General features: G+C 36.3%; 1 protein-coding gene across 7 annotated transcripts; it reads right to left on the reverse strand.

Annotated features, from left to right (window-relative positions):
* Nucleotides 1-21,281: 21,281 nt before the first annotated feature.
* LOC132524790 (platelet glycoprotein 4) lies at nucleotides 21,282-104,632 on the reverse strand. Of its 7 annotated transcripts, none has more exons than XM_060157204.1 (16): nucleotides 67,975-68,224; nucleotides 58,151-58,282; nucleotides 53,210-53,298; nucleotides 52,517-52,725; nucleotides 41,652-41,812; nucleotides 37,411-37,558; nucleotides 36,466-36,645; nucleotides 34,915-35,006; nucleotides 32,780-32,826; nucleotides 29,598-29,667; nucleotides 28,537-28,724; nucleotides 27,392-27,510; nucleotides 26,360-26,433; nucleotides 25,732-25,786; nucleotides 24,754-24,918; nucleotides 21,282-22,211 (listed from the first exon to the last, which is right to left on the reverse strand). In XM_060157204.1, the coding sequence occupies exons 4-15, from the start codon at nucleotides 52,634-52,636 to the stop codon at nucleotides 24,754-24,756; spliced, it is 1,419 nt and encodes a 472-aa protein (XP_060013187.1). In that variant the 5' UTR covers nucleotides 52,637-52,725; nucleotides 53,210-53,298; nucleotides 58,151-58,282; nucleotides 67,975-68,224; the 3' UTR covers nucleotides 21,282-22,211. The 7 variants fall into 7 exon arrangements, with proteins under 7 accessions (XP_060013187.1, XP_060013190.1, XP_060013188.1 ...); XM_060157207.1 differs by lacking the exon at nucleotides 58,151-58,282 and adding an exon at nucleotides 66,737-66,885; XM_060157205.1 differs by lacking the exons at nucleotides 58,151-58,282; nucleotides 67,975-68,224 and adding an exon at nucleotides 104,496-104,632.
* Nucleotides 104,633-144,179: the final 39,547 nt, after the last annotated feature.

Genomic DNA, 144,179 nt, shown 5'->3' on the forward strand with positions numbered 1-144,179 from the left:
ATTGAGCTTGAAAAACTCATTTCATGATATTTAAATAAAGCGTACTTTTCTATGCAGCATTCATCTAAAGGGTATTGAGGCTAATAATTGTGAAAATGACTGGAGACTGTCAGTCAACAAGGGTGACAAACAGACTTTAAAAAGGAAATAGGCTATTTTTCTAACTGGGAGTTCTTCACTATCATTTTCTGTTAGTTGTACAGAAATTTCATGAGCACAACAAAATCCTTCTATGAAAACCAAAAAAATTAAATTTCTCTTAGATCTCTTCAGATAAAAAGACAACTGTTAGATAACATTTAAATAATTCTATTTATGATGACCCTTTAATATAAAAAAGCATAATCATAAGTTAGTTTAAAGGAAAGTCATTATTTTAAAATCTAACCAAATCTTGCACTTGGGGAGGATAAAAAAGACCCTCAATATTAAAAATACATTTTTAGGGCTTCCCTGGTGGCGCAGTGGTTGAGAGTCCGCCTGCCGATGCAGGGGACGCGGGTTCGTGCCCCGGTCCTGGAAGATCCCACATGGCCGCGGAGCGGCTGGGCCCGTGAGCCATGGCTGCTGAGCCTGCGCGTCTGAAGCCTGTGCTCCGCAACGGGAGAGGCCGCAACAGTGAGAGGCCCGCGTACCAAAGCACTCTTTTTCCTCAAGCATTGCTTTCTTTCTCCAGGGTTTTTTGACTGACACACTTACTTAACAATTAATAAGTTATAAAATTCTTTAGGTATATTGGGGTTTTTTCAAATGTCAGATCACTTAATTATGATAAAGTAGAAACGGGCTTGTGTAATCTCATTATGATTTATGCTTTTCATTTAAAACGAATAACTTACAGGGATTTCAGGTAATTTAAGGAGATGGTTCCCTTATACCGTGACCTTTTTCTTTGTTGTATTAGTAAAAAGGTAGTATAAAGGCTAATTTAATAAATATTTTAATTAAGAATATGTATTTTCTTGTAGTTAAACTGCTTTGATACATTTCCTTCTCAGTCTTAATTCTCACAAATACGCACACCCTCCTGTGTAACAATTCAGAAATAGCCTACTAACACAGGAGTTCAGATGGTATTTTATACAGCATATCTTAAATGTATTGAAAGGATAGTTAAATTATAATGAAAATATGAACACTGTTAGAGAAAGATATTTCAGAAAAAAATACATGTAAAATAGATGCCTAAGTTGACACTGGACTTACTTGGATCACTATTTAATCAGTAGCTTAATGCCATCCAAATCCTCTGTTTCTGGAGAGGAAAATGTCACACCCTCCCATGAGCAAACCAGAGAATCAAATTTACATTCTCAGAGGCAGCTGTTAAGTGTTCAGTCCCATAGACAACAGTTCCTGAGTAGCTTAGCACACAAGACTCTGAAAATGTAGAGCTATGTAAAATCTGCAACCGTATTTTTATATTTCGAGCAAAATATTCTGCTTGAGCAATAAGGCAGAAAAATATACCCATTTCTAACGTATGTTGGTGTTTCCATGTTAAAAAGATTATGCATGTGCAATATTTTGAAGGGATATTCTTTATGAGGGTATACCTTGCCTTATGTAAATCCGTTAGAGCTCTAGACAAAATGAAAGCTAAAATTGTCCACATGCTAAAGTCACCTTAGGCACAGTGCTTTCGGAACTCTTTTTCTCTGAAAGACCACTTAGGGTTTGGAATCAGATGTTACCAGGCCCTAGCTATATTGACTGGGGATTAGGAGTTAACTAACAACTCATTCTTATTTTCTTAATCAAAAAATGGAGGAAAATAAATCAGAGCATCACAATAAGAACTAACTAAGGCGAGTTGTGTGCAACACTTGACAGGTACCTGATTATGAGGCAACAAAATGCTTCCCTTACCATCGGGCCCCTGCCCCTTTTCTCCTTTCTCTGCTGTTTCCTGGAGATTACATATCTTCATCAGACATACATTTGACCTATTTTTTTGTCCTGTCTCTGCATCTACTAGAATGTTGGCTTCATGGGAGGGGAGACAGTTTTATCTGTTTAGTGCACTGCTGAATCCCCAGAGCACAGAGCAGCCTCATAGCTGGTAATCAGTTGAATGAATAGACACACATATGATTATCACAACCACAATAATATTTTGAAAGGAGTGAGAATGACCAGAAATTAGAGATTATTATATTGCTAGTTTGTAACACAAATAGGCAGTGCTTTGAGGTGAAGGGCATCTGCTATGGAAGTGAATGGACCTAAGTGGAATTTGGAATTCTTCCCTTCCTACAGTGTGTGACTTGTTGCTAACTACCTTACCTCTCTTAGTCATAATGGAAATAGCTCCCTCTCAGCATTGTTGTAAAGATCGAGAGTGGTAATATGAAGGACTTAGCACAGACCCTGACATACAGCATTTGTTGAATAAATAATTGTTATGTGATCATTGGCAAATTTTTATTTTAGGAAATTCATTAAAGTAATACGGACAAGTAAAAAATATTGAAAATTATGGAGAGGTATAAAATGAGAAGTCTCGTTCACCCACCAGTTCTATTCCTCAGAAGTGACCGATGTCAGGTGTGTCCTCATACCCTCCATTAATTTTTAAGATTTTAAACTTATATACATATGTATATGGACTAGTACATACACTGAATCATACTTTCTGCGACTTGCCTCTTTTAATATCAGGTGCCTTCTAGTTCTCTGATCTTACAAAAATGATGCTAAAAATTCATGTCTGTATAGTTTTGTTTATGTGCTTGGGCACTAGTAAACAGAGAAAGTGAAATTTCTGGGTCAAAAATTCGTACTTATTTTTTTGGTAGGAAGAGTTTTATCTAATTTCTGTTCCTACATGTACACAGCAATGTGTGAAAATGCCTATTTCCATACATCACACACACTGGTTTATACTGAAATTTAAATTTTTAACAAGTGCTTATTTTATTGGTAAATATTTAATTGAGTGAAGTTTTAACCTATTAAGTATATTGACATGTATATTTTAAAATATTTCTGAGAATATACTTGCTCATCTTTTTTTTTTCTAGTGGGTTTGTTTGTCCTTTCCTTATTAACTAATAATGAAATAGCCTCTCTTCTTACATTTGACACTTAAAAAATTTTTTGACTATGTTAAACTTTATTTTTATTGTATTTTTAAATTACTGAAATTTTCAATTTTTATGCCATTAACTTTCACTTTTAAATATTGTGTCATGCTTTGAAAGGTTTTCTCCAAGAATATAAAAAATAACAGACAGACTTTCTTCTAGCATTTGTATGTTTTCAAAAAATCCTTTAGAACAGTATTTCTAAATAAACTGATTCATGGACTTTATCACTTGTGAAGTGAAAGAGGAAGAGTAAAGTACATTGAGTAATTGTAAATATTACAACATATTTGAGAAGCAGACAATAGATGCATAATAAGAGTTCTAGAAGAGGAATCACACAGCCCAAATCCTGACCACAGCTCGTTTAATAATAATAGGTTTTGTGAACTGGGCAGCACACAGTCATCATATTCCTGATTTCCTTTCTTGTCAAAGAGAATAACTACAGAGCCTACCTACAGCCTCAAGCTGCAGATCATTATATGGTAGATTTAAATTTAAAATGTACAGGTGTATGCAGATTCTATATAGTAGACGAAAATGTTTGATTCATTTTTTTTTGCAGTCTAGCAAATGAAAAGAATTTTAGTGTCATATGCTTTGCAATTCTAGATTGTATGAGCAATCAAAACCTATAAATTATGATGATGATAAGGTAACAGAGTTAACATGTACTGGGGGCTTACTGTCTGCCAGTTGTTGAAATAAGTGTTTCACATAGGTTATCTCGTTGACCCACCACATCACCTTACTATGTTCTTTAGACAACTAGTTGAGGTCACACAGCTAACATGTGCCAAAACAAGGATTAAAACCCTGATAGACTGACTGAAGAGCCTATACTCTTTCCCGAAAGAAAAAAATATACATAAATGAGTTTTTGATCAATACCTAACTTTCCATATTCTTTTTAAGACATTTGTATAAACAGAATAACAATTTTAAATAATGCTATGTTAGAAAATTATATCTAAATTCAACAAACAAGGAATGACAATGAACATATTCTGTATGTAGCAAATAATAGAATTATTTTGAGATTAAATAAAACTCATTCTAAAGACCTGTAACACATACACTGTAAAGTACCTCAAAACATTAGTTACCACTGCAAAACGATAAGGTAAAATTCATCTTATCACTTTAATCCTTGGGATAACTAATCATGGAAATTTACACACACATATTTGTGCACATGCATAACACACATGCTTGTGTTTGTGTATATATATATACATAAACAAACATCTATTTTTTCAATCGGTGCCTTGTTCATTTACAGAAGTAGTAAACCAAAGGCAGGTTCTATCTGCTTTATATAGTGAGGAGGGGCTTCACATGCAGGAATAAATATATACATACATAGTTTAAAAAGAGAATATTAAATGCACAAGACATAACAGTATACAGCAATGCCAGTGAAAGTTTGAGAGATTAAAACAGGTTTTAATATCACTTTTAAAAGAAATTTTCAAGGACATCATTAAAGATAAAATGTAGAATATCAACGTCATTAAAGTTTAGACTTAAGCCATGTTGTCTAATTAACGAAAGCACAGGATGAAAGTAAACCTACTGCATCAAAGATATAAAATAAACTTACACATATGTTTCATAGAAGCCGTGGTAGGAACTGTGTATAAAAGACAGGTTAAATTGAGAGCGCCTCTGTATATGTGGGTAGTTCTCATGTGAGCAGGGCTAGATCAATATGTAAATGTCAAAGGCCTCCTAAAAATCTTGGCAGACCTAATTTTTACTTGACTTGTTTGCAAAGCTGACTCAACTCTCTAAGGAGAGGGGAAAAAATCATTTTTATGTTCTTATCTATATGCACGATATATGTGTATATACACACATATATATACACGCACTCACATATGCACATGTGTGCACGCACATGTATGTTTGTGTGTATGTGTGCCTCTTGTACTTCCCTTTGTTTATCTGCTTTAAAATTTTATATGTAACAGGAAATTTTTGTCATGACTGAGAAGTTAAGGTTCGGGTACTTTAGGGACCCACACAAATAATCTATTTGCATTTGGAGCTTGACTGCCACCCGCTGAAGTTGAGGGTTGTCCTCATTTATTTCCATCCAAGCACTTTCTTAGGAGTAAAGAGGCTTCTTTTTTGAGCTAACATATGTCTTCTTTATCTTCCCTATATTGCACCCATTTATCTGGAGCTCTTGAACTATATAAAATATACATAATCCCTCCATCACTTAGCAGTCCTATTGAAAAGAAGTACTAAACATTTATTTATGTTGGCTTTCCCACATTGGAATTCTGTAAGTTACTACCCCATATATTTAATGGAAAAAACTGTGTTCCATTCTTATGTTTAGAAAATTGGATTAAAGGAATATTGGTGTCTTGGAACATATATCATGCTTATATGTTTAGTGACTCTCCAAGAGGGCTATTTAGTTTGCCATATTTCCCAAATATTTCCCCAGAGGACCAAATTTTCCCATATAGTATGTATTATTATATTCCAGAATTGGTGTTCTAAGGGATACCATTTAGTTAACATTACTACAGGATATCTCAATTCTCAAATACAAGGATCTTCAAGGTTTCCATATTATCAAACAGGTAGTATATAGGCTGTTGGTGGCTTCAAAGAGAACCCGAAAAACTTCCAGCTTTTGGGGGCCCTTTTATTATTCAAAACTGGTTTTGTTTTCATGGTAATATAACTTAACAAAATCTGCATGACTTAACACAGCAACAGTTGATTTCTTTCTCATAACACATGCCTCACACTTGAGAGCTGGTGGGACTGTGCTCTACACGGTCACCCAGGAAGTCAAGCTGATGGGAGTCCACCATCGCGTCTGCACGTGGTCAGGTGTAGCAGCAGCTGATAAGAACCTGAATGCTCTGCAGTGCTTCTGAGGAAGTATTCTGTGGCGCTTCCATCCACGGACAGTCAGCCAGCATTTATTGCATAACTGCTCCTAATTGTAGGGGTCTGACAGATGCAGGGGAGTGGACAAAATATTTTGGGCTACCACTGTATCTGCCACAGCTAATAACACTCCTTAACTTCTTTTTATGAGCAAAATTGCCATGGTGTTAACCGATTGATGTCTCCTGAATGTCATGATAGAGTAATCTAAATATTGTACAATGGTGAATAGAGTTTGCCACAGAATGAAGTTGTATTGAATGTAAAGGAAGAATAATCATTAGTAAGATATCCCACATGTAAGAGCAAGAGAAGAATTTCAGAAAGTTACAGCAGGGAATTAAAGGAATGTTTAGCATTCACTTAAAAATGGTAGCTGTGTAGTCCAGGAATGTGTTATATGGTACAAAAAGTTAATAAAACAATGCAGTTACTACCATGATCAGATGATTAAGGTTAGCATGCCAGTGAAAGCCACAAAAGAGGGAGGGCAACTATTTCAAATACTGAGCACTTTATATGTACCTCTTTCTGCCCTAGGTGCTTTATATTCCTGCACAGATTAAGGGTATTATAGTGATTTTTCTTAAACGACCAGGAAATAAATTGTGTGAAGCAAGCAACATAGCAACGTCCAGCAGTACTTTTGAAAATTGCACTTTGTATTCGTAAGTAATTATTCTTAAGTGAAAGGAATCCATGGTCATAAAACTTTGGGAAACAGTGTACAGTAAATTTTACCTCCTGGAATCTGAAAAATAATATATGTGTATAACTGAATCACTTTGCTATACACATGAAACTAACACAACATTATAAGTCAACCACAAGTCAATTAAAAAGAACTTAAAAATTTTTTTTTTCCTCCTGGAGATTTACAGCACATTAATCACTCTGAAAAGCCTCCCCAGAAGAAGTTAGCTTAATGTTATTAAACCCAAGTTTACCAAATTTTTTTATCATAGAGCTAAAAAGAGTAAAGAAAAATTAACCTATCACACACTGCTGGGCCTGGTGTAGAACTGAAAGAAGTAGTAGCCATGGGGCTTCTTGTTTTCCTACGTGTCTTGCTGGGTATGCCAAGAAGGAAAGGCGCTAACTGCTCGTTACATGAGCCTTTACTTGGGCTTATGTTTGCAGTGGTGAACCTGGAGGAATGATGTAATGTCTCACTCCTGCCCCCAAACCATAAGAGGCCTTGCTTACTGCTTGGTTTCAAAGTGGTGGATCCCTGAAACTCAATCTTCCTGAGCTGCAGTACAATCTCACGATGTGCACAGCATCCCTTTGACCTTGTTGCATCTCCCCTGTGAGACCTGAGGTCCAGGGGAACTGACGCGTGCTTTTTACTGAACTGTAATAAAGTCTTTTGCCAACATCCATGAACAATTTAGGCTAATTTATTAGCTTGTAAGTAGGGTAACTTCAAATCCAGGATGTAACAGTACAAAGTGGTAATAATAAACTTTCAGCTCTTTCCATAAATTGATTAATTTGAATAATCTTTCCAGGGCTACCAATTTTGACAGAGGAGAAGTATGAGTTACGAGATAATCAACTCACAGATGCTATGATCTACCAAAGTTACAAGGTCTTAATTAACATTTGAGTGCTTACTCTTTTATTCACTGTGAAAAGAACTTTATATGCATTAACTTGTTTAATCCTCTAAGCCACTGTATGATGGAGGTATCAGTACCTTCATTTTACAGATGAGGAAACTAAGACACAGAGGGCTTAATTATTTCATAAGGTCACACAGTAAGTTGTGGGCCTGGAATTCAAACCCCAGGCACCAGAACCAAATTTCTATCCATCACATTTAGAGAGAGGAGATATAGGAATTTTAAATTTATTCACAATAGAAACAAAGAACAATTGTCACAAAAAATAATAAAAACCCAATTAAAGAAGGATTTTTTTAAATATTAAAAACCTGAGTTTGCAAATGTCTACCCATAAAAAAAGCAAATCAAGATTTTATTGTCCAACAAGTGTAAAGAACACATGCGAAGAGAGCAAGTGAGTTTTGAGCTAGAAGGGAGGGCCTCACAAGTCAAGATACGGTTAATACTCCTTATTTAATCATTCAGATCATATCAAGCAGAACAGCCCCATTCAGACGGTAACACGGGCCTCTAATCTCCAAAGTCCAGAGTTCATTGTTGGTGTGGCAAAGCAGTTCAGTCAGTTGAAGAATATCTATTTTGTGTAGCTCCAATTTTGCATAACATATACTTTACATAGCTGTGATAGGTTAGTATAATTGTAGTGTTATAGGAAACTCTCAGGTTAACCAAGCCACTCAAAATGATTACTCATGATACCAAGATTAAGCACCTTCAGCTACAGGGATCAACAAACTGCGGCACGTGGGCCAACTGTAGTCCACCCTCTGTTTTGTAAATTGATGTTCCTTGGAACACAGTCATACCCATTTGTTGGGTACTGTCTACGACTGCTTTGTGCTGCAGCGACAGAGCTGAGTAGGGGCAACTGCTACAGAGGCCCTGTGAGCTGCAAAGCCTGCAATATTTCCTATCTGGTCCTTTACAGAAAAAGTTTGCTGATTTCTGTTTTAGTACCTTAAGCACATTTTCATCAATGGTAAATATCTTTGTTTTGTTTTTAATTTTTATTGGAGTATAGTTGATTTACCATGTTGTGTTAGTTTCAGGTGTACAGCATAGTGAATCAGTTATACACATACTACATATATCCACTCTTTTTTAGATTCTTTTCCCAAATAGGCCAGTACAGAGAATTGAGTAGAGTTCCCTGTGCTATACAGTAGGTCGTCATTAGTTATCTATTTTATATATAGTAGTGTTTATGTGTTAATCCCAACCTCCTAATTTATCTCTCCCCAACCCTCTTAACTCCTGGTAACCGTAAGTTTGTTTTCTTCATCTGTAACTCTATTTCTGTTTTGTAGATAAGTTCATTTGTACCCTTTTTTTTAGATTCCACATATTAGCAATATCATATGATATTTAAATACCTTATTCAGCATGTATATCAAAGTGAGTGAAACATGGAGCTTTAATGTTTCGAAGTGAACCCTACTATCAATATACTCTGAACTTTGAGTGTTTTTGTTTGTATTTCTACAATGTGACAGTGAATTAAACTAGTTGACCATAAATATTTATTCCATTTAACAATGTTAGTGGTTAAAGCCAGACATCAAGTTGCCCATTTCATAGTTACCTTTAGGGATATTTTCCTTCCCCTAGGGATCCATGAATTTTCTCACTTAACTTTTCTCATAATAGACCTTACTAAGTGTTCATGGCCTTTGGTCTACACAGATCTGGGCTGTTTAACTTTCTCAACCAGTTTCAGTCTTTCTCCACCAAATGATTTCAGGTAACTACTGTCAAATAGATGTTGAAAGAAACTTATTTGCCATCTGTGCCTTATACTGCATACACTATTTGTAACTTTTTGTTTATTTAGCAAGCCTGTTGAACATTTTCTTCACATTTTGCATGCTAAATTATTCCAAATAAACAGACACTTGTTTTTGATCCCAACGTAAGAACTACAGAGTTGTGTAGAAAATTACCTTGAGGCAATAGTGTCCTCCAAGTACACGTCCCGGCACTCTCCCAGAGGTCTTAGAACAGAAAATCTCAGAGAACTTTAGATGCTCGAATACTATAATTTTAAAATCAATTTAAAATACACAGTGAGAAGTTAGGAGAGAGAGGTGGGGTAGGTTTACAAATGTAGGACAGGTTGCAAGCAGGGTGAAAGCCTCACTGTACCTGAATCCTGAGGTACATGATTCAGGAGCAAGGGAGTCCAAAATACAGAAGGTGCTTGGTGTCAAATGTTACCCTTGTTGTATTGGAGAGACACAAGGACAAGTATAGCCACAACTCTAGACAATTAGTGACCTGATGGACAGCATAGTTTTTGTTTCTGTTTTTTACTTTCTACTGACAGGGGACAAATGGGATATCTTTATGCCTCCTATAAATATAATGTCTTACACATTGACTGACTCATGTATATTTGGTATTTCCACCCTTCTGTTTTCAGCAAATGCTCTACTTTATATCTAATGAGTCACACTAGCTTTTACACTTAGTTTCATCTGTCCTTGTTATTTGTTCTCTGATTAGCAGAGCTGAGTACGCTTTTTAAAAAATTGTATAATTGACACACAGTCATCTCTCCATATCCAGGGGTTCCCCATCCACAGATTCAACCAAACTTGGAGTTTAGTCTGTGGTTGGTTGAATCTGGGAATGTGGATGGTTGACATGGAGGACCGATGGCCCTATGCCACTTTATATAAGGGACTTGAGCATCCCTGGATGTTGGTATCCGAGGAGATCCTGGACCAATCCCCTGCAGATACCTAGGGATGACTGTATAACATTACCTTAGTTTCAGGTGTACAACATAATGATTCGATGTTTTTATACACTGTGAACTGATCACCACAATAAGTCTAGTGAACAACTATCACTGTAAATAGTTACAATTTATTTCTTGTTATAAAGACTCTTGAGATGTACTGTCTCAGCAGCTTTCAAATGTGCAATAGAGTGTTACTAACTAGAGTCATCATGCTGTACAATACATGCCCAAGACTTGCTTATTTTATAACTGGAGGTTTGTACTTTTTGATTCCCCTACTGACTTCACCTACCTCCACCCCTTGCCGCTGGCAACACCAATCTATTTTTCTGTATTTATGACCTTGATTTTTCTTTTTTCTTTTGGATTCCGTATATAAATGAGATCACACTGTGTTTGTATTTCTCTGTTTGACTTATTTCACTTAGCATAATGCCCTCAAGATTTGTTCATGTTGTCACAAATGGCAAGATTTCACTTTTCATGGTTGAATAATATTCCATTGTATGTCTGCTTGTCTATCTATCACAATTTCTCTATCCATCCATTTCTTAATCAACACTTAGGTTGTTTCGAGATCTTGGCTATTGTCAGTAATGCTGCAGCAATATGGGGAATGTATATATCTTTCAAAATTAGTGTTTTTGTTTTCTTCAAAAAATGCCCAGAAATGTAATTGCTGGATCTTATGGCATTTTTATTTTTAATTTTTTGAGGAACCTCCAGCTGTTTTTCCACGGTGGATGTTCCAATTTACATTTCCAACAACAGTGCACAATGGTTTCCTTTTCTCCATATCCTAGCCAAAACTTGTTATTTCTTGTCTTTTTGATAACAGCCATTCTAACAGGTGTGGTAAGATCTCAATGTGGTTTTGATTTGCATTTTCCTGATGATTAGTGATGTTGAGCATCTCTGAATGTACCTATTAGGCCATTTGTATCTCTTCTTTTGAAAAATATCTATTCATATCTTCTGCCACTTTTGTAACAAGATTGGTTTTTTTTTCTTTTTCTTTTTTTGCTATTCAATGTTATGAGTTTTTTATTCGTTACGTATTTCACATATTAACCCATTATCACATATATGATTTGCAAATATTTTCTCTTATTCCATAATTTGCCTTCTTATTTTATTGGTTTCCTTTGCTGTGCAGAAACTTTTGAGTTTGATGTAGTTCTATTTGCTCATTTTTACTTTTGTTGTAAAATTTGAAAAATTATCACCAAGATTGATGTCAAAGAGTTTACTGCATATCTTTTCTTCCAAGAGTTTTATGGTTTCAGGCCTAACATTCAAGTCTTTAATGCATGTTGAGTTAATTTTTGTGTATGGTGTAAGATAGTGGTCTAGTTTCATTCATTTGCATGTGGCTGTCCAGTTTTTGCAGCAACATTTGTTGTAGAGACTGTTCTTTCCCAATTGTATATTCTGAGCTACTTTCTTGTAAATTAATTGATCATATATGCATAGGTTTATTGCTGCACTCTCTTATTCTGTTCCATTAATATGTGTCTGTTTTATGCTAATAACATCCTGTTTTGCTTTATATTACTTTGTAATATAGTTTGAAATCAGGGTGCATGATGCCTCCAGCTTTGCTCTTATTTCTCAAAATTGCTTTCGGTATTCAGGGTCTTTTATGGTTCAATAGATATTTTAGGACGATTTGCTCTATTTCTGTGAAAAATACCATTGGAAGAATCTGTAATTTGCTTGGGGTAGCATGGACATTTTTACAATATTAATTCTTCCAACTCATGAGCATGGAAGTTCTTTTTTTGTGACGTCTTCAATTTATTTCATCAGTGTCTCATATTTTTCAGTGTACAGGTCTTTCACCTCCTTGGTTAAATTATTCCTAGGTATTTGGTTCATCTTGATGGAATTGCAAATAGGATTGTTTTCTTAATTTCTCTTTTTCTGAGAGTTCATTATTAGCATGCAGAAACACAACATTTTTGTATTTTGATTTTGTATCATGCCACTTTACTGAATTTATTTATTAGTTCCAACAGCTTTTTTAATAAAAGTCTTTAGGGTTTTTATACATAATATCATGTCATCTACAAACAGTGACAGTTTTACTTCTTCATTTCCAACTTAGATATCTTTCATTTCTTTTTCTTTTATGACTGCTATGGCCAGTGCTTCCAATACTATGTTGAATAAAAGTGGAGAGAGTAGACACTCTTGATCTTGGAGGAAATGCATTCAGCTTTTCACCATTGAGTATGATGATAGCTGTGGGTTTGTCATAAATGGCCTTTATTATATTGAGATACATACCCTCTAACTTTGTTGAGAGTTTTTATCATAAATGGATGTTGAATTTTAAAATACTTTTTCTGTATCTATTGAGATGATCACATGATTTTTTAATCTTTCATTTTGTTAATTTGCTGTCTAACATGGATTGATTTGCACATGTTGAACCATCCTTGTGTCCTTGGAATAAATTCCACTTGATCATGGTGTATGATCCTTTTAAAGTGTTGTTGAATTTGGTTTGCTAATATTTTGTTGAGATTTTTGTGTCTGTTCACCAGGGATATTGACCTGTAATTTTTTTCCTGTGACTTCCTTGTCTACTGTTGGTATCATGGTTTTACAGGCCTCATAAAATGAGTTTGGAGTGTTTCCTCCTCTTCTGTTTTTTGAAAGAGTTCGAGAAGCATTGGTTTCAATTCTCTTTGCATGTTTAGTGGAAAACAACAATGAAGTTGTCAGGTCCTGAACTTTTGTTTGGTGAGAGGTTTTAGATTACTGATTCAATCTCTTTACAAGTAATTGATTTATTCAGTTTTTCTGTTTCTTCATGATTCAGTCTTGGTAGGTTGTATGTTTCCAGGAATTTATCCTTTTCTTCTAGGTTGTCAAATTTGTTGATGTGTATTTGTCAATAGTAGTCTCTTATGAACCTTAAACCTTTGTACTTCTGTGGTATCAGTTCTAATGTTTTCTCTTTCTCTTGTGATTTATTTGAGTCCTCTTTTTTCTTGGTGCATGTAGCTAGAAGTTTGTCAATTTTATTTCTCTTTTCAAAGAATCAGCCCTTAGTTTCGCTGATCTTTTCTACTGTCTTCTAGCCTCCATTTATTTCTGCTCTGCTTTTATTTCCTTCCTTCTGCTAACTTTAGACTTCATTTTTTTTTTCTTTTTCTAGTTCCTTGAAGTGTGAAGGTAGGTTGTTTGAGATTTTTCTTGTTTCTTGAGGTGGAATTTATCATTATGAACTCCCTCTTAAAACTGCTTTTGCTGCATCCAATAACTTTTGGTATTTTGTATTTCCATTCTCATTTGTCTCAAAATGTCTTTTGATTTCTCTTTTGTTTTACTTTCTGACCCATTGGCTGTTCAGTAGCATGTTGTGGAATTGGCACATATTTGTGAATTTTCCAGTTTTCTTCTTGAAATTGACCTCTAGATTCAGAGCATTGTGGTTGTAAAAGTTGCTTGATATGATTTTAGTCTTTGTAAAGCTATTAAAACTTGTTATTTGGTTTAACATATAATCTATTCTGGAGATCCATGTGCACTTCAAAAGAATGTGAATTCTGTTGCTTTGGGATGGAATGGTGTATATATATCTGTTAAGTCCATCTGGCCTAATTTATCATTTAAGGCCAAAGTTTCCCTATTGATTTTCTGTCTGGATGATATATCCATTGATATAACTGGGGCATTAAAGTCTTCTTGTAGTATTGTATTCCTATTTCTCCCTTTAGGTCTGTTAATATTTGTTTTATATTTTTTGTACTCCTGTGTTGGGTACATAAATATGTATAAATGTTACATCCTTTTATTAGATTGACTCTTACCATTTTGCAATGCTCTCCTCTTTCTCTTATTACAGTCTTTGTTTAAAGTCTTTTTGTCTGATGTAAGTATAGCTACCCCAGCTTTCTTTTGGTTTCCATTTCCATGAAATATAATTTTCTATCCCTTTACTTTCAGTGTGTATGCGTTCTTACATCTGAAATGAGTCTTTTGTTGGCAGCAGATAGATGCATCTTTAAAAAAAAGTCCATTCAGCCAATCTTTGTCTTTTGATTGGAGAATTTAATCCATTTACATTTAATGTAGTTATTGACATATATGTTCTTATTACCATTTTGTTAATTGTTATTTGTCTGTTTTATAGTTTCTCTCTGTTCCTTTCTTGTTCTCTTCCTTTTTGGTTTCATAACATTTTTTGTGGTGTGCTTAGATTCCTTTCTCTCTATCTTTTGTGCATCTATTACAGGTTTCTGCTTTGTGGTTCTCATGAATCTTATATATAATAACATTATAACATGCACATAAAGGCTTACATATAACAACGCATTTATAACAGTCTATTAGTTCATAACTACTTAAGTTTGAATACATTTTAAAGCTCTGCATTTTTACTCTCTCACATGTTTTATGTTTTTGATGTCAAATTTACATGTTTTTATGTTGTAAATCCCTTAAGTAATTATTGTAGTTAGTTGTTTTTACTACATTTTTTTTTTCTTTTTGCAGTACGTGGGCCTCTCACTGTTGTGGCCTCTCCCATTGTGGAGCACAGGTTCCGGACACGCAGGCTCAGCGGCCATGGCTCACGGGCCTAGCTGCTCCATGGCATGTGGGATCCTCCTGGACCGGGGCACGAACCCATGTCCCCTGCATTGGCAGGCGGACTCTCAACCACTGCACCACCAGGGAAGCCCCTGTTTTTACTACTTTTGACTTTTAACCTTCATACTACCTTTAGTATATTTCATTTTACCAGTGAGATTTATATTTTCATATGTTTTTTTGTTACTAATTAGAGCCCTTTTTTCATTTTTAAAAAAAACCCTTTAACATTTCTTGTAAGGCTGGTTTAGTGGTAATTTATTCTTTTAGCTTTTTTAGCATCTATTTTCTTTTTTTCTGATTTTTACTTATTTTTTTATTGAAGTATAGTTGGTTTACAATGTTTCAGGTGTACAGCAAAGTGATTTAATTATACACACACACACACATATATTATTTTTCAGATGCTTTGACATTATAGGTTATTACAAGATATTGAACATAGTTCCCTGTGCTATAAACTAGGACCTTGTTGTTTATTTTATATATAGTAGTGTGTATCTGTTAATCACAAATTCCCAGTTATTCCTCCGCCCTTTCCCCTTTGGTAATCATAAGTTTGTTTTCTATGTCTGTGAGGCTGTTTCTCTTTTGTAAATAAGTTCATTTGTATCTTTTTTTTAGATTCCCCATATAAGTAATATTGTATGACATTTGTTTTTGTCTGACTTACTTCTCTTAGTATGATAATCTCTAGGTCCATCCATTTTCCTTCAAATAGAATTATTTCATTCTTTTTGTATGGCTGAGTAATATTCCATTTTATATATATATATATATATATATTTCTGTAACATCTTACAGAAAAATCAAAATGAACTTTTTGGCCAACACAATACATATATATATATACACACACACCACATCTTCTTTATCCATTCATCTGGCAATGGACATTTAGGTTGCTTCCATGCCTTGGCTATAGTAAATAGTACTGCTATGAACACTGGGGTGCATATATCTTTTCTAATTAGAGTTTTCATCTTTTCTTGATATATGTCCAAGAGTGGGAATGGTAACTCTAGTTTTAGTTTTAAAAGCAACCTCCAGACAGCTTTTCCATAGTGGCTGCACCAATTTACATTCCTACCAACAGTGTAGGATGGTTCCCTTTTCTCCACACCCTCTCCAATATTTCTTATTTGTAGACTTTTTGATGATGGCCATTCTACCTGGTGTGAGGTGGTGCCTCATTGTAGTTTTGATTTGCATTTCTCCAATAATTAATGATGTTGAACATCTTTTCATGTGGCTGTTGGTCACCTGTATGTCTTCTTTGGAGGAATGTCTATTTAGATCTCCCGCCCATTTTTAATTGGGTTATTTGTCTTTTAGATGTTAAACTGTATAAGTTATTTGTATAATTTGGAAATTAAGAGCTTGTCGGTTGTATTATTTGCATATTTTCTCCCAGTTCCTAGGTTTTTTCTTTTTATTTATGGTTTCTTTTGCTGTGCAAAAGCTTTTAAGTTTAATTAGGTCCCATTTGTTTATTTTTGCTTTTGTTTCCACTACTCTAGGAGACAGATCCAAAAACATATTGCTGAAATTTATGTGAAAGCATGTTGTGCCTATGTTTTCCTCTAGGCGCTTTATATTTTCCAGTCTTACATTTAGGTCTTTAATCCATTTTGAGTTTATTTTTGTATATGGTGTTAGAGAATGATGTAATTTCATTCTTTTACATGTAGCTGTTCAGTTTTCCTAGCACCACTTATTGAAGAGACTCTCTTTTCTCCATTGCATATTCTTGCCTCTGTTGTTGTAGATTATTTGACCATTTGGGGGTGGGTTTATTTCTGGGCTTCCTATCCTGTTCCATTGAGCTATGTGTCTGTTTTTGTGCCAGCACTATACTCTTTTGATTACTGTAGCTTCATATTACAGTGTAAAGTCAGGGCATGTGATTCCCCAGCTCCATTCTTCTTAAGATTGTTTTGACTATTTGGGGTCTTTGGTTTTTCCATACAAATTTCTGTTCCACTTCTGTGAAAAAGGCCACTGGTAATTTGATAGGGATTGCAATGAACCTGTAGATTGCCTTGGGCAGTATGATCATTTTAACAATACTGATTCTTCCAATCAAAAAACATGATATATCTTTGCATCTGTTTGTGTGGTATTCAGTTTCTTTCATCAGTGTTTATATTTTCTGAGTGCAGCTCTTTTGCCTCATTACGAAGTTTTATTCGTAGGTAGGTCACTCTTTTTGATGTGATGGTAAATGGGATTGTTTCTTTAATTTTTCTTTCTGATATTTCATTGTTAGTGTACAGAAATGCAACATATTCCTATATATTAATTTTTATCCTGAAACTTTACTGAATTCATTGATGAGCTCTAGTAGTTTTCTGGTTGCATCGTTAGGATTTTCAATGATGACTTTTCCAGGTAGAATATTCTTGGTTGAAAGTATTTTGTTTTCAGTTCTGTTTTTGTTTTTTTCCAGCATTTTGAATGTATCATGCCTCCCCGTTCAGGCCTGCAAAATTTCTGCTGCAAATTCTGCTGATAGTCATATGGAGTTTCTTTGTATAGACCAAGTTATTTCTCTCTTGCTGCTTTTAAGATTCTGTCCTCTTTTACTTTTGATTTTTTAATTATAATATCTCTTGATGTGGAAATCTTTGGGTTCATCTTATTTTGCACTCTCTGTACTCCTGGAGCTGGATGTCTGTGTGCTTCCCCAAGTTAGGGAAGTTTTCAGCCATTATTCCTTTGAATAAGTTCTCTTTTCCTTCCTTTCTCTCTTCTCCTTCTAGGACCACTGTAATGAGAATGTTACTCCACTTGATGTTGTCTCATAATTCCGTTAAATTATCTTCACTTTTTCTCATTCTTTTTGATGTTCTGATTGGGTGAGTCCTACTGCCCTGTCTTTGAGTTCATTGACTTTTTTTCTTTTGCTTCATCTGCTCTGATGTTAAACCCCTCTTAGTGTATTTTTCAGTTCAATTATTGTATTCTTCAGCTCTGTGACTTTTTTTCTACAAAGTATTTAATTTATTTTTTGGGAAGGGGCCTTCATTTTATTTTATTTCTTTCTTTTAACACCTTTATTGGGGTATAATTGCTTTACAATGGTGTGTTAGTTTCTGCTTTATAACAAAGTTAATCAGCTAAACATATATCCCCATATCTCCACCCTCTTGCATCTCCCTCCCACCCTCCCTATCCCACCCCTCTACATGGTCACAAAGCACCGAGCTGATCTCCCTGTGCTATGCAGCTGCTTCCCACTAGCTATCTATTTTACATTTGGTAGTATATATAAGTCCATGCCAATCTCTCACTTTGTCCCAGCTTACCCTTCCCCCTCCCTGTGTCCTCAAGTGCATTCTCTGCATCTGCATCTTTATTCCTGTCCTGCCCCTAGGTTCTTCATAACCAACTTTTTTCTTTAGATTCCGTAAATATATATGTGTGTTAGCATATGGTATTTGTTTTCTTCTTTCTGACTTACTTCACTCTTTATGACAGACTCTGGGTCCATCCACCTCACTACAAATAACTCAATTTTGTTTCTATTTATGGCTGAGTAATATTCCATTATATATGTATGCCACATCTTCTTTATCCATTCATCTGTAGATGGACACTTAGGTTGCTTCCATGTCCCGGCTATTGTTAATAGTGCTGAAATGAACATTATGGTACATGACTCTTTTTAAATTACGGTTTTCTCAGGGTATATGCCCAGGAGTGGGATTGCTGGGTCGTGTGGTAGTTCTATTTTTAGTTTTTTAAGGAACCTCCATACTGTTCTCCATAGTGGCTGTATCAATTTACATTCCCACGAACAGTGCAAGAGGGTTCCCTTTTCTCCACACCCTCTCCAGCATTTATTGTTTCTAGATTTTTTGATGATGGCCATTCTGACTGGTGTGAGGTGATACATCATTGTAGTTTTGATTTGCATTTCTCTAATGATTAGTGATGTTGAGCATCCTTTCGTGTGTTTGTTGGCAATCTGTATATCTTCTTTGAAGAAATGTCTATTTAGGTCTTCTGCCCATTTTTGGATTGGGTTGTTTCTTTAATATTGAGCTGCATGAGCTGCTTGTAAATTTTGGAGATTAATCCTTTGTCAGTTGCTTCATTTGCAAATATTTTCTCCCATTCTGAGGGTTGTCTTTTGGTCTTGTTTATGGTTTCCTTTGTTGTGCAAAAAGTTTCATTAGGTCCCATTTGTTTATTTTTGTTTTTATTTCCATTTTTCTAGGTGGTAGGTCCAAAAGGATCTTGCTGTGATTGATGACATAGCGTGTTTGGCCTATGTTTTCCTCTAACAGTTTTACAGTGTCTGGCCTTACATTTAGGTCTTTAATCCATTTTGAGGTTTTTTTGTGTATGGTGGTAGGGAGTGTTCTAATTTCATTCTTTTACATGTAGCTGTCCAGTTTTCCCAGCATCAATTATTGAAGAGGCTGTCTTTTCTCCATTGTATATTCTTGCCTCCTTTATCAAAGATAAGGTGACCATATATACCCGGGTTTATCTCTGGGCTTTCTATCCTGTTCCATTGATCTATATTTCTGTTTTTGTGCCAGTACCATACTGTCTTGATTACTGTAGCTTTGTAGTATAGTCTGAAGTCCAGTGATTCTTTAAGTGGAGTTGTAGATGGGCCAGAAAAGGCAGATGAAGAGAGAGCAGCCACCGTGTCTCTAATACATAGAACTTCAACCAGAAACACTGAAGTAAGAGGTGGAACACACCTGCAACAAATTCCAGCTCCAAAGATAATTATTGTGTAGCTCAGACATTGATAATGGGTTAAGATTGACAGGCTATTGCATATGTAAAAATCTAATGTATAGCTAGGTTTTCTTTTTCCTGAAATGATACCCCCTTTACCTCTTTCTGAGAACTAAAAGCTTTATAGATTGTTCTCTTTCTTCATGTACTTGTCAGCAACAATAAGCCTCAACCCATTTTAAGATGCTGTAGACTCTCTAATTTATGTTAACCCGTTTGTAGATGCTATACATTTTCAAACTTAAGTTTTGAACACCAATAGTTTTGTGGTGATTGAACAATTTTGAATGAAAATATGCCTGTCTAAAATATGGGGTAGTTTTTCTACAAAACAAATTCATCCTTGTGTACAATTACACTTTCTCTGGGGCAATCAGCAGGTCAACGTTTAATGCATTCCCAAAAAGTGCTCCACTCCCACCTCAGCATGTGCACATGGGCACGCACACACATATCCAAACCGATTTTTCACATAAATAAATCTATCTCCCGTTTTTTTAAAGCAAGTATTATACTTTTAATGTGTTTCACTTATCTCTGTGTATGGATTTTTTTCCTCTGCATAATTTATAGAATTCAGGGAAAATACGGTGAGGAATGATAATGATTAGAATATACATGTATTTAGTTGAACAGTACTAAAGACATATAAGTCAAAACTTTTTTACTGATACCCAAATACTATGGAGGTGCATTCCTTTATGAAGAGTTAAAATCTGAGTCACTGATTGGTTATGCAATTCTACCATGAGGTGGATATGTAATTTCTCAACCAATTCTTTTGAACAGTTTCTACTTTACATCGTTCAGCCCTACTTAGTTTAAGATTTAAAGAAGTATCCTTTATATTCCTCCTTGATCAACACGTCCACAAATATCCTAATGCAGCAAAAGTAGTCTCAAGTATCAGAAGAGGATGTTTAGGATCTCATCTGTCTATATCTTAGGGGGATACTTTTTTCTGTTGCCAATAAATGAGAGGACATTATTACATCAGTATGTTTTGAGTAGCTTCAGATTTTCAAAAGATCCTTCTGAACTGGTGGTATCTTGGTTTGGGGTTTTCAGTATTTACCCTGGCAGCTAACATGAGGAGATTCATTATTCTTGATTTTAGTATCTCAACAAACCAGTTACTAATAATTTATCCTAGAAACCTCTGTGTATAAAACACAAACAGAATGTGGTCCACCTTTCCTTTCTATGGGGAGCCTTTTTAGGGGGCCCAGTGCTCTCTGCCATAAGTGAACCCCTGCTAACGAAAGGGGTTACGTAACAATATATCTTCTAATGAAAAGGAAAGATCCTTCATAGTCTAGACTTTAAGTACTACAACTCTAAAGCATGACCAAGTATCTTTTTATTTCCTTTTCCCCCAACTAGCTCAAAAAATTACCTAAGGAAAAAGTAGTCAAGGTTGAATTTAGAAATGTTTCAGAAGGAAATGTAGATGCATAAAGAATTAAAAATTCAGATAGAATGCATCAGTCAGAAAACTAGAGTAAATATTTTGTGACACAACAGGAACTAGGCAAAGCACAGGAATTTAAGGAAGATCATCTTTTAATGTTTGAAACCAGTCTTTCTGTGGTGACTATAAAAGCAAGAAATATTACAACAAATAACTATGAATGGACATTCTACTCTTTGTAATCTCCCACACAATAATTTCTGTATTATCATTTACATCTCTTAATACTAGCACAGCATTCTGAAGTTGCCAAGCATAAGTTGTATACAACTGAGTGAAAAGATCAAAATCTACTCAGATTTCCAAAAGAACTGCAGAACATGGAAAATGACAGTCCCAAAAATGTCCATTTGTATGATCATTGATAAAAATATACGCCCATATTGTTATAAACAGCATGGTTATAGTGCCTACTGATGCTGTACAAAGGATTCCATAGAGAAGGAAACTTAAGTAATGTATAATAAATGGTTCATAGGCCAGTCATTTAGTTTCCATTTTTAAACGTCTTTCAAAATGGCTCATGGTCATGAAATGCAGTGTCCTGACAGTCCTGGGGTCTGTGTATTGCAGGGACACTGATGAGGGTAGTGATGTTTTTCCCTTTGATGAGGACGACAAGAGTTCAGGGTCCAGGATTTGTTTAGAACATCCACCCCTTTTCTGAATTTAGCAAAAGGGAACCAATCAGTGAATCAGTACCAAATAAAAATAACTGGATAATGCTGAAGCCACATCTGTAGAAACTGAAATCCATTCCATTGTGAACGTGCTGAATTTTAAAAGTTACTGCTTTTTGTTCAAAGTGTGGATTTTAATGACATCTTAATAATCCTTTAGAAACGTGCTGCTGCTCAGTGCAGAGAACAAAAGTGCCGCCAGTTCTTCAACTGTAAGATAAGGTGTGTTTTGCAAACATAAAGCATATTAAATCTTCATTTTGTAGGTCGATATTAAGAAAGGTCCTCATGTAGCTGGTGCATAAATGTCGGCTCATTTGCTTCCTGGAAAGCAGAAGAAAGGTAAGTACTTATCAGAAAGTCGTGGAAAAATAAAACAGGTAATATTCAAATTCTAAATACTGAGGATGTCATGTTTTCTAGTAATTAGCCCAATTTCTCAAGCTGCAGAGAAAAATTCTCTGATGAACTTCATGGATAAGGCAATTATTTTCCCATTCCAGGATACATGGAAGGCTGCTTCCCAGCACTCAAGAGCTGCGCGTGGCCAGATAAGGAGGGGTAGCTCGTTAAATCTGCTCTGGATGAGCATTTCCACTCTTTGCTGTCCCTTCAGACCATCCTCCATTTAGCGGTGTATATACTGCTACTTTCGAAAGGACTATTGGCTTATTCTCTTTGTGATCCATTGAGCAAAATCACACCTTAGCTCCACTATCTTTGCTTTACTCCCTCTTGTACGTCCATCTCCTTATTTTTCAATGGTTTATAAATCTTCCCAGAGGCATAATTATTATAATATTCGAAACTGAAGCTTGTTTAAGGAGATCTATATCTGTGATTCTTCTAAACCTAGTAAATCAGGTAATCTACAGAGAACAGTGTTCTTCTCTATTTGTATAGAAAAGAAAACAGACATATCATTGTGTAAAGAGCAGTAACTTTTCCTTGTAACAGTCAAATGTTTAAGCCAAGTCAATATACTTGTTGATAAAGACACTCTAGAAAGTTTTCAATCTTTCACCTTAATTTAGCCACAGAGACCCAAGATATTGGACATTCAGGGCTCATTAAGCACTGATGAAATAGATCATATAATTTTAATAATAGAGAATAGTATCAGAAAATTTTTACAACTACTATATACTTCATTTTGAAAAGCATATTCTCCCACTACAACAAGGTTTTGTTGTAAATTGGCTTTTCAGTGAATGATCTCTTCTATCTATTATATAAATGGTCATATGAAGTACTTTGTTTAATCATAACTCATTTGTTACTGGACTGATGACAGGTCTTAATGGTGATGCCGTATTTCCTTTATTTATTATAATGTGAATGTATTAAGTCAGCATTTGGAATACATTCTGTCCAAAATGATTGTAGGCAGAATTGTTCAGTCTTCTTTTCAGGGAATAAATATAGGCTGAAAACATCAGAACAAAAGATAGAGTTGCCTTCCTAGGCCCAAGCTCTCAACCTCACACACAAAAAATATTGGTCCCAAAATGCCACTTCATTTTTTTTAATGTTCAATTTGACTGATTCCCATTTTGAAAATGGATAATTTTGCAGTTAAAATTTACAATTTTCTGGAACATCTCCAAAAGACAGAAGGATGATGATGGATCCAGGGCTATTGGAAACTCATAAAATTTTATTAGGGATTAGTTGTGATAATTCATGTAAAATATTTAGCATGATTTTGGCACATTAAGAAGGTCCATAATTATCAGTGGCAGCTCCAGAATTTCTATATAAGACAGCTTACGGTCAACAACCTGATTGAAAGTAGAGGAAGAAGACTTGTTTTGAAATTGTAATTTTTCATAGCAAGTATATTGCTTTTATTTAGATTCCACATTTTTTTTGATGTTCCCGGAAAGGAAGGGTGGATGGAAGCTATGGGTAAGTGGAAAATCACACCCACCCCCCCCACCCCGCTCAGGCCATACCAACGCCACGTTTGATCATTAAAGAAAGGCTTCCATTTAGGAAAGATAGGGTCAGACATTCATTCCTCTATGTACAAGGGGACACAGGCATTAATGTCTAAAACACAGAGGCCTGAACCGTCTCTTCAGTTTTGCTAAAACTCCTATCTATCTGTCCACATTTACCTGATTTTTCCTGTAAACTCTGAGTAATTTGGTTTTACTATGTTGAACATTTTTTGTCTCTATTTTCTTGTACTGTTGTATTCAGTTCTAGCTCCCGAATTGTAAGCTCCCAAATTGTAATCATTCATCAGGGCTTCCACATCATGATTTTGGACAGCATATCTATATGCAGCAACTCTGTTTTAATATGCTATCTTCATTTTAAAACAGCATATTTTTATCTTATCTATATCATTTATTGAGTTTTTAATTCTCATTAATTTTTAGCTTAGCTAATCTAAATTTTCCTTTTTATTTTCTTTTCCTTTGTAAATTTCAGTCTCCCCTAATGAATTCAGTTTCACATACCCTTTCCTAGTCAGAGCTACATTTAATTATTTGTGATTTTTTTAAATAACTAGCTAGAAATAATCAAGAAAGAAAATTTAGTACATGTATAGCTTTTGTGCAACATTCTATCTTTTCAAAGGTGACAATTTCATAATTTAGCCCAGTCCTCCCAGAATAAAGATGAAATGTAGTGATCTGCTTAATATTAATAGGCCTTATTACTCATTCAGGCTTTGTTTATAATTTACGTTAAGCATCTCAAAACTTCAAGGATGTGCTAAAAATGCTAGATGACTAGACATATCCAGAAATATTTGAAGCCTAGTTTATAACCTCTTTTTGATAAAATGAAAACATGTAATATATAAACTAATGTTATTAAAGCCGTATATAATTTTTGTTATATACTTACTTACTTAATTTACTCTCTTTGATCTGCATGCACAGTATGAAATCATAAAAAAAATAAACATCACCACACCAACACTGAGTAAGGTAATTTCTACCAGGCCAAGGAGGTTTATTTTTCCAGTCACTTGATTTCTGAACATTTCTGCCTTCTCATCACCAATGGTACCAGTCTGTAATCAAGTTAATAAATAACGTTATTTGGTTAGATTTGGGAACAAAATACTCAACTCTCCACTTAAGTGTATCACTTTTTTTTTGAAACACCGCATAGATGTTAGTCATCTTTATCTGTAAGACAAGACAATGGAATTCCCTTTGCATGCATGTCAAAGAAGGCAATAAATGCCAAGGTAGAATATTTAGAGAGAGAAATATAATCTTCCTCCCTTGAAACATGTCAGCTAGCATTCTTCAATATACTGATTTCATTGATAAATACAATGGTTTTACTGGAATATTCTCCAGTTTTCTGAAGGTTATTTCCTAGTGGCAGAGGAAAATGCCAAGGGTCAACAGTTTTCTTCCTCTAAAGGCTTATACAGTTCATTTCCTAATCCTGTGGCTAATCAGTTCCCTGATTTGTACTAAAATATCTTGTCAGCCACTAGAGAGACTGCCTACATCTACTCTAACCTGGTTTTTATAAGTTTGGTTGGCTTTTATTAGCACTACAACATTCACATGGAGTTATTTGGAGTTACACGTTTACATGACTCTTTCCTAACATATGCATTATGACAGGAAAAATTGTTTAATAAACATTATGAAAATAACACCGAAATCTAACATAAGCGTGATACTTCTGTGTGATTTGGTACTCAAAATAATTATTATATAATTAATAATATATAAATCTCCCATATATGCAATGGAAACACAAGTTCAAATACTATATATGTGTATTCAGTTTTCAAACATCAAAAGCTTTTTCTATCTACCAAGAAGTTTACTGTTTTTAGTGACTAAGAAATAAAAATACTAACCTCATTAAGCCAAAGAATAGGCACAAAATAGTTCTGCTTCAGACCCTTTAATGCTCTGTAATAAACATTGAAAATAATTATGAATATATATAATAATATACTACCCATATATGACAGAAATGTTAATAATTATTAGTGAAAATAAATTTTCAGAAATTAGCTGCTCTTGAAACTTGGTTAAGTACCTTGATGTTTGTTCCCTGTAGTGAATCATTTAAATTTTAATATGGCTGTTTCTCAGACATCTTTCACGCTTATAAATCTCTCTAATACACATTTCTAATTAGACTGACTTTTTCTAAGCACATGTTTTGTCCTTTCAAAAAATTATATGCAGGAAACTAAAATATGAATGCTAGAAACTATTCTCTTGAAAATATTTGGACAGCTAGCAAAATGAGCAGTGCCACAAATACTCATTCCAAAATATGTGTAAATACCATTACAATACACACTAGATATAATTCTAAATTACAAATGAAAGTTATAAGCATTTAGTAATCATTTAATGACATAAAGCCAAATAGAAGGTGAAAGTTTTATTATTTCCACTTCCTGTCATAGATATACCCACATTCTTACAAGGAGGTAGTAAAAATCATAATGAAACTTTTTCCAAGGGACTCACTCAATTTTTCTTGCTGGCTTGACCAATATGTTGATCTGCAGCCGTTTTGCAAATCGTAAGGTAAATCCAGTTATCTAAAAAGAGAACAAACTAAAAAATTACCAACTTATTTTAAAAACATTCTTTTATAATATCCAAAACTTATTTTTACTGTTATATAGAACCTAAGGTGAAACTGTTGTACTTAAAACTTGTGAAATTTATTAAATAATTAATTGGACTTATTAAATATTACATACAAAACTGTCCATAATTACATTTTATGTGCATATGCCTGTGTGTATACAGATGTATACACACATGCATATATATGTGCACGCGCGCACAATTTTTTGCCCAAACTACTGTCAAGGTTTTAGTTAGATTTTTGATTTTTATCTGAACTGGTTTTGGCGAATCAACAACAACAGTAGTGAAACGTAGAACTCATGTAGTCAGTTTAAATCCTGAACTATATATTGTCAAATATATATTCAGTCAGAATCCATGTATCATCCGTATAATTATAATGCTACTTCTGTCATTATTTAAACTGAAACATGACTACTAAAATCCTGGCATTTCATTTAACTGTTGACAAGGGAATATTAAAATAAAAGTTAAAACTGTTACACTATAGGAAATTTAGTAGATTTTTTTTACACTAAGTATATCATAGATCTTGCCTCAAATGCACATATACCCATAAAACTTTTTAAATCCCTCATAGTATACAGTGTCCCTTCATGTAAGCAATACTTGCAGATAAGTATAAAAGAAGCATAAGAGAGTACCTTATACCAAATTGTTTTAAACTGATTAGAATCATTTCCATCATTGCTATTCCTGACCTTTGCTGAAAAACTAAAATTGAATTACCTTGACATTTCATAAGCAACAATAGGAAGAAATCAACATAAGTTTCATTGAAATAAAAGTAATTTATCAAGATTGTGATACAATAAATATCAATAAATGTGACTGACAAAAGGAGAGAATTTAATTTTTCCTTCATTTTAAAAAACAAATGAGATAAATAATGTATTTGCTTACAGGTTCAACATCTAAGTACGTGCTGTGTTCTTCTTCATTTGGACTTAAGCCTTCAATAGGTTGTGAAATATCAGGACTTGCATATAGAAAATGAGGAAGTGAAATATACACAGGTTTTCCTGAAAACAAGGTTTAAGAGACAATTGGGATAAATTGTTTTCCTCATTTCATATACCACTTAGGAAAGACTTCCTTGAAAATAAAGCTTTTTAAGTTAGAAAGAGAAATGCATGAAGTTGGCTTTGAATACTAACTGGGGGATGAGGGTGAGGGAAAATTATTATATCTGATTGCTTTTTGATCAAAAATAAAATATAAATTTCTGCATCATCCTACTAACCATTCAGTTGATGTCTGTCGTTTATCCCTTAGGTGTTTATTTTCAATATGTAATGCTTAGCTGCTGAACGCAAAGTTACAACCATATACCTCATGTTTCAGGCAGTAGTATGTCTATGGACTGAGAATTTGTTAAAGAGGCTTTTGTTTCTTTATTCTCACCCATTCCAATATGAAGAAGGTGAGCAAAATAAGATAGATAGACTCCAAATTTCATGTTTGAATCAATTCTTGTCTCAGACACCCTGAAATATACTTATTTTAATTTACCATTTTCTGGGGTAGAAAAGGTTAGAAAAACGTCAGATGGGTAAGTTAGGATGCTCAGAATATTCTGGGAACTATTTTCATTTTACCCTAAATCTATAAGGAGCAACAGGGATTCTGCACAGCAAAGAAAACCATCAAAAAATGAAAAGGGTATCTATGGGATGGGAAAAAAATATTTGAAAAATGCATATCCCGTAAGTGATTAACACCCAAAATATATAAAAAATTCACACCACTCAAAAAAATAAATAACCCAATTAAAAAATGAGCAAAGGACCTGAAGAGACATTTTCCAAAGTAGCACTCGGAAATATCAGTAGGGCTTTACCTAATAATAACTAAGTTTTGCAACACTGAAACGATTGGGACCTCGACAGCGGTACAAAAATCAAAACAAAAATATCCTACCACCACCTTTACTTTCTGCCCTTATTGCTTTCACACTTTAAATTTTTGCTGGAAAGGATTCCTGGGTGAAGTTTAAAGAAAAACTACAAATTATGGCATGGATTGTGCCGTTGAGAACTTTGACTCACCGTCTTTGCATTTGCCAATATCTAGCACACCATATGAAGTACAATTTTTGGAGATAATTTTTTCTGTGCAGAAACAGTGATTGTCTGGATTTAGAACTGGAGATGCGAAAGCCAAGGATGGAAGACTAAATCTATACACAGGTATTCCTTTCAGATTAATTTCGGCTCCAAACACAGCATAGATTGACCTAAACACAGATAAAGATCTTCATTTATACTGAGGACATTTCTCAGAGTTTCCTTTATAGATTAAATATTTATATGACTCCCTCAAGTCCTCTATTTGTGCCCAAGTTAAATTAAAGAAAAATAAAATTTCAATCTTCTACAACTTAATCCTGGAGAGAAAGGCTGCTCACATGCTGGGGTGTGTGCATATGGGTTTTGATATATGTCTCCTACACTCCTGCATTTACCAAGTGTCCACCATAACCCCGGCAACATACCGGGACTCAATACATGTTTTCTAATCCCCTGTTAATTCTAGTTGAAGAAATGCTGCTCTTTTCAGTTTTACAGATAAGGAAAAATTCAGAGATATTAAATGCTTACCCACACCACAAGCGTTTAGAAACAGGGCTAGGATTCAAGGATATCCGTGTGTGTGTGCCAATGCTTTTGTAATAGCTGCTAGGCCCCATCAATTTGAAAAGATGCTATACTGTCTGTAGAGCACATTAACATAGCCTTGTGACCGTGGTATCATCCTCTTTGGACATCTTTACAAAGACTGAACATGCCTTTCTAGAGTTGACTGTTACTACACATACTACTAGTTTAGTAAAAGAATGCAAATACAGTTCTCGCTTAGAAATAACAAAGAAGAAAATGATTTGCATTATGCAAAATATCCTCCTACATCTTTCAATTTTTTAAAAACTTACGAACACATTATGAATTCCATATTATATTTCTTCTTAATACATCAAGAAAAGACTTCCCTAAATGTACTTTATTTTTCTCAAATAACATGATTATTAAGTATGAGCTTCTTGGTCTGTGTTTTATCTCTTAGGTAAAGAACTGTGACTTCGAGAAATACATCAATGTCTTTGTCTTACCTGCAAATGTCAGAGGAGAAGAACTGCAATACCTGGGTCTTCTCAATGAAAGGTGGAAATGATGCTGCGTCTGTTTAAAAACCAAGCCAGTGGCAAGGGATTAGGTGTAATGTGTGTCCTAGACAAATCTAGAAATCTAGATTCCAGCAGGGTTAAGAGAAATAAAATGCAAACTGTATATATAATATTAAAATTCTCCGGTAGCCACATTTTAAAAATGAAAAAAGTATCTGGTATATTTTATTTAACCCAATATATCCAAAATACCATTTTAAATACAATCAATATAAAAATTAACAAAAATCTCAAAATCCAGTGTGTACTGTATACTTACAGACCTTTCAGTTTGTACTAGCTACATTTCAAGTGCCGAATTGTGGCATGTGCTAGCAGCTACCACATTGAACCAGTCTGTACACCGTACACAATCACTGGTATTCAAGTTCATACTAAATTTTCCCACTCCTTAAAAATTAATGCAAGTTAAAAAACAATGGCAAAATCGCACGTTGCTAAAACTGTGATTGTGTGTTTTGAAATCCTCCACCTATCAGTAGAGTAGCACTTTTCTTACCTTGAGGTTCCTTTAGAACTCATTTTGGTAAATGTTGTTCTCTTACTTTTAGTAACGATTCACTCACCTACCCTAACGTCTGATTAATATTTTTAAGTCACTTATTGAAGTTCTCTCACTAAACAGAATTTCATGCAAATGGTTGGAAAATGTACACATCAAAATAAAAAGGGCATTTGTTGAGTTTATTGAATCTCTCCTATGCTTATGACCCATGGCACACACTGGATATAAGCAGAAAAAATGAGATTATTCCTCCATTTGCTCCACAAATGAATATCACCAAAATTAGCCACCACTGAATGTGTCTGTTCAAAACAGTAAGACCTATCCTTCAACTATGAATACCACGCTCTTCTTCTGGTAACTGCACTAACCTTGTGATCTTATTACATTTCATTTATATTTTTGTGACAAGTGAAATGTAACAGAAGATCTCAATGAACTTGATACGGCCATTGAGAGAATGTTGGGACAACTGCTGTCCCAACATCGTAGCCATAAAAGGAAAAGAATACCTTGAAAAGGTTTAAAAATGATCTGAAATATCATCGAAAATTGTGTCATAATGACACCAGCAATTACCATGGGCCATGACCATAAGATAGCTGATATTAGCAGGGCTCTTTTTTGTAATACATTCAACTGTAAATCAATATTTTCATTTTCTGTCTCTTTAAACTTACTGAAGAAGGTAGAAGAGGTACATCTAAATCATGATAAAAAACACCTTGGAACACTTTCCATTTCATTAGTCTCTTTTCCCTAGTGCCATAACTAAGAATCTCTCTCCATCAGAGTCCTCTGGCCTGTTCAGTCTACCTTTGCTCCTAGTTTGTTTCACTGCTTTTTTATTCTTAGATGATACTTTTAGCTTCATGCCCGATACACATGTATTTATATTGTAGTCATTAACGAACCCTCTAATTCCTCTTTTTTTTTTGCGGTACGCGGGCCTCTCACACTTGTGGCCTCTCCCGTTGCGGAGCACAAGCTCCGGACGCACAGGCTCAGCAGCCATGGCTCACGGGCCCAGCCGCTCTGCAGCATGTGGGATCTTCCCGGACCGGGGCACGAACCCGTGTCCCCTGCCTCGGCAGGCGGACTCTCAACCACTGCACCACCAGGGAAGCCCTCTAATTCCTCTTTTAAAACTTCTCTACTTCTCTGTTTTGGACAAAATTTTTAAATATATTTTTAAACCCATAAACAGTAGTTTACTAGAAGAAGCACAGTATATTTTTCTCTGTGTCTAAGGACTGAAGTTTATGCTTACAAAACTACTAGAGTTAGTGGTATTGGGACACTTGACTATTTGCAGAAATGAACTGCTGAGAAAGGACATCCTTACCGATCCCCATGACTCAAAGCACTACAAAGCAAACTCAACGTTTGGTTTTGCTCTTTTCTTCTAGAAGAGTGTTAACAAAATTAAATAAACATGCAAAACTCAGCAATACGTTTGTGAAAATGAATATTCTGTTTCCTTTTTATTCCCTGCCTTTTACATAACTTTGTATTTAACATTTTTCATCTTCATTATATTACCGTCCTATAAAGCACTGTCTCACTGGCTTTGTAAACATTATACTCTGCTTCTGCTTCTTAGCAGCTGGAAGTTCATCTCTGATTTTAATTACCTCATGGGATTCGATTCCCATTGCTTTTTACAATCAATTCTTTTTTTTATGCTATTTTTACTTTATTATTATTTTTTATTTATTTTTTTGCGGTACGCGGGCCTCTCACTGTTGTGGCCTCTCCCGTTGCGGAGCACAGGCTCCGGACGCGCAGGCTCAGCGGCCATGGCTCATGGGCCCTGCCACTCCGTGGCATGTGGGATCTCCCCCCACCAGGGCATGAACCTGCGTCCCCTGCATTGGCAGGCGGATTCCCAACCACTGTGCCACCAGGGAAGCCCTACAATCTTAATTCTTAAAATAATAGGCATATGTGTACTTTGCTTTTTTTTAAGGAGAATAATAAGCTGGATCTACCACACACTAAATCTAAATTCATAGTACCTTCTTTCTTCACAACTCTAATTCAGAATGTTCATTTCTGCATACATTTTTCATGGTTAGTACACTTATAACCTTGTTTTCTCTGTCATTTCTGATCACCTCATTCAAAAATCCGTGGATCTGTCTTAACAGCTTCACTGATTCTACCTCATATTGAAACCTCAGTTTGGATGCATGTTTTACTTTTGTACTTATCTTGATTTTTTAATTCTTTCAGTTTTAAACCATTATGTACACAGTACTTACAAAAGATGCAGACAGTGACGACTACTCTAAAACTTTCTAGCCCCTGACTTCTGTGGCCAGGGAGGGAGTTCAATTAAGTAAAGCTTTTATGAAGCAAACATTTCCCCAGGAATGCAGTAAAGGCTCATCTTCAATGGTTGATCTTCAGAAATCCCATCACATTAGACAGACATTTACTAAGCCTACATAAGAACAGAGACTCTGAATTATGTTGCAGGGATACAAAGATAGGCAAACGCATACACTCAAACTCCAGAACACTGTAGGTACCCTGGTGGATTTGTGGGAGAAAGGAGTTGGTTTCACTGTGATTATTACCACAAAACAAATGCCCTTACCTGTACCATTAATCATGTCACAATAACTTGGCCAATAGGAGAGATTCCTTAGGAATAAAAAAAAAAAAAAGAAAGAAAATGATCAGTCTCATTTCAAGAGCACGTTTTCACATTACATTGTCTATTATGAGTCAGTACTCCTGCAAAAATAATATTGATTAGACTAGATGTGTCAAATGCTAGGTTTAAGAAATGTTCTAAGTCATTTGGTCTATGTTTTGTTTGAAGTTTGCATCTTGTTGAGATAAGTGAAGTGCCTGATGCCATTAAGTGGCCAGATTATACAATAAAAGCTGCCAGAAGTTGGTAGTTAGAAACAACTTGGAACAGAGTTCTGCAAAAAGGAAACTGAGAAGCACTTATCAGAAATTTAGCTCTCTACTTAGGGGAAAGTTTTTTTTGTTTTGTGTGTTCAGCTGAATAGGAGGAAAATATTAACCAGATAACTGGTATAAACTCAGTATGAGGGAAGAGGGAAGTGTGGAGGAGGACAGAAAGAAGCAGATGTTTGATCAGTAGAGATTAGAAACATGTAGATAATCAATTTAAACTTTTCCTCTCTTTTACCTCTTACGTGAGTGGGCATTAAAGTAGGATGGAGTTTATTAATTTGTACTCTGGTATCTACATAAGATATATGTATCAACATATATATCTGGAAACAATAAAAACAACAGTAGTGATAGTTTCTCTGCACACTCAGCCACTTTTTGGTGATGGAAAGTGGGTTTTTCACACTCCCATCATACCATCCAATAAGATGTCAAGGCAAGCTGTTGATTCTTTGTTGTTGTTTTTAATTTAATTAATTTATTTTTATACAGCAGGTTCTTATTAGTTATCTGTTTTATACATATTAGTGTATATATGTCAATCCCAATCTCCCAATTCATCCAACCACCATCACCTCCACTGCTCCTGCTTTTTTAAACAGAGTAAACTTAATCATGCTCAGTCTTGCCATGGTCATTTAAATTAACCTTGTCATAATCTTAAACTCATGGGAAATTCTTACTCCAATTTGGAGCATTTAGTAACACTCCTCAAAAACTCTCTGTAATATTGAAATAGAGGAAATGCTCACTTGCCTCAATATACAGTGATTTCCCCTAAAATGAGCATTTAGATGTGTTCATTTTCCTCCATTAGAATTTTCAACAAAAATACGTGACTATGAACTCTGTAGAAGAAAAAGGACTACACGAGTGTTTAACTGTTTTAAGCAACTTTTAGATAGGAACGCAGTGTGAGGTAATGTTTACTTAATAAAAATATTTCACCTCTTTTGATTTTGACTATTCTTTGTCCGAAAATCACTGACTTAAAAGTCATTTTAACTTTGAGGAGAAAAGGCTTTTCCCTTGATATTTATTGGGGTTCGTCCTATTTTAGACATATGATGAATAAATTAGGTGTACTCCAGATAAACAGGCACAAGCTAGGGGAAAGTAGGAAATCATGGCTATATGAACATATCTCATTCTACTACTGCTTCACAGGAGGGATGCTCCTTATTTTCAAGTTTAATATGTCAGTTTTAGCACTTGAAATACTACTTCCCTTATTGCATTGATAAAGTTTTTAAAAGCTAAGTTACCAATATAGAAAATATTTCAAGAAAATTTTGAAGGGGAAAGTCATGAAAGTGTTGGCATGGATTCATTAAGCTTCCACCTTTATAGGCACATTTAGTCATGTCCTCGGAATGAACAATTTTTATTTGACATGCTCGGTTAAAATAAAAAAAGCAGAAAGATATATTTTCCTACTTACTAGATGAGTTAATGTATTGATTTTCTTCCTTTTCATTTGTGGTTATGTAATTGTATGAGTGCACGATAACGCTGGTTATGCAGCAGAGATGGAAGTAGTTTCTTTAGATTTCTTTATGTAAGAGAACCTATGTATAAAGGTCAACCCTCAGTGGGTCTGACACTCAGCACCTATGCACTAGTGTGACCAGTCGTCACAACTAAAGGGTTAACGCCTGGCAGAACAGGAATTTCTAGGGCTGAGATACAGGCAGGTCTGTTCCACAGGTTGGTGTCTATGCATTACCAGTTGTTAAATAAGTTTCTTGCCTGCCTTAGAGTATCCTAGTGACACACACACACACACTTTGTGTGAATACTTACTTTTTGCCTTTATATGTGTCGATTATGGCAACTTTGCTTATGTCGTCCTTTCCGCTGAAAACTTTATAAACTCCATCTGCGGTATTGTTGTACTGAAAAGATACGTACAAGAAAAAATTACTTCTACAACAAGCCACATTTTCTAAGTTATAAAATATGTAATTAACTTACACATTTCTCAGTGGTTGTTCATAATTTTTTAATATGATTTGAAATATATATATGCAATAAAGTTTTTAAATTTTGGGTCTTTAACATTTTAAAAAGATATAATATAAAAGGTGCCTAGAAATAAGTGCTAGATCCTCAGACAGAAGGAAACAAATAGCAAAGCTGACATCCAACTCTAGCACACTTTTCATAATTAAGCCAGAAAGGCCATCTTAATCACTACTCCTATTTTATTGAGGTGAGGGGATAATGAACAAAACCTATGAGAACAATGACAGATTTCTAGAAGTATTCTCAATGTTATGATCTTTAATAAGATAATAAGTGCTTACAAAATTTAAAGCAGAATTAGCCAAGGAAAGAATTAAGAATATTTGTGTGAAATAATAGTAACTGAATTTATTATCCCTTAAGGCTTTCTATGTTCACAGCATAGATTGATTAATTGATCAATCTATGAACTTGCAATCCTAAAAACCATCTAAAGTAAAATAACAACCACGAACTGGAGAATATAACTAATACGTCATATAGTGCCAAATGAAATCACCGTCATATTTTCAATGCAATGGTCACCTTGTCCTATTTATAATTCAAAACATTATGCTATAACTAAGTACATAACCAAGTTCACATTTTTCTTTATCTCCAAACTGCCATTTCATGACATTTGTAGATTCCTAGAAGTTCTTATGAACTAATTCTGTGAAAATATGACATTGCTGACTTATCAATCTGCTGTGCAATTTCTGGTGACTTTTAAATTTACATTGAAATAAATTTGTAACAGGTCTAGAAAAGGAAGAATGATATGATGAATACAATTAACAAAAATAAAAATATGGTATTAAACTTGATTTTTTTTTTTTTTTTCGGTACGCGGGCCTCACTGTTGTGGCCTCTCCCGTTGCGGAGCACAGGCTCCGGACACGCAGGCTCAGTGGCCATGGCTCACAGGACTAGCCGCTCTGCGGCATGTGGGATCTTCCCAGACCGGGGCACGAACCTGTGTCCCCTGCATCAGCAGGCGGACTCTCAACCTACTGCGCCACCAGGGAAGCCCCTAAACTTGATTTTTCAGACAGGAAATCAAAACCAAAAACAATGCTCAAAGTCTTACCAGCTTATAACCTTATTTTTGACAACTGTATATTCATCTAAGAGTGGAAACTTGATTAAATGTGCTAAATTCAGATAAGTAAATTCTCCCAACTAGGAAAACTAAATCCATGTAGGTAGAGACTTTTTAAAAACTTAGAACATTTATTCCCATATCAGAAATAGGGTTAACACACTAAATGATAAAATTATGAATTGTCAGTGCCAGTATATTTATCCAATTAAAGTCTAACAGTATCAACATTCATACTTCGTACTCACAGGATAAAACACACCAACTGTAGTGGGAATAGGGTATGGAACCAAACTCAAGAATGGATCCTTATAGCCCCACAATAGTTCTTTCAAAGTTCTCTTTTGAAACATAGAAGATTTTGACTTTTTGATAAGTGAATTGAGTACTCCTTGAATAAATACGTTTGGGTAGAGGTGGGGTGCAGCCTGCAAAAAAAAAATCACCGTTAAAGACACCAATTGTAGTATCAGATTTTAAACAAATAAATGGAAAATACTAGAATTAAGCTTCATAAAAGTTTTCAACTGTATCTTTAAAATGACTGCCAAATCTCGCCAAGACTAAAAGTGTATTTTTTCTTCATCTCTGAATGATTACATTTCTCTGCCTCAGTGTGAGCCACAGGAAGAAGACTGTCAAAGTTAAATCCTACTTTTTAAGAAATAAAATTTTATTTATTTATTTATTTTTGGCTGTGTTGGGTCTTTTTTGCCGCATGTGGGCTTTCTCTAGTTGCAGAGAGCGGGGGCTAGTCTTCTTTGCTGTGTGCGGGCTTCTCATTGTGGTGGCTTCTCTTGTTGTGGAGTACGGGCTCTAGGCGCATGGGCTTCAGTAGCTGTGGCTCACGGGCTCAGTCGTTGTGGCATACAGGCTTAGTTGCTCCGTAGCATGTGGGATCTTCTCTGACCAGGACTCGAACCCGTGTCCCCTGCATTAGCAGGTGGATTATTAACTACTGCACCACCAGGGAAGTCCTAAATAATACACTTTAAATAGTTTTCTAATTCAGTTGATTATTCTATAATCTTGTTATCTTTCCAAATGAGTGTAATTCAAAATAATGCCGTAAGAACACATTTTCATAAAAATAACAAAATAAATGATATCTAATAGTAGTTCTAATCATGAGATTAATTACAGAGGATTCTAGAGTATGTCAAAACCAGTAATTTCGCTGTTTGTCTACTCACTGCTACAGCCAGATTGAGAACAGTGAAAGTGTCATTCTCGGTTCCAACTGATAGTGAGGGTTCAAAGATGGCACCGTTGGGCTGTAGGAAAGAGACCGTGTGGGTCTCAGAGTCATGGGTTATATTTTCCTTGGCTAGATAACGAACTCTGAAAAAAAAAAGTAAATAAAATTCAAAATAATTGTTGCAAGTGAACATTAAGTCTCAAATGCCGTTCATTCATGCAACAAATAATTTTTGAGTGCACAGACTATGTCAGAAATTAGGCTAAACAGGTGGGTTAAAATGATATATAAGCAAATGCTGAGTTTCTAGCAAGTCAGAGAAGGTGGGGAGGGGTGGGTGGGGAGGTGTCTTAGAGGTGCAGAGCAGGGGAGAAGGAGTACGCGTTATTATAGGAGTTTACACAGAGTCTGTGGGAAAACACAGAACAGGTACAAACCCAGGCTTGGGATGGTTACGGGGGGATAATGGACAAGATACAATTCCACACAAGTGGTCTGAATGACAAGGAGAAGTTTAGTTAGGTAAAATAGGGTAGAAAATAGCATGTAGAAGATTAAGGAGTAAGAACATGATGTAATTTTAGATACGCAAACTTTTCACTATGGTTGGTTTACAGAGTTAGAGTAAGGAGAGTGGTGGAAATAAAGCCACTAAAATAAACAAGATCTCAAACATAAAAGGGTTGTGTCCTGTACTCAGATATTTAGCTTTTTATCCTGAGGGTCGGGAGGAGACAGCAGAGAGGCTGAAGGAAAGGAACAGTAAAAGCACGTTTCTGTACATTAGAAAGAATGTTCAAAGTACACAGCCTTTCCAGTACTGGCTTTTTCATAATTTCTGGTATTTTAATCAGAATTAAAATAACTAATGGAATATAATTTCCACTTTAGAGACCATTCCCCTCCATCTCTGCCCCATAGATTGTATACTTATGAGTTCTAAGCTCCTGGCTCTAAAATCTCTAGGCAAAGTACCAACTACTTTTTAGGAATGTGGTGAAGGGTTATATATGGAAAAAAATCTTTTGCAAGTATAAGATATTTACTGAGATGCAATAAGGTAGACATTATTCATTGCTCTATCATATATCTGAATGTCTATTATGTGAGGTTCTAATAGTTATCTGTTGTTATCTAACTAAAGACTGAAAAAGCATGGGACTGAAATGGAAAAAATAAAATAAACCAAAAACACCTGACCTGATTTCAATCAGGTATAATAAAAATGTAAATTGCTATAACATAGGTAGTATGTGTGTTTTGTATCCCCAAGCAGTGTCTGGTACATGGTAAGTTCTTTGTAAATATTTTTGAATGAATAAATTTATTGTTCACATTCTTTAAAAAGAGAATTCACAAAAAATTGAAATAGATTTTATTTCTAATGTAATTTCATCAAGCTTTATTATTTATTCTTCTTGGAGTACTGTAGACATGCAAAGAATATAAAAATATGGAACATCTCCCTGGAGAGTCTATTACTAGTCAATTACTCTTTTCTACTAGATAACTGTATATTAAAATTAGATTACATATTAACTTTTAAAATTAAAATACTTTAATTTTCAGGATTATATATATATATATATATAAAATAATTGAAATAGAAAAATAATTGTGACCCAAATTCTAGTTTACTTAGTTGTACTTACATTGTACCAGTAGATGGCACTGACTAACAGAAAAATCCTTTAAACTGAGGCCTGTGTTTAGAACGTACTTTTAAAAAGAGAACATGAATCACTAAAGTTTTTGTTTAAAAATTAGAATGTATACAGGTTTCAGAAAGTGTTGGTTAATAAGGCCAAAGAGGAATTTGCCTCCGATTTTGCTATGTACTCCTGCCAAAACAAAGTAATTAAAAAAAAAAAAAGATTGGATCTGAGAATATTCTGAAGGAGTTACCAGGTCTTCATAGAGATGGTGTAGGTTGGAACATATATAATTCAGATCTCTATCCAGGCAATTTTATGCTTTGACCCATGTCACATCTTGTCAAAGTTTCATCAAGCTCACTTTAGCAGCCGAAAGCCAAATAAGCCTGTGGTTTGAGGAGAGACATCCTCCTCCACTTAGAATTTCAACTGAGTTCAGGGTGTAATTGATGGGGAGGCAGGATCACCTCAACACGTGGAAGACTCTCAAACTATTAACTTTTTTGGAAAGGTAAATGTCATTTTCCCATCATTTAAGGCATCCAAGCAGACACTAAGGACCGTTTCGTTGCCATCATGAGACAAGATGACTTGTAGTTAATCACAAATTCGTTTAACATTGTTATATAAATAGGAGTTTATTGTTTATGTACTTCAGCTGCAAATCCAACTTCTCTTCTCCAGGTAAATCAATTATATCTAACCCACCCCCTTTCATCCCTTCAAGAGCAAGGTTTAAGCCTCTAAGAATAAAATATGTATCAACTGTCAACTATCAGAGCAGGACTAGGGCAGGATTCAATATTATGTTTATGTTTTCCACACCCCAATTAATATCTTTAAAAGTAAAAACATAACCCCTCCAAACAAACAAAAAATTTAAAACTGTGATGAGTTCCCAAATTCTAAGTATTCTCTTTTATCACGTGTATTCGATTCTCTCAGGGTATGATTTTTAATCAGTTATGCTTAGATTCTTACTAGGTCATATGTGAATTCTACATTTTATAGGTACACATCACAGCTAACAACAGTTTTTGGGCGAAGGTATTCATACAGGCTTTTCATAACAACATAAGAACTATAAGACCATGAAAAAATAAAAATATTTTCCAAGGTGAGGTGTTGTTTTGTTTTGTTTTGTTTTCTGGGTTTTTTTTTTTTTGTAACAATGAAAACCATGTCTTCTTTGACAGAGCTGTGAATAGTCACAGACCTGTGCCTGGAGACAGGAGACGTGGGGATAATTATTAGGACAGAATAGGTACCAAGGCTCTTGGCAGCTTACGTATGATGTGCTGCGGCAGCAGGCATCACCCTCCCAACTACTGTTATTTCATTATATTTGCGTGTGAGCTGTCAATCTAGAAATATATTAATGCACGGAAAGGAAAGAAATTATATAATCATAGACTATCTGAAACAGATAAGAAAGTAAAACTATGAATTAGAAGAAATCATTACAAATATGAAATTTTGTAATAATACTTGATCATGGCATATGAGTAGTTGTATTATTCTTGAGGAAAAACCACTCATGTGTATAACAAATGATACAGCAGGATTAGCTATGTTCACATATGGGCACCATAAATATATTCCTATTACCTGGATAGGGTCAGTGTTTTTAGCACCTCAATCTCCCCTTTTCCTACTTTGATAGTTAGAAAATACACATAGTCTATAACTTACATAGGAGAAAATGTACACAAATATCTAAGAGTTACCTGTTCCTAGGTTTGTGTGAACATGGACAAATCATTTCACTTACCCTGGTATCAGTTTGTTTTTAAATTTACAAAATGAAAAGTTCTGGCTAATTATTTCCCCCTACTTCCAATAGGCTATGATTCTATTCCAAAGTATGTTAAGGCATGTAGATAAAGGTATAGCTTATTCAGTCTCAGTCCTGAAGAAAACATAAGAATGAAACTACTGAATAAATACAAACACCCACATGACCTGGAGATTAGTTTGAATAGAAGTCCTTAGCAGGTATTATAGTTAGGTAGAAACAGTTTAATGCTGCGGTTCTCAGAATTGAGTGTGTATTGCAGTCCCCCAGAGTACTTGTAAAACTCGTTACTGGGGTCTAAACCAAGTGTCTCTGATTCATTTGGTCTAAGGTGGGCCTGAGAATTCGCATTTCTACTTAGTTCCCAGGAGATGCTGATGTGGCTGGTTCAGGAGCCACCCCTGGAGAACCACTCATATAACCTGTGCTTTTGATTTTAGGATTTCAAAGTCCTCTGATTGTAAAATTGTGATAGATGGTTTTTTATTTAGCATGCATATTTTAGACTTGTTGAAAATATACGCCACAAGCGTAAAACTCCTGTAACTTCCTAAATGTAGGGCAGTTAATTGGTGCTGGTAAATTCATAATAAAATATATATTTCTTATCATCATTAAATCCTTAGATTAGGCTTTTGTATAGGCAGAAACAGAATATTTCAATGTATGTTAATGGCAAGAAAATAATAAGTATATTTCAATACAATGGCAGTTGTCAAGTGGAAGCTTTTTCAGAAACACATATGGTCAAGGAAAGAGTGCCACTTATTATGGGGACTCGCTCACCTGTACGTGTAAGGACCTCTTTGCTTAACTTTAATTTTGCTGCTGTTAACTGCCACCTCCTCTGGATTCTGCACATCAAAGATCCAAAACTGTCTGTAAACTGTTGTGCCTGTTTTAACCCAATTTTTAAAAGCAATTGTACCTTCTTCAAGGACAGTTTCCTATGAAAAAGAAAACAAGTTTGGGTTATTTCTTTGTGGTAAATACGGGCACTTGTGGGAGTTTAAAACCATTAATGAGTTAGTGAAAGAACCAAGCTCAAGTATCTTGTTTGTGAGAACCTCTGCAACCTGCCACAGGTTGCGGCAGAAATGTTTTCAACACATTTGATAGCAATCTCTTTTCGTCAACCCTTTACAAAGAGAATCAGTGTCTAATATTGCAGACCATGTCTGTCGATTGTAAGGCCAACCATTAGCAAGCTTTAGAGTGACCTTATGGCAACATTGCAACAGTTTATAACACAATTTATTAAGCTAATTAAAAGCTTTCCAAAAATTTATTATCAGGTCGAATATTAACTTCTCTTCTGCCCTCAGTGAGATGGATTGAAGAGGCAAAACAGAAAAACTGAGAGAAAATTCTAGTGGTATTGGAAGCTTTTTCACTTTCTTCAAAAGTTGGATACTTCAGGGGAACATCACTTAATATCTTTTAAATTAAGAAAAACACAAATTTGACTTCTCCCCTTCAAAACCCTGCTAAATGAGGCTTTCCCAACTCTCAGTACATTTGCAGAAAGCTGCTAGTACATGTTTCCAAAAATTACAAGTTTAATTCATTATTATTAGGTTAATACTTTTTTTAATAAAAGGATGAAATAAGGAAGTTTTCATGTTATCCTTTTGTGAAATCCATTAAAAATCTTTGATGATCCTTGTAATAAAGATGGACAGATAGGAAAAATACCAATGACAGAATCAGAAAACCCTACATTAGAAATCTCTCTTGTGCTTCAGGAGTTGGGACTGAGTAGAAAGTCACCAAACCCCTTGGGTCAATTTCAGTATCTGTAAAACGAGGGAATTATCATAGATGCTCTCCTGGATTCCTTCCAAGGCTTTCACTCTCTGGGCAGGAAGCCTCTGGAGCTCTAGTAGCTAACGCAGACAAAGGTGACTTTGTAGCAGGCAGTGTTTCCAAGTAAGCACCTTGGGAGGAATGCCCAGGTGTCAAGTTCCAACTTACCTTGCTGCCAGAGGAAGAGGAAGGAAAGTATTTCACACAAAATGAGCCTAATAAGACCTAGGAATACAGGGACAATCTGACTTCTTTGTTTCCTTCACCTGCAAGCATCAATTCATAGAATGATGGATCAGGAAAGGACATTGGACATTAGCACATTTTCTAGGAGAGCGTGCTAAGGCTCTGAGAAACCAGGTGTCTGGCTCAAGGGTAACTGAGGCAAATACCTAGAAGTAGAATCATGACGAGGATCCTAGTCTCTGACCCTTAGGCTGGTCCTCTTTTACACCGTGTTTTACTAGTTTTTGTTCCTGTCACCTCTGCACTTAGTTGGTAGAAGTCAAGTTAAGTTTCATATCTTCAGGAAACTTTACTTATTACTTAGTGGAGAGAATAAGGGAATTCCTTAGAGAAGAACAGGACATCAGCTAAAATGCCTTTACAAAACCCTGTGCTGTTCCAATCATTGCTGTTGCAATGCAATTGGAGCTGCTAAAGCGATGTTAGATCTTCTTACTTTTTACAAGCAATTGTCCTTGAAAATCTTTTTATTTGCTCCTAAAAAGTCTATTTCCATAGCAAGCTCAAAATTAAGACAAAATTGTGTACAGATAAAGTATTAATGCTATTCTTTTAAATGTTAAGGTGTTTACCCTAAATGATGGGGCTTTTGAAGCTGAAATCTATATGGAAGCTGAAAGCTCTGTTAATTTACCCATTTCAAGAGATTTTAGGAGGGGAAAACACACACGAACATACACACATACACATAATTACTCTCACCCTATAGAATGTTAAGGACTAATATATATAGTATCAATTGTTTATAATGTACCTCTCAAGGCACATACTTTATTTCAGTTCTTAATGAAAGGAACTCAGTAATGTACTTGGCAGGACAGAAAACTCCCTAACTCTGATGCTTGTGCATTTCATATCAAAAGACATTGTAACTGTATCATGCCTTTCTTCTAACGCCATGAATTACTTTGTCTTATTTGTTGACCTAGAGATTTTTTTTAATGGGGAAATTGAAACACAAAGAGTTGAAATGAATGCATTGAATTACTAGCTTTAGAATTAGGGTCATCTAACCCTATCCAGTTTTTAGAAATAGAAGTGGGTCCTAGAGAAGCAGATGTCTGATTCAATGCTGTATGACAATTTAGTAGTAGATAATGGAGAATCTGGCATTTCACTCCAATCTTGTGTGGTTTCCGTAACACCATGGTTTGTTTAGAGACACAGAGAAAAATATTGAAGCAGTCACAATAGGAATGAATTTCTTCTGATCCTAACATTATCAAATGTACTAAAAAGTTGTAGAGGCCTCTTTGACTACCAAGGCTAAATATATCATAAGTTCCTGTAAAAGGAGCAAAAGTTTTTATGTTCTTTGTGAATTTAGGAGGCCTTGATTTTAAGTTGACTTTGGACTCTCTACCCCATTTTGCAGATCTTTTACTAAATTTGAAGTACAAAGGTGATAATTATGTGTACAGAAAAAGTAATATAATTTAACATCCTCTCACTTGGCTAATATGTACATCAGTATCTGTCCCTGACTTTAAGTGTTCAGACTATCCAGTCCTAGTAATGAGTGGATACCAGCCTGATGACTGCCACATGACAGGGTCTCCAGCTGGGTTTAAAGCCACTTACCTTGAAACTTCTATTTTGCTACATTAATTTAAAGGTAGATATATGGGACTGTAATGCCCTCTATCTAGTCACCTGGTCACTTGATTATTGCTGTTACGGGAAAATAGTACTCATCAACTTTAGTGTAACTATTAAAATGTCCTTGATATCTTCCTATGCCTGAAGTATATAGAATACATATGTAGAAAATATATTGTCCCATTTCTCAGGGCTCTTACAGAGTACCAAGAGACGGAATCGTATATAGCAGATCTTTTTTTTTTTTTTGGCCACGTCACGTGGCACGCAGATCCCAGTTCCCTGACCAGGAATCAAACCTGCGCCCCCTGCAGTGGAAGCGCGCAGAGTCCTAACCACTGGACCACTGGGGAAGTCCAAGAGATTTTAATCTATGAGTAGATTTCCTTAGCCTACTCCCAGCCTGACCAAGTACATTGGCTTCTTCACTCAAAGCCTAGAGTGAAGTGGTTAACAATGAAATAGATGCTATGAGTTTGATTCCCAGTTTGGTCACATGCTAACCAGTTAAACCTGGGCAGGTTATTTAATTTCTTTGTACCTCAGTTTCCTTATCTGTAAAATAGGGATACTAATAATAACATTAGATTGAACTATATGAAATTAGTATTTTTGAAAGTCAAAATAAGTGGAATATGGTGTAATTAAATATTTATCCTCATAGGTTATTGTAAGAATGAATAAATATGAGCACTCAGAACAGTGTTAGCACATTCAGTAAACATTGACTATTATTATTATACAAATATCCTCCACCCCTTAGAGGGAGAACTCTCATCTCACTTACTTTCCAGATTGCTTTAACTACTTCGTTCATAGGATTCCTATCTAAACCAGTCATCTGGCAAGAACTCATGTAAAATCCTGTGACACTACTTCTTCTATTTAATCACTCTTCTATTTATTCTCCATCCAGTGAAATCAAAACTTCCCTAGAAAGCAGAAACATACTGAAAAGAGTCTTTATCCTCTCCACTCACTATTACAATTTGTTCTGTTTAGGACCAGTTACAAGCAGTCTTCCCATTTCAAAAAACATTCTCCTATGTGTGTACATGATGCATATGTGTGTGTGTGTGCGTGCTGAGAGAGAGAATGAATTAGAATATTACTACCAGTTGTGTTGAGAGTCAAAAAGTGGTTTTAGTCTCAGGTTATCAAGTCAACAGTTAAACCACAGAATAACATTTGGTGAAATGGATCAGATTTAATGTGTTTCTGAAACTCAGAAATCAGCTGTCAAGAGTTTATGGAAGAACCTAAAATGGGAGATTTTGTATTTGGCATGAAAAGTAAACTATGTTGATATTAAGTTGGGCTAGAGGAAGAAAATTACACATGCTGATCTGCTTTTTCTTAAAACATTTTAAAGTGATTTTATTATTGGAGCAAATATATGTGTTTAAACCATGTTATTCTGCTCTTTAAATTTATAATTTGTTTTAGAGTATTTCATGTTCTCATATATTATCATTAAATTTAACACAAATGCTACCATCTTTAACAACCTATACTTCTGGCACTTTTTTTTAGCTTTTTAGATACTATAATAATGTAAAAACTATTTTATCATATCTGGAAATGCTCTAAGCATATATTATGAAATTAATATAAATTAATTTCACTATTAAATATGTACTGTTGATTTGAAATTCTAGTCGTTTTAATGAACATAAATAATTGTTATTTCAATTTATTTTATCTGGAAGCACTTTTTTGGCTACTGAAGGATCATTCTTTTCAAGAATGGGGGAAGGAAATGATGGTATAATTGAATGATGGTATAATTGAACATTAGTTTTTAATTGGAAATAAAGGTATCTTTAATTTCCTTCTTGGTGTTCTACAGTTAATATCATAGGGAAATTAAATTGAAATTATTTTAAATTGCCTGTTATATAATATTCACCAAACATATATCAAGTGACATTAACAGTGTCAAGTGATAAGTTAATCTTTGTAAATGGTGGCAGAACTTTGACCTTTTTCTGAAGTCCTCTGGTAATTTCTACTTTCCACATTCATGGCAGCTCATGCCATTGACTTTCAGTGTGTCTAGCAAGAGTGCATAAACCTGCTGGGCCCACACAAATCTATTAGGAATCAAAGTCTAAAATACTGGTAAAAAAAGTTTCCAGTTATAATGCATAAAAAGCACAAAGTCCCTAAAAAATATCCCTTGGAAATAACGAGTAAAGAAATACATATATATATACATACACACACACACACACATACACATGAAGTAAAATGTATGGACTAGTTTAGGCCATTTCAAAGGCTGGTGTCCGGTGCCATCTTTTAGAACTGGAAGGCATCATAGAGTCCCAATTCTATATTTAAAACTTAGGTAACAACAGGATATGATTTTCTGATCTTTTTAAATTAAGCACTTCTTTTTTTTTTATGGTGCTTGTATACTGGTAATAACTTTGCCAAGTTGCTACTAGTCCGTTAAATACAGCAAGTAATCTGCAATGAGTTTCAATTGTAGACAAAACTGACCACTAGTAAAACTTGTATATATTTGTAAAATAACAGAATTAACCTAAGTGCTCTGAGTCAGTGGTAAGATACTTGGCTCTCTGGGATTACACATAATTCAAAGATTTGACTTATATTGCATGCCGAATAGATACATATGCCAATCTCATTTAAAAAATAATTTTTTAGGGCTTCCCTGGTGGCGCAGTGGTTGAGAGTCCGCCTGCCGATGCGGGGGACACGGGTTCGTTCCCCGATCTGGGAAGATCCCACATGCCGCGGAGCGGCTGGGCCCGTGAGCTGTGGCCGCTGAGCCTGCGGGTCCGGAGCCTGTGCTCCGCAATGGGAGAGGCCACAGCGGTGAGAGGCCCGCGTACCGCAAAAAAAAAAAAAAAAAAAATTAATAATAATAATAATTTTTTAAACTAAATAAAAAAGAAACAGTTTTATTTAAATAAAGAAAAAGTCCCAGCATCTTTACATGATTCAAATGGGCAAGATCATCATGGATATATGAACATCCGAGAGCAAACTCAGGCTTAGTCTTAAATGTACCACACAGCCCCTAACCATTGAAGGTATTCTGATGATGTCTTAGTCTGTGGATATTGAGCTGGGTTACAATGTAAATCAAAGATTGCAGATAACCCTCATTTCAAAAACAAGAAGGGAAAACACTCTATTTATTTATTTTATCCCTGCTTTGTTACCCTGCACTAGTGAAATTATACTTTCAAAGTCATTACTGACGATGTTCTAACCATTATTTCCTTAATTTTCATCTGCCTGAGATCATTTTATTCTTTCCGTGAAAATTGGCTTCCTATTAACTTCCCAAAAAATGCACTCTATTGTTTTCATTGCTCCATATAAAATAATTTTACCCTTTTCTGTTTTTGTCTTCCTACCTACCTCAGAATGCACATATCCTATAGTAATTTCTCTGCCCTTTTGTCTCTATATTCAAATTCTCCTTAAGCAAATCTACTGTTTAGTTTTATCTGTATTCTCTATAATAATGATCAAATCTCTTGAGCTCTGACCTCTGAAATATACACTGATGTTCATATCAAATAGCTTATAAAATGTCTGTTTTTTATTCTTCTAAGGTATACAGTTCTATCAATAACAACTGGACATCTTGCAGTTTGTTCTTTTTACTCCTCTCTCTCCCTGTTTAGTCCCTCTATCCCATTGTATCCCATCACCCATCAGTTCTAGGTACTCCACCACACTAAACCAGAGTGCCTTTTGTTATGTGCAGACTCTGCAAAGATCTTTCTAAAGGGAGTCTTAAATTCTCCTTGAAAGTGGTCATGTCCTACATAGCGCTTCCTGTTTTTGGTCTCCTCACTTTCCAGTACATTCTATTGTAGAATTATAGAGTACAAAACTGTGTAAATCATCTAGTCTCTCCCTTTAGATTGCCTAGGTATGGAAACTAACTCGTCCTCCTTTTGGCTAGGTGAGTTGGCAAGTTGATTTAGGGTCTTGTGACTGTAAAATGGGTAAAATAGTAGTACCTTCTCATAGATATTTCTGAAGATTAAATGAATTAGTATATATGCAGCTCTTAGTAGGACTAAATAAATGCTTTATTAGTATATAGTATGGTATATTAGTATGTATGGTATATAGCATATTAGTATATATTTGATATCAATCTCTGAATGCAGATTTTGTTATATCTAACACCTACCAGAAAACATAAACCATCTACTATTGCCTATCATTTCATTAATTAGTCTTCTAACTGATGTTCAAAGCTTCCTAAATCTTACCCCATGTTATTATTTTTCTAATTGTCTCTCCTGTTAATCCTATATTTTTGGCACATTTTTTAATATTCCTCCTTCCCTCGTCACAACATTTACTTGCATTTCCACAACTTTTCCCATAGTATTAAACAGTCCTTTGACACTTTTATTGGAGCCTTCTTTGGACTTTCAAAATTTTGTACTTCAAAATCCAATTCAAATCTCACCTTCTTCCTGAAGTTATTGAATACTCTGAGAAAGTTCTCTTTCTAAATAATATTTATTTTCTACAGTATATGCTTTAGAATTCAATTATAGAGTTTCACAGGTCTCTGTAGTTTTTACAATATGCTTTCCCCAGTTAAAACTTATATTTCTTGAGATAAATATTTATTTTATTCTCTCTTAGCCTCTATACAAAAGCAAATTTCTGATGTCTGAAAACTCTTATTTCCTCAGGATTAGCCATTGTGAACTTAGAGATAAACAGTAAACAATTAAAATAGATGCTGGCACCCCTCATGCCATCTAACAGGGTCTAAATGAATAATATTGTTGAATAATAAGAAAGAACAGATGACCACTATTAAGCTACAGATGATCAATTATGTATCAAAAAAGTCTTAGTCTAAAACGCTGTGCACTGGAAGATTATTGTCACTTTTCTATTCTGAAGATTTTTCCACAAAATAAGTTATAGTCTCTGTGTTAGAACTGATCCTGTCCTCTCGCCCCAGAATATACAGAAGAGAAGAAAGTTTATAGAGCAGAAAGGGTGTTGAACAATGGCAATTCCCTCTCGCACTATTAGATTCTCCCCACCTCACCATCACCTGTCTGTCTCTATTGAACTGTATTAAAAATAGGGCTTCCCTCGTGGCACAGTGGTTAAGAATCCACCTGCCCATGCAGGGGACATGGGTTCGAGCCCTGGTCCAGGAAGATCCCACGTGCCACAGAGCAACTAAACCCGTGCGCCACAACTACTGAGCCTGCGCTCGAGAGCCCGCGAGCCACAACTACTGAAGCCGATGCGCCTAGAGCCCGTGCTCCACAGCAAGAGAAGCCACCACAATGAGAAGCCCGTGCACCGCAACGAAGCGTAGCCCCTGCTCACCACAGCTAGAGAAAGCCCACGTGCAGCAACAAAGACCCAATACAGCCAAAAATAAATAAATATATAAAATATAATAATAATAATATCAAGAAAACTGGGAATTCCAAGGAAGGAGATGGAATTTAATGTATATTTTCAGTTAAATGCATGAGGTTGAAATTTTTGCAGTCTGTTAGCAAGAGAAAGGATAGAAATGACTATACTGTTATTAAGCAAATATAGCATGCAAGTATAGAAACTGTACCTAAAAATGTCCTATTTTTTAAAAATCTGTTATACTAAGACAAGAGCTGTAATGGTACAGTGAGAAAAGTTTTTAAATTTAAAGACTAAGCATTTTAGCTAAACCAAAAAAAACACTGGAAAATAGTAACTTCTTGTCCTGGGTAACTAGATTTGAAATTAAATCTTCATATTTATTTGTCAATTAGGTCAGTGCTTTAGTGAAATATAATTGTATATGTTTATACTCCTAGTAAGAGTAAGATGTTAAACATGGATGAATGGATGAGACAGATCAAGGTCTTAGCAGGAACAGAAACTTCAGTATGAGTTGGTAGTCTAGCCCATTTTCAGATTCAGTTCTTGTTGTTCTCCATGTGCACTGTGCTTACTAACGTCTAGACCGCTGACATCTGAATCAGGCTGAGAGCTGAGGCCAGCATTCAGATATGTTTTATTTGGCTAGCACTGTATTTTATTTATTTATTTATTTACTTATTTTTAGTGAATGAAATAATACTTTATAATTTTGATTAAGAGGTAAAGGAATAGAGAACAATTGAATTTGAGATATTCGAGAGAATAATTTGGAAATTAATCTTTCAGTGTTTACTTTCAATGTTCATACAATGAACTAGGCTTCTATTCAGCCTCACTATACATGATATGATGCATCACATAACTTTGTGTAAGTTGCCACAAATACAGGATACCTAATATACAATGAATGAAAGAAATTTTGTCAGCAAGACTGCCCTCATAGCTCCATTTCACTTTATATTTGTTTTTCAGTTTTCTTACATTTTCAATGTATTTATACACAAACTCATTTTGTCTATAGCATTGAAATAGTAAAAAAAAACAAAAAAAAAACAAACCAAAAGAATCAAACTTTTTTTTTTTTTTTTTTGCAGTACACGAGCCTCTCACTGTTGTGGCCTCTCCCGTTGTGGAGCACGGGCTCCGGACGCGCAGGCTCAGCGGCCATGGCTCACGGGCGCAGCTGCTCCGTGGCATGTGGGATCTTCCCGGACTGGGGCACGAACCCGTGTCCCCTGCATTGGCAGGCGGACTCTCAACCACTGCGCCACCAGGGAAGCCCCAAACCTTTTAATAAGAATATCAAAATTTCATCTTTTTTTTTCTTTCACATATGTACTTCATTTTTCATCAATGGTTAAAAAAAAAAGCCTAACCTGCTTCACCTTGTAAGATTTTACAAAAAGGGTATATACTTCCAAACATATGTACAACAGATTTTTTTTACACAATCAGAGGAACCAACAAAATATCCACAAATGTTGCATGCTAATTGCTCATCAACTAGCTCCACACACTTTTTCATGGTTTTGCTTCACTGTCTCCATCTTCTCTTTGTGTAAAAGCAGTGTAGCATTGTATTTTAAAAATGAACATACATGCCTTTGGGCAGAGCACACACTTTTAAATTCACAATAGTCCTTGTCTTGTTTTTACCTTGTTCTTGGTAGTTCCCCATTTTTTTTTTTTTTTTTTTAAACCTTGTCTCCAAACCCCTGAAGCCATTTGAATTTGCCATCCCTGATTTAGGACTTCAGCAGATCTACTTTCCTTTATTCTAGTCTTCCTTCTCTTTATCAATTAAAGTTGGTGAGTATGAAAGTGAATTAGAAGGAACTAGGGTGGGAGATAAATTCTAGTTTGTTGTACAAAGCCTATACATTAAGTCACTTTATTTTTAGTGACTTAACACATAGGTGACTAAATATATTTTAGTCACTTTTATTTTTAGTTTTGTTAAAACTATAGTCAACTTGTTACATATATACTAGGATATGTTCTAAATTACATTTCTGGAAGTATCTTCTAAAAGTCAATTATCAAACTTCATCAATAAGAAATGTTCATAAGACAATCATATATTATTACACATATCATATAGAGCAGTTTACCAAACAGAAATAATTTTTACCAGTTTTACCAAATATTCCTACATCAATATTAAACACAATTTTGTTTAAGTTATATATATATTAAATATGATTTTACTTTTCTCAACATTAATCAAACTGCACCTATTTTATAAATGTACCCTCACAAAATAACACTCATTTCTCATTCAAAAGCTTATCAGCATACTCTATTGACATAATTAAATGTAATTATTTCTACTTACCTGCATACCTATAATAGTTTTTTACCAGAAATTAAATATTTAGACCTAAGATGACAGTGCATTCATATAGAATATGAATGGTAGAATATACATCATACTGTGACCACTTCTCTATCATGTAGTTTCAGTAGTTCACAATCACGTTTGTGCTGGAGACACATTATTGCCAGTTACAATGAAATATCAAACAGCCACCCTAAGCCAAAAAGGGATGGAAGATAGAATGAATCAGGACAGCAAGAAATATTCTTGAAATTACTTGTACCTTTTTAATTGTCTTCTCAATAAGCATGTCTCCAACTGGCATTAGAATACCTCCAAACACAGCCAGGGCTGCACCAATGACAGCACCAGCGATGAGCCCACAGTTTCGATCGCAGCCCATTTTTCTTGTTCTGGGAAAAAACTAAGGTTCAGCACCTGCTTCCTTCAAACTCCCAGGTCTGATGAAGGTGGTTTCCAAGAGGTCTGGTTCTATCATTAGAAGGAGATCATAAAACAGAAGCATAAGTATCAAACAAAAAGATCAAAGTACAAGGAAAACACGCAACTGAAACAGATCATTCTGCCAGTTATAAACAGATGCTTTTTTTAAAAAAAAATTAAAACTTTCTAGGTCTTGTCCTTTCTTGATTTGACCTACCTACCAGTGGTAGAAGTAATAAATAATGTCACATAGAGCAGTTCTTCAAAGTTCTCCTCTTTAAAATTTTCTTTCTATGGATGATTAACATTCTGAAATCTTATCTAAGGAGAATATGCTTACTGTACTCTCGCCCTCTGCTTACCTTGCATCAGCCTGGGACACTTACGGGCATCTTCACCCTCTATCTGGCTTCTCCACCCCAACACAACCATCTGCACCCTAACTGGAGTTCTCCTGCAAACTGAATGTGGGTGGACTGATGTCTATCACATCTAAATGCTAAGCAAGTTTGGTGACAGATGTTTTCTTTACCTTTTTCACAAATAGAGAGATACGGATTTTACAGGAAATGATCTGATGAGTCTCAGAGGAATCAATTCTTGTAATCAATTGTAAGCTATCTGTTAAAACAAAAAAGCATGAGTAAATTGGGAAAATACATTGCCAGAAAATTAGCACTAGACTACTCCCTAATAACATCAAAATTATAATTATTAAAAGAAAATTCCACTTTCATCAATATTGAGTTCATGCCTGCATTCTTTCTTATACACGGTGTTGAAAACATTGAAATATTTTAAAGAAGAGTACTTCATTTCTTTTTTTTTTAACATCTTTATTGGAACATAATTGCTTTACAATGGTGTGTTAGTTTCTGCTTTATAACAAAGTGAATCAGTTATACATATACACGTTCCCATCTCTCTTCCCTCCTGCATCTTCCTCCCTCCCACCCTCCCTATCCCACCCCTCTAGGTGGTCACAAAGCACCGAGCTGATCTCCCTGTTTTATGCGGCTGCTTCCCACTAGCTATCCACTTTACGCTTGGTAGTGTATATATGTCCATGCCACTCTCTCACCTCGTCACAACCTCCCCCTCCCCCTCCCCATATCCTCAAGGAAGTCCATGCTCTAGTAGGTCTGTGTCTTTATTCCTGTCTTGCCCCTAGGTTCTTCATGACCTTTTTTTTTTTTCTTAGATTCCATATGTATGTCCATCGACAGATGAATGGATAAAGAAGATGTGGCACATATATACAATGGAATATTACTCAGCCATAAAAAGAAACAAAATTTAGTCAATTTCTTTTTTTAATAACTGATTTTTAGGTAGTCTAAAGGTGAAAAGACTTTAAAGAAAATATGTAGAGGATGTCTAGTTTCTGTGATAGGCATTGCTTTCTTGCTGGTCTCACATATATATTTTTTAACATATTCAAGGGCAATATTGTTCATTTTGTCATGGGCAACTGACTCATGCCAGTTCTGTTAAAAGCAACTAGATTGTGTCAATATGTATTTCACTTAGTCAGTCTTATCTTTGGAAGAAAACTCTTAGTGGAATAAGTAGATCCTATTGTAACAAGGTTAATAAGACTTTATTATTCAAATATTGAAAACATACTCATTTGAGCTATTTTGGTTGCAATCACTTTTTTTTATAATGGGGATGACCTGACATCAATAAACAGAATGTGCTTTGTAGCTTATAAACAAATATTCCCTACTTCAAAATGCCCCTGGCCAAGGAAAACAAAAATGCCAACAGAATGGAGGCTACAGACAAAAAAGAGGCACACATAATATTTTTGTCAACCTTGTAAGAAGAATAATAATTATATTTTGTTATGGTCTCAGATTTTCCCTCCATAGCTTTGTTGTGGTTGAAGTACCACTCTGATGATTTTATTAGTAGTTCTTTCCACTTGAGGAAACATATAGTTTTTTTAAAATATTAATTGCATAGCTAAGAAAATAGTGTTAAGACTAATGTTAAGAAAATAAGACTTTTCCCCAAAATGGAAAAAGATGTTATAAAATTTTTTCATGGCAATTTATTTATTTTTCATCCTTTAGGATTTCCCTTTACCAATGCCTTATAGCTAGGATACTTCCACTGTAAATCAGGATGAGCAAACTGATTCACACTGAGGTCCTCATGGCTAAGAAGCTTGAATAGTCATGAGTGTCACATGTTTTTTCCCAATGTAAACAAAACACACAAGCCTAAACAAGTGATTTATTTTTCCTGTGGAATTTTATGTGTCCCTGAGCAAGTAGAGTCGGCTTTTTATTAATTGCTTGGGGGTGGAGGGGGAAGAATATATGCTACCTCCTATGGCTTTGGCCAGGGTTGTCATAATGCGATGGAACAAATTATTTAAACCTGATAATAATGACTAGATATTCACAAGTAGAATCTCCTTTGCAAAGGATAATTGTAGAGCACCTTAAAATTTTTGTGAAGCATCATCCTTTTTGTTTTTGTTTTTTTCTGTTTTTTTTTTTTTTTGGTACGCGGGCCTCTCACTGTTGTGTCCTCTCCCGTTGCGGAGCACAGGCTCCGGATGCGCAGGCTCAGCGGCCATGGCTCACGGGCCCAGCCGCTCCGCGGCATGTGGGATCTTCCCGGACCGGGGCACGAACCCGTGTCCCCTGCATCGGCAGGCAGACTCTCAACCACTGCGCCACCAGGGAAGCCCTGAAACATCATCTTTTAAACGATCATTGTAATTGCTGAGTAGAGAATGTCACCCAGGTGTTCTGTACTGTATACAAGTGACCATATTCAGGGGAGCTTATCAAGTAATATTTTACTGAATGCCCATTTCATAGACCATTCCCCAGTTCAAAATCTGCAAGTTATACTTAAGGTAGTCATCAAAATACAGGGATCGAGCCTGCTGTAACTGAGAGACTGGAGAATAAAGTGAAGCGTGATGGGCTACTCTCTTGCCAGCTGACCTTGGGCAAGTCACTTAATAGCTCTATTCCTCAGTTTCCTCATGTGTAAAATAAGATGCTAAGATGAGATCCCCAGTTTTTAATTTAGGCAGCTGAACTGGTTCTTCACTCAAATTCTTACATGGAAGACCAGGCAGAGTGACTTTGATTACAGCAGTGGCAGCAGTGGTGGGAACCCCAAGACCCTGATTCCTAACTTGGTTTCCCCACTCCTAACTAACACTATCCTATCCCATGTTTAGGAAACTTGAGGAGAATCTCTGTAGAAACAAATGGACTGCAATTCGTTAAAAAATTGGGACACGAAATCCCGAGGGTCAAATTCTAGTTTTGTTTCTATAACATCATGAATCTATTAAAAAATACAACTCAAAGATAAAATCATCTCTTTCCGAAAGATACTGTATTTTCTATATAAACACCACTAAAAATTATTCAATATTAATGTTATTTGCAATTCTGACAGATGGAATATAAAATGAGTTAAACATTACAATTCTATGGTTTCTGAGATGGATAGAGGTGTGTATTATTTGCCCCTTTCCAGATCTATGCCATCACCTAGTTAAGAATCTACCTGACCTTTCCCAGAATCATTCTCCTTTATTCAAGCAGCCCCACGGACTACGGGAAAGAGTTTCTGCAAGGGGCAAAGAGTCTCAAGAAAGTCCACTGGATGACCCAGGGGGCAACAGGTTATTCAATGCCTCTCTAAACCTGAAAACTCATTATTATGACTTCCAAGGACCCTGAGCCCAGAGATGTGAAGTCATGGGCAGACCTGGGTACTGCCTAGGCTCTGTCTGCTTTGAATTTAAAACTGAAGTGAGATAGTATACACAGCCCACTGCTGTTGAGTCAAGTTCATCAGAAAACAAAAGTGTCAATAATTTTTTGGGTTGAATTGCATGGTTAGACAGTTCCTAGTCTGACACTGTCTGGATGATGCGTAAGCAAAGATACAAGAGTTACTCTAACATTCCTGCATATGTGTACTGATATTTTCAACAGAAAAAGATTGAGTTTATCTAATTTTTCACATTTTCTATTGGCCGACATACTTTTGTTACCTTGATGTAAGTTTCCTTTTTTTTCTCTCTCTCTAAGAATAGGCAAGATATTTCACATGTGTAGTGTAGTCCTCCTTTATCAATGGCTTTGCTTTCCACACTTTCACTTACCCATGGTCAAAAGTGGTCAGGTGAAGGTAACTGAACCTGTAGAAAGCAAAATCTTGGCTACAGGGGGACTACTTAGGGTTTGGTGCTATCTCTGGGTTCAGGCACCCAATGAGGGTCTTAGAAGGTATCCTCCACACCCGTGAATATGGGGGAACTACTTACTTGCGTTCATTTATTATGCTTCAGTGCCCTGTCACCATAAGTTAAGTATTGCTATTATAATTATACTTTAACCTTATGCTTCATACTACAAAATTACAAATACAAGTTGACCCTTGAACAACACAGAGGGGTTATGGACCCTGCGGGCAGTGGAAAATCCACATATAACTATACAGTCAGCCCTCCTTATCTGTAGTTCTGCATCTGTGGATCCAAACAACTACGCATTGTGGATCAGGTAGTACTGTAGTATCTACTGAAAAAATTCTGTGTCAAAGTGGACCCACAAAGTTCAAACCCGTTCTGTTCAAGGGTCAACTGTAGTTTTATTCACCTGAAGCAAAGGAGGCACTAACAAATTAAGTAGGACATGAACTGAATACATAAAAGTTCAGGTTACTCAGGACATTCTATTCAAGAGCTTCATAAAAAAAGTGTAGTTATTCCCCACTCTCCTCTCACATGTAGCCATTTAGAGCACATAAAATTTGTGTTTTGCACACATGGTTTTCTCAGTAGTACAGCTTCTTACATAATAAAATTTATTTTACTTGCTAATATTAGATTAAGTTTTATTCTTTACTGTTATTTCTTCTTCATAATAAGACATTGAGGAGAGGACTGGCGGTGTGAACACAGCCTGCAGGGGGTTAGTGCACCACGGCTAGCCGGGAGGGAGTCCGGGAAAAGGTCTGGAGCTGCCGAAGAGGCAAGAGACTTTTCCTTCCCTCTTTGTTTCCTGGTGCGCGAGGAGAGGGGATTAAGAGCGCTGCTTAAAGGAGATCCAGAGACGGGCGCAAGCCGCGGCTAAAAACGCGGACGCCAGAGACGGGCATGAGACGCTAAGGCTGCTGCTGCCGCCACCAAGAAGGCTGTGTGCGAGCACAGGACACTATCCGCACCCCCCTTCCGGGGAGCCTGTGCAGCCCGCCACTGCCAGGGTCCCGGGATCCAGGGACAACTTCCCCGGAAGAACGCACGGCGCGCCTCAGGCTGGTGCAACGTCACACCGGCGCAACGTCACACCGGCCTCTGCCACCACAGGCTCGCCCCGCATCCATATCCCTCCCTCCCCCCAGCCTGAGTGAGCCAGAGCCCCCGAATCAGCGGCTCCTTTAACCCCGTCCTGCCTGAGTGAAGAACACACGCCCTCCGGCGACCTACATGCAGAGGCGGGTCCAGATCCAAAGCTGAACCCCGGGAGCTGTGCGAACAAAGAAGAGAAAGGGAAATCTCTCCCAGCAGCCTCAGGAGCAGCGGATTAAATCTCCACAATCAACTTGATGTACCCTGCATCTGTGGAATACATGAATAGACAACCAATCATCCCAAATTGAGGAGGTGGACTTTGAGAGCAAGATTTATGATTTTTTCCCCTTTTCCTCTTTTTGTGAGTGTCTATGTGTATGCTTCTGTGTGAGATTTTGTCTGTACAGCATTGCTTTCACCTTTTGTCCTAGCGTTCTGTCCATCCCTTTTTTTAACTTAAAAAAATTTTTTTTCTTAATAATTATTTTTTATTTTTATAACTTTATTTTATTTTATCTTACATTATTTTATTTTCTCTTCTTTCTTTCTTTCTTTTTCTTTCTTTCTACTTTTTCTCCCTTTTATTCTGAGCCGTGTGGATGAAAGGTTCTTGGCGCTGCAGCCAGGAGTCAGTGCTGTGCCTCTGAGGTGGGAGAGCCAACTTCAGGACACTGGTCCACAAGAGACCCCCCCCAGCTCCACATAATATCAAATGGCGAAAATTTCCCAGAGATCTCCATCTCAACACCAACACCCGGCTTCACTTAATGACCAGCAAGCTACAGTGCTGGAAACCCTACTAGCAAAACAGGAACACAACCCCACCCATTAGCAGAGAGGCTGCCTAAAATCATAATCAGGCCACAGACACCCCAAAACACACCACCAGACGTGGACCTGCCCACCAGAAAGAAAAGATCCAGCCTCATCCACCAGAACACAGGCACTAGTCCCCTCCACCAGGAAGCCTACACAACCCACTGAACCAACTTTAGCCACTGGGGACAGACACCAAAAACAATGGGAACTACGAACCTGCAGCCTGCGAAAAGGAGACCCCAAACACAGTCAGAGAAGCAAAATGAGAAGACAGAAAAACACACAGCAGATGAAGAAGCAAGATAAAAACCCACCAGACCTAACAAATGAAGAGGAAATAGGCAGTCTACCTGAAAAAGAATTCAGAATAATGATAGTAAAGTAGATCCAAAATCTTGGAAATAGAATAGACAAAAGGCAAGAAACATTTAGCAAGGACCTAGAAGAACTAAAGAGGAAACAAGCAACGATGAACAACACAATAAATGAAATTAAAAGTACTCTAGATGGGATCAATAGCAGAATAACTGAGGCAGAAGAACAGATAAGTGACCTGGAAGAATAAATAGTGGAAATAACTACTGCAGATCAGAATAAAGAAAAAAGAATGAAAAGAACTGAGAACAGTCTCAGAGACCTCTGGGACAACATTAAATGCACCAACATTCGAAGTATAGGGGTCCCAGAAGAAGAAGAGAAAAAGAAAGGGACTGAGAAAATATTTGAAGAGAGTATAGTTGAAAACGTACCTAATATGGGAAAGGAAATAGTTAATCAAGTCCAGGAAGCACAGAGAGTCAAATACAGGATAAATCCAAGGAGAAACATGGCAAGACACATATTAATCAAACTGTCAAAAATTAAATATAAAGAAAACATATTAAAAGCAGCAAGGGAAAAACAACAAATAACACACAAGGGAATCCCCATAAGGTTAACATCTGATCTTTCAGCAGAAACTCTGCAAGCCAGAAGGGACTGGCAGGACATATTTAAAGTGATGAAGGAGAAAAACCTGCAACCAAGATTACTCTACACAGCAAAGATCTCATTTGGATTTGATGGAGAAATTAAAACCTTTACAGACAAGCTAAAGCTGAGAGAGTTCAGCACCACCAAACCAGCTTTACAACAAATGCTAAAGGAACTTCTCTAGGCAAAAAACACAAGAGAAGGAAAGGACCTACAATAACGAACCCAAAACAATTAAGAAAATGGGAATAGGAACATACGTATCGATAACTACCTTAAATGTAAATGGATTAAATGCTCCCACCAAAAGACACAGATTGGCTGAATGGATACAAAAACAAGACACATATATATGCTGTCGACAAGAGACCCACTTCAGACCTAGGGACACATACAGACTGAAAGTGAGGGGATGGAAAAAGATATTCCATGCAAATGGAAACCAAAAGAAAGCTGGAGTAGCAATTATCATATCAGACACAATAGACTTTAAAATATAGACTATTACAAGAGACAAAGAAGGGCACTACATAATGATCAAGGGATCGATCCAAGAAGAAGATATAACAATAGTAAATATTTATTCACCCAACATAGGAGCACCTCAATATATAAGGCAAATAATAACAACCATAAAAGGGGAAATCGACAGTAACACATTCAGAGTAGGGGACTTTAACACCCCACTTTCACCAATGGACAGATCATCCAAAATGAAAATAAGTAAGGAAACACAAGCTTTAAATGATACATTAAAGAAGATGGACTTAATTGATATTTATAGGACATTCCATCCAAAAACAACAGAATACACATTTTTCTCAGGTGCTCATGGAACATTCTCCAGGATAGATCATATCTTGGGTCACAAATCAAGCCTTGGTAAATTTAAGAAAATTGAAATTGTATCAAGTATCTTTTCCGAGCACAACGCTATGAGACTAGATATCAATTACAGGAAAAGATCTGTAAAAAATACAAACACATGGAGGCTAAACAATAGACTACTTAATAACCAAGAGATCACTGAAGAAATCAAAGAGGAAATCAAAAAGTACCTAGAAACAAATGACAATGGAGACACGATGACCCAAAACCTATGGGATGCAGCAAAAGCAGTTCTAAGAGGGAAGTTTACAGCAATAATATCCTACCTTAAGAAACAAGAAACATCTCGAATAAACAACCTAACCTTGCACCTAAAGCAATTAGAGAAAGAAGAACAAAAAAACCCCAAAGTTAGCAGAAGGAAAGAAATCATAACGATCAGATCAGAAATAAATGAATAAGAAATGAAGGAAACAACAGCAAAGAACTATAAAAGTAAAAGCTGGTTCCTGGAGAAGATAAACAAAATTGATAAACCATTAGCCAGACTCATCAAGAAAAAAAGGGAGAAGAATCAAATCAATAGAATTAGAAATGAAAAAGGAGAAGTAACAACTGACACTGCAGAAATACAAAAGATCATGAGAGATTACTACAAGCAACTCTATGCCAATAAAATGGACAACCTGGAAGAAATGGACAAATTCTTAGAAATGCACAACCTGCCAAGACTGAATCAGGAAGAAATAGAAAATATGAACAGACCAATCACAAGCACTGAAATTGAGACTGTGATTGAAAATTTTACAACAAACAAAAGCCCAGGACCAGATGGCTTCACAGGTGAATTCTATCAAACATTTAGAGAAGAGCTAACACCTATCCTTCTCAAACTCTTCCAAAATATAACAGAGGGAGGAACACTCCCAAACTCATTCTACGAGGCCACAGTCACCCTGATACCAAAACCAGACAAGGATGTCACAAAGAAAGAAAACTACAGGCCACTATCACTGATGAACATAGATGCAAAAATCCTCAACAAAATACTAGCAAACATAATCCAACAGCACATTAAAAGGATCATACACCATGATCAAGTTGGGTTTATTCCAGGAATGCAAGGATTCTTCAATATACACAAACTGAACAATGTGATACACCATATTAACAAACTGAAAGAGAAAAACCATATGATCATCTCAACAGATGCAGAGAAATCTTTCGACAAAATTCAACACCCATTTATGATAAAAACCCTGCAGAAAGTAGGCATAGAGGGAACTTTCCTTAACTTAATAAAGGCCATATATGACAAACCTACAGCCAACATCGTCCTCAATGGTGAAAAACTGAAAGAATTTCCACTAACATCAGGAACAAAACAAGGTTGCCCACTCTCACCACTCTTATTCAACATAGTTTTGGAAGTTTTAGCCACAGCAATCAGAGAAGAAAAGGAAAAAAAAACGAATCCAAATCAGAAAAGAAGAAGTAAAGCTGTCACTCTTTGCAGATGACATGATACTATACATAGAGAATCCTAAAGATGCTACAAGAAAACTACTAGAGCTAATCAATGAATTTGGTAAAGTTGCAGGATACAAAATTAATGCACAGAAATCTCTGGCATTCCTATACACTAATGATGAAAAATCTGAAAGTGAAACCAAGAAAACACTCCCATTTACCACTGCAACAAAAACAATAAAATATCTAGGAATAAACCTACCTAAGGAGACCAAAGACCTGTATGCAGAAAATTATAAGACACTGATGAAAGAAATTAAAGATGATACAAATAGATAGAGAGATATACCATGTTCTTGGATAGGAAGAATTAACATTGTGAAAATGACTCTACTACCCAAAGCAATCTACAGATTCAATGCAATCCCTATCAACCTACCACTGGCATTTTTCACAGAACTAGAACAAAACATTTCACAATTTGTATGGAAACACAAAAGACCCCGAATAGCCAAAGCAATCTTGAGAACGAAAAACGGAGCTGGAGGTATCAGGCTCCCTGACTTCAGACTGTACTGCAAAGCTACTGCAATCAAGATAGTATGGTACGGGCACAAGAACAGAAATATAGATCAATGGAGAAGGATAGAAAGCCCAATGATAAACCCACACACATATGGTCACCTTATCTTTGATAAAGGAGGCAGGAATGTACAGTGGAGAAAGGACAGCCTCTCCAATAAGTGGTGCTGGGAAAACTGGACAGGTACATGTAAAAGTATGAGATTAGAACACTCCCTAACACCATACACAAAAATAAGCTCAAAATGGATTAAAGACCTAAATGTAAGGCCAGAAACTATCAAACTCTTAGAGAAAACATAGGCAGAACACTCTGTAACATAAATCACAGCAAGATCCTTTTTGACCCATCTCCTAGAGAAATGGAAATAAAAACAAAAATAAATGGGACCTAATGAAACTTAAAAGCTTTTGCACAGCAAAGGAAACCATAAACAAGACCAAAAGACAACCCTCAGAATGGGAGAAAATATTTGCAAATGAAGCAACTGACAAAGGATTAATCTCCAAATTTACAAGCAGCTCATGCAGCTCAATAACAAAACAACAAACAACCCAATCCAAAAATGGGCAGAAGACCTACATAGACATTTCTCCAAAGAAGATATACAGATTGCCAACAAACACATGAAAGAATGCTCAACATCATTAATCATTAGAGAAATGCAAATCAAAACTACAATGAGATATCATCTCACACTGGTCAGAATGGCCATCATCAAAAAACCTAGAAACAATAAATGATGGAGAGGGTGTGGAGAAAAGGAACACTCTTGCACTGCTGGTGGGAACGTGAATTGGTACAGCCACTATGGAGAACAGTATGGAGGTTTCTTAAAAACCTGCAAATAGAACTACCATACAACCTAGCAAACCCACTCCTGAGCATATACCCTGAGAAAACCATAATTCAAAAAGAGTCATGTACCAAAATGTTCATTGCAGCTCTATTTACAATAGCCTGGAGATGGAAGCAACCTACATGTCCATCATTAGATGAATGGATAAAGAAGATGTGGCATATATATACAATGGAGTATTACTCAACCATAAAAAGAAACGAAATTGAGGTGGATGGACCTAGAGTCTGTCATACAGAGTGAAGTAAGTCAGAAAGAGAAAGACAAATACCATATGCTAACACATATATATGGAATCTAAGAAAAAATAACAATGTCATGAAGAACCTATGGGTAAGACAGGAATAAAGATACAGACCTACTAGAGAATGGACTTGAGGATATGGCAAGGGGGAAGGGTAAGCTGTGACAAAGTGAGAGAGTGGCATGGACATATACACACTACCAAACGTAGAATAGATAGCTGGTGGGAAGCAGCCGCATAGCACAGGGAGATCAGCTCGGTGCTTTGTGACCACCTCGAGGGGTGGGATACGGAGGGTGGGAGGGAGGGAGACACAAGTGTGAAGAGATATGGGAACACATGTATATGTATAACTGATTCACCTTGTTGTAAAGTGGAAACTAACACACCATTGTAAAGCAATTATACTCCAATAAAGATGTAGAAAAAGAAAAAAAGAAAGCACATTTTACTCAAACATAAACAAAAACTAAGATATTGATATCTGTAATAACTTATTGCTTGCTTAAAGTACTTAAATTTGGAAAACAAAAAATAATCAAAGGTACAGGGAAGAAAACATATTTTTGAGACCAATAAGAAGGAAGAGAAAATAAAAAGAAATGTTTTAAGATACCACTAATCCCATAACTTTCTTCAGTCTATATGGAGATCAGCTGTATCCTATCAGTTCACAGACATTAAGTCCTATTCCTTTTGTAGAATTCATGAGTATATGTACACGTGGCTGTTTCTTTTTTTGCTGTCATATCTACGAAATGTTTCCAGATGAACTTATGAGATTTATGCCATTCTACTGTGTTGGAAACCTGGTGATAGGAACTGAGACTGAGCTATAAGAAGCGTCTCCATTAGTAGGTCAGAAAAATAAAGTTCCCAGAGAATCTGTAATTATTCCCATGTGCAGATAGAGCTGTGTTTCCTGGGAAACTCCACTCAGAAAAGGCATGGCCCAGAGGTACAGTTTCCTGGGATGTGAACTACGAAACTTTAACATTTTCAGATTATAAGAGTATGTACTTGTACCATAAATGAGTGCCAGGACCTGGATGACATTTTCTAACTCATGAGTGAGTTAGAAATTTCCCATTCTCTCCATAAGCCTTCCTTCCACTTTTCCTTGGAATAGGAAACCAGATCACACACCTCTGTTTTCCACTAGACACACACTGTGATTCTTTTGATACACAGTCTTCCTCACCTAATAAATACAGTATCTGCCCACAAAATGCAGTTTTAGAGTTCTGGGGGTGATTAATTCAACAACAGGTTGAATATGAATGATGAAAATTAGCTTTCCAAATTAAGTTCCTGTTCACACTCTTACTTTATATGATATCTAGGTGTGTTTAAAAAGCCATGATTCCCTAGCCATGAGGAAGATGCAGATTCACATCAAACTAGTTAAGTCAATCATTTAAATCTGGTTGTGTTTCATTATGTGGAAACAGAAGGGAATTAGACTAGTACTTATTTTACACACAATCCCAACATATAAAGATAGTTAAAAGAATAGCTATTGTGGTCAAAGTTGGCAAGAACTGTGGCCCTTTCCCCTTTCCAGTCACATCTCATTTGGGCTCTGAGTCATCCCCACAGAACCCAACGGCTATGTGGAAAATATTTAAATAACCGGATTAGGAGATCTCTGACACCTTCTCTTATTCAAGTTACCATAATCCTTTTAATTTATATGGGCATTTCCATCCTATCAGAATATATGGAGCTAAACATACATAACAGAAAAAAGTTTATAGACATCTATAATACAAAACAATAATATACTTTACTAAATTATGCCTTTCAAGTATAACAAGTTAAAACTTGTTTTGGTGGTAGTCTTAGAAAATTAAAACAATAATTACATTGACTTCATTATTACACTAAATGTTCTTCTAGAAGCAAACCAACCTTTTTGGAGTAGTTTTTGGAGTACTTGAGTATAGAGATTACTATAGGTTTGAAATGATTCTCTTAGAGTCATGTCCGTTTAAATAGGATTATCTAGAGCCATTCTTTTGTTTGTTTGTTTGTTTTTGCGGTATGTGGGCCTCTCACTGTTGTAGCCTCTCCCGTTGGGGAGCACAGGCTCCGGACGCGCAGGCTCAGCGGCCATGGCTCACGGGCCCAGCCGCTGCGCGCCATGTGGGATCTTCCCGAACCGCGGCACGAACCCGCGTCCCCTGCATCGGCAGGCGGACTCTCAACCACTGCGCCACCAGGGAAGCCCTAGAGCCATTCTTGATTGTTGAGTCCTAGATAGAAATGCTATTATCTCTTTTTTCCCAGCCCAACTCTTACTGTAAACAGTAGAATACTATAAGATTTGCAATTATTCTGAGCTTTGAATTCAAATAATTAGGTTCAATTCACAGTCTAACATTATAGTTTTCTGTGGCTCAGTTTTCTCTAAAATGTGTATAAATACATCATATATGGTTTAAAATGTCAAATAAAATTCAATGAGGTAATGAATAAAAATTCCTATCATAGCACATGTTATGTTATTTGAAATATTATGGAATATTATTTTGAACAATAACCTAATAGTAAAATGTTATTGCAAAATGGCCAAGTATTATTTTTAAAAAATCTAATAAATGTGTATAAGTTACACAAAGAAGAATGATTATTTCCAAAACTCTTAGGTTACAGTAAAATCTGATGAAATCGTTTATTCTTATGTATACCAGGATTTAGAATATTATGCAAATGAAAAGGCAGCTTCTAGGTTAGACTAATGCTCCTTGAAACTTTCAGCCATGACTTGGGCCAGTGAATTAAAACACGTTTGGATTAAATCAGAAAATAGTTACAGAATCCATTCCTTCAGGAAGAAAAGAAAAATCCACAAGTATTTTTTGCTAACATTTTCTTAAAAATTAAGCGTAGCAACTATAACTCCCAAAATAAATTCCAAAATTTTTAGTACATTCTGTCCAATACGTCTCCAGTTGTAATTATGTTATTCCTCCCAGCTTAACTTCTGATGAGTTTGTATTGGATTTATTGTTCCGGTCTCATAATGATTTTGGTAAATGAAAAAATTTCTATGTATTTTTCCTCTCATAAAATCCAGTCCACCACTGGACTCTCTACATAAGAAAATTTTTAAAAATTATTATTTTGGTTATTTTTTGAACGAATACTAAAAGCACTGTTTCTTTTCCTAATTTAAAACTACACAGTCAAGGACTGAAAAGTACATGAAAAGATTTCAAAAACATCTTTCAATATGTTACAATTCTAGAAACTGTTAGAAATTTACGCTAGAGAATTTATGCCATTTACAGTTATGTATGAATTCACTTACTATAAATTACTATAAATTAAAACTTTTAATTTCTCTAGAATGATTTGTCCTTTAAACTTTGTATCATCATTCAAGAAAATAATTTGCTGATATTTGTAATAAGCTTCCTAAATATCCAAAAACTTTAATTTTGTTTTTTTATTCTATTACCAAATTTTATATAATTTATAAACATTTATATAAATCAGAATCATCATTTGGAATTAATACAATTAACCATCCCCAGTAGCAATTACAATATCTTTGTTCATTTAAAAAAAATGCTTAATAAGAATATATCCAAAACATGCACTGCATTTAACCATGTAGACAAAGTCAGGTTCACTAAAAGTTGTGAAATTAAGATAGAAGATTAAACAAAATAATGACTCTCTAAAATAATAGGTAGTTAACAATTGCATATTAGAAAGCATGTTGGCATAGAGTGGCAAGTCATTTATAAGAACTAATCCTACTATACTGGTTTTTATTTATGTTGATTTTCATTCATAATTTAAATTAAAAATCATGTATAAATAGCCTAAGTAGATAATGAAAGTTCTGCAATAATCAAATTGGATAGTACATCATTTTAAATATTAACAAATAAATATTTACAAATAAACATAAGATTTTAAACATCAAGAAACAAAATGTCATAGGCTGGTGGACAAGGTTTCAATATTTTTTTAAACATAAAAGGTAAGAAGATTGATAACTTGGAAAACAACACAAACCTATGTTTTAAAAAAAGCCTAATGACTTCAAGAAAACAGTTTCTGCTTGCTGTTGCTGTTCTATAACTTCTAATGGGTGTTTATATAGTAGTGTTATCTCCTATCATTTGGGAGATAGAAATCTTTTTATTTAAAAAAAAATCATTATGACTTACCTTTAAAAAGGCTAAGAAGGATTTTTCAATCAAATGCTCCAACATTTGAACAGTCAATTCTTAGTAGGACCAAATGGTATTCTGCAGAAAACCCTACACTGAAATCCCCATTATAAAAAGTGAGTTTAAATATGCTTTAAGAAAAAAAAAAAGAGAGAGACAGACAGACAGACGTCAGATCCCAGTGAGTGTTCTGTTGCAAGAGTAATTAAAACAACAAACAAACAAACAAAAACCCCACACACATCCCACCACTGATATGGCTCCTACAGGTCTATTTTTATGTTCTGGTAAGGACCCATTACCTATATCTGAGATCCTCTGCAGTACTTCTTTTTTTTTCTTTTGGCCATTTTCCCATCCAAGTAAGTTAGAGGCCAGAGAGACAAAAGGAACTAACTTGTTGAGTGGCCTCTAATATACTCTTTTACTACAGAATCATTATTCCAGATGATAAACTGGGCCCGGGGGCGGAAAGTGTAGATTGGGCAGAATTATCAGAGTCTAACTTCCTGCTTGAAAACCTCATTTCATAAAGTTTAAACAAAATGCACTTTTCATAAATCTAAAGTGTGTTGAGCCTAATAATTGCGAAAACGACTGGAGACTCTGTCAATCAACAAGGATAACAAACACACGTTTAAAAAAGGAAATAGCCTATTGTTCTAGCTGGAAGTTCTTCACTATTTATTATTTTCTCTTAGTTTTATAGAAGTTTCATGAGCACAGCAAAATCCTTCTACGAAAACCCCCAAAATTAAATTTCTCTTAGATCTCTTCAGATAAAAAGACAACTGTTACATAACATTTAAATAATTCTACTATTTAGGATGACCTTTTAATATAAAAAAGCATATACTAAAGTTACTTTAAAAGAAAGTAATTATTTTAAAATCTAACCAAATCTTGCACTTTGGGAGGATAACAAAGACCCTCAATATTAAAAATACATTTTTACAAAGAAATTCTCAGAAACATACAGGCAAAAATCAAAATCTTCAGAAGGTTAAACTGTCATCTATCAGACAGATCAGCTAAATAAATGCCTCTAAGTCAGCCTTGAAAAACAACAACCTAACAGTAATAGGCAGAAATACATTTAGTTCATCAGATTGTATTTAAACCAGTCCTCATTGGATTGCTTGTGCTGTCACTTCTGGGCATGTGTTGGATCCTCTCATTTGCTAGCTGTGCAATACAACTGGAAAGGAATCCAAAGCACTTTTTTTCCTCTAGCATTGCTTTCTTTCTCCAGGATATTTTTACAGACACATTTATTTAAAAATTAATAATAAGTTATAAAAGTCTTCAGGTATATTAGAATTTTAAAAAAATATCTGATCATTTAATTACAATAAAGTAGAAATGGCCTTGTGTAATCTCATTATGATTGATGCTTTTCATTTAAAAAGAATAACTTACAGAGATTTCAGATAATTTAAAAAGATGATTCCCTTATAATTGTGACCTTTTAACTTTGTGGTATTAATAAAAAGGTAGTATAAAAGCTAATTTAATAATTATTTTGATTAAGAGTATCTATTTTATTGTATTTAAGCTACTTTGATACCTTTCCTTCTCAGCCTTCTCACAGATACACACACATACACACACCCTCCAGTGTGACAATTCAGAAAGAGTCCACCAACACAGGAGTTCAGATGCCATTTTAAACAGCATATCTTAAATATATTGAAAGGCTAGTTAAATTATTATTTTTTTAAATTTTGGTTGTGTCAGGTCTTGGTTTACAGCATGCGGGATCTTTCATTGCAGTGTGTGGGCTCTTCGTTGTGGTGCATGGGCTCAGTAGTTGTGGCACGCGGGCTTAGTTGCCCCGCAGCATGTGGGATCTTAGTTCCCCGACCAGGGACTGAACCCACGTCACCTGCATTGGAAGGCGGATTCTTAACCACTGGACCACCAGGGAAGTCAAGGATAGTTAAATTATAATGAAAATTTGAACACTGTTAGAGAAAGATGATTCAGAAAAAATACGTGTAAAATAGATGCCTAAGCTGACACTGAACTTACTTGGATCACTATTTACTCAGTAGCCTAATGCCATCCAAATCCTCTCTCTCTGGAGGGGAAAATGTCACACCCTCCCATGAGCAGCCCAAAGAATCAAATTTACATTCCCAGAGGCAGCTGCTAAGTGTTCAATCCCATAGGCAACCGTTCTGAGTAGTTTAGCACACAACACCCAGGAAATCTAGAGCTAAGTAAAATCTGCAACCATATATCTATATTTTGAGCAAAATATTCACCTTGAACAAGGCAGAAAACTGCCGCACCCATTTCTGAGTAATGCGTGTTGGGGTTTTCATTTTAAAAATATAATGTATGTGCAATATTTTGAAGTGATATTTTTATATTAGGCTATATACCTTGCCTTCTGTAAATCCACTACAGCACTAGACAAAATTTAGTAGAATGAAAGATAAAACTGTCAATATGCTTAAGTCAGCTTAGGCACAGTGCTTTGGGAAGTCTTTTTTTTTCTGGAAGACCACTTAGAATTTGGAATCAGACAGACATCCATGACTTCTGATGTTACCATTGCTAGCTATATTGACTGGGGATTAGGAGTTAAATAACTACTTACTCTTATTTTCTTAATCAGAAAATGGAGAATGAAGTCTTTATTGAATTTGTTACAATATTGCTTCTGTTTTATGTTGTGGTTTTCTGGCCGCGAGGCATGTGGGATCTTATCTCCCTGACCAGGGATCAAACCCACACCCCCTGCATTGGAAGGTGAAGTCTTAACCACTGGACCACCAGGGAAGTTCCCATATAGTTTTGTTTACTGTGCTAGGACACTAGTAAATAGCAGAAAGTGAAATTTAAAAGTATGTACTTTTTTTGGCAGGGGGAGTTTTACCAAATTTCTGTTCATACATGTACACAGCAATGTGTGAAAATGCCTGTCTCACACTGGTTTACACTAAACTTTGTTTTTAACAAGTACTTATTTTATCGGTAAATATTTAATTGAGTGAAGGTTCACCTATTTTCTTAAGCGTATTGGCATTTATATTTTTAAATATTTGTGATAATACCTTTGTTCATCTTTTTTATTCCCCTGTGGGTTTGTTTGTCCTTCCTTATTAGCTAGTAAGGCAATAGCCAGTCTTCTGACATTTGACAGTTTTTAAAACTTTTTTGACTATTTTAAACTTTATTTTTATTGCATTTTTAAATTACTGACAATTTCAATTTTTATGCCATTAACTTTCACAGCAATTCCTTTTAGGTATTGTGTCATGCTTTGAAAGTCTTTCTCCAAGAATATAAAAAATAATAAACTTTCTTCTAGCATTTGTATGGTTTCAAAAAATCCTTTAGAACAGTATTTCTAGATGAGCTGATTCATGGAATTTAACACTTGTGAAATAAAAGAGGAAGAGTAAAGTATGTTGAGTAATTATAACATTGCAACATATGTGAGAAGCAGACAATGTAGGCATAATACGAGTTCTAGAAGAGGAATCACACAGCCCAAGTCCTGACTACAGCTCTTTTAATAATAATAGGTTTTGTGAACTGGGCAGCACACAGTCCTCATATTCCTGATTTCCTTTCTTGTCAAAGAGAGTAACTACAGAGCCTACCTACAGCCTCAAGCTGAAGATCAAATCATATGTTAGATTTAAATTTAAAACGTAAAGATGTATGCAGATTCTATATAGTAGATAAAAATTTTTAAGTGATTCATTTTTTTTTTACAGTCTAGCAAATGAAAAGAATTTTGGTATCATATGCTTTGCAATTCTAGATTGTATGGGCAATCAAAGACCTATAAATTATGATGATGATAAGGTTACAGAGTTAACATGTATTGGGGGCTTACTGTCTGCCAGTTGTTGAAATAAGTGTTTCACATAAGTTATCTCATTGACCCACCACACCACCTTACTATTTTCTTTAGACAACTAGTTGAGGTCACACAGCTAGCATGTGCCAAAACAAGGATTAAAACCCTGAAAGACTGACTGAAGAGCCTATACTCTTTTCTGAAATAAAAAAATATATATATAAATAAGTTCTTGATCAATACCTCATTTACGTACTCTTTTCAACACATTTGTTCAAATTGAATAACAATTATAAATAACCTCCTCTTAGAAAATGATATCTAAGTACAATAACCAAGGAATGAACAGTGAACATATTCTGCAAGTGGCAGTTAACAATTATTTTGAGATTAGCTAAAACAAAATTCATTCTGAAGACCTGTAACACATAACACTGTAAAGTATCTCAAAACATTAGTCACCAGTGTAAAACCATAAGGCAAAATTCGTCTTATCACTTTAATCCTTGGGCTAACTAATCATGAAGATCTATACACACACACACATTTATGCACATGCATACGGCACCTGACTGTGTGTGTTATATAGACAAATACCTAGTTTTTCAATTGCTGCCTTACATTTATGGAAGTATTAAACCAATGGCAGGTTCTACCTGCTTCATGTGGTGAGGAGGGCCTTCACATGCAGGAATAAAAATAAATATATACGTACATAACTTTAAAAGAGAATATTAAATTCACAAGACATAGCAGTACATGGTAATGCCAGCGAAAGCTTGAGAGATTAAAATGGAAGTTTTTAATATCACGTTTAAAGGAAAAATTGAAAGGACATCATTTAAGGTAAAATGCAGAATATCAGGGTGATTAAAGTTTAGACTTAAGCTATGTCGTCTAATGAATAGAGCACACAATGAAAGTAAACTTACTGCATTAGTGATATAAAGTAAACTTCCCCATATGTCTCATAGAAGTCATGGTAGGAGCTGTGTGTAAAAGACAGATTAAAGAGAGAGCACCTCTGTATATGTGGATAGTCTCATGTGGGCTGGGCCAGATCAATATGTAAATTTCACAGGCCTTCTAAATATGTTGGCGCACCTATCTTTACTTGAACTGTTTGCAAAACAGACTTAACTCTCTAAGGAGAGTGGGGAAAAGTCAACATTTAAGCAATACTATGAGCCTTAAGGAAGTGTTAAGATCAGCATAGTTGTCAGGACAATTTGTCTTCATACATTAGAAAGGAAATTATTAGGGGGAAAAAACAGAAATCTTCAGGTAAAAGAATAACTAGACCTCAAAGCATGTTGTTATGAAATAATAAGAAAAAATCAATAATCAATTACAAAAATAAGCATTTAGCTAACCAAATACCAGAAAAAGGTTGAAAAAAATTATGTGAGCAATTAATTTATAATTTCACATGGCAGAAATATAAAATTCATTGAATTGAGGGTACAACAGACTTTTGTGTTGAGAAATGTCATCTACACTATAAATAGTCCCTGAAGTGGGGTCTTAAAAAGGAAATCAATAAAATAATTTTAAGGGTTACAGAAATCAATTTACACATTCACATTAGCTGATGGCTTGATCAAGGTGATATGCTATGAAAGGTTAAGAAGCTTTCATTGTGATGAATGTATAAAACCAGAAAAGAAATCAGAGGGATAATGAGACTTAAAGTGATTTTGTTCCATGTAGTAATAAACAGACATACTAACCATACTCTCTAGTCTGTTTTTTAAACAATTATATTGACATCTATGCCATCTGACAATCTGTTAAGTTTGGAGATACACAGCACTTGGGTGTCAAATTCCTGAAAGAGTTAAACTCACATGCATGCACAGGCAGACACACGCACGCACGCGCGCACACACACACACACACACACACACACTTTTCCAGGGACATGGAAGCATACCTAATTAAATTCTTTTTTAAAGCTTAGAAATAAAATACTTTCTAAGAAGTATGTCACGTAACAGTAATTTATCTTAGAAATCACCACACAGGAAATAAGATATTTCTGATGCCTTTCTTTTTCTGTTTGTTTGCTTGAAAATGGAAAAGTTTGATCCTTCTGCCCTGACACTTTGAAGAAACATTTGGCACAAACCTTGCATTTGAGTGGCACAGCAGCTTCTGCTAGAAGCTTTAAAGAAATATTAAACAGCCTATCAAACCCTATAGTGAAATCAAATCATCATTTTCCAGGTTGGTTCTCAGTGGGCTTAAGGGAAGGATTTGCTTGTGGATAAGCCAGAGTTTTCTGTCTTCCAAGAGACCAAAGGGTTTGGTTTAGAGTGCTGCTTCTGAAATGAACTCCTTGGAAGAACTTGAAATAAATTCTTAAGATTTCCAAGAATCCATAAGGATTCAAAGTGGGAACATCCTGCTCTAAATGTATTTTTCAGTTTGAACAAAGTCTCGTGTAATAGTCTGTAAAAACAAAACAAAAACCTGTGTAACACACATACATACCCACATATAGAGTGTATGGGTGTGTGTGGCTATATATCTATCTAATATATCAAATAAAACTTCCAGAAGCAAATATTTTCCTGGAAATGTTATACATCATTTAAATTTCTTTCTATATATCTTATTTTCATGACTATATTCTATAAATCATAAACATTAAAATCCAAACAGAATAAAAGTGACAGACTACTATACTATCATGCATAAGGTAGATATCATAAAAATTCAGAATTCTAAAATATCAGAACCCTGCAACTGTTCTGCATGTTTCTCTGTGACAGTTGGTTATCTGCTTGAATGAAAGAAATGACAACTAGTCAGGGGTACAGTAAAACCTTCCCTTTAGTATCTGCACACTTAAACTTTGAATAATAGAGAAGTTCAACTTACCTATTAAACTTCATTTTAGCCCTAACGTTTTTAGTAGCATCATTAAAGTTTGCTTCACATTAGGGGGCACTGACAATGGACTTGATAAAGGAATTTACCTTATGGTTAAGTAGAAAGAAATCTTCTATTCTGAAGTAGGTTTAAATAACATCAGCCGTGTCTTTATGCAAGTGTCTGTCATCCTCATCGTTCTCCAACAAGCAACCAAGGACTCAAATCATGTTCATTCTCACCATCCCCTTTCAGATTCCGGAAAGCTGCTCTTCTCTTTTCTCCGGAGGTTGTGACTTAAGTAAACAGTAGCAGGTTATGGAATCTGAATTGCTAGGGAATGTCACCCTAAATGACTCTACTGGTCCTCCTAGTTTTGCACTGGCTGATTAGTACATTTATCCTCAGAGATTGCTAACACAACTGTTTTCCTGGCTTTCAGGGCCCAGGGCCCTCAGTTGTGGTATTTAGCAAGCAAACTGTCTTACTCCACATTGCTTCCTGTTCATGGGTAAAGATACAAATGTGAATCGAGATGTTTATGTTACCCAAGTGCGTTTCAGTGTACTCTGTAGTACACCTTTTGTTAAGGACACAGGGCTTTCCTGTTGAGAGTGAATACGCTGAGATCCTCATTGTTTTCCCAATCTGTGTGTACAAGGCTTGGGGCACCATCCTCCATGTAGTCCAAGGACTAAAAACATTTTCTGGACATGATCCAAGACTGCTGCAGGCCTGTTTTTCCTTTCATTTTCTACAACTCCTCAGGGAAAACTGGATAATCACAGTAGGTTGAAGAAATAAGGACTACAGTGATTAATAACTGGAGGTGAAATAAGCCCATAAAAACATGGAAACCATACCATTTCATGCAACTCAAAATTAAAAACCACTAAATATTTCCCATGTTATAAATAAGTCTGTCCCAAAATATTATTTTTATAATAAGTTTCAGTATAGACTTCTCTCCTCCACAAGATTCCAGTTTTCATTTTTCCTTCTTTTCTTCCTTGGTTTACCTTGCATTTATCTGTCCTAGTTGATTTTTATTTGACATCTCATTTTAATCTTTCTAATAGTTTTTCAAAATTAAATGTGGTTTTAGGTATGTAAGTTTGAAATTGCATCCAGATTAACTTACTGCAATTATACTTACAAAATCACAGCTATTCCTAAGTTTGCAGAAACCATGAATTCTTTTGTTCCTTCACTCTTTTTTTTTTCTTAAACATCTTTATTGGAGTACAATTGCTTTACAATTGTGTGTTGGCTTCTGCTTTATAACAAAGTGAATCAGTTATACATATACATAAGTTCCCATATCTCTTCCCTCTGCGTCTCCCTCCCTCCCACCCTCCCTATCCCACCCCTCTAGGTGGTCACAAAGCACTGAGCTGATCTCCCTGTGCTATGCGGCTGCTTCCCACTAGCTATCTAGTTTACATTTGGTAGTGTATATATGTCCATGCCCCTCTCTCACTTTGTCACAGCTTACCCTTGCCCCTCCCCATATCCTCAAGTCCATTCTCTAGTAGGTCTGTGTCTTTATTCCCGTCTTACCCTTAGGTTCTTCATGACCTTTTTAATTTTCTTTCTTAGATTCCATATATATGTGCTAGCATACGGTATTTGTTTTTGTCTTTCTGACTTACTTCAATCTGTATGACAGACTCTAGGTCCATCCACCTCATTACAAATAACTCAATTTCGTTTCTTTTTATGGCTGAGTAATATCCCATTGTATATATGTGCCACATATTCTTTATCCATTCATCTGTCGATGGACACTTAGGTTGCTTCCATCTCCTGGCTATTGTAAATAGAGCTGCAATGAACATTTTGGTACATGATTCTCTTTGAATTATGGTTTTCTCTGGGTATATGCCCAGTAGTGGGATTGCTGGGTCATATGGTAGTTCTATCTGTAGTTTTTTAAGGAACCTCCATACTGTTCTCCATAGTGGCTGTATCAATTTACATTCCCACCAACAGTGCAAGAGTGTTCCCTTTTCTCCACACCCTCTCCAGCATTTACTGTTTCTAGATTTTTTGATGATGGCCATTCTGACCGGTGTGAGATGATTCCTTCACTCCTTTTATTGATACACTCACATTATCCACTTAATGGGTATTTCTGTTTTGAAAGACACCTACCTCCTGATGGCAGTTCAATACATAACCATGGGTTTCCAAATATTACCAAAAAATATTTTAGTTATAACTGAACCTTATTCTGCCACTTAACCTTTTAAGCTCATATTTATTTACCATCCTGTGTAGTAGAAAATATTTAAATTCTTCAAGCTATGAAACTAAAAAAAATAAAGATTAAACTAAATTTGTACTGTTTACTAAACTTTCTCTGGCTTATCTGCCATGTCATTTAGGTTAGGGGAAAAATGCTGTGGTGATTTGCCTTTTTAAGTCTTTTGGTGCCAATTAATTACAGGGAAAACCTTTTCTTTCATAAAACATTCTATCATTGAAGATGTCACCTTTCAGGCAATCTTCCTCCAATCTTAGGTGAATAAAATTAAAATTGAAAATAGACAATATCTGTTTTTTGAAAAATTCCAACATGCATGTGTTAAGACATGTTTTAGGAGATTGGCTTCAATTTTTTAAAGATGAAACATAATGAATAAATATAACTAAATTCATCCATTTTGACTGACTAAGTCATAATCTCGATGGGACATTTCTACATGCTTAAGAATTTCCCAGAGGAAAGGAAGATAGTAATGTTTCTTCAAGAACTTATCCTCAGATCCTTAGTACATCCTGTGTAGTGAGAAGCAACTAGTGTTCCGGAAGCCACAAGCAGCTGACTTTGCTTTCAGAGATGCGCCTCAATACTGAGTACAGAAGGAAAGATTCAAAAGCTACCTCCAGGGCTTCCCTGGTGGCGCAGTGGTTCAGAGTCCGCCTGCCGATGCAGGGGACACGGGTTCGTGCCCCGGTTCGGGAAGATCCCACATGCCGCGGAGCGGCTGGGCCCGTGAGCCATGGCCGCTGGGCCTGCGCGTCCAGAGCCTGTGCTCCGCAACGGGAGAGGCCACAACAGTGAGAGGCCCGCGTACCGCAAAAAAAAAAAAAAAAAAGATTCAGTAGCCCAAGTCAGGTATACAAGATGATGACTAAGTTTCCCTAACCTGAGGGTAAAATAAAATTGCAAAGTCACCTCTCTAGCAAGTCACAGTGACCACTTGCTGACTAGATCCATTCCAGGAATGCCCCAGTAGAAACTGCCTGTGACCTCTACTGGTCACTGTTGACTATAAGAGATGGGGGAGGATAGATTCTTCTTTCTCCACGACTGGGAAGACAACCACTCTGCCTTACAATCTTAATATAAGAGACTCCAAAACATATATAATAATATTCATTCTAAGTGCCTCTTCAGGTAAAAGTGGCCATCTATAATTTAACAGTCTTCCTGGGCGTATATCTTCTTAAGAATAAAAGGTAGCCGCACATGAATTTGCCCTTTTAATGTGGTGCTCTATCAAGATATTCCATCGTTGCACATATACAAGCACAGGTAAGTTGGAGGGTTTGGACAATTTCAAATATTTTTGAATGTCATCTTATCACTTAGTATTGTAGTTATTACTGACAAGATCATAGTAAAATTACAACACCTGACCAACTCCTTCCATTTTCTTTTAGACACAATTTCTTATCTAAAAGCTTGGGACAGGGTGCCTGAATGTCTATACCATCTCATATATTCTATTCCTTAAGAGAAGAGAAAAATGCACGTATAGCTTAAACTGGACAAGAACAAAGCAAAACTCAGAGCAAAGTAAGAGATTTTAGTATTGCAGGCACTGGTCTTGAGTCCTACACTGTTAGGCTAGATAACGTCACAGTGATTATATAGGTGTAATTACCAGTTAGAAGTCCGATGAAAAAGTGCAAGGCCACCGATGTCAACGCACTTTCAAAATGCTGGTTGGAGGATACGGAATTAACACTGATGACTCTGGTTGTGTTTGCCTTAAGTGCTGGGTCAGGTCACCGCTGTACATCAATCAGCCCCACCTCCAAGTATCCAAGAATGGCTGTGATTGACCCTCCAGTGAGGCAGTGGGATTCCTAAACCAAAGTAAACCCTGCAGCCTATATTTGCCAAGCTCTCCAGCTTGAAAATAAGCTGCTCTTCCCCCTGGTTCTTTCCTTAAAAAAAGAAACAATTACTCTGTGACATTTAAAAGAACACAGAAGCAACTCCTTCTCCAGGGATATCCCTACTTATTTTCTCATAGCAATTCCCTTGACTCTTTTCATCCTTCGTCTTTGTTTAGGACATTACAGTCTTCCTAGGAACCACATAACAACATGCACACTGGTCTTTAGGATAAGAAACAAAGCATCAGGGAATATTCTAGTTTGTGGAAAGCTGGAGATGCTAGGAACGTTGGGCACGGTCTTGCAAAATGAGCAAGTTCAAGTTTATGATAGTTATGACATTCTTTTGCCATGTAAGATTAGCAATATTTGGTGAGTATGCTATTATATTTGCAACTCATTAGAATAAAGAAACTAAGACAAAAATAAAGATATTCTAAAAGCAAATCAAGCCATTACAGTATATGCTACATTAGACAAAAAAATGTATGATTTTCTCCATATCTCTTAAGGTAATAATTCTGTAAAGGTTAAAGTTGATGACATGCATCCTCATACATACACACACACACACACACACACACACACACACACACACACACACACACACACATACTCAATGAATATTCATGATGTGGCCACTGTGTGCCTAGAATCCTGTCACAAAGAAGAAGAAAGCATGATCCCTACAGGAAGGTTTTCTGTAATGAACTTCAAATACTCGCATATAAAATGCAATGAGGGAGTACTGAATACTTTTAATCTACCATCTCGAAATGGGCAGCTACCCTAGTTGTGAATATTCATTCTAGAACTGTTTACTTAGTGTGTAATCAAAATCTGTAATTTAGTTATCTTTATCTCCTAAAATCTGGAAATTTTCATAATAAATGTAACAATGAGGTTTTTACTGCTGGAATTAATGGTCTCAAAGATTTACGAATTGGCTAGAAATATTACTGGCCTAAGTCTCTACCCTTACATTATAGGCTATAAAAACCCACTAAGCCCAGTTCAGAAATGGCCCATTGTCCAGCTCTTGATTTCAGGGCATTCCTGGTTGCCTGACTGGGACTGGATGGTTAGCTGAATTCTGTAGTTAGTATGTTAAGTCTGTGCCTCTGAGGAATCTTCCATGCAAGAACTACTGGGATACTTAAAAGGACTGGGTGGGGACTTCACAGAGCACATGGAGCAGGTTGGGTTCCTGCTGGCTACTTAACTCCTTCCATCAGAAGCCAATTCTGAGAAGGTTTCTCTGTAGCTGTCTTTCGAAGAGATCTATAGCTCACCCTACTGTTGTTTATTGGAAGCTACCAATATTTACCAAGATAACCCAATAACAGCGTGTGCCCAAATTGGCTTGGATAGTTTAGCAACGCTTACCTTCAAGGAGGTCATAGTTTAGAGGTGTAGCTCAGACACAGAGGACAATTCTACATAAAGATTCCAGTGTAAACAGCCACAAGTCTCCAGGCTCACAGGACATTCACAGTTACTCAGATATAAATAGCTGTGACTGTTAGTTCAAAGACCTTTTACCCACTTCCATGTATGACACATTTTTTCTCTCTCTCGTTTGTGACCTTTATGCTACAAAATGTGAAGGAATTTTAAGAATCATCTAGTCTTAATCACTTAGCAGATGAAGCTTCAGAGGTCTGGGGAAATGCTCTTTTTACACTGCCCTAGTGGCAGTTAAAAAAAAAAAAACTCCTCAGCTAGAATATTGCTCTCTTTTTCTCCTTTTCACATATCTTGTCCCAGGATCTGGCCTGATATTTGCTAATGTATTACTTTAGTTTTTTTGTGTATGTCATTGTACTCTGTTCTTCTTCAGCAGTGCTAGTCAGTTTAATATTAATTTCCTGGATAACTGGAATAATTTACAACTCTTCGATTCCCATACACTGTACCCTGTTACTAGAGTGAAGTTAGTTTTTTTAAATTATTCTGGTTCCAATGCTCTTTTGGCTTTTTAAATTTTACTTTGTTTTAAATACGGTTTTTAAATTATTTAAATTAAATTATTAAATATAAAAGTAGAATACTATTTCTTCTCCCTTATAAGGACAACTTGTAAAGTTCTAAGAAAGGATAAGGGGGAGGACAAATATTTGTTAACATATTATCATGCTAAATGCTTCCATGTCATTATTTAAGTCTACAAAAAATTCTATAGGGCTTCCCTGGTGGTGCAGTGGTTGAGAGTCCGCCTGCCAATGCAGGGGACATGGGTTCATGCCCCGGTCTGGGAAGATCCCACATGCCACGGAGCAGCTGGGCCCGTGAGCCATGGCCACTGGGCCTGCACATCCGGAGCCTGTGCTCCGCAACGGGACAGGCCACAACAGTGAGACGACTGCGTACAGCAAAAAAAAAAAAAAATTCTATAATTAGGTATTGTTAACCACATTTTTACAGAGGGCATAACTGACAGAGAAAATTAGAAAAATTAGATAAATGCTAAGATTTCCAGGATTTGTATGAAATAGGTCACCTTGGGTTTATGTATCCAGGTGACAAGTAATATCAAAGATTAGTCAGAAGACATAAGGATGCATGATCACGTAAGGCATTTTCTTGCCCATATCTAAATCCTTACCTTGTGTCAATATAAATCTCCCAGCAAATGCATTGTGCTATGCTACTGTGATGTTTCAGAATTATTTTCATTTTTTTCATATGCAGATTATAGTTAAAATAACTCATTTGTTCACCAAATTACTCAATTTAATAAACTATTCCTCCTTGTACTAGATATTTCTGGGTCCAGAAATTATGAAAATAAAATAAATAAAACTCTAGCTTCATGGAATGACAGATAGACATATAGAAAAATTATTATAAAATCAAACAATAGATGGTCTAATGGAAGGTTTATGGTACAGTGGAAAACCTACAGAGCGGGAAGGTTTTAGAAGGAGAGTTGACAAACTTCTCAGAGGACCTGATATTCCAGCTTCTTCCTCAAGCATGAGTCAGAGAACAATTACCATGTATTGGCTAACACAGAGAACACACTGGCTAACATAAAGGCAGAGAATATTTCTCCATCTTTTGAAGGAAACAGGAGTTTCTACCAGAAGCCAGTGACTTCAAGGAAGAAAATGTGAAAAGTTGCTGTGGCAACATCAAAATATATAAGATTAGAGGAAATTCAATGCAAATGAATTGAGTGTCTGCTATGTCCAGGCACCGTTAGGGAAAAAAATGTAGTTTCACCTTAAAATTTAAAAGAAATTTGTATTAAACTACCAAAAGTTATAATCTTTTATTGCGTAAAAACAGTACAAGTAAGAACTAAAAATTCTGCTTCAAAGCACAAAAATTTTACCGCATACGGAAAAAAGAAGAAAACCATACTGGATGCATTTTACAAGCATCTTTGTTATGTTACTATCTGGTGCCTATATAGATAAAGAAAGGCTCATTTAAATTTAGAAAATGAAAGCAAATATGTTGACTGTTATAAAAAAAAAACCTACCAGTTTAATTTGAAAATGATGGAGATTAAAAGTAAAGGTGTATACATAACTTTGGAAGCACTTCAACGATTTTTTAAATTGAAAACTAGTCAGACTAAATGTATCAACGGTAAGTGTTTAAGGTAGTTACAGATTTCTTTGCTGTATTAAGTAATGTAAATTTTAAAAAAGATCTTAGTATGTCTCTATGTCTCTTATTATAGATAAAACTTATCACCTTACTATGAATGTTAGGGATTAGAGAAAGCAAACATTCATACTCAGGGCTAAGGAAATAAGAAACCTGAGGTTGTATAAATACTAATTCACAATAAGATAGAAAATTAATAATGCATTCTTATTAAAAAAAATAATAAACCTGGGGGAAATTTATTTCCATTTGAAAGCACAGAGGAAAAATATTTTAAAATAAAAATTTCTTGCTTCTTCTATTTTTCACCATAAAACTTTCTGAAAATATGTAGAGCCTAGATTGTAGCACTATGGCATGGAAGTTGGCTATTAGAAGTACTGCTTTTCCTCTAATCTCCTTTATTCCCCTCACTTTAAAAGTTTTTTCACAATCTCAGATCACTCATTTTAAAATGGGCTCTACAGGTACCACCCAATTATAATGCTTTCTGATTATATTCACTTCCAAACTCTACTAACCTTACCAGACTCAGAGGCAACATGAGGACAGCACACTCTCTCCATGTGTAACCCTCTCTCTGGCGTCTGTTAGGCAGTTTGTCCTGGAGTCTCTCCCTCTTCTCTATTGCTCAACTGGATTAAGTAAGAAGCAGCAGAGGTTTGCTCTCGCCTATCTAGTAGGTAACTCCCAGAGTCCCTGGGGGCAGGGAGTGGACTCTTCTTGCCTTGAAATTCACTGAGCTTCAATGTCTAAACTCACAAATCAATGTTCAGGTACATGGGCAACCTCGTAGATTGAGACAACAGGTCAAATAATTATTTAAGTCTAACTGTAAATACAACCTAAATGGTATCTTGTGCCCTTTCCTCCTCTAGGCTAAGTGTAACCAAAGCTATTTCTGGCGAGTACTTTTAAAAGTCATTGAACTTATCTCCAGAATCTGTCTGGAGGGCAGTTGACACACTTGTTGTGTGTTGACTGACTTTTAAAATAACCACATCACCATTTTTATTCCTTGGAATATCACTTGGCATTTAATGTGTGAAATGATAATCTTACTAGAAGCTCATTTTTTGAAAAACCCAAATTATGTCATTTTATACATATGGCTGACACTGAAGGTGCTTACTATAGGCCAGACACCATTCTAAGGACTCTATATGGATTATCTAAATTAATCTTCATAAAAATGACTTGAAATAAGAATTACTGTTTTGCTAATATTACAACTGGCAAAAATACTAAAGCACTGAGAGGCAAAAGGACTGAGAGGTTAAGTAAACTGCTCAAGGTCAAAGAGTGCTGAGCTACTACGGTTGTATCAATTAGGATGCTTCTGTCTGCAAGTAACATAATACTCCAATAAAGTAGATCAGAACATAGTGGGAACTACTCTACTTGTCAAATAATAAATATTAGGAAATAATTATCAGCTTCCAAAATGCTAGCTTTTCTCCAAAGCAGCCATTTTACAATATTGGGCTGTCATACCATCTTGATAATACAGTTATTCGCTCAAATTGCACATACATGTGTATGTATATGCAATCAATGCTAAACAAAGACCGTAGAAATGCCACCACCTCTCCTGTCACCTAGAGGGGTATATTTCTTTAAAGGGAGAAAAAAATTACATGTTAAGTTTTCAAAATCAAATCAAAGTTCAAAATAAAAATCAAGTCGAAGTTTCCATCACTCCCAGAAAACAGAATTGTCTATCCTGACAAAGGGAATGTGAAATATAAAATTAACTAATCTAAAACAAAGAAAAGTTATCATGGTTACCTGATAAACCATGAAAACCCATGGAAGGGTTTTCCATTTGTTTTGGCAAGAAAGAAACTTTGGGGATGGCTGTATATTACTGAAATGGAAATGAGTGTTATAGTCATAGACTCAGGTCTGCAAAAATGAAATTTCATTTTACCTCAAGCCTCCATTCTGCCTGATCCAGCATAATTTAGTCACTTTTAAGAAACTTTTCATTTTTGATATTTCTCAGTCATTTCAAGTTTAAAACTGTGTTATATTTTTCTCAATAGGTGCTATTTTCAGAGGAGGAGATGAGAACACAGAGCATGCCCTCTCTAAATTTGTGGCTATTAACTTTCCCTCATCCTGGCCTTGAGCACTTTGCAGGTGATGGCTCTTTTTCTCAGCTGACTTGCACAAACGTCAAGGGTCTTCAGCTCAGTGTTGGGGTCCCAGGGGCTCCATAACACATAACTGCCTACACACTACACACACAGCCCAGGATACTCCACTGCTCTGGTGCCATGACTGATGCAGTGTTTTCTGAGGCTTCTCTCTGAGTGACACTTCCACTCTGAGATCCTCACACTTGTGGGGTGAAAGGGGAGAAAGAACTTGCCTTCAGGAGTGAGTCTGCAGCGGGGCAGATCACAGCAGCTCTCTGGGATTTATTCACATCTAGGCTCCCACGTTCTCACTTCTATCCAAGCTTATGGCCATTTTATCTTTTTTAGGACAGTGTTGGAAAACAGCGGTTTCAAGTTGACCATAACTATTTTCCAAGTCTTTATTAAAACCGAATAGTAACATAATGTCAGTTCCTTGTCTCCACTAAAAGTCCTCCCTCAATTTGCTGCTTCATATCTTGCAGTTAAAAAAGAGAATGAAGTGGGAGGAACAAAACTATATGGATTAATACCTCACAATATCATTTTATTGTAGTATAAAAACTATAAATTCTGGGAAACAAACACATGATAGAAGTTTAGCTAAGAAAGAGATCAATGGGGACTAAATTCCTAAGAATACGGTCACAGAACTCTTAGATCCTTAATCGTCCCTAGAAGATTAGTTAAATGTGAAAAAGTAGAAGGAAGTGGGATTCTCAGCCAATAAAATTAGATAATCACATAAAGCATTTAGAAATGTAACTGGGATGTTTGAAAAAAGGCATGTGCACAAGCTAAGCCTGGTGTGCCATGAAGGTTCATATCTACAAGTAGAGAGAAGTATATTAGACCAGGTTATAGGAGACTTAAGTATCTGAACATAATCTGACAGAAAAGATTGAAGAAGGGAATGGCAAGATGATTTTAAGGTTTAAACGTGGCAGATTGAATACATTTTCACTTGCACCTGAAATCTCTTTAAAATGCAATTAATAGAGTTTACAAAAATATGAACACACATGTTCAGCTCAAAGATTTAGATGAGAGAAGACAGGAAACCAGTCAACATAGAGAAAGCCATAATGGACTAACAGTAATTGCTCAGCCTAACGTGTCATATTCTAAACATCTAGACATAGAGCAGAAGCCAAAAGAATCTACTATACAATCCCAGATAGGACCATGGGTGCATGGGAAGCAGAGTCTAACTTGGTTGAATATCTTTAGAAGTCCTAAACCCTAGATCTTCTCCCCATATACTCTGCACAGGCTGCTCCCTCTCCTTCCTCACCTGTCAGAAGGTGGGGTGTTTCTTTGGAGACTTGGAGTAAGAGATCTCTGGACCTAAGACCAGGAGGCCCAGCTAAGGCCAATGTTGAAATAAGTTTAAGTGAAAGTCCACATGCTGATTCCTCTTCCACTTTCACTTCCAGAACTCTACCAAGCAAAAGATTCCAGGATTCAAAAGTAGTGTTGATACTATTTTTTTTGTTTTTTTTACATCTTTATTGGAATATAATTGCTTTACAATGGTGTGTTGGTTTCTGCTTTGTAACAAAGTGAATCAGTTATACATATACATGTGTTCTCATATCTCTTCCCTCTTGCGTCTCCCTCCCTCCCACCCTCCCTATCCCACCCCTCCAGGTGGTCACAAAGCACCGAGCTGATCTCCCTGTGCTATGAAGCTGCTTCCCATTAGCTATCTATTTTACTTTGGTAGTGTATATATGTCCATGCCTCTCTCTCACTTTGTCACAGCTTACCCTTCCCCCTCCCCATATCCTCAAGTCCATTCTCTAGTAGGTCTGTGTCTTTATTCCTGTTTTACCCCAAGGTTCTTCATGACATTTTTTCCCCTTAAATTCCATATATATGTGTTAGCATACGGTATTTGTCTCTCTCTTTCTGACTTACTTCAACTGTATGACAGACTCTAGGTCTATCCACCTCATTACAAATAGCTCAACTTCATTTCTTTTTATGGCTGAGTAATATTCCATTGTATATATGTGCCACATCGTCTTTATCCATTCATCTGTTGATGGACACTTAGGTTGCTTCCATGACATGGCTAATGTAAATAGAGATGCAATGAACATTTTGGTACATGACTCTTTTTGAATTATGGTTTTCTCAGGGTATATGCCCAGTAGTGGGATTGCTGGGTCATATGGTAGTTCTATTTGTAGTTTTTTAAGGAACCTCCATTCTGTTCTCCATAGTGGCTGTACCAATTCACATTCCCACCAGCAGTGCAAGAGTGTTCCCTTTTCTCCACACCCTCTCCAGCATTTATTCTTTCTAGATTTTTTGATGATGGCCATTCTGACTGGTGTGAGATGATATCTCAAGGTTGCCCACTCTCACCACTCTTATTCAACATAGGTTTGGAAGTTTTAGCCACAGCAATCAGAGAAGAGAAGGAAATAAAAGGAATCCAAATCGGAAAAGAAGAAGTAAAGCTGTCACTGTTTGCAGATGACATGGTACTATACGTAGAGAATCCTAAAGATGCTACCAGAAAACTACTACAGCTAATCAATGAATTTGGTAAAGTAGCAGGATACAAAATTAATGCACAGAAATCTCTGGCATTCCTATACACTAACGATGAAAAATCTGAAAGTGAAATCAAGAAAACACTCCCATTTACCATTGCAACAAAAAGAATAAAATATCTAGGAATAAACCTACCTAAGGAGACCAAAGACCTGTATGCAGAAAATTATAAGACAATGATGAAAGAAATTAAAGATGATACAAATAGATGGAGAGATATACCATGTTCTTGGATAGGAAGAATCAACATTGTGAAAATGACTATAGCACACAAAGCAATCTACAGATTCAATGCAATCCCTATCAAACTACCACTGGCATTTTTCACAGAACTAGAACAAAAAAATTCACAATTTGTATGGAAACACAAAAGACCCCGAATAGCCAAAGCAATCTTGAGATACTACTTCTTAGTGGAAGTGGGGAGTTCAGAGAGCATAATGAAATGGTCAGACCCTTATCTGATCACTCCAGAGCAGTACTGCCCCATGGAAGTGTGATACGAGCCTCATGCTAAATATTCTTTTGAAATGTCCAGTAGCCACATTGAAAGTATAAGTAAATAGGTAATATTAATTTTAATATTATGTATTACTTAGTCCAGTATCATAACTACTATCATTTCAATCCACATAAATTATTAATGAGATTTTTTTTCAGCACAAAGTCTTGAAGTTTGATCTTTACTTCACTCTTGGAGGACACGTCCATTGGGATTAAGTACATTTCAAGTTCTCAATAGCCACCAGTGGCTAGTGGCTAGTGGCTACCGTATTGGACAATGCAGCTCTAGATGAAATCTGTATTCATTTGGCCACAATCTTCAATATAAAGGGGCAATTAGCAGACATTTTAGGAATACTTCCGACTTGCGTGAAAAAAGTTAAAAACAAATAAGCAAACAATAAGGATGAATACAAGAAAAGGGAATAAAAAAACACTAAATATTTTTGTGATTAATATCTTCAGACAACGAAGAGATGATGTTACATCATGAAATCACGAAATCCTGAAACCCAGAGAAATAAAAGGCAGCAATCTGGAAATTTAAAACCATGATTGTAGAAATAATACAGTCAAAAGAGCAAGCAGTTGGAATATCTGAGTACAGAGGAGTCTCTGGAGCAGCGTTAGAGTAGCCGTAGAATAGATCCAACCTCCACATAACAGGGTTTCTGAGAAAACAAGATAAAACCAGACAGACAGTGGGGAAATACGACACCGTGCATGAATATTTTCTAGAATCAAAGGACATAAGTCTCCAGAGTGCAGGAAGCCACCCAACTACAGCACAGTGGATAAAAAGGGCCACAGGACGTGGTCTACCTGCCTGTCTTCACGTCACAAGTACCAAGAATAAACAGAAAATCTTAAAACCTTCTGGTGGGTTTGGGAGTAATGTCACATATAAATCAGAAAGACAACAGACAGTAGCACTGGGAGTTTAGAAGTCAAATGAGCAATCTCTTCAAAAATCTGCAACACTGATTTCCAACCGTTATTCTATGTGCAAACACATTTTCAAGAATGAGGATATAGACATTTTAATATATGCAAGGTCTTAAATTTTACTTCTCTTTTACTCTTTCTTAAGGAGCCCAAGAAATCCCAGAATATAAACTTTACCGAAACAAGGAAGTAAACGAAATCGGAAGACGGGGGATTAAGGAAATAGCTAATCTGACAAATGAGGGGCAGAGGGAATTTCCAGGAAGAGCTGAAAGGAAGTTTCAGGGTAAGAAATATGTTACAGGTCGAGGGGAAAAAGAAAACCAAACAGTTAGTATTGGACCAGGAGGACAGAGGATTTAAGGATGCAATTATCACCAGGAAAACATAAATTGTACCAGAAAGAAAGCACTCTTTGTTTACTTCTTGGCTCTGCTGCTCAGAAAATTCATAATAATGATTTAAACAGTCAATAATATTAAAAAATAACTACACTGATTGGGTGGAAGATGGGAAGCATGTATATGGATGTGGTGGGTGGTGTGGTATTGTGTGTGATAACTATAAAAGTTAGATCCTTCTCTTCCACAGGAGGAAATTGTGTAAAGCAAAGCAATTTGTTTTTTTAAATCAAGGAGTAACACTTTAAGTATGTTATCTAGAAATAGTTCAGTGTCCTCCTTGGAAAAAAACATGGGGAATGGGAAAAATAGGGCAATTGTCTTTTCATTTTTCTTCAAGCTTTGAAATACTATTTGACCGTTTGTTTTTTTTTAATAACATTCATTTGACAACCACATACATTTTTGAACAAACTATATTTGAACTGAGCCATGCTTCCCAATCCTTTACTTTTTTTCCTATCTTGTGACTCTTATCTTCACTCTCTTGGCTTTGCTGTGGCTTCTTCATTTTCCTAAGAATTTCCCTGGAAACCTATGTTCTCAGGATACAGCTTTATTTTCTACTTTACTGAAAAGTTTGAGGCCATCTACTGTGTATCTCTTAACATCTCTCTAAAACACAGTACCTCCTTCACCCAGAAACTATAATCCCTCACCTGGAATCCTGAGCTCTTGTGAAGGTATTTTTGTGCATGGATAGTTCTTTAAATTCACGTTTCTGGTAGGGGATGGGTGCTGAAATTCCTGTAACGGCCATTTTGCTTACATCATTTCTGTTTAGTCTAAAAATGTTATTGAAGTCTTCACAAACAGTTGCTATATAATTCTATAATCAGAAAGTCAACACCAAAAATGCAATTCTTTCTTTGGAATTTGGCCAAGATATTATTGCCAGTTGCTTACTAGCTCCCAGTCACCTGTCCTGTAAATCTAGAACACTTTCTCCTATTGAAATTATGTTCATTTGTCAATAATTTTAAAAAAAAAAGTACTTGGGAAACTTTAGTGTAATAGTATATACACAAAAGGAAGGAAATGGAAACACAGATTCACATAATAAATAATCAAATAAACCTAGCATTGGAAGATTCTTTATAGATCATCTGGTACAACTGCTTCATTTTAGCTAAGAGGCAGAGATAAGATGTTAGAAATTACTTTTTCAGTGTCACAGATAGTAAGAGAACAGAGACCAAGTTAATGTCTCCCAATTCTGAACGCTGAAAGGGGTATTAAAAATAATTAAATGATTTACTTTTCTGATGAGGAAACAAGAGTGTTCCCAATTGTTCATATATAGTTTGATTTAAAATCTTAACCATAAGATAATTTTGTAGCCATTTTACAGATGGGAAATCTGAGACACTGAGAGGTTACATAATTGATTCAAGGTCACAAAACTAATATGTGGTAGCTAACACTTGAACTCAAGTCTATCGAATGCCATGTAACCTCTAGTTTTTACATTTGGGAACTACTATCAGGAAAAACCACTGACGCTTCCTCACTAAGCCTTCATGGGAGAAACTATAAAAAGTAGAAGTAAACAGAATTCCAAGCTTTGGGTTAAAACAAAGGAAAGGTGTTCAGGAACTAATTTATTCATCTGAACACTTACTGACCATCAACTATATATAGACTTTGAACTTGGCACTGAGACACTAAGATGAATAACATAGGGTCTTTAATAGATTGTGGTTTTGTTGAGAGAAGTTAGACTATAAAATAATGGAAGGGCTTCAGTGACAAAAGACATTTTCTAATCACACAGGAGGGAGAAAGGTCAGTACAAGCAGAAAGAACAGCATGCCTAAATTCAGAGGCGGGAGGGAATGACATATTTGGAAAATCATAAACCTTGATTTTTAGGGCAATAGCAAAAAGTGAGACAAATGGCTGAAGACCAGATTTGAAGCTCCTTGTATAATATTCCAAGGAGCTTGAACTTTATTCTGGGAGCAGAACAGAATCGTTAAGTAATTGTAATTAGGGAAAGGGACAGGATAAGTGTTTTCACTTTTAAAGGGTCCAATTAAAAGCAGTAAATTGGGATGAGAATCTACATAGAAGACTAATAAAATAAGACTGGAAAGACATATAGCTCTGAACTAAGACTTGTGTTCAGTCTAATGAAGAGAAGGTGTCCACCTTCAGAGTTTGGATTAGTGGGAAAATGGGTGCAGTTTGTGGCGGCAGCCGTTGGAAAGAGGGCTGTAAAAATAAAACGCAAGCCCTTACAGCCATCATCATGAGTGGGAGAAATGCGCTTGCTAAGGGTTTTTGCTTTTTTCTCGATGGCACTCTGGAGCATAACAGCAGGGGTACAAAGAGGCGAAGTAATGAAAACTGGCTAAAAACTGAAGTAACAGTCCTGGTACAAGCAGAGACAATACACTAAAGATCAAAGGAACTGAGGGACTTAGCACTTCTTTTATACCGGCTCTGGTTGAAGCGACAAACATAGTATCTGCTCTACAAACAGCAGACCAGGTAACAAGAGCAAGCACAGACTTCAGTTGACATTAAGAAGTATTTAATCTCCTAATTTCTCAATTTCCCCACTTCACATTCCAGGCTGAGGTTTGTGGAATTAGGGCCGTGTTCGACATCTTTTCCCCGAGTTGGGGGAAATATGTAGGGGGTGAGGAACAAAGGTCAGGAGATGGAGAGCTCTGATGCAAACGGCCACGGAACAGTAAGCAGGAGACATCGATCATTTGATTTACTTAGTCTAGGGTCAATAACTGGCCCTTGTCAGGAAGAAGATAAAATGATTATATGAAACTCCTTTTTGTTGAACATATTTGTAATTTATCTTGTTTGGCCAGTAGGTGTGTAAAATGTAAATGCATTATGGCAGTTCAAAAAGGATAGGATGAGAGAGAAAGAGAATCTAAGCCTAAAGACAGTCAGAAAGAAAGGAGACTCTCCAAGAAATCATCTGGGTGGTTTTCGCAGATGAAAACAATTGCCACTGTTTGCCTCCAAGCCTGATATGCTCCGAGCAGCAAGGATTATATGTAAGCAAAAAAGAGAAAGCTGCCATTTTATTCTGGCTTAAGTCATACGATAACTATTTTGAGAATATCTGTGATGTGTAAAGAATTTGCAGAAGCACACCATGTGCAGGAATATTTCAGGTAAGAAAACTGACTGACTCTAATCCTTTTGTTTTCATTTCAAATAGGTGCCTACTGCTGAAATGGGTACACAAAATACTCCTTTTGACAAAAAGCAGTAATAAATGTTCATCTCCAGCAAACTTCCAGACAGTAATATTAAAGAATATACATATCCAAAAGCACATGATACAAATCTGACCGCACATAAAATCGACTCCAAGAATAGTAAGTTCCCAAGTAACCAATGGATATTTATTGGCATTATTCCCCTTTTATTACTGTTAACAAAGAATTAAATCAATTATCAGGATTCGGATGTAATTTAATTATTGAACCATTTAGATTTAAGGATCCAAAGTGCTGCCATTGGTTGTACGAGGCTTGAATAAACCCACCTCTAGGCCCATGACAGGCATCTGTAATCTTTAAAATGATTTAAACCTTGTTGTTTAATTAAAAGTTAAAATGTTTAACTGGAACTTTAACTTCTCAATTTCAGTTTCCCGTTCAGTAAATTATTATTTCTGGCTCACGTAAAATGTAGCTACATGTTTTACTCGAAAACAGGAAAGATGAAATAGAATCATACAAAAGAGTAAACCGTAAGGAGAAAGTGAAAAGTGAGCATCTTTCTTTGTTTAGATCATATCTTCAAGGGTAACTAAAGGGCAAAGTCCATGAAGTTCAATCAAGACATCTTCTCCTTATTAACAATATGATAAATAACGCAGAGCTGGAAAATAAATAGCTATTTCTTCTGTACTGCCTTAATTCTATTTTTAAAACCAATCAAAAAAACTCAAAGATGAAGAAACTTAATTTTACTTATGGGACTGTAACCTCGAATTGATTATATAGCTCATGTTTAAAGAGCATATATGTGTAAGTCAAAGAAAGTGTTATATTTAACAATATTCTAAATACCTTAAATATTACATTATGGAAAGATGTTTTCTCATGCATGACTAAGCCTAGTTTATACAGACTCATCTCACCTCCTCCCCTCCTCAGAGCCCCACAGCACTGCCTCTACAGACCTATGACAAGTTACAAAGCAAATTATCAGCACAGGACATTTGTCAATGGTTCTACCTATTTTAAATCCACACATTACTTAAATATTGAATATTGCTCAGTCATGAACTTGAATCACTCACAAGATGTTCTTTTCTTTAAGCAAAACTTATGGTAATGATAGTCTATTATGTAAGAGAAAAAGATTATCCCATTTATTTTAGGAGGCATCTAGAATGTTTAAGTAGAAAGTTTTTAAACCACATTTACATTAGTTTAACTTAGATGTATATTTCCGGAGATATGTTGATTTATGATCATTCCCAGCTCCAAGATTCTACAGTCTCTGATTATTAAGCTCTTTCTCTCTGTAGTAAGTGGAAAGACCCTCTAATTTCTTCACGAGTAACTTTCACTAAATAAAATTAAGATTTTATTCCATCTATTTCCTATCTGCCAATGGTATATATTTTCAGTTATATAACAAATCAGTGTTTATGGTATAAGTATGAAAAAATTAATCAATTCCCTAAGCAATTTGTATACTTTTATTATACCCAGATTAATCTTCTCTTGTGGTTCTTATTGGTCACCATCGTACTGCTAGCATAAGGGAATGAAATTTTGTATTAAAATACCCAATGTGTTGAGGATACCGTAGCACTTACGGAGGAAATTACAAAGAAACTGTATGAAAATCTTATTGCCAAAGTAGTGGAAAGTGGATTTCATGGAAGTAGGTTTAATTACTGAAGTAGCAAAAAATTTTATCATGAGATAGAGAAAACAGCCCCTGACATCCAGGACCTGGCCTGGTGCTATCTGTTAGGTCTTGTTGTTTCTGGACACTGGCCTGGCACTCACAGCCTGGCCTTGGTATCCTCTTGTTGAACGTAAACAATTTCACAGAACATCGACGCTAGATGAGGGCACTCTATGATCATGAAGAATCAAGACAAAAACAAGATACTCTGTAATTGTGTCTGAATACAGACCAATCATGAACACTGTCTAAGCCACAGACACCACATGTCCCCCTTTCCTAGCTAACATGGGTCACCGCTGCTTCATCACCCAGCCAGTCTCCTCTTTCCTCTTCCTAGATAAGACTTATCAAGGCACCCAATTGTAAAAATCACCCTGCTTCCTAACGACATTCAATTCAGAGCAATGCTCTACTTCCTTAAACCCTCTCCCCAAATCACTCAACCGAAGTTCAAATTCTATAAGACATCCTTTCTAAACACCTCAGACCAAGTCACCATTGGTTCCATACGGTATACACTTCTCCCTCTTTGCAATAAGTAATGAATTCAACTTTTTCAACTCTAGGCATCTTTCTGGCGGTCCCTGGCTGAAAGGCATGTACAGTAATAAGGCAGCTAAAAAGCTTGACTCCTCATGCCAGCGTTATCAGGAGGCTCTGACATATTTGGTAGCATAATTGCCTAGAATTTTGGAACAGAGTAAATAGAACTTCAAAGAAGTAAATTAGAAGATGAGATGGTGATGAGGAACGGGAGAGATTATTATGGGGTTTGCAAAATGACACTGGACAAAGATTTTGAGGTAAAAGTAGCAGTTTCAAGTACGGAGTAGAAGATCCTGCTGAGATGAGGACCACGGGCCAAGGCACAGGGAAGGAAGGGCAGGTCATCAGCCGAAGGACCATGAAACATCAAAGAGCTTTATAACCCTGTTTCAAAAGTATCAATAGGGCTTCCCTGGTGGCGCAGTGGTTGAGAGTCCGCCTGCCGATGCAGGGGACACGGGTTTGTGCCCCGGTCTGGGAGGATCCCACATGCCGCGGAGCGGCTGGGCCCATGAGCCATGGCCGCTGAACCTGCACATCCGGAGCCTGTGCTCCGCAACGGGAGAGGCCACAACAGTGAGAGGCCCGCGTACCAGAAAAAAAAAAAGTATCAATAGCTAGAAGAGTATTTTAAGTCTGAACCACCAAGTCCCAGCCACTATGTTGAAGATATTATACTATTCTTATATCTGCAAAAGAGCACAAAAGAATAGCATAGTATCACTAGGGGACAAGGGACCCTCCCGGGAAAGGGCTATCAAGATAATAGTAGGTGAATTTTAAATGACTTAGAAGGGATTAAGACAAAGTCAGTATGTAGAAGGGATTAAAATTTTAGGTAATCGTGGGCTTCCCTGGTGGCGCAGTGGTTGAGAATCTGCCTGCCAATGTAGGGGACACGGGTTCGATCCCTGGTCTGGGAAGATCCCACATGCCGCGGAGCAACTGGGCCCGTGAGCCACAATTACTGAGCCTGCGCATCTGGAGCCTGTGCTCTGCAACAAGAGGGGCTGCGATAGTGAGAGGCCCGTGCACCGTGATGAAGAGTGGCCCCCGCTTGCCGCAACTAGAGAAAGCCCTCGCACAGAAACGAAGACCCAACACAGCCATAAATAAATAAATAAACAAAACAAAAAAAACACTTGATATTTAAAAAAAAATTTTTTTAGGTAATCAGTGAGGTGGGGAGAACAGGGTACAAATGTAGATTAGGAAAACAATAAGAGTAATGATGACAATGATGATGAAGATAATTATAACAACAATGAGTTTCTTAAAAACAGGCACTATGAGTACTGAGTTAAGCACTGTTGGGCTTCACCCCGCAGGCCTGCAAGCCCTGTGCTTGTCCAGCCTCAAGACTAGAGAAACAGCCTGGAGTCAGTGACAGAGACATCAGTGGTTCAGCGGATGAGGGATCTTACATGTGTGAAGCAAGGTCCTGGAGTGACAGTGCGACAGACAATGAGCAGGACACACAGCAGTCTTTGCTGGGTGCAGGGGGTGGCAAGGGAGGAAGGTTACCAGTTGACATCAGGTTGGGTCACTGGTTACCACGGAAACCAGCAGAGGAGCACATCCTTCACTTCCCCCTTTGATAAGCTATCTTGGTGGAGATGTTCTGATCCACAGATTAGAACAATCACTAGCTGGGGCCTGGCACAAGTCTGTAGGCGTTTATTGATTAGTCTCAATGATTAACAGGGAAGGTCAGTCATGTGAGTAGGATGTAGGTGGGTGGGGACTGGTTGAGCAGTGGATGTACAGAGAGCAAGAGAACAGCCATCTTGCGTGGCCTGATCATACAAGCATTCTTGGTTATTCTCATGCACACCAATTTTTTGAGATCTACTGTGCCGAAATCTAATCTGAGTTAAACAACTGTTAAAACTGAGCTGAGTGCCATGAGATACTTCTTCTGACTCTCTAGTTTCCAGCACTCACTTGCTAGTCCTTATTTTCCCAGAGAAGGAAGAATTTAGACTCGGAACTCGCCTTACCCATCATAGTACATGTCCTTCCCTAATCTTATCTCGCCCTCAACCTCTTGCCTACATGGCAAGCACCTGCCAGGCAGTCACGCCTGCAACCTGAACCAACTTCTGATCTGGCTCCCTTCACAGCCAGATCACAACCCAGAAGAGAAGCAAACTCTGTCTGCAGTCTTTCTGCAATGATCTTTACTGGTTCTCATATTGGATCGTTTCCCCTATCAAACTCTTTTGCATTTTTGAAAATTTCAGATTACTTTTGAAGCTACTTTCCTAGAACAGTTTGAATCATTAACTTTGCTTTTCATTTATTTATGCTTTTATTCCTCCAATGACACTCGCACATGTGTCATTAACCTGTTGCCCTTGCAAGAGTAAAATAAAATAAATTCCTTAAGCATTCTTAGCCTGGACTTTTAACTGGGATAAAATGAGAGAATCAAAACAACAAAAACCTGATATATTTTCCTGCAAGTAGCTCACAGCATGCCTAGGAAGACAGATTTGTAAACAGACAATTATAATACATTGTGACACCTACACGCAGGTGGGGAGAAGAATGGTGGGTCATGGAAGGATGTGAAAGGACAGCAAAGGGGTCAAAGGCATACCCCCAAAATACAGATGCATAAGAAAACATAAAACTACGGAAATATAAATAGTTTGGTATGGCTTTGGTTCAATGTACGAGTTTTAGAAAAGACAAGAAAGGACATTGGAGAGGTGGGCAGAAATGACATCATGAAACCCTAACACGCATAATATACCACTGAGGGTTGTGCTTGAACACCTAGGAATTCATTCTCTCAGGAATTTCTCTTGAAAGCAATATAGAATCACTCAGGCATTTTAGGGAAGGAGTATATGATAAAAGTTGGATTTAGAAAGATGGCGGTGGTGTAACATGGAGAAGAGATTGGAGCTAAGGCATGAGAAAGTCTTTTGAAATAATCTAGGTAGGAAATGATATGGTCTGAATTCATGCAGTGGTTGAGGAAGAAGACATTGGGAAAGATTTCAGAGATATTTAGTAGAGATGAGGAGATATTTAGAAGGTAGCATGAACAGCTAAGCTTTGGTGATTTACACTGCCTGTAGCAAAGAACAAATACTATACATACTGTGGTTTCCCAACAAGTAAGAAGTAGAGAAATCAAAATCTATTCATTGCCTGTTAGCAAATCTTAATGAGCTAGGTAGAGAGGTAAAAAATCAAAAATGGATTCTAGGTTTCAGGCTCAGAGTAACAAGATAAAAGGAAAGAATGGAGAGGAAATAAGAGATTTGGGTGGTGGGAGAGGATAGTTCTATCTAGCATTTTCACAAACTAGCTGCAGGACCCTGGGCCAGTATCTTAATCTCTGTGAGTCTGTTTACTCAGTCTTATGTGAGGGTAACACTGCCTATTTAAAATTATTGTGAGAATTAAATAGTAATAGTTAACCCTTCTACAGCACTTGTGCAAGGCACTTGTGTAAGTATTTTACGTATAGTCACTTGTTTATTTTGAACTACTGAGCCATGAAGATGGTACTTTTATTATTCTTATTTAACAGACAAGGAAGCAGAGACACAAAGAGGTTTACTATTTCGCCCAAGGTCACACAGCTGGTAAGTGGCAGATCCCAAGTTTCAAACCTTTTCAATCTAGCTGCGAGTGCATCTCAACCAATAATTTACACTGCCTCTCATTAAATACTAGGCATTTTGCATAATTATTATCAGAGTGCCCTGAGCCCACCAGCAGGTTATAATTAGCTCATATAATTTAATCCATCCTATTTGTTTAAAAGTATTTGCACAGTACATGCACGTGCACATATTTTACTGAACATTATAAGAGATTCAAGCAGAGGAAGAAACACACCACTCTTGGGTTTGTTTACAATTTAATTTTGAGCATAACATGCACATCATGAATCAGAACAGAGTAACAAGGTTATGTGTTGAAAGAGGTTACATACTTTCAGCTCCAGAGTAGGGCATCCATGTCTACAAACTTGACCAGTAGGCACATAAATGGATGAGTCTAAAGCCCAGGGAAGAGAATGGGGTCATGAAATGCAGATTTGGGTCTCTTCAACCTCTAGGTTATAGGTTGAAACCATAAAAACTAGATGTTGGCGTTGATGGGAAGGGGGGACCTAGAAAAACTGCAGAAAGGGAAACGAGAATGACAATCCAATGGCTAGGCCAGGACACAAAAGCTCACTTCACTTCTACGGGCCTCAGCGTCCTCACTTATAAAAATGAGTGGATCTTGGTTTAAGACTGTGCCAAGAACTATTTCCACTTCCAATGTTTGCAGCTTTTGCCATGAACAGATGTGAACATCGGGAGACCTGCTAAAAGTTGACTTCTAGCCTTAAGCCGCAGAAAAAAGCCAAGCTTCATAGCTGCTGCTCTGCCATGGTAAATAATTATTAACCAAGTTTTCTCCTCACAAAAGCCCATTCAGATGGTTTCAATTGCTTTTCTTTATTCTACAGGATTGCAGCTTCAGAAATGCTCTTGCTGTTACTATGTACAGAGTTCCGCATGGGAGATGTGAGAGAGAAAACAAAATGGCATCTTTCAAACTCAGGAGGAATATTAATGGGGTAGAGAAGATAGTGGGAGTCATTATAGTAAGCTTCCTTTCTGCTTGCCTCTCAACATTAGAATTCACTTTTTTCCTTGCCTAATCCTGTTTTTCCTGACTTCGTCTGGTAAAACAGAACTTTGCTGAAATACTGTAATAGGACTGCAGTATAAGAATGCAAAACACAAAGGTTTGGCTAACTGGAGGCAAAGAAACTCTCAACGAGGTCTGGAAGGAACTCTGACCGGTGAATTGAGGAAGAGAACAGATAATGATGTCTGCATCTCTACTACCCACTGGCTTCTACATCCACCCCAAGGGAGGGTTTTGGAGGTATGTGTGATCAGGCTAGCAAAGAACAACTACTATACATACTGTGGTTTCCCAACAAGTAAGAAGTAGAGAAATCAAAATCTATTCGTTGCCTGTTAGCAAATCTTAAAGATGACCATTGGACCCAGAGTGCAACAACTGAGCAAAGAGCTCTTCTCTGGCTTTATCCAGAAACTTGGTACATGTAGTGAAGACACCTAAGAGACTGAACACACAAGCAAGCGCACCTAAGCTTTCCATGTAGACTGGGGAAAAGGACTAAAGCTGCAGTGGCATTAGCTGAGATGAATGAGCTTCATAGACTTGACTCACTGAGAAATTATCCCTGTCTGTGAGTTTACATACTTAGTATAATATGAAATATAGAATGTTTCTGTGTTAAATTTTGTAATTAATTTTTTTTTTTTTTGTGGTACGTGGGCCTCTCACTGTTGTGGCCTCTCCCGTTGCGGAGCACAGGCTCTGGACGCGCAGGCTCAGCGGCCATGGCTCACGGGCCCAGCCGCTCCGCGGCATGTGGGATCTTCCCAGACCAGGGCACGAACCCGCGTCCCCTGCAAAGGCAGGCGGACTCTCAACCACTGCGCCACCGGGGAAGCCCTGTAATTAATTTTAATAGATGATTGCCCTATACACCCCCCCTCCACCAATTTAAAAAAAAAAAAACATTCTGGGAAAGGCGGGGTTGGTGCCAGTGATGGTGACTGTCCATGAAACTACCTACCTGAGAATTTCTCACTCAAAAAACTGCACACATCTATATATTACTTTAGAGTAGAGATTTATGTCAATTTGGATATTTTAAAAAGTGCTAAGCATAAGAGATGGGTAAAAAAACAAAGATTTTAAATTATTTTAAATGACTAAAAATTCTTAAAATTCTATTCATAGACCTCATTGGAAGGTGAACATTTTGGGTTAGAAAAGATTTAGACCTAGTTGACAAATATACACTACTATGTATAAAATAGATAACTAATGAGAACCTACTGTTTAACACAGGGAACCATACTCAATGATCTCTGGGGACCTAAATAGGAAGGAAATCTAAAAAAGAATGACTATATGTATACGTACAACTGATTCACTTTGCTGTACAGCAGAAACTAACACAACATTGTTAAAGCAACTATACGCCAGTAAAAATTAATTAAAAAAATGATTTAGGGCTTCCCTGGTGGTGCAGTGGTTGGGAGTCTGCCTGCCAATGCAGGGGACACGGGTTCGGGCACCAGTCCGGGAGGATCCCACATGCCGCGGAGCGGCGGGGCCCGTGAGCCATGGCCGCTGAGCCTGCGCGTCCGGAGCCTGTGCTCCGCAACGGGAGAAGCCACAGTAGTGAGAGGCCCAAGTACCGCAAAAAAAAAAAAAGATTTAGACCTATTTTTGAATAAATGGATACAATCTGTCTGTTGAGTGCTTACTATGTGTCCGGCATTGGATATTTCTGATACTAAGTTACAAATGACTCCTGCCTTCATGGAGCTTACATCACAGCAGGAAGTATAGACTCTACCTAATAGCAAAGTTCTGTAAACAGAGCCCTTATCACTGAGCATTGCCCTTATCACAGCTCATGTTCTCTTGCACTGTAATTGCCTGTCTAACCTGACTGCTTGGATGTGACTTTTGACCAAGCAGCTCTTAAAAGGATGGGGCTCATATCAACTAGAGGTTTCCATGCAAACTAGAGGTCTTCCCCCCTAACCAAGAGACTCAGCTACAATTTAGATTATATATGTTCCCCATTTCAGACAAAAATAGTTCAACCAGAAATAAATTTAGGAAGCTATGAAACCTAAGCCTTCATAGTCTACAGTGCAGTTAGTTTTTTCTGGAGGTATTTCCATGTGCTGTATGTTAGTTAATTAGAATTTTAAGAGTTAATTATGCATTTGGAAAGGCAATGGCGAGAAGCTAACTCTGCCCGGTATCTTCCTTCTACTCCTCCTCTACATATAGCATTATTTTTAAGTCACTTGTTTAGCCTATTTTCTTCAGGAGACTGACCGCTGCTTAAGGGGTCTGTTTGTGGGCAGTGGTGGGAAAGTATCCACAGAATTCAACTTACGTCTTCATCGTTTACTAACTTAACTTTTTCTTTTTTAATTTTCATCAAAAGGTTTCATTCCATATAAACAAAATGTAGAACCACCACCTGAAAAAAAAATCCTGGATCCTTATAAATGTCCAGCACAATAAGGTTTCTAATAATGTTCTCTGTAGCCTACAACATTGTCTGACACACAGTAAGTGCTCATAAATATTTTTCAACAAATGCATCAGTGAATAAGTGTATCTGAAAGATAGTGACTCCATTATCTATCCAACCAAAATAGCTTTTTGCTGTTTTAGGGTTCTGCCTTAAAGTAAGAATACTTGTAGAAAAGATCCCACTTATTAAAATGTATGCCTGCTCTGAGAAGGCGTGTTTAGGGTCCATGCTTTGGGCTCACTGTACTGAATAACCTTTTATTACTTTATTTCTAAAGCTTCCTAGAGTGAGACACAAGAAAGACCCCTTACAATAGCATCCGTTACATTTCAAATAGAGTAATGATGAAGTTCCACATAGAACAAAGTAAGCCTCCAAATGAATTTCAGTAAGACTGCGTTCTCATGACTACTACTATCCCTTTTGATTTCCTAAAAATTAAAGTGGGAGAAATGTAAGATATAAGTTTGGAAGATTTAATAAGAAAAAAACCAACATTAAGAGAACAAACTAATCATTTTTAAAACTGTTCTCATTCCACTTTTAAACTTCACAAAACACTGAAGGGTGAACAATGCTTTTCTATTATGAGCACACTCTGGAGACCTTGGTGACTGTAGCCAAGCTGTCTGCTATGTCCCCTCCAGAATGTTTGCCAGTTTTCTGTCATTTCCTCCTTCAGATGCTAGTGTTTGTGTGACAAAGGTCTCTGGGTATATTTCAAAACATCTTAAACTATTAACAGTGTACTATCAAGCACCGATTTAACAGTGTTATTTATTCTCCACACGACTAAATTTGTCAGAAGACACAAAGCAGAATTCACCTTACCCTTCTCCATAAAGAAATGGCTGGAAAGTTCATTGTGGAATCACTGGCATACCTACTAACTGCCCTTTGTAATGGAAAAAAGTTTCCAGTGGCTTAGCCAATACCTATACTTCAACATAAAACACACGAAACAGTAAAACTATTTACTGAACTATATTTCTCTTTTTATTCCCTGGGCACTTAAGCTAGCTTTAGACTATTTCCTTTTCCTGACAATTCATTGTTTGTGATTGAGAGAATCGTTTTGGATTAGGCATTATTTCTGATTCCAGGAACCTGATATGGAAATAGCATCCCTCCTCCACCAGCACCGCCCTGCTTCTTACTCCAGATCTTTTAGGTTGTAGTAAAGTGGCGACACACTTTTCAATTTTCATCCAAAAGCATCAAAACATATAAACAACTGACCAATAAAAAACACTTTTCATTTTAAAGCATTTCTTTTTCATTTCAAAATTTTATGAATTTTTTTCAAAGAATTCAACTGTGAAGCTTCGATTGTAAACACTATTAAATTCCTTAATTAGTAATCTCAATCAGCAATCTGTGCTAAAAGCAAAACTAGCCTTAGTCACATCAACAGCAATATATTACTCTGTATTTTTTCGCTCTAAGAAAAATATATTCTTCCATTTGATTGGTCCACTCTGCAGTCTTACTTGGTCTTTGCCACTAATTTGTTAGCACTTTAAAGCCTTTTGCTTTTTCCATTTTATTTTCTTTTTTTTTTTTTCCCTAACAATGATTCTTCTGAGTTCAGGAGCTAACCTTCTTTTCCCAGGTGAAAATCGTTTTATTATCTTCAGGTGTTGGTTTTCTTTCTGAAACTCTGGGAACAGTTCATTGCAAAGTCCTGATTGTCCTTTACAAAATGATCCTATTCCAAATAATTACAGTTTGTGTTGTACGTCATCTGAAAATATCTCTCCTTTCCCCTTGTCAGGATTGCAGGAGTCTCATATATTGCCCCACAAATCGCACTTCTATTACTTAGTCAGGTATACCTGAGAACAAGACGGGTTGCCTATTTCTCTTCATCTGATCCTGATCCTACCTGAGTTCTGAATTCTCTCACAGGAAGTGAACAAAAGTTAATACTTTCATAAGTATCAGTCTAGAATGCTTTCCCCTGAATTCAGCACAGCTCCAAGAAACCATTCTCCAAAGAATAAAAGGAAATGACCTTCTTTAAAGGTAAAGAAACCTGTCCAATTCATTCTCAGACTTCGTAGCATAGCATAGAGAGTCAGAGGGGACTGCTTTTTTTTGTATCAGCACTTAATTTTGTCTCTAAATAAGTATATCCTTAAGTTTCCTGTCTGAGTAAGTCATTACTCTAGCATTCTTTGAAGGGTTTCCTGGTCTTATATAGCCATTGTATGAAACATACCATGTAACAAAAATTCTTCTATGTAACAAAATCCCCTCCCCTCAAATATCTGGTGCCCACAGTCAATACAATTTCTGTGATCACTAGTGATCAATAAGCTTATGTATGGAATGATTTTTTTTTCCTTCTAGGAGTCAGTTTGTAAAAAGGATTGAGTCTTTTAAATTATCAGTCTTGACAACACACCAAAAAACATTTTTAGCTCCCATGAACACAGGTCATTCAACTTCTAGTCTCATTTAAAACATGTTTTTCCAGTTTGGAAGCAAAAAACTGAACTGGTCAGAATTTTAGAGCATCCTTTTCAAAAGAGTAACATTTTTAAAAGAAGATGCACAGAAATTGAAATAAAATAAGAAATCAGTTTAGATTAGGACATGCCAGATCAACTAAGAGAATCTGAAGGAAGAAAAATTTCCACTAAAATTGTACTTTTTAAAATAATTAGTTCAAGTTTCTGATATTTTCTAAATAAAAGGTATGAAAATATGCAAATGGAATTTCATAGGATGAATTGAGAGACTAGTGGAAATGAAACATTTGTGTTAAGTCTGTCCATTTAGTTGAAAGTTTATAACTCTGTTAAAAGAAGCATCATAAACTAATTATACCAGTTAATGTTTATCTTCTTAAGGAGTTAGAAATAACAATTACTAATACTTACTAGATGATAGTCCATCAACTACAAAGACATTTATAGCCACACCCCTAAACAAATAATTGTGCTCACCAACTTCTAGAGGCGCTTGCTTGCCCAGAGGTAGGATCTTAAAACTGGCTTCAGAGTGACTGTTGTAGGAGGAGATGCAGAAAATAAACACATGATTTCCACAGCACAGCAGCTGAGAACTCAGAAATGAGGCTCAGGGTCCTGACGACTCCTCTGTATTTAAGGTTATCCTGACATGTGAAAGCCATTGACATCCTGAGACTTCCAGTGCCTCAGATGCATGCCTAAACCGAGATAAATATAGATCCCTGACACCTGAGCCAGATGAAATGAAAATTAACTTGAAAAAAAAAACTCACTCATTTTGTGCCTCAGGTGAGGAAAATAAAACCCTTAATCCTTTTCCTTTTAAAACTTGTTATGCCCCTTAACAGATAGCTGCTTTGCTTATGAAACATGGGAATTCAGATCATCAATCTTAAACAATCAATTTGCTTCCCTCTATGATTAGCATTTGCTGTGATAGGTTTGAATTTTCCTTGATGAAGTATGAAAAAAACATAATAGTGAATATTAAATATTTATTCAACAAACTTTTGGGGAGAAATTTTGCAGATGAGTCCTTGAAACGTGAATATCTATTTGGTAAACTTTCTAGTATTTTTTATCCTACATGGATTAAGTAGTAACTTGGTCCATTTTGGTTTGCCTCAGTTAACAAGGCAGAAAGTGTCACGCATTGCCATCGTGCTTCGTTTTAAGTTAATCTTTTGGTATAGGTGTATAATGTAGTAGATTTAAATTGAATTTTGCTTAGTCCTGTTGGTAAGCATATGAATAAGGCTCTACCCTCAGCCTGAGCAGACTCTACGATTAAAGTTATTACCCTGAAGCTATAATGGCAAGATTTCTAACAATAAGTCACTTCCTGGGATTCATACATTAAGGATCTATAATAATACATTAGAACAAAGTGACTAGAGAAACTAGAAAAGTCATGCTGCTTTCCTGAGATTTTGAGGTATTAATTATTTTCAGTTAATACTGTCTTTACAGAATGGCATTAGAGAAAAATGATGGATTTGGGAGTTACCACTTTCTAAATGAACTGATCTTACCTACTGTATTATCTATCATCCCAGGAAAGAGAATGACTTTTTTCAAATTACCAAACCTTGTATTTTCATATCTTGATACTAGATCCCATGCACTGAGCACTGTCTACATGCTTGGTACTTTGCTAAATTAAATATTGTACAATCTCATTCTCTTTTCCTAATCCCCAAAAATCCTTTCAAATCAAGTTAATATTTTTAGGTCCAAATGTTTACAGAAAAGAAAACAAACTCAAAAGGATAAATATTGACAATGGACACATGGCTAATAAGTAGTTCATATGAGAGTCTAACTCATACAGTTTTGACTGAAAGCATGTTTCTTTCCCACCCTAAAATATAGTTATAGGTGAAAAAGGAATTTCATCCACACATTATCTGTGTCAGATTAACCATCCTATGCGTAATGAATGCCAAGGCTGCTTTAATTTTTTTCAAACAAAGTTAGGAAAAGTACAGAAATGGTCCCTATGGAGTATTGCTATGACACCAGGAAATCCCCAGAAGCATTACGTCCCTAACACAAGGAAAAGATCAAAGATCTGTAAGGCACAACCTTACTACCAGAGATATTTCTCATCTCTTGCATTTACTTTTCTCAACTTGTCCTTGTCAGTTTGCATAAACAGAGTTTGACCTACCAGAGCCTTGAGGGTCAGTCTCATGGCCCCTTCTCAGCCATGAATATCATGTTTGGCAGTCGGTGGTTGGATAACTGGCATAGGGGAGTGACATCCAGGTGGCAAGGAGTCAGCTGGTGAGGTCAGGAGATCAGAGAGATTTTGGCATGAGAGGGAAGGCCAGGTTCCCATCTATCATAGAACGTGACCCCTTTCTTTATAGGAAAAAAAATATGTTCTATATGTATAAAAAGTTTTTCTATTACTTGAGCTAGGAACCTGTTAAACAAAATGTTTTATCAAAGAGGTCAAAGGACAAACCACAAATTCTGCAAACTCAGGATCACACACACTTTCTATGAATCACAATAAATATCACAGCATGCCCATACCCGACTCACCATTATCTTTGAATGTGGATTATGTCCTATAAATAAGAATAGGAAATGTGGAATATCCTTTCTATGAGTTATGTATTCATTATCATTAAATTTTTCACTCCCTGCTGGCATTGACTTCTGAAGCGTGGGTGGTGAGGGAGAGGGAAGAATAGTGGTGGATTAGATAAAAAATAACTGGGCTCGGGCTTCCCTGGTGGCGCCGTGGTTCAGAGTCCGCCTGCCGATGCAGGGAATGCGGGTTCGTGCCCCGGTCCGGGAAGATCCCACGTGCCGCGGAGCGGCTGGGCCCGTGAACCATGGCCGCTGAGCCTGTGCGTCCGGAGCCTGTGCTCCGCACAGGGAGAGGCCACAGCAGTGAGAGGCCCGCGTACCGCAAAAAATAAAAATTAAAAAAATAAAATAAAATAACTGGGCTCTAGGGTAACTAACTCCGACAAGACCTCTGACCCTCTTCAACCAAAGAATCGGCATTCTTCAGCAACTATCTTCAAAATTCAACATTTCGTCACAGGATGTTAATTAAACCTAGGACTTTTTCACCCCAAATTCGTTGCCTTTCAAGTGTTTATGAACCTAAAGTATTAAACTAGGCAAACTCAAAGCCTCTCCCGGTTTTTATTGCACGATGAGTGCCATAAACTGTAAGGCATGAAAGTTGAACCAACAGTCCTGCTGCCAACAGCAGCTTTTGCCAGCTGTCGATAGTATGTTCTTCACAGGACATTATTGCGAAATGTCCCCTTTCTATGTGAAATTTTTTTCTCAGAACAGCAATCAAATGAATCCATCCCTACACTTAGCATCATGGTTACAGTGGCAGTAATCACAATCATATTTTCTGTCCTTCCTTGCCCCAACCCCCAGATCCTCTTTCCCTGACGCCCTCAGGGGCCATCTCTCTTTCAGATATCTCTTCTCCATCTGACCAGCACCACCTAGGGCGCTTCATCAAATACTATTACCAGCAATGACTTCACCCCTAAGTACTATGTCCTGCGGAACATGTTTAGGCCTTTTCAATGAATAATATGATGCTTTTAAAAAATTCCCTTCAGGACTTCCCTGGTGGTGCAGTGGTTAAGAATCTGCCTACCGATGCAGGGGACATGGGTTCAAGCCCTGGTCTGGGAAGATCCCACATGCCGCAGAGCAACTAAGCCCGTGCGCCACAACTACTGAGCCTGCACTCTAGAGCCCGCGATCCACAACTACTGAGCCCGCGTGCCACAACTACTGAAGCCCACGCGCCTAGAGCCCATGCTCTGCAACAAAGAGAAGCCACCACAATGAGCAGCCCCCGATCGCCGCAACTAGAGAAAGCCCACGCACAGTAACGAAGACCCAAAGCAGCCAAAAAAAAAAAAAAAAAATCCCTTCAGAAAAATTCAAGTTTTAAATAAGAGATTCACCCCTTTGTTTATATTCCTGTCCACTGTATAAGTGTTAACAGCAATCTGTTCTTGAGTCCCTGGTTCTGTAACATAACAGGGAAGGAATGGTTGTGGCCTTAGGAGATTTTGGCATAAACCCCTGTACACACTTGAAAACAATGAGAATATTCACCAATATACTTTAACATGTGAACCTTGCTAACTTGTTTTTAGGAAAAACACATTTGAAAAACGCCCTTGGATTATCATCAGCTTGCGTAAAGTATATATTTAGGATCTGAAAGACATTTTCAGGACTAATTTTTCACTGATTCTAGTAACACACCCTTCTTTCTAGGTTTTTCTGTTTGTTTGTCTGTTAGCTTTCCCATGTTAGCATGGAATAAATAATTTCACTCAGACATTCTTTGTAAGGACCATTTTCTTGCAGAAAAGCTAGGGAAAAGTCTTTTTTTTTTTAAATTGTGGTATAGTTGCTTTACAATATTGTGTTTAGTTTCTGCTGTACAACAAAGTGAATAAGCTATATGTACACATATATCCACTCCCTCTTGGACCTCCCACCTCCCCCGATCCCACCCATCTAGGTCACCACAGAGCACAGAGCTGAGCTCCCTGTGCTATATACCGCAGGTTCCCACTAGCTATCTGTTTTTCACATGGTAGTGTATGTATGTCAATTCATCCCACCACCCTTACCCCCCTCCATGTCCACACGTCCATTCTCTACGTCTGCGTCTCTATTCCTGCAAATAAGTTCATCTGTACCATTTTTCTAGATTCCACATATATGTGTTAATATACGATATTTGTTTTCCTCTTTCGGATTTACCTAATCTGTGACAAAGGAGAAAAGAACATACAATGGAGAAAAAGTCTTAATATTAATCTTCTCTGCTTACCTTGCGCTCCTCAAATCTATACATGTGTGAAATGTCTTTATTCCAAACATCAGCTTGAGGTAAATGTTTTACCACCATTTCCTCTCAAAGCTGACTCTAGAGGCGAGTGCTGGCTTTATGTTTGTCATCCAAAGTAATGAGGATTGGGACTTCCCTGGTGGTGCAGTGGTTAAGAATCTGCCTGCCAATGCAGGGGACATGAGTTCAAGCCCTGGTCTGGGAAGATCCCACATGCCGCGGAGCAATTAAGCCCGTGTGCCACAACTACTGAGCCTGCGCTCTGGATCCTGCGTGCCACAACTACTGAAGCCTGTGCACCTAGAGCCTGTGCTCCGCAACAAGAGAAGCCACCACAATGAGAAGCCTGCGCACCGCAACGACGAGTAGCCCCCACTCGAGGCAACTAGAGAAAGCCCACGTGCAACAACGAAGACCCAGCACAGCCAAAAATAAATAAATAAATATTTTTTAAAAAACAAAAGTAATGAGGATTGATGGAAATCTATACTAATAAAAATGATCTAATGGAGTGGTGCTCTTGTCTTTGACATCTAAAATTACTGCTCAGTTGTGTATCTTTATTTTTTTCTCCCTTCCAGTGTCATCTTCATTAGTTGTAAAAGCCTTACCAATAATTTGCAGTGTGAAGGATACTCTAATAAAAATTAATTAAAAATATAATTTGCAATGAAATATTATAGCTCCAAAGCAACATTCTTCCCTTCTAGGGTGGATGATTGATCATTTAATCATTCATGCATCAAACAGCAAAACACTCTGAGATTCTGTTTATGTGTATGGCATTGTGCTACTCCTTTGAGAAAAAATGGTGAATAAAGGGCCAAAGTTTGTGCTCTCAGTATCTTATTGTTTAGTGAAGGGAGACAAGCAGTATTTCACAAATCATAATGTATTATCATAAAGTGGGATAAATAATGAAGGAAAGTTTTATTGTGATAAGCTAAGCTAAAAGATCAGAGAGTTTTCCCTAATATACATATACATTTGAATGTATATATATGTGTGCATATATGTATATGTATATATACATTGTATTTGTTTATATATGTATATACACGTGCATATATGTATACATCTATCTATTGCATGCATTTGTTTATATGTGTGTATGTGTGTATATATCTATATGGATATATGCAGATATTGTTTATATATATGTATATAAATATACATATTATACAGGGAAGCCTATATATAGATATATTAGGGAATTCTCTCTGACCTCTTAGCTTATCAGTGTAAATTCCTTCAAAAATTATCCTTGTTTATCTCAGTTTATTATAATATATTAAGATGTCTTAAATACTGCTTGTCTAAACAATAAGATACTTGAGAGCATTAACTTTGGCTCTTTATTTACCATTTAGTTCAACCATATATAAATACTGACATATAATATATTTATATGTATATCATATATATCATACACACACACACACACACACAGAAATATCTAAAAATGAGTTGCTTTTAAGTGGCAAAGAATTAGGAAAGCATTCAAAGGTAGGGGTCCAGCAACTCTAAGGAGGCTGCCATGGTCAGGAAGGAGCATGGTAGAAGACCAATGTGACTGGATGAAAGAGGGCAGGGAAGAGTAATATGAGATGAGGCAGAAGAGCTGGGGAAGAACCAGATGTCATAGGGATTTGTAGGGATTTATCCTAAGAACAATGGGAAGCCTTTGAAAAATTTTAATCAAGAGAGATACATGATTGGATCTGAATAACATTTAAAAACAAGCTCTCTGATAGCTTCATGGTTAATGGACTAAAGAGAGGTAAGGATGGATGTGGGGAAACCATCAAGGCAACTATTACTGACTTTAATAGTAACGTCCTAAAATGATTGAAAAAAATGGAGAAAAAAACATGGATTTGTGAAATATTTAGAAGGTAAAATCAACGGAGTTTGCTGTTGTGGTATGTGAGGAAAGGGGAAAAAGAGTAATTGATAAACTGTTTAAATTGAAGCTATTCTAGAAATTATTCTACACCCTAACATGAACACTTACTCTTCAGTTAACATATGAGAACACATCTAGCTCAATGACTGGCATATTTCAGCTGGTGCTGAAACAACATTTCTTGAATGATAGATTATATAAATAATGACTGAGCGGAACTGAGTACAATGTGAACAGGAGTGAACGCTTACTGCAATGTCAATTTATCTTTTTTGTTTGGGTTATCCTACCAAGCTTTCACAAGCAGAGTCACAGGGAGAGTCACAACACAAGTGACACCTTAGAGACTGGAAGTCCAGGGAGATGATTAATTCTCATGGAGGAAGGACTAAAGGAAACTGAATGAACCTAATACTAAAAGCAAAAAAACGTTAAGTGACTTAGAAATTGTGCAAGAGTCTTGCACACATCTGCCTCTGTGTATAAAGCTTGTAATCTAATGGAAACTTGAGTCCCCCTGGACCAGGAGCAAGTAACATCCACAGGACATAAAGTCCTTCTAGTACAACAAAACAACAGGCTGGTGGCCAATTATGGTAGCAACCAAGCAGATGTCCCACTGGTTTTTAAATCAGACACAGAGCTTTGGTTTTTTATAATTATTACTTACATGTTGTAGCACTTTCTGTTTATGAAATTTTGTTTTGATGTTATCACGTGATAATCAGCTAATAATCAGGCAGTTCTTATGTACTTTTTTGGTAAGCAATTGTACAAAACACTATCTAGTGTGCTGTAGCTCTGTTTTCTTTGGGAGAGACAGGGGAAGATTAAGTAGAAGGATACTGAGACCAATCAAAACGTACTAACAAAGCTCTAGAACCAAGATTTCCAGCCCTTACATCATACTTCAAATAGGATTCCTCTATTTCTGCATAAATTCTTCATACCATGTTCTTGATTGTCCTTTCCCTGTCCATTTTTGTGTTCCCCTTGCTCTATCTGCATTCTCAAAATAGGTATCTTCTGTGTTCTAGTCCTATCCATTCTCTTCTTCCTGTACCTTCTCTTCCTGGGCAATGTATGCCACTCTATGGGCTCAATTTAGCACCTCTGCACAGTCAATCCCCAAATCTATTTTTTACCCCTAAATTCTACCCTAATAGTAAATTTACTTAGCATTTTTGAGAATTCTCTATACACTAGTAAAGTGTCTCTATTAACTCACTTTTTAAAAATTCTGGATATAAAACTAATATTTACCATTTTACACATTCAAATGAAAGTTTAGTAAAGTTAGATAACTTACTTCACTGTTACAGTGCTCCGAGTAGCCAGATTTGGGCCCAGATCTCCATGGCTCCAGGTCTTAAGCTCTTAAACACCGTGTTTTGATTGACTCACTGTCAATCAAAACACGTCAACCTTCCGTGCACGTCAACCTTCCGTGCACATCTCTACCCTGCTGCCGTAAACACATCTCCCCTTTCCTACCTCTACATCTGTGTTCTTCATCTCTGTAAAATTACATCACCATACCTCCTGTTACCCAGCCTAAAACTGTTCCCCATACACCCAATCATCTTCCAATTCCTAACAACTCTAACCTCACCATATATTTTCCATTTGTCTCCTGTGTTTTGTTTTCACTGCCTCTACCTAAGTCAGGTTTCAATCACCACCTACCTTTAACCATTACCATGGTCTCCTGATCGATTTTTCTGCATGCAGAAATACTCCCCTCTCATTTATCCTTCTCACTGCTTTCAGGGTAATCTTTCTAAAACCCAAATTTGATTTTATGATTTATTTATTTAAAATAAAACATTAATAGTACCCATTTCCCAGAGAATGAACTTTAAACTCCTTAGACCAGCACAGAAGTTTCTCAACTATTATTCCTATTCCTGCATGAAGTCTATTCTTCAATGAAATATTCTCTGCATTTTTTCTTGCATTTTCCACTCCTTTAAATATTTCCTCTATCTAGAATTTTCAATTCTCTACCTAAATGTTACTCTCCAAATTCAATGATCCTTAACATGGTGTGGACACTGAAAGCTTTAAAAAACATAACATGTTCATTCTTCATCCCAGACAAATTGAACTGGAATTAATGGATACTTTCATGTTTAAAAATTACTGTTTGTGCTACTATTGGCCTATGTGGTTACTTTGTGCAAATGAAAGGAACCACTTCTTCAAAATACTTTGAAGTACCCTACAAGAAAATTGCCATTATATATGTACATATATCATATATAATACATCACATATATATATATCACGTATACAATGTGAATGACACCATTTAGTACTGTTCCGTGTATAATGAGTCTTACCATATTCAGCAGGAGTCTTCCTTTAAGCTCCTCCTCTCTGTGATTTCTTCTTCAATTCCCCTTAGCCAACAAAAGCTCTTCATGAACTGACCGCCCAGAGTGTTATATATGAGACTTTAATTCCCTGTAAGTTTAAATCTTATTTTATTATACTTAGCATACAAATTTATCTCTTTGATGGAATCGAGGGCTTATTCATTTAATTTAATCCATAGTCTCTAAATACTAACCAATTGTTTAATAAATGGATGTCATATGAATCATAGTTTTAGATAGAAAGATCTCTGATTGGCAGATTTGGTCTTTTTTGTTTTATACCTATTTCCAAAAGGTATTTAAAGCAACAATAAATGACAGAAAATTAATGAAGATGTGAGACAAATAAAAAAAATCGTGAAGGAGCGGAGATGAGTTTACCCAAAACCTTAGCTGAGGAACATTCGTTCACTCAAGCCCAAGCTTGGTGTCTCCTGGCAGCCATGACCACAAGGGTACTGTTATGTGTTTTAAAACTCTCATCATAAAAGAAAACTTAGCAGTCCTTCAGAAGGCATCAAATTTCTTCATGAACCAAATTTTAAGATAACTTGATTACTAGATCTTTAAAAGAGATATACATTAAAATGGACAGTGTCATCAAAGAGTTCTAACAAAAGGTTCAGAAGTAGAAAATATCTTCAAAGGTTCAGAATCTAAAAGACCTCATATGGTTGGCCATTGACTTCTCCTCCACCTTTATCTCTTACTATGTTCTACTTCATTCACTCTGCTCACACCACTCTGGCCTTTCTGGAACACGTCAAAACACATCCTACCTCTGGACCTTCCACCGGCTGTTCCCTTGACCTGAAACCCTCTTCTCCCAGATATTTGTGTGTTGGTTCTGTTCCCCCTCTTTATTCAGCTTCTCTGCTCAAATGTTATCTCTCTAGTGTCCAATGTATTTAAAACAGCAATCTCTCATCATACTCTATCTTCTAACTCCACTTTGTTGCATTTATTATGCTACTTGATTTTATCATATATTTCTTTGGTATTTTTAAAATCTTTAATATATATTATATGAAGATGTAAAGCCCTTGGGGCCAGGGAATTTTCACTCTCTTGTTCACTGCCATATTCCACATTGCTTAAAAGAGTACCCAACATGTAGAAGGCATACCAGAAATATTTGCTGACTAGTTGAATAAACTATTTTTATATATTTATTTATGGCATTAACCTGCAACTAAAATGTTTAAGATTTAACATGGAACCCTTAATTCCATGAAAGAATTTCTGTGGGGAATGGAAAGTCTTTAGTCCCAGAAATAGCTTTCAGGTTATTTGTTTTGATGTAAGAAACAATGGGAATTAATGCAACAAAAAAACCAAAACAAAAAACCCTATCATATTAATTTTCTATTGCTTCATAACAAACTTAGTGGCTTAAAGCAACACCCATTTATTATCTCACAGTTCTGTATGTAGTTCGAGCATAGAGTGGCTGAATTCTCTTCTCACAGTTTCACACAGTTTCTGCTGGGCTACTTTCTCATTTGAGGCTTGAGGTCATCTTCTACACTCGTATGTTTGCTGGAGAAAGTGAGTTCCTTGTGGTTGTAGGACTAAGATTCCTGCTTCCTTGCTTACTGTTGAATAGGTGTTGTCCACAGCTACTAGAGGCTGCCTTCAGGTCCTAGCTATATGTGATCCTCTCAAAACATGGCAGATGACTACATGAAAGCCAGCAGTAGAGTCTCTCATACTGCATAATTTTAAGACATACGTTCTTATTCTAATGAAGCTTTTGATCCTAAAATTCCAGTCATTATAGATATATTTTGTTATTTGATAGTCAACATTTAAATGTAACTTCAATCCATTTCCTCTTTTTAGAACAGCATTCTCAGATATGTTTGTGGGAAATGATGGAGAAGAACAGAGAGAACTGAGACTTCTACTATCTCTTGGCCAATCCATAGATCTATCCAGCCAAATATAACAGAAGAAACTAGAATGGTGCTGCTGACTTTGAGGTTTAGGCATGAGAAAATTAAGAAGATTATCTGAGCTTATGAAAAATATCTAGGTGATAATATCTAATTCCCTCCCTTAATTAGATGAATGATTATTGTTTATTAGATTGAATTTTATAAATTTTTTATTTGTTACAATGTATTATAAAAGGTAGATGAGATGAAGGACTAAAAGATTAGTCTTAGTCTTTTAGTCCTCCATCTCATCTAGGAAAGTAATGGATGATATCAAAGAACAGTGGGAAAAAATGCAATTGAATTTGGATAAATGAGGATTACACAAAAGAAAGCTGGGAAGAAATACTAACTTCTAGGATTTGTGTCTTTCTCCTGAACATTTCAACACAGGTTGAAGCCATGTGTATACCACATGCAGGCTGAAACTACACTCAAACTAGAGCAAGAAAAGAATGGGATAAAAACTTTGCATAAGGACTACTGCATAGGTAGGTATATTACTGGAACTGCCATATCTATTATTTTTATAATTAACTTGTGCTCAAAGACTTTTGGTGGGATATCTTTCCTAAGGACCTATAGCTCATAAGTGGCAGTTTAAAAAATTCAAACCAGGTCTATCTGGCTTTACAATCAATTTCTTCTCTAACAAATCTTGCTCTTCCCTCCTCCTTCTAATTCATGTATTTATTCATCTATTGATTTATTTATATATCACATTTCTAAGTGAATATAAAGTATTAATTTGTTATATTCAATTTTTAATTATTTTTATTTATCAACTAACATTTCCAAACCTTTTCAGACCTGTGACCCATTTTCATAGTTATATCTATAGCCTGTCATGTTAAAAAATTTTATTCATTTTTAATGATATGAAGTAAAGAGTCAGATTTCTAATTAATTATATTAGGAAATTATTAAGGATTGTGTATTCTTTAATATAGCCATAATAGAAAACTAAATTTGATTTTTCCTACTAAAAAAGGAAATTTTACCTCCAAATAATTAAGTAATAAGAAGCTTAATTTGTTAATGCATAAACTAAAGTTTTAATGTATTGTGTTTCAGTACCAAATATATAGTGAAAGATGACCTGAAATTTAACAATTTTTTGTCATCAAATATGGACAAAAACGTTTCCTTAATTGATATTTGACTTTTTGTATTTCATACTTTTAAACTATATCATACTATTTTTATATTTCTATTAATTATTTAATTTCTTAATTATGAGATAAGAAAGGAGGTTGGAGGCTGCTTTATGAAAACACTTCTACATCAATAACACTATTTGGACGTGTCTTGCTTTTGTACCTAACAAGTAAAAGATTAAATATATGTGACACATATATTTTCTTTGGTTACTGATCTTGAATTTCCAGACACAACTCTTTCTTCTTTATCGAAATGTCAATTGCCTGAATTGCACTTTTCAAACCTGATAAAGATGGTGTTGGTGCAAATTTGCAGATATACAAACTTCCTTACTTCTACTTTCACCTCTGGTTTTCAATACCCTTAGGTCTCTCAATATCTTTAATCAATGATTTATAAAATAGTTTTAAAAATAAGAATAATGGTAGTTTAAAACTGAATAGAGTTTAAAGCTCTTCCTTTCAGCTGGCATTGTTCAGTTTTGATAAACTGAATGGGTATTCATTTGACAGTGTTTGAGACCTCAAACTTTTTTTTTCCTCTTTTAAGCAGTTATATTTCAATTTGATTTTAAAATTGAAATAGAAATGGACACATTTACCATCTTTATCATTGTTAATCCATGAATATTTTAAATCAGTGGTTGGAAAAACTGCTTTACAGTAATAGATAGGTAGCTAGTTTTACAATCATAGGATATGCATAACTAATTTGCTTTGAGACCTCAGAGAGAGAGAAGGAAATGCAGAGATAGCACGTTATTATGTTAAGCTTTGGAAAATGAGTAGGATTTGAACAAGTGGAAAAGGCGGAAAAAATGGCTTCTAGGTAGGGCACACAATGTTAAGAAAAATTCTGAGGTCCTTAAAGATGTGGGCTGTGTACAGAAAATAGACGGGCAATCAATTTGCCTGACGTTCTGCAAACTCAAGAAGTAGGAGATAATTTTTAAATGGGGAAAAAAAGGAAAAGAAAGTCTGTATGTTTGCTGATCACAGAAGCAGTTCAATGCTTGGCCAAAGTATCCATTCAGGGACTGTGGAGATACCAAAGATTTATGAAAGAAGTTGGTAGAATTTAATCTCTGTATTATCTTGGCTCATACATTCCCTTTGCTTTCCTTTTTCTTTTTCTTTGCTATTTTTAACTCCCATTATTCTCCTTGAAAATTATAAGTATCTCAGGACAGTAATAAAGAACATTAGAATGATATTCAAGATGCCTGTACTACCTTTTGCCCTGATATTGCTGTTATTATTATCCTAAATTTTGCGATCCATTACTCTCCATGATATTCTATTTCCTTAATCACATATTGGCATTCAAGTACCAAATTTCTGTTTTTAACCTTAGAACTCTAAGCATATAAATTGAATATTTTTTGCCACACCATTTCCTGAGTATCACCTACATACATGTAAAGAGTATTTTTATTTTAGTAAATAGTTTATAACAACTTACTACTAGAGGGAGATAAGGGATAGCCAGGTCAAGTTTATGTACCTCATTACTGAGTTCAGGTCGTATCACTGGTCCTGTCCATGATTCAGCTGGAGACTCAACAAGTAGCCAGAAATCAGTCATAACTATAAGGGTATAAGAAACAGTTTTGCCATAAAGCCTAAAGACCTAGTAATAATATTATATAAGAGGATGTTTTTATATTTTTGTATGAGGTAAAGTTCAAGTAACTGTTTAAAAATTACATAACATATCACAATAGTCTCTTTTATTAGATGATAATGAAAGCCTGTATGTTTGCTGATCATACTTGTTTATTATCGAATTTTGGCACTCCAGTAATACATTCCTGAAAGACGTGAGCTAAATTCAGTTTTAACTTTTGCCTGTTCATTTGTAGATAAGATACCTTTAAGGGTATATGACACCAATAACAGCTTTCTGTTCTTTATTTCATGTATCTCTGATGAGGTTTTTATTTTGCTTTTTTTCTAGAAGTTATTTGCTTTGTTTTATTTTTGCCTTTTCAAGTACAAATAGATAGATTGACTAACTTATACACAGTACTCAAAGGACACTGTTGTCTACAATTGCTGATCGTGGTTAAAATGGCATAATGAAGCAGTGATCTTTCTGCCGGAACGGAGGCCACATCAAATTATATTTGAAAGTGCACAGATATAAATGGGAAACTTTATGGAATGGCTGTAGATTTACTACATGGCTGTTAGTCCAAAGAGACAAAATATAAAGGCCAAAGCATAGAAGACTAACTAGGTCATCGTTTGAGCAAAGGTCAAAGGTCTGAAAACTAAATGGATCCCCTGTAGCCATGGAACTGTGGAACCATTTTTCTGCGATCCTATCAGTTTTCTTAATGTATCCTTCCCATGATGGCTCATTCTGCTATGCATTGGATGTGAATCACTAGTATGTTTTTTAACCCTGGATCCCTGCAACTTTTCCTTGGGTGACTTTTTGTCACCCAACATGACTCTGAAACCTGAGAATATTTTTTCTTTAATGTTCCCCTAAATAATATTTCAACAGCTAGCACAGAGCGTGGCAATACACTCAGTGGGGACCTACCATGCATTTTTCAGTGACTGAAGACACTAGAAGTTATTGAATATAAACTTTATGTGATACGCCTGATGTAACTGCCACAAACCTTCCAGCAGGCAGCTGCTAAGAAACTGCTAAACACGCAATAATGTAATTTCTTTCCTTTTACTTCCAGTTTAAATAGTCTGATTTGTGTGTGGGGTGGAGGTGGGGGGGCAGTTAGGAGGTCTGAGGCCTTCATTGCGAACATAGGTTATTATTTCTGATGGAAAAAGAGCCCAGCAGAAAGCAAAGAGAATTGTGTGTGTGTGTGTGTGTGTGTGTGTGTGTGTGTGTGTGTGTGTGTGTGTGTGTGTGTGTGTGTGTGTGTGTGTGTGTGGTACGCGGGCCTCTCACTGCTATGGCCTCTCGCACTGCGGAGCACAGGCTCTAGACGCGCAGGCCCAGCGGCCATGGCCCACGGGCCCAGCCTCTCCGTGGCATGTGGGATCTTCCGGACCGGGGCACGAACCCGTGTATCCTGCATCGCCAGGCGGACTCTCAACCACTGTGCCACCAGGGAAGCCCAGCAAAGAGAATTTTGCTAAATCACTGCATCTAATCACTAGCATAGATTTCCATTCAGAATATGGGAGAAATTAGTCTGCATCACTGGCACCTGAACTCTGCTGCTCAGCTCAGACAGCCTGTGAAACTCAGACCTGTTGGCTCCTTTCCAACCTGTGTTCGACATTGCTCATTTCCAGTCTGTTTGCTCATTTCCAGTCTGTGTTCATGACATTGCTCATTTCCAGTCTGTTTCCTCATTTCTAGTCTGTGTTCATGACATTGCTCATTTCCAGTCTGTGTTCATGACGTTCTCTCATCCAGCTCTGAATACTTCTCTGATTTTAACTTCAAGCTTCATCACTGGATGTAGTGTTCATAGGTGCTTTGCCTGGAATATTGATCTCAGCTTTATCTTATGCTTTGCTTAGGCTCATGCCATTGGCAAAGAGGGTTTCCCAGATTTCTGAGTGGGATATTTTCAATGAGGTCTTGGACCTTGGAAAAATCATTCTTCTTTCTCGACACTCAGATGGTGCTTCAAATGATCAGCTTGTGTACAGTTTGGGGGTTAAAAATGAAGTCTAGATAGGTCTCCTGAATTCATTTATCACCTATTAAAATGCATTTCAAAAGAGATATTTGAGTATTTAAAGTCGTTTTAAGAATCTGTTTATATACTGTGTATATGTCTATAAAGTTACTTGATAGCAAAATAAATCCAGTTTCCTCTGAGTTGTGAATTGGCATGTATGCAAAACAAACAAAATTTAATGACTCTTTTTCCCTAGTTCCTCATCACAGTTTCAATGAGACCTACTTTAAAAAAGAAAAAAAAAGACACTGTCTTGTCATTTTTTTCTTTTGGAAATATCCTGTTTCTAAATCTAATAGGTTCTTAAGAAATAATGTAGTTTTTTAGGCAAAAACATTACGTAACCACCACTGAATTTTATCTAATGAGCTTAGATAAAATTCAGCACTCAACCATTCAACACATTTGAAAATCAAATGACAACCTGGTTGAGATTCACTTACATCTTCTGTGGAAGACTTTTGAAAAGCTGGGGAAAAAAACCTGGAATATATATTTTTAAATGCTATGTTTCTTTTATTAAAGGAAACAAAAGTGCTTTTCACTAATGGGATCCCTTGAAAATTAAACAGTTCTGAATCAGGAGATCTGGGAGTGCTTATAAGGGGAGTACAATTCTCCCACTTCGAGATGTGTGAGCATAGGCTACTTACCCTCTCTAAATGTTAATTTTATCAACTGTAAAATGCAACAGAAAGATAATAACTTACAGGACCTGAGGAACTTGGTTTTTGTAGCAGCCAGTATAATCCTGAATGCCTTTTGATGGTGCATATATTCTATTTGATCACATGGAACAAAAGTTACATCAAAAGAAGCATAGTGAATGACATTGTCAGTATTTTGTTTTTCCCATTAAATGATATATAATATAAAATTCAATGATACAATGAGAACATTAAGCCATGGAAATAGTCATATTCTAAAAGAAAATTATTAAAAGTTTATCTGAATATTAAAGGAACCTAAGAAAGCAGATTGGAATGTTTCTCCGTAAGGTTTTTTTTTTCCTTCTACATTAAGATCACAGTTCAACAAGTTGTGAGAATGTGTTTTTTTTTTTAGCTTCATCTGGTATATCCATACACTGTGCTTGCTTCCTTTTTTTTCCCCTTCCTTTTCCACCATATTTTTCTCTTAGAGCTTCCTTCCTTGTCCCTGAGACACTATTCCAAGCTTCCAGCTCAAGGACTCTACACTGTAATGTCTCTAAAACAACCTCGTGGAAGATGTATATTATAAGAAAAACAAGGGAAGCAACTAAGAAGTCCTACCCTGATCTAGAGGAAACATCTGGTCCCTAACATTAGTGATATGTTAAAAAAGAAATGCAGACCTGTAGAATTTTAAATGTAAGTTAACAACAATGACCACAACATAGAAACTGGTGAATTTAGCAGTTAAGATTCCAAGGCCTGTTGACCAAGATTTATATGACACCACTCCAGCAAGGAAACTTAGAAACGATTAGAGACTGACAGTCTTTCATATAAAGACTTGACTGCACACAACTTCTTAAAGCAGAAAATCCTTGCGGTTTTTGATAGACAGAGGTAGCACAGTTAGGCCTGTGAGTCTTTCTCTAAACTTCTCTCTTCCTGTAAAGTTAAACATCAATTTCATACTCATCTGGTTCTCATACACAATATCTGAAAGTCACTTCTATTATGGTTTTCTTTATCTTTTGACTTTCTCTTGAACTTTTCAAAAGTGGAAATAAGGGTATAACGACCTTGTATGACCATCCCCCAGCTTCAATGTTTATCACCATTTTGCCATTTGGACAGCAAATCATTTTGGATCTTCAGTCCTAAAGGCCTTGATGAAAACAAAGGGAAACATGGAGGACTCATACAAAATAAATGGTTATGTAAATACTGGGAGTTGGACCCTAAGTCAGAGATTAGATTAAAGTCACAAAGACCAAGGTCTGGGGTCACCAGGAAAAAACAGTTATGAACTGTATGTTGGTTTTGTACACATGCCAATCCACAAGCCAGAAGACACTGTAGATCTATTTCACAACTGTATGCTATACTGTTAAGAAATCTGTAGGATCAGAGAGATGATATAAATCACTGAATCTAAAAATGTCAACTCTACTCTTCTTGATGATACCTCAAATGAGAATTCTATTCCATTGCCTTAATGTCACCTAGGGGTTTGTCACACTGTAATACAGATTCCCTTGGAGGTTTGGTTCAGTTTTTTTTGCCAGCGTTAGTGAGTTTACCCTTGTTTAGCACAGAGCCTGTCACACTGAAAGCTTTCCATGAAAATTTACTGCACAAATTAGTTCAATGAGCCATGTAAGAATACGTGTTCCTGGGGACCAGAATAGGCAATTGAGAGATTAGTGTGCTACCAAGGTGACAAGAGCCATTAAGGGAAGGCTTGCCATACTCTGAGGACAAAAGTCACCCACTTTACATCTTTGAGCCATGTCAGCACTGGCTCTATGAGTGAACTAGCTGAGCTCACCCGATGACATTAGCAAACCTTCCCACGCTCCAATGAGCATCATAGAAGCCCTAAGAACAATAGGTGTATGTGACCAGTGTCGCTCCATCTTCCTTTTCTCCTACCTAAACCCAGCCTCCCTTCCCCATCTTTGAAAATCTTTCCAGACCATACAACTAAATCAGATTTCTAGATCCCCTTCCTCCTTTCCCATGATCAGGATTTCATTCCCAACTTCACAGGAAGAAACTGGAGAAAATCAGTAACTTGCACAGCAATCTAATCTGTAAGGAGCTTGCAAATATCCTGAGGAGAGTATCAACACTCGTGTCACTTGTCTTCAATCACTGATCAACACTTAGATATCCTCTAGAAACTATAAGAAGAAGCATTTAGATATGGTACATAAAAATTAGAAAAGATATTATATCCCTACATTATGTGAGGTATCTCAGTGTAGGCCTTTGAATGATTTCATGGAGTCAATGAACATTACTGCCATCATCTAACTTTCCATTCATCATTCTATGAATTCACAAACTTTCTTTTGCAGTTCTTTGAATAACTACCTTACAAACAGCATGACACATATGCTTTTCTATCATGGTTTCCCTCAGGAAGGACAGTTAGGTTATCTGTTCTGGTGGCTTAAAAATTTTTTTAATGTATTTATACGACTGCAATGTAAGAGAACAATCAAGACGTATTATCAAAGCAACTTCGTTTTTCTTTCACCAAGAACCTAGGTCCTAGATAAACCTTCACATTATTTAGTTTATCAGTAGGCTTGATGTTTTTCTGTATTTATTATGAGATGTAAGAGTTTCCTTTTCAAGAAAATTTTTCACATTTAGTCAGGTAATAGAAACTTCTAGTAATTTTGCATCATGGCCTAAAAAATACGTTTTTAAAAGACACAAATGAAATATGTTCAGGGAATATTACTAATGTCTTCATTTGTTTGTTGCTGCTCCCAGCCATGTTATAAAACACAAATGAAGAAGAAGTTGCTTATGGCAATAATAAAGCCAAAAGGAATTCTATATAAACACCAGCTGGTTTTCCTTGGGGAAGAATTACATTTAGCTGAGCATTTCGCTTCCCATGAGGCTGGACAAAATACTGCCAAGAAGCAGAGAAACTTTATGAGCCCCTCTATTCAAAGAGATTGTTTCTTCTGATGAACTCGTGGAGAATTTACTGTCAGTGACACTCATTTCAAAATTAATGAATGCTGTTTTGTGTTATTAATTATCATTATCCACTAAATTAGAAGCCTCTGGAAGGAAGTGATTGTGGCTTCATAGTCGTCACTGTGTCTAGAACATAGTGGATGCTCAATAATATTTTTGAATATATGGATTCATCAATACTTTAAGGGAATAATCAATTATCAATCAATACTTTGATTGAATCCTGATCATCTGTTCTATCAGAATCCTGCGCAGTGAGTCTCCCTCATGTATAAAGATTTCCTATTGCACAATCAAGCAATTTTAAAGTTTAGTTTTAAGATCAAGCTAAACGATCCCTCCTCTTGGATCTCAGAATTCTCTCCAATGTCAAGCCATTCTTAGTGACTTCTTATGTTTGCACTTTGCAGAGTAAGGCTGAGTTTTAAGAAAAACTCTTCTGATGACGTGTGACCATAAAATCCAGACTGGCGGACACATATATGTAAAGCAATTTATTCATGGTGAATGCATATTAATAGTGCAAACTCAAGTCACATATGGCAGAGGAGGAAACTTAAATGCCTTCCTCAAGGTTCCACAGCTATGAGTGAACAACTCCATCACTAACTCCTGGTCTCTATACTACACTGAGTTTAGGTCTCAAGGTATAACTTATGGCTGATGTTCCTTCAATGTGCAGTTTATAACCACTCTTTTACGACTCCTGCCCCTGCTGCTACACCCCACCTTAAAGCTACTTAGCAGTCACAGAACTAACTCATTAACCATCTCACTTAAGCCTCATGACGTCTCCTTTGAAAAGAACACTATAGTGCAGGTAATCTATGAGATGAGGAAACTATCCTATATATTAGCCAGACATTGCTCATTACCATTGCTATTAGAAGAGCCACTCGTCAGGCGTCAAAATCTACTTTGATAATAACATCCTTATGCTAGGAGTCAGTTCTTATTGTCTTTACCCTTACAACTACAGTTCTGGAACAGGAAATGAATTTTTAATGGATCACCCATGAGTCTATGTTTTCCAAACACTGTCACTTGGGTGATTTCCCAATACTCAGCTGCCCCAACCCACCTTCTTTTAAAACCAAGGACCACTTTTCCTCAGCTCTGAGCAAGAGCTATGAATCCTAGGCCCTTGAAGGTTAGATTGTGGGTTACATGGATTCTAAATTTGGCCTTGGACTTATCACTATATAAATTTGAAATTGAGATGTGTGAAGGGCCTGAAATCAGAATCAAGGGTGTTTTTTGTTTTTTTGTCTTGTTTTGTTTTGTTTTACTATGCTCTATAGATATTTGCTATGATAATATCTAGGAATAGTGGTCAAAATGAACCATAATAACAGATATTTAGAACATCAGAAAATACTACAATCAGAAGAAAAAAATGAATCCAATAGACGCAAAGCCTAAATGAATGAGAACTAAGTTGTCATGATAAATTTAGTTAAGTATGACTATTTTATTTCTATCATTTCTTTCAAATCCTAATTAATAACACTGGATTTCTTAATTTTTTGATACTTTACAATAATTGATCACCATTAAGTGCTACTCTTAAGCAATAAGAAATAGGCTTTTCATTGGAAGAAAATATACAAAACCTTTAGAGTGGTCACCTTTAGTTAGTGGAACAAATAATAGATATATATGTTTTTCATTTTTAAGTATTTCCCTAATTACATTTAAGGAACATGCTCATCTTTAACACAAAAAAACCCCCAAAATATTAGTTTTAAAAAATAAAAAGTATGAAAAAACAGTATGAAGGCTATGGTTTAAATATTTTTCCAAGGAAATGTCACTTTATGCTACCTGCCAGAATTACACTTATAGTCTTAGTTTATGTAAGAGTCTAATTAATAAAAATATAAATGTTTATTTACTTATAGTAGAATAAGAAATAGAACCAACAGTGCCTCATAACAATATTCTATGGTTTTTTTATAACTACTTTATGAGTATTAATTCAGTGTAAAATTAGTATTCATTCCGTTTGGGGAAGTTGATCATGCAAGTGAAGATTCCTTAAGGACTTTTACAAGAAATAGCATGTCAGATCACTTCATAGCCTGTGTACCCTTTTTTCTATCTTGTACCTTGTTCTCCAAAATCATCTACCTCCTCCAAGATATATACAGCTTTGGGGAAAAAAAATCAGTTTTAAGTCCAAGAACTTTGATTGAAAGAGCTGGGAGAATGACCTAAGAACAATTGTCTTTCACCTGGGAGATCCTGTAAATAAAAAGGGAATACATTTCCTCCCTAGAGCTCAGATCCTAAATTATCTGACATCCAGACATCTCTTACACACCTGCTCCCAGAACATTTCTTTCTGTAATGTTAAAACTATTTAGAAAATCTTGGGTACAGTTAAGTGGTGACATTAAGGTTCCTGAGAGCAAAGTTTGAACAAGATGATTTGAAAAAATATCATCTTAAGGCTCTTTTACAGGAACATGTAGAGATGTTAGTGTCTTCACCAGGCACCCCTTACCACAATCATTTTCTAATCTTTACTGTATATAAAATTACAGTGTATTGGTTATCCATTTATTGCCAAATATGCAAGAGTATTAGAAAACAATCACTTGAGGGTAAGCAGAAAACAATAGTGCCTAAAATGGGGAAAATGCGCTATGAAGTGAAATCCCTTTCCTCTCAGATTTTTAAAACAAATGACATTTCATAGATTGCATTCAAATACATTCTAAAACTTTTCTTATTTCTCCTATAATCCCTTGGAACAAAATCTGTAATAAATTTCAGAGAAAAATGAAGTACAAACAGTATTAGTGAGTGATCCCGGCCTCTACCATAGCTTTGTGTGTCCCAGCTATACTAGGGCGATCACAAGCTCTGTGCCACAAAAGGAAACGTCTATTTCTTGTCTTTGATCTTCGATCAAGTGGTCTAATAACTCTTCTCACAGTTAGATTCTGGATTTTATTTCAACCTTTCTCTATCAGTAAACTCTCTGACAGCATGGCTGCGGAAGAATCCGACAGCCTCCCCTGCTCCCAGTGCATTGTGGTGGCAGTTCTCTGGTTTTCTCCTCTCCCCTTTCACTCTGTCTCACTTCTTTGGCTTCCCCTGCTCACTTTGTTCCATGTCACAGTATCTGATTACATGATCCAGACACTTATGCAATGTGCTGGCATGCCTCCTAACGCCCTGGCACGTTGGCCAACATGCTTGTGGCAGAGATTATCATGGGAACCTCTGACTAGGTCTATTTAAAATATGATGAAACATATTCAATATCTAGGCCAAGGGGCAAAAGGTGCTTGGGAAATAGGGGGAAATGGAGATAAATGGAGAACATTACTGCAATAAACGAAGTGAAAAAGAAATCGTACATTTATTCTAGAAACACTTATTTAGTACATTCTACATTCCAGGCATGGAAGATGCAATATATATATTCCAGGCCCTTAAGAAGTTCAAAGTCTGGTAAGGAAGACAGGAATAGTATATACTGTGGCTCCCTGGTTCTTGAATAATTGACTCCATAATTTTGTCTTCATAAATCCTTTTAGGGATTAGATTTTTTAACCACAAAAATCGCTTTGAATGAACTAAAGTCCCCAAACTTGTTTTCTCCTAATTGGGCCTTGGGCAGCTGCTATGGCTATCCCCTGATACATTATTGTACTTAATATAAGAATATTGATTATCTATTTGCACCAGACACGAAGGTGCTTACATAGGCCACTTCATTTAGAAAACTTGATATTATCCACTGAATGCCATTCAAAGCCTAAATGAGTGTTTCTTGTGGCCTCTTGTGGTGGGGGTCAGTGTTAGACACACACATGAGACAGCAAGCCTCAAGTCTGATATTTACCAGTCTGATCTCCCTTCCTCTTTGACATGTCCCATCGAGGAACTTATAGCTTCATGGGTATCCAAATGTTTTTTTTTTTAATTTTTATTTATTTATTTTTGGCTGTATTGGGTCTTCGTTGCTGCACGCGGGCTTTCTCTAAGTTACCGCGAGCGGGGGCTACTCTTCGTTGCAGTGCGCAGGCTTCTCATTGCAGTGGCTTCTCTCGTTGCGAAGCACGGGCTCTAGGCGCGCAGGCTTCAGCTGTCGTGGCACAAGGGCTTGTGGCTCGCGGACTCTAGAGCACAGGATCAGTTCCTGTGGCACAGGGGCTTAATTGCTCCGTGGCATGTGGGATCTTCCCGGACCAGGGCTTGACGGATTCCGCCGACCCTTGGCAGGCGGATTCTTAACCACTGCACCACTAGGGAAGCCCTCCAAATGGTTTATACTCTCTATTTTAACTCCGAATTATGTCATCAGCACTGAGTGTATCTAGAGTATTCTTATTCTTGGGCTTTTTTTTCTTTTTTATGATAAAAATTTTTTAAATGGGGATTGGTGCCTTCATCAGCATTATTGTGGAAACTGGGAAATATCTAAGTATCTAGACTTGACCATTAACCAACATCTCTAGAATTGTTCTGATCCACCCAAACACACTATTCTGTCCATATTCTAACCTCGTTTGACTTGGTTCCTCAACTCCAAATTCTTTTCTTAAGAGCACCAGCCTTAATCTTTAGCGTCAGACACACGCAAATACCTTGTCCTTGTAAATCACCTTGGCTGATTTTTTGATATTTGCCCTCTGGCACCAAGCACAGTGGTGTGAAAGACACTCTGAAAACTCTCTGCACTCTCCCTTCAGACCTGAGAAGCCGGGTCCTTGCGTGATCAGCCTTCCCACTTGGTCAGGAAACAAGATATTCTCTCTTTTCCTGTCCTTCTCAAAGAGGAAACACCCCCAAGAGCAACCGCAAGGAGTTTTTGCAAGCATACACAACTCTCTGTGGGAAAGAAGAACGTCAGGGTGAACCACACCCACCCAAGAAAACAACACTCAGCTGATACTGATGGAATAAAGCCATAATACTGTTTTGAGCAACTGACATTTTCAGGTAAGCTAGAGCGAGACCACTCTGCTTCTAAGCAATTATGCACCATAACTTTTCATTCTTCTCTCACCCTTTAAAGTCTGATCCTCAAATGGGTGAGATAAAGAGGCCAAACTAACTTAATCTAGGAAAACATCAGCAGGAGATCTTGATACAGGTATGGCGGAAGAAAAGGGATGATTAGGAAGATGACATTGTATTGGTGGAGATAAGATTCAATGCTATAATTGCCAGTAATAAATATAAGCTTTATATAACTGCATTTAGGTCAGATGTGCTTATGTTTAGGACAAGCACCAGTGAGAATAAGTGGGGCCCTAGAACCCTTCTAACACTGAAACCCTGGGTGGGATGGAACTGGTGGTGGGAGAAGGAAGATTAAGAAAAGTGAGCTCCTGAAAGGGGTCGTCAAACATTATCCTGGCACCCAAGCTCACCTTCCTAGTTCTTGAGATGTCGACAGGCACTGTTTTGTGTACATGTCACACTCTGGGGTAACACCTCCATACAGGATGACGTGTACATGTTTCAGCTTTCTGGTGGTGGTAGAGATGGTGACTGTGATAATGGTATGTGGTCACACAGGAATGGGAAACAAATGTTCTTTGAGAGGACACAAAGGTTTTCTAGTGGTACAAAGTGACTAGATAAATTACTGAGTTATGTATATGTGACTGACCTCCATTTTTTCCTTCCCTTATTTCTAAGCATATTGTTGTGCCATTTGAATGTTCTTACCATAAAGATTTTTGTAGAGCAGAAAATAGAACTCACTTGAAGTTAACTCCACGTTATAGCTTTTTAAGTGTTCAAACACATTTGAAGAGATTATGCTTGGTATCATGGAGAAGAATTGACTTTGGTAGAGGGTGGATAGGCAGGACTCTAAAAGGCAAAAAAAAAAAAGAGGATTTTTCTCCATTTTCATTACCATACCCCAGGGGGAGTGGTAGGATTTCAATGGCTGTAAGCAGAGCCTGAGGAAGCATCTCCTAGCATCTCCAGATCTCCCACTTTCCGTAAAGGTTTTTTGTACCCAAAACATAACACAGAAACAACAGAGTCCCAGAAACCCAGGGTACCATGAAGACTTGGTCATTGGACATTTTAGTAATAATCAGTGAGAACAAAGTACATGAACAGCCTCTGAGGCTTTCATGCAGATTAACCTTCTAGAATTTATCCATGACCTTGACAGGAAGAAAGAGAATCTCCAAAGTCAACAAAGACTCAATTCTCCCAGTTGATTGGGTTCTCAGAGTTTATAAGAAGAAGGCATAGGTATATGACATATTTCTCACTCTTCAGCTTGTGGCTATTAAAGCCATATCCACTACAAACCATGCCTACAAATATTGAAGGTGATTTCCCCGAGCCCTATTTCTGATAACTCCTACCGTGTGGTTTGGTGATAAGAATTCACTAAGTGAACTTGCCAGGGAGTGATAAAACATTCACCAGTCACTCATAACTTAAATACTTCTGCTTTCTTACCCCTTTGAACTCAGTTCCTTTCCTTAGAGAAATAAAGGCTCCCGCTCACATTAGTCATTGGCTCTGCCTCTTGATGATGGGGTCCCAGCTCCTCAACTTCATGTTTCTAAGAAAAACTCCTCTTCTTTACCCTTTCCTGAATTTTACTATTTTCTTCCGTCTCCACCTTGTTCTGTGCTTTATACAATTTTTGAGAGCCTAATCTACTCTGCTACCAGGATTTTCATTTACATATCTTGATTTATACCTACAGAGAACACTGCAAGTCTAATCTACAATTTCTCCACTCTTTTCTAGTGTTTTGCTCTTGACTCGGTCTGATCTCCTTGATACTGACCTACAGCATATACTGTCTTCTTTTCTAAACTTGGAAACTACAACTAAACACCAACTCTTCCTAACATCCTCATACTGCCTATTACTCAGTGTGACATGAAGATGTTTTCAACTTAATAGGTGACTCTATAAAACCAAAACACTTTAAAGATATAAAAATAATGGTGGTATTTGTTTTTATTGATTTTCCCCTTTTTCTTGTTTTGTTTGTTTTATTTGTTTTAAAGCAAAGTGCATGCCCCTAATCATGTGTAGCCAATCACATCTATTTCTGCCTACTAATAAGCTCCTGATAGAGATCAAATTGATTTAAATCACCAATGTTTTGTTATTTCTAAAAAAAATTTAAATGACATTAAAATGTTAGTGAACAGAAAATTAATGAATTGTAAAGGAATTCCTTTATGGCCCCTATTAACCATATTCATTGTCCCACCTTTGCAGTTTGGCTTCTACATTAAGTGAAATTTGAAGAACATAAAGTAGTTCAAGAGAAAGACCTAAAAATGACTAGAAGACTAGTGGTATAAAGAGAAGCAAAATTTAAAAAAGTTGGAATAAAGAACTAATATGAATATAGTACATAAGGCCACATAGTTGAGTGGAAACCATCAATGAACATATGATTTGTTAATCTAAAAAACAAATAGATTTGTTTTACCTTTAAACATTGGTAAGCAACACTATGAAGCATTGAACATGGTTTTTAAAATTTTTTTAGGTTTTTTTTCATTTCAAAGAAAATCATCTACCTTAATAAATCATCACAATCCAATAGGCAAATAAACTCAAAGGTCAGCAAGAAAGGACGTTCTACTAGTTAACTATTGCCTGCACACTAAAACAGTGTTCTTGAAACAGTTATTCAGAACTAAACCCATCTTCCAGTAATACTAAAATGTGACTGTATGTTTAGTGATGACTCATCTACTCTTTTATGGAAAGCCAGTATTATTGATAGGACATAAAATATATGGTATGACAAGAACAACAGCATTTTGGAGATCACGTACACCATTCTTTTCAGCTTACAAACAAAGCAAATGGAATACCCTAGGATTCAGTGACTTGCATAAATACATATTGTTATTTAATAGAGTTGGAGGTGTCCTCATTTCTGATATAGTGTCCAGTTGCTATGTAGGACACTGATAGATTCAAGGAGCCTATGTGGAATAGATAGAAAACCACAAACACTAGCAAGGTGACCATCATAAATAAAATTTGAATGCATTTAAAGGTTTTTAAATTTACTGTCATTTTTTAAATTATTCAAAGAGCTCATCAGCCTAGAAATGTCTTGAAGCCAATAATTTATTATAATTTTTAGACTGTTTCATAAAAATGTCATAGGGTGTAGCTTCCAAATAAGATTTGCCATTGAGTTCAGAAAATATTATTCTTTTTCTTTTTTTTTTTTAACACCGTTATTTTTGCAAGCACTCTAGTCAGCACTGGGGATAAAATGGCAAGGCAGACATGTTTCCTGCTCTGTAATTGCTTGAAGACTAGTGGGGATTTGAAGCAATTAAACAAGCAATTAGAATCAAAGTAAAAACCTTTTTGTTTTATTTGAAATATAGTTAACTTACAGTATAATATTAGTTTCAGGTGTATAACATAGAGATTCAATTTTTTATAGGTTATACTCCATATAACTTAGTATAAAATGTTGGCTATACTCTCTGGGTTGTACATTACATGCTTATATTTTATTTATTTTAAACCTAGTAGTTTGTAACTCTTAATCCTCTTTACCTATCTTACCCCTCCCCTGCCTCCCCACTGGTAACCACTAGTTTGTTCTCTGTATCTGAGAGTCTGTTTGGTTTTATTATATTCATTTTTTGTTTTATATTTTAGATTCCACATATATCTTAAAGTATTCAGTATTTGTCTTTTTCTGTCTGACTTATTTCACTGAACATAATATCCCCCAGGTCCATCCATGTTATGTTGTTGCAAGTGGCAAAATTTCATTCTTTTTATGGCTGAGTAATATTCCATTGTGTATATATACCACATCTTCTTTATCCACTCATCTGTTAATGGACACTTAGGTAGCTTCTATATCTTGGCTATTATAAATAATTCCACTATGAACACTCCAGTGCATATATCTTTTTCAATTAGTGTTTTCATTTTCTTCAAATATAACCCAGGAGTGGAATTGCTGGATCATATGGTAGTTCTATTTTTAATTTTTTGAGGAACCTCCAAACTGATTTTGATAGTGGCTGTACCAATTTACATTCCCATCAGCAAAGTACTGGAGTTCCCTTTTCTCCACATCCTTGCCAACACTTGCTATTTCTTGTCTTTCTGACAATAGCTATTCTGACAGGCATGAGGTAATATCTCATTGTGGTTTCGATTTGCATTACCCTGATGATAAGTGATATTGAGCATCTTTTCATGTACCTGTTGACCATCTGTATGTCTTCTTTGGAAAAATGCCTATTCGTGTCCTCTATCCAATTTTTAATCAAGTTGTTTTTTTTCCTTTTTTTGATATTGAATTGTATGAGCTCTTTATACATTTTGGGTATTAACCCCTTATTAGACATATCACTTGCAAACATCTCCTCCCATTCAGTAGGTTGCCTTTTTGTTTGGTTGATAGTTTCCTTCTCTGTGCAAAGTTTTTACATTTAATTAGGTCCCATTTGTTTATTTTTGTGTTTTGATCCAAAGAAATATTGCTAAGACCTTTGTCAAGGAGAATACTGCCTGTTTTCTTCTAGGAGTTTTATGGTTTCTGGTCTTACATTTATGTCTTTTATCCATTTTAAGTTGATTTTTTTATATGGTATGAGAAACTGTTCTAACTTTGATTTTTCATGTGTACCCATTGTAAATTCTTGCCTTGTTTGTTGTAGATTAAGTGACCATAAGTGCATAGGTTTATTTTTGGGCTCTCTATTCTGTTCATTGATCTACATGTCTGTTTTTGTGCCAGTCTCATGCTGTTTTGATTACTATGACTTTGTAGTATAGTCTGAAGTAAGGGAGTGTGATACCTCCAGCTTTGTTCATTTTTCTCAGGATTGTTTTGGCTATTCAAGGTCTTTTGTGGTTCCATACAAATTTTAGGATTATCTGTTCTAGTTCTGTGAAAAATGTCATAGGTATTTTGACAGGGATTGCGTTAAATCTGTTTTGGGTAGTACGGATTTTATCAATATTAATTCTTCCAATCCATGAACATGGATATCTTTCCATTTGTTTGTTCAATTTCCTTCAACAATCTTCAGTTTTCTTTATCAATATCTTATAGTTTTCAGAGTATAGGTCTTTCATCTCCTCTTTTCATCTCCTAAATTTATTCTTAAACATTTTATTTTTTTTATGTGGTTGTAAATAGGATTGTTTTATCTTTATGATAGTTTGTTTTTAGTGTGTAGAAATGCAACAGATTTCTGTATATTAATCTTGTATTCTGCAACTTTACTGAATTCGTTTATTCTAATAGATTTTTCAGGGGGAGTCTTCAGGGTTTTCTATGCAGTATCATGTCAGCTGCAAATAGTGGCAATTTTATTTCCTCCTTTCCAATTTGGATGTGTTTTATTTCTCTATCTTGTCATATTGCTGTGGCTAGGACTTCCAATTCTATGTTAAATAGAAATTATGATAGTGGGCATCCTTGTCTTGTTCCTGATCTCACAATGTGAGATCCTTTTTGTGTTTGTTGAACTTGGTTTGCTAATATTTTGTTGACGATTTTTATATCTATGTTCATCAGTGATATTAGCCTGTAACTTTCTTTTTTTGTAACGTCTTTGTCAGGTTTTCGTATCATTTAATGCTGACCTGGTAAAGTGACTTTTTAAGTGTTCCTTCCTCTTCAATTTTTTGGAGTAGTTTTAGAAGGATAATTATTAGTTCTTCTTTATATGTTTGGTAGAATTCCCCTGTGAAAGCATCTAGCCCTGGACTCCCAACAAAAAGTTTGGAGAATTTTGATTACTGATTCCATTTCAATACTAATAATTAGTCTTCAGATGATCTATTTCTTCTTGACTCAGTCTTGGAAGACTGTATGTTTCTAGGAATTTATCCATTTCTTTCAGGTTGTCTAATTTGTCGGCATATAAGTGTTAGTGGTATAGTCTTATGATTGTTTATATTTCTGTGATATTGTTTGTAACTTCTTTTTTTTAATTAGTTTTGCTAGAGGTTTAACAATTTTGTTTATCTTTTCAGAAAACCAGCTCTTAGTTTCATTAATTTTTTTTTGGTCTCTTTTATTTATTTCTGCTCTGATCTTCCTTTTACTGACTTAGGGGTTGGTTTGTTCTTATTTTTGTAATTCCTTTACAAGGAAAAGTAGGTTGAGATTTTTCTTATTTTTTGAGGTAGGCTGGTATCTCTCTTAGAACTGCTTTTTCTGCATCCCATAGATTTTGGAAGTTTGTGTTATTATTTTCATTTGTCTCAAGGTATTTTCTCATTTGCTCTTTGATTTCTACATTGACCCATTTGTATTTTAGTAGCAAATATTTAGTCTCCACATGTTTGTATTTTTCCCAATTTTCTTCCTGTAATTGATTTCTACTTTCATACTGTTGTGGTCAAAAAAAGATGCTTGATATAATTTCAGTCTTCTTAAATTTAGTGAAACTTGTTTTGTGGCCTAGCATGAGATCTATCTGGGAGAATATTCAATATGCACTTGAAGAGAATGTACATTCTGATTCTGGATGGAATGTCCTGTAGAAATATTTTAAGTTCATCTGGTTTAACATATAAGTTCACATTTTCCTTCTGATTTTCCGTCCGAATGATCTATCTATTGACGGAAGTGGGTTTTAAAGTCACCTATTACTATTGTATTACTGTCAATTTCTCACTTTATGTCTGTTAATATTTACTTTATATATTTAGGTGCTCTTATATCAGGTGCATATGTGTTTATGAATGTTATATCCTCTACATGGAGTGACCCCCTTTATTATTAAATAATGCCCTTCTTTGTCTTTTATTATAGACTTTGGTTTAAATTCTACTTTTTTTTTTAATAAATTTATTTTTGGCTGTGTTGGGTCTTCATTTCTGTGCGAGGGCTTTCTCCAGGTGCAGCGAGCAGAGGCCACTCTTAATCACGGTGCGCGGGCCTCTCACTGTCATGGCCTCTACCATTGTGGAGCACAGGCTCCAGACGCACAGTCTCAGTAGTTGTGGCTCATGGGCTTAGTTGCTCCGTGGCATGTGGGATCTTCCCAGACCAGGGCTCAAACCCGTGTCTCCTGCATTGGCAGGCAGATTCTTAACCACTGCGCCACCAGGGAAGCCCCTAAATTCTACTTTTTTGATATGAGTATTGCTACAGCCAATTTCTTTTAGTTTTCACTTCCATGGAATATCTTTTTCCATTCTCTCTCTTTCAGTCTTTGTCTTTAGCTCCTAAGTGAGTCTCTCGTGAGCAGCATATAGACCGGTCTTCTTTTCTTATCCAGTCAGCCACACTATGTCTCTTGATTGGGGCATTTAGTCCATTGACATTTAAAGTGATTATTGATAGTCAGGTACTTACTGTCATTTTGTTACTTGTTTTGTAGGTGTTTTTGTAGTTCTTCTCTGTTCTTTTCTTTCCTTCTTCTTTTAGGCTCATTTAGTCTCTCATTATGGTTTGATGATTTTCTTTAGTGTTATGTTTGGGTTCCTTTCTTTTTAATTTTTGTGTATCTCTTGTAGGTTTTGGATTTGTAGTACCATGAAGTTCATATATGCTTACCTATAATTGTACCTATGTGTTTTAAACTGATAGTCATGTAAGTTCAAACACATTTTAAAAGATCTACATTTTTTACTCACCTCTCCCCCACGTTTTGTGTGTTTGATGCCATATTTTTACATTTTCATGTCTGTCCCTGAACCATTTATTGTAGTTATTGTTGACTTTATAATTTTTGTCTTTTATCCCCCATACTAGCTTATTTAAGTGATTGATCCACTGCCTTTACTATATATTTGCTATATATTGTACATTACTAAATATCTTCTCACCTCCTACTAGACTCCATTTGATTCATTCTTTACAGTCTTGTTTATAGAAAAGTGATTCTGCTAGTTCAGGTTATTCTCAGTGAGAGTTGCTTAATATTTAGTTGTAGTTTTGATACGTTCACAGGAGGATGTGAGCTCAGAGTCTTCCTAGTCTACCATCTTGACTCTGCCCCCTCTCAAAATAAAAATATTGTAAGTCCCTATTATTTGTCAGGCACTATCCTGAAAAAGCTGCTAGAAAAAGCTGTAAATCAGGAAAGGAGGCAGGCAAAACCTCTCCTCTACCCTTCTATGGAAGGAAAGAAGAGGAAGAGAAAGAAAAAGAGAGAGAGAGAGATGGAGAGACAGAGGGGTGGAGATAAAGAGAAGTAAAATATAAATAAATATATATTCATAAATAATTCATGTGATACCACAAAATGATAAGCTATGAAGAAAATAAGTTAGGGCAAAGGGAACAGAGTGCCTGGGTCTGAACAACAAGCATGGCTCTTTTCAAAGTCCTCTCTGAGGTGATGCATTGGAGCAAAGAAGTAAATGGGAAGTAGATCAGCCATAGAAAGATCTGGGAGACCATTCTAAGCAGAGGATACCACAAGTGCAATGGCCAAAAGATGGAAAGGGTTTGACAGTTAGAGAAGCACCAGAGCCAGTATTGTGGAAATGGAGTAAAGGAGTGAGAGAGATTAAAAGTTGATGAGATGGGAGGAAGTCACGTCAGATTAGGAAAGGTTTATAGGTCATGGTAGGAGTTTTGATTTGATTCTATGTGTGTTGGGAAACCCTTTCAAAATAGTGGAATGTAGGGGAAAGAGTGGAAGCAAGGGAACCAGTTAGGAGACTGGGACAGGAGGCTAGAATTATAGGGGTGACCCAAGAGACGGTGGTATTGGTGTAGTTGATAAGAAAAGACTAGATAAATATGTATTAGAAGTAAAGCATACTTGCTAATGAACTGATTAGATGTTGAATATGGAGGAACAGGAAAAATCATGATGAATCCTGGATGTTTCCCTTTGAAGGGCTAACAAACTCAGCACTGGAGAACAAGTAAGCATTCCTGAAGATCATAATAGTCTGCCAGATTTATTTGGTCAAATTATGCATATGTTCCCCAAATACACAAATAAGTATTACCCAACTACATTAACTAAAATGGGCATTACTGAGTGTAAATTTCAATAAGAATTAAGATAAAAGGTTTATAAGTTCTTTCCTTTTAATTGCTAACCTTGAAAGAAGGTGATCATTAATGAAGGGTGGCAGAATGTTCTATGATATCTATCAAATTTCACTGCTCATGTCCAATCATGAACATATTGGGGATACAAACAGAAAGGCAGTATGTGCAGATTATGTTTTATTGAAACAGATTAAGCCAGCATAAGACAAAATCAATATAAGGATAAAATGTTCAAGTTGGAAGGAACTTAGAAATCATCTTATTCATCCACTTTATTTTCCAGATGGGAAATCAAGTATCAGAAATATTAGGTAACTCAAAGTAATTTTGCACAAGTTTCTGTCTTTCCTATTTACATGAAAGTACCTATCATTTAGCCTTCTTCTATATCCCTCTTGATTTCTTAATACATATGATTTTTAAACTCAAGAAGCTGTCTAATCTTACAATATGACAAACTAAGCTCATGCTGTTTACCTCCTTTCCTCCAAAACTCCACTCAAATAATAGTAAACACATAATAAATGTATAAACTAATAAAATGAATGCAAGGAGAACTTTGAGTACAGGAGATTCCAACACATATCTGAAAAAGGCTAAAGGGATAAAAAAAAAATCACTGAAAGGTGAAATAAAAACAAGGAAGTCATGCCCTAAAATACAAACAGAAATGGGTGCAGAGGAGCAGCCAGACAAACTGGTTTTTGTGAGTTAGATCTTTGTCTCATCAACAGAAAATATTTAAGATATTTATAACTAAATATATAGTTATATATATATAGTTATAGTTATATATATATAGTTATATATATATAACTATATATATATATATATATATATATACTTTAGTTATATAACTAAAGTATTTAGAAATTTGGAGGTATTAAGAATAGATGGGATGGCAAGGAATGTGGGCAGCCTCTAAGAGCTAAGAGTGGTTCTGGCTGATAGCAATCAAGGAAATAGGGCTTTGGCCTACCATAGCAAGAAGGTGAATTTTGTCTGCTCCAAGAATGAACTGGCTTGACCCAGATCTCACACGCAAGAACTCAGCTTGGCTTATACCTTGATTTTAGCCTTGTGATACTCTGAGGAAAGAACCTAGCCAGGCGGTGCTGGACTTCTGACCTACAGAACTGAATTGGTTCAAAATGGCGGAGTAGAAGGACATGCTGTCACTCCCTCTTGTGAGAGCACTGGAATCACAATTAACTGTTGAACAATCATCGACATGAAGACTCTGGAACTCACCAAAAAAGATATCCCATATCCAAAGACAAAGGAGAAGTCACAATGAGATGGTAGGAGGGGTGAAATCACAAAAAAATCAAATCCTATAACTGCTAGGTGGGTGACCCAAAAACTGGAGAACACTTATACCACAGAAGCCCACACACTGGAGTGAAGGTTCTGAATCCCACTCAGGCTTCGCAACCTGGGAGTCTGGCAACAGGAGGAGGAATTCCTAGAGAATCAGACTTTGAAGGCTAGTGGGATTTGATTGCAGGACTTCAACATGACTGGGGGAAACAAAGACTCCACTCTTGGAGGGCACACACAAAGTAGTGTGCGCATTGGGACTCAGGAGAAGGAGCAGTGACCGCACAAGAGACTGAACCAGACCTACCTACTAGTGCTGCAGGGTCTCCTGCAGAGGTGGGGGTGGCTATAGCTCACCATGGGGACAGGGACACTGGCAGCGGAGGTTCTGGGAGGTACTCCTTGGTGTGAGCCCTCCCGGAGACTGTCATTAGCCTCACCAAAGAGCCCAGGTGGGCTCCAGTGTTGGGTTGCCTCAGGCCAAACAACCAACAGGGAGGGAACCCAGTCCCACCCATGAGCAGAGAAACAGATTAAAGTTTACTGAGCTCTGCCCACCAGAGCAAGAGTCAGCTCTACCCACCACCAGTCCCTCCCAGCAGGCAACTTACACAAGCCTCTTAGATAGCCTCATCCACCAGAGGGCAGACAGCAGAAGCAAGAACGACAATCCTGCAGTTTGTGGGGAAAAAACCACATTCACAGAAAGACAGACAATATGAAAAGGCAGAGGGCTATGTACCAGATGAAAGAACAAAATAAAACCCAGGAAAAACAACTAAATGAAGTGGAGATAGGCAACCTTCCAGAAAAAGAATTCAGAATAATGATAGTGAAGATGATCCAGGACTTCAGAAAAAGAATGGAGGAAAGATCAAGAAGATGCAAAAAATGTTTAACAAAGACCTAGAAGAATTAAAGAACAAACAAACAGAGATGAGCAATACAATAACTGAAATGAAAAATACACTAGAAGGAATCAATGGCAGAATAACTGAGGCAGAAGAACGGATAAGTGACCTGGAAGACAGAATGGTGGAATTCACTGCTGTGGAACAGAATAAAGAAAAAAGAATGAAAATAAATGAAGACAGCCTAGGAGATCACTTGGACAATATTAAACTCTACAACATGTGCATTATAGGGGTCCCAGAAGGAGGAGAGAGAAAGGACCCAAGAAAATATTTGAAGAGGTTATAGTCGAAAATTTCCCTAACATGGGAAATGAAATAGTCACCCAAGTCCAGGAAGCACAGAGAGTCCCATACAGGATAAACCCAAGGAGAAACACGCCGAGACACATAGTAATCAAATTGGCAAAAATTAAAGACAAAAATTATTGAAAGCAGCAAGGGAAAAATGACAAATAACATACAAGGGAACTCCCATAAGGATAACAGCTGATTTCTCAGCAGAAACTCTACAAGCCAGAAGGGAGTGGCACGATATAGTTAAAGTAATGAAAGGGAAGAACCTACAACCAAGATTACTCTACCCAGCAAGGATCTCATTCATATTTGTTGGAGAAACCAAAAGCTTTACAGACAAGCAAAAGCTAAGAGAATTCAGTACCGCCAAACCAGCTCTACAACGAATGCTAAAGGAACTTCTTTAAGTGGGAAATACAAGAGAAGAAAAGGACCTTAAAAACAAACCCAGAACAATTAGGAAAGTGGTAATAGGAATATACATATCGATAATTACCTTAAACTAGAATGGATTAAATGCTCTAATGAAAAGACAGAGGCTTGCTGAATGGATACAAAAACAAGACCCATATATATGCTGTCTACAAGAGACCCACTTCATACCTAGGGACACATACAGACTGAAAGTAAGGGGATGGAAAAAAGATATTCCATGCAAATGGAAATCAAAAGAAAGCTGGAGTAGCAATACTCATATGAGATGAAATAGACTTTAAAACAAAAAATGTTATAAGAGACAAGGAAGGACAATACATAATGATCAAGGGATCAATCCAAGAAGAAGACATAACAATTATAAATATATATGCATCCAACATGGAAGCACCTCAATACATAAAGAAACTGCTAACGGCTATAAACGAGGAAATCGACAGTAACACAAAAATAGTGGGGGACTTTAACACCTCACTTACACCAATGGGCAGATCATCCAAAGAGAAAATTAATAAGGAAACACAAGCTTTAAATGACACAACAGTCCACACAGGTTTAATTGATATTTATAGGACATTGCATCCAAAAACAGCAGATTACACTTTCTTCTCAAGTGTGCACAGAACATTCTCCAGGATAGATCACATTTGGGTCACAAATCAAGGCTCGGTGAATTTAAGAAAACTGAAATCATATCAAGCATCTTTTCTGACCACAGTGCTATGAGATCAGAAATCAAATACAGGGAAAAAAACGTAAAACACACAAACACATGGAGGCTAAACAATACGTTACTAAATAACCAAGAGATAACTGAAGAAATCAGAGAGGAAATCTAAAAATACCTAGAGACAAATGACAATGAAAACATGACGATCCCAAACCTATGGGATGCAGCAAAAGCAGTTCTAAGAGGGAATTTTATAGCAATATGATCCTACCCCAAGAAAGAAGAAAAGTCTCAAATAAACAATCTCACCTTACACCTAAAGGAACTAGAGAAAGAAGAAAAAACAAAACCCAAAGTTAGCAGAGGGAAAGAAATCATAAAGGTCGGAGCAGAAATAAATGAAATAGAAACAAAGCAAACAAGAGCAAAGGTCAATAAAACTAAAAGTTGGTTCTTTCAGAAGATAAACAAAATTGATAAACCATTAGCCAGACTCAAGAAAAAGAGGGAGAGGGCTCAAATCAATAAAATTAGAAATGAAAAAGGAGAAGTTACAACAGACACCACAGAAATACAAAGTATCCTGAGACACTAAAACAAGTGACTCTATGACAATAAAATGGACAACCTGGAAGAAATGGACAAATTCTTAGAAAAGTATACCCTTCCAAGACTGAACCATGAAGAAATAGAAAATCTGAACAGACCAATCACAAGTAATGAAATTGATACTGTGATTTAAAAACTTCCAACAAACAAAAGTCCAGGACCAGCTCACTTCACAGGTGAATTCTCTCCAACATTAGAGAAGAGCTAACACCCATCCTTCTCAAGCTCTTCCCAAAAAATGCAGGGGAAGGAACACTCCCAACCTCATTCTATGAGGCCACCATCACCCTGATACCAAAACCAGACAAAGATACTACAAAAAAAGAAAATTACAGACCAATAACCCTGATGAATATAGATACAAATATCCTCAACAAAATACTAGCAAACAGAATCCAACAACACATTAAAAGGATCATACACCATGATCAAGTGGGGTTTATCCCCACTTGCAAAGGATGCAAGGATTCTTCAATATATGCAAATCAATCAACGTGATACATCATATTAACAAATTGAAGAATAAAAACCATATGATCATCTCAATAGATGCAGAAAAAGCTTTTGACAAAATTCAACACCCATTTATTACAAAAACTCTCCAGAAAGTAGGCATAGAGGGAACCTACCTCAACATAGTAAAGACCATATATGACAAAACCCACAGCAAACATCACTCTCAATGGTGAAAAACTGAACGCATTTCCTCTAAGATCAGGAAGAAGACATGGATGGCCACTCTCACCACTATTATTCAACATAGTTTTGGAAGTCCTAGCCATGGCAATCAGAGAAGAAAAAGAAATAAAAGGAATCCAAATTGGAAAAGAATAAGTAAAACTGTCACTGTTTGCAGATGACATGATACTATATATAGATAATGCTAAAGAGGCCTCCAGAAAACTACTAGACCTAATCAATGAATTTGGTAAAGTTGCAGGATCCAATATTAATGCACAGAAATCTCTTGCATTCCTATACACTAACGATGAAAAATCTTAAAGAGAAATTAAGCAAACACTCCCATTTACCATTGCAACAAACAGAATAAAATACCTAGGAATAAACCTATCTAGGGACACAAAAGACCTGAATGCAGAAAACCATAAGACACTGATGAAAGAAATTAAAAATGATACAAACAGATTGAGAAATATACTATGTCCTTGGATTGGAAGAATCAACATTGTGAAAATGAGTCTACTACCCAAAGCAATCTACAGATTCAATGCAATCCCTATCAAACTACCACTGGCATTTTTCACAGAACTAGAACAAAAAAATTCACAATTTGTATGGAAACACAAAAGACCCCAAATGGCCAAAGCAGTCTTGGGGGAAAAATATGGAGTTGGAGGAAGCAGGCTCTGTGACTTCAGACTATACTACAAAGCTACAGTAATTAAGACAATATGGTACTGGCACAAAAAGAGAAATACAGATCAATGGACTAGGATAGAAAGCCCAGAGATAAACCCACGCACCTATGGTCAACTAATCTATGACAAAGGGGGCAAGGATATACAATGCAGAAAAGAGAGTCTCTTCAATAAGTGGTGCTGGGAAAACTGGACAGCTACATGTAAAAGAATGAGATTAGAACACTCCCTAACACCATACACAAAAATAAACTCAAAATGGATTCGAGACCTAAATGTAAGACTGGACACTATAAAACTGTTAGAGGAAAACTTAGGAAGAACACTCTTTGACATAAATCACAGCAAGATCTTTTTTGATCCACCTCCTAGAGTCATGGAAATAAAAACAAAAATAAACAAATGGGACCTAATGAAACTTCAAAGCTTTTGCACAGCAAATGAAACCAAAACAAGACGAAAAGACAACGCTCAGAATGGGAGAAAATAGTTGCAAATGAAACAACTGACAAAGGATTAATCTCCAAAATTTACAAGCAGCTCATGCAGCTCAATATTAAAAAAACAAACAACCCCATCCAAAAATGAGCACAAGACCTAAATAGACATTTCTCCGAAGAAGACATACAGATGGCCAAGAGGCACATGGAAAGCTGCTCAACATCACTAATTATTAGAGCAATGCAAATCAAAACTACAATGAGGTATTACCTCACACCAGTTAGAATTGGCATCATTAGAAAATCTAGAAACAACAAATGCTGGAGAGGGTGCGGAGAAAAGGGAACCCTCTTGCACTGTTGGTGGGAATGTAAATTGATACAGCCACTATGGAGAACAGTATGGAGGTTCCTTAAAAAAACTAAAAATAGAATTACCATATGATTTAGCAATTCCACTACTGGACATATACCCAGAGAAAACCATAATTCAAAAAAACACATGCACCCCAATGTTCATTGAAGCCCTATTTACAATAGCCAGGTCATGGAAGCTACA

This window comes from Lagenorhynchus albirostris, chromosome 8 (assembly GCF_949774975.1).
Source record: "Lagenorhynchus albirostris chromosome 8, mLagAlb1.1, whole genome shotgun sequence".
Classification (NCBI taxonomy): Eukaryota; Metazoa; Chordata; class Mammalia; order Artiodactyla; family Delphinidae; genus Lagenorhynchus; species Lagenorhynchus albirostris.

What these genes read in the sequence shown, in the direction of transcription:
- LOC132524790 (XM_060157205.1), bottom strand. Translation starts at nt 52,636, where the DNA reads ATGGGCTGCGATCGAAACTGTGGGCTCATCGCTGGTGCTGTCATTGGT. An exon ending in TGACATGATTAATGGTACAG is followed by an intron (nt 29,668 to 32,779) that starts GTAAGGGCATTT and finishes GTTTTTAAACAG; the next exon opens with ACGCAGCATCATTTCCACCT. An exon ending in TATTGGCAAATGCAAAGACG is followed by an intron (nt 27,511 to 28,536) that starts GTGAGTCAAAGT and finishes CCTTGTTTTCAG; the next exon opens with GAAAACCTGTGTATATTTCA.